The 144,179-nt window shown below is 38.4% G+C and overlaps 3 protein-coding genes and 1 long non-coding RNA gene across 8 annotated transcripts; 2 read left to right on the top strand and 2 right to left on the bottom strand.

The window, feature by feature from the left end:
- Positions 1-27,534: 27,534 nt before the first annotated feature.
- LOC143850775 (mechanosensitive ion channel protein 2, chloroplastic-like) lies at positions 27,535-69,449 on the bottom strand. 3 transcript variants are annotated; one of them, XM_077360027.1, is made up of 14 exons: positions 69,177-69,448; positions 64,057-64,308; positions 54,987-55,147; positions 38,544-38,667; positions 38,257-38,354; positions 37,723-37,836; positions 36,976-37,036; positions 36,219-36,368; positions 35,818-35,928; positions 35,461-35,628; positions 35,234-35,347; positions 34,212-34,268; positions 27,849-28,603; positions 27,535-27,677 (listed from the first exon to the last, which is right to left on the bottom strand). In XM_077360027.1, exons 2-13 carry the CDS (start codon positions 64,153-64,155, stop codon positions 27,860-27,862), a joined length of 2,001 nt encoding a protein of 666 aa, XP_077216142.1. In that variant the 5' UTR covers positions 64,156-64,308; positions 69,177-69,448; the 3' UTR covers positions 27,535-27,677; positions 27,849-27,859. The 3 variants fall into 3 exon arrangements, with proteins under 3 accessions (XP_077216142.1, XP_077216143.1, XP_077216141.1); XM_077360028.1 differs by having other exon boundaries at positions 27,535-28,603; positions 64,057-64,166; positions 69,177-69,449; XM_077360026.1 differs by having other exon boundaries at positions 27,535-28,603.
- Positions 69,450-87,355: 17,906 nt separating this feature from the next.
- On the top strand, positions 87,356-112,950 carry LOC143850902 (P-loop containing nucleoside triphosphate hydrolases superfamily protein). The gene is made up of 28 exons (XM_077360187.1): positions 87,356-87,507; positions 88,229-88,464; positions 88,870-89,016; positions 89,127-89,279; positions 89,656-89,909; positions 92,263-92,444; positions 92,527-92,651; positions 95,237-95,273; positions 95,412-95,503; positions 95,583-95,696; positions 95,834-95,947; positions 96,211-96,297; positions 96,398-96,584; positions 97,072-97,172; positions 97,741-97,839; positions 97,929-98,042; positions 98,113-98,229; positions 98,318-98,398; positions 105,149-105,220; positions 105,303-105,396; positions 105,484-105,515; positions 105,646-105,731; positions 106,531-106,602; positions 106,729-106,956; positions 107,475-107,607; positions 109,939-110,049; positions 110,218-110,811; positions 112,279-112,950. The coding sequence occupies exons 2-28, from the start codon at positions 88,306-88,308 to the stop codon at positions 112,606-112,608; spliced, it is 3,915 nt and encodes a 1,304-aa protein (XP_077216302.1). The 5' UTR covers positions 87,356-87,507; positions 88,229-88,305; the 3' UTR covers positions 112,609-112,950.
- A 1,166-nt stretch (positions 112,951-114,116) lies between these two features.
- On the bottom strand, positions 114,117-128,939 carry LOC143851828 (vacuole protein). Its single transcript, XM_077361319.1, has 6 exons — positions 128,479-128,939; positions 128,109-128,204; positions 118,802-118,842; positions 118,574-118,691; positions 118,357-118,437; positions 114,117-114,487 (listed from the first exon to the last, which is right to left on the bottom strand). The coding sequence occupies exons 1-6, from the start codon at positions 128,665-128,667 to the stop codon at positions 114,431-114,433; spliced, it is 582 nt and encodes a 193-aa protein (XP_077217434.1). The 5' UTR covers positions 128,668-128,939; the 3' UTR covers positions 114,117-114,430.
- Positions 128,940-130,372: 1,433 nt separating this feature from the next.
- On the top strand, positions 130,373-137,238 carry LOC143851779 (uncharacterized). Of its 3 annotated transcripts, none has more exons than XR_013236505.1 (6): positions 130,373-130,507; positions 131,527-131,633; positions 131,876-131,910; positions 133,176-133,259; positions 133,560-133,678; positions 136,649-137,238. It is a non-coding gene; the product is annotated as an uncharacterized LOC143851779 (long non-coding RNA). The 3 variants fall into 3 exon arrangements; XR_013236506.1 differs by having other exon boundaries at positions 134,414-137,238; XR_013236504.1 differs by having other exon boundaries at positions 133,560-137,238.
- Positions 137,239-144,179: the final 6,941 nt, after the last annotated feature.

Raw genomic sequence — 144,179 nt, 5'->3', positions numbered from 1 at the left:
TAACGTAAGCACATGATTTGTTAACAAGCCTAAAAGGGTGATGACCACACTCAAGGTATTTAGAGAAAATTCGGCAGCATGACGGCCATACTAGGAGATGTGGTACGATAAGCACATGGTTCGTCAACAAACCTAAAAGAATAATGTTCACTCCAAGGTTTTTAACGAAAATCCGGCAACATAACGACTGTACTATGAGGGTCTCAGTAACTAAACATGAAGAGTACGCTGTCATGGTCAATATAAAGCAGGGCTCTCAACAAGAACACACTCTGGCAGCAATAATGGCAAGATAGACTCACAATCGACATGTGAAATAGGATTTGATGAGGATCGAACAAAGGATCAGGCTCATAGAAGATAAATTAGGCTATGAAGATGATGAAGTGAAACCAATGATCTGATCATAATCTGAAAGACGGATAGATAGGGATAGCAGATTAGGTTAGGAAGGAAAATCTAACGTAAAAAAATAGACCCTAATCTAAAAATAAATACATACATACGTATACATATATATACATCCTAACCAGGTGCACCAGCCTAACGGAGTCAAGGAGGTCTCGACTGATGACAGACTGATGAGTGTACTAGGACCGTGTTGTAGCCACATAAGGTGAACTGCCCTAGTCTACAAATGGGACAAGGTTCCTAACTCTAGGCTTCACATGTGTAAGCAACACATGTTCACCCTTATATGAATGCAATATATACATATATAAACACGGGTACTTCCTAGTGGGGTTTCACTAAGTACATACATAATATATAAAACAAAGTAGGGTTCCGGACTCAATCTATCGGGCACTATGCATATGAACCATACCTAATATGTATAACAAAAGTACGCCCAATGTTATACATAGTATGCTTCATTGCTCATCGGCTGCTGTAGACAAAAGTACGCCCAATGTCTACGACTTCAGCACCAGCGCATAGCTTGGAAATAGATTCAACAGCACCATCAGGGTAATGACATCCCAGTCGGGCACGCATTGTATCTATCCCATGGAACCAATGATAATGAAAATCAATTAAAGAAATAAAGAATATGATAATACATGCTATGCAGTGTGTGATTCCCTCGCTTTATTTACGCACCTATCTGGTGCTCCTGGATTCTAAGCGAAAAAGGTCTCATTTAACTTAATTTTGGCCCAAATTTCTTTAAAATTAATCAAAATGGCATATTTACAAAGTTAGGCAATGTTTCAAGAACACCCCAGCAGAGTCGCCAGCCTGTGGACTCCGATCCCGAGGACGGTGAGCGAGGGACGCGAGATCCCCCAGTCAATCCTCTGAGACCTCCACAATGTGAATGAGAGCTTTACCAAGGAACTCTCGAAATGATGCCACTCACAGCATGGGTGGCGAATGTACATGTATGAGATACCTCTTGATCCGGAGACAAAAGCCTCGAAACCAAGACCCACTTGAAAATAACTCAGAGTCGCCATCCAAGGAAATGGGCCCTAGATCCCATGAAATACTTTGTTGCAACGGATAACCAGAGATACAAAATGTCTGTGCCTGGTGACGAATGAGGAAGATCCGAAGAGTACCCCCAATTCGCCCAAGTGCAAGCACATGGTCTCTTATGCCAGTTCTAATTAACTTCGAAGAGTTTTGGGCGAAAATCATGTGAAATGGGAACAATCATCCCCGAGAAAACGTCTATCTAAACATGCATGAGCCAGGGATGAGCAAAGAAAGCAAACAAATCCTAACTCATCACATCTAAGAAAGCAGTAAACAACCACATGCAGAGCTATAACTAAACAGACAATGATAGACATAATGAGGTAAGGAAAGCAGTAAAGATCTATATCTAGACAGATAATCAAGATAAGATAAATGAATAAACGATATAGCTAAGCAACCAAAGCAGTAGAGTAATCACACTAACATGCGGACCTATGGGAGAGATAAGGTTAAGAAAATAGCAATCAATCACATGCTTGAGAAGCAAACAAACTAGAAGCGACGCATGAGAAATCTGAGGCAAGCACACGACAAGCTAAAAGATGCAAGAAAAGAAAAAAGAATCAGAAATTCATCGGTATGCGAGAACCAAAAACTGCCAGGAAAAAGAAAATGGAACACACGATAGGCTCAGAGGGCGATTCAAAAGGAATCAAGCCCAGCAATCCTAATCTGCTGAAGATCGGACAAGTCTCGCGATCGTCATGACCTATCGTTAGGCTCAGCGAGGACAATCCTTGTAAAGGGGCCACGCTACATCATCGCCCGTCCCAAAACCCGATAACACGTTAGAAAACCGATGGAAACCGGAAAACCACGATGAAAACCGGAAATGGAATGAAAAGAGGGCTCCGAGTGACCTGGCAATCACCATCCTTGCCCATTTTTGTTTTGAAAGGTTTGAAAATGTTTGAAAATATTTATTAAAAATGTTTGACTGGACTTTGGTGGACCCAAGCTACCTACGTACCCTGTGGGAAGGGATCAAGCCAAAGTAGTTCAAAACAGCTTTTTCGAAAAATGTTTTTGATGTTTTTGACGATTTTTGTTGTTTTTGGATTTTTACTATTCGATTTTTATGTGTTTTTATTTTATCCCTTTTGATTGAAAAAGGGGGTTTGGCTCAAGAGGTTGCCGTCCGTCATAGCCTAACCTCGAGAGAAGTGTTCCCATGATCGATGGAATCCCGAAACTCGAAAAGGATCCCGAGGAACGTAAGAAGAGTGAACCCGAAGAAGACAAGGTTGAAACCTTGAACCCTATAAGAAGCAAAGGTCCGAAAGAAAGATAAGAAGAGTAGACGGGTTTGTAACCTGGACTGACCTGTTCCATATGAAACGAAGTCGACTCGACTCAGATGGATCAAGCATTGGGGTCAAATTTTTTCCCAAGAAACGAAGCCAATCCGACGAAGTAATGGGTCAGGCATATCAATTGACTTGTTCTATAAAGAAGGAAGTCAATTCGGATAGGATAACAGAATGGTCCGAGCCCCTATATGCCCAGTAAAAAAAACAACCATGTTATCAATACTAATCACAGAGGGGAAGAGAAAGCAATCCACGAAAATTACTGTCGTAAATGAGACGACTAAAGCCGACATAAGCCCCCATGCTCATACCCTATATGATCTAAAACTAAGGAAAACAAGGCAATACTGAAATTGCAAAATGATCATATGGCTTCAAGTCGAGCACCAACATGCACAATAAGTTGCTTTGCATCCCAGAAATGGGAACAGAGGTTGCAATATAGGCATAGAGGCATCAATCCTCCATAACATGTTAAGAGTTGGTCTTACACTCGGACTCAAAAAAAAGTTGGTCTTTCACCATAGCCAAGCCTTCAACACCACACTAACTCCCCTTTGCCTAATTTCACCACCTTCATTAACTATGATTGATACAATCCTCAAAGCAAAAGGAAACAGATAGCATTTGAAGAAGCAAATTGGGTAGATATGATGGAAAACATGGTGTTGTTTATGTCAGAAGACCCATATTGCCATCACCATGTTCAAAGGATTATATTTTGCACATCTCATTTCTCTTAACAGACTATAAACATTTTGAAAAGAATTCAGAGAACAATCCGAACAGCAAAGACAAGGTCAATCCATGCGGTTAAAAAAAACATGGTAATGCTAACTCTGATACCTACAGACTCCTTGTTTTGATAATCGCGCTACACCCACTTTATTTCTCATTACCGGTAGGATGAAAATGGAGGAAACAAGTAACCACCACCATTTCTAAACACCACTTTAAAAAAATAGTCCAAGCAAGACAGAAATAAACTAATTTCAAGAGGTTTTCAGAGTTGAAAAATGAAGATTTCACAAGTTAATGGTAAAGCATTACCTGCTTGGAGCAAATAGCAGATGTTAAGGTCCCTTTGGAGCTTTTAGGTATTGGTACCAGAAATGATGGCTGAAGGTTTGTAATGATCCGAATCAATGGTGCTCTACTGGATGAAGGCGATTGCGATTGCCGCACTTTTATGCCTGTGCCATTTTCCGATCGCTCAATTGAATCGTGAACAAACGAGACCGTGGCATTGGGGGTAGAGTTCGCACCAACAGGGTGATAGTGGAATTAGATGAGAGTGGTATGGCATGGGTTTGAAAATTTGAAGGAGGTTAAATGGGGTCAGATTTAATGGAGGTTGGAGATGGCCAACCGGATTTGTAGGGTTTTGACGGAGGAGACAATGGTGGAGGTGAATGGTGTAGAGGTGGTGGTGGTTTACAGAGATGGTGCGAAAATGAAGTGGGTTTGGGTGATGGTAGAAAAGGGAGATGGTGGTCGGAAGTGAAGGGGCTTGCCGGATTCCGACGAGGATCGTCGGGGAAGATGAATGAAATGGGTTTGAGAGTGGTGGCTGAGATTGAGGTGAAGGAGAAGAAAGGAGAAGGAGGGCTTGTAGATGATGGCAATGGGGGTCAGATTCTTACCGGATTCCGGTGGTATTCGTCGGAGAAGATGGTGGCTCCGGTGGGATGGTGGTTGAAGAAAATGGTGATGGTGGGATGGTGGCTGAGAAGGGGATTGTGAAGGGAAACGAAGTGGGTTTCTATGGATTCCGGATTGGGGTCGGATTCATGGCCGTTTGGTCGGAGATGGATGGCGGTTGAGGGAAGATGAATGAAATGGGTTTGAGAGTGGTGGCTGTAGAAATGGAAGTGGCTGAGGATGGTGGTGTAGAGAGAATGAGATGGGTTTGGGGTTGGAATAAAGGTAAAAGGAGAAGAGAGTTTGGTGGGTGGGTGGAGGTGGCACAGCCGGAGCAAATGGCCGGCAAGAGTGGGGGCCGGAGATGGTGAAGATGGAGGTGGAGGTGGCGGCTGAAATTGCAGAGGTGAGGGTTGCGGTGGAAGAAGAAGGGGGTGATTACTGCTACAGGAAGGGGACGGAACTCCGGTGGAGTTGACGGGGAAGATGACCGGAAGTCCTCCTCCCTTTTTCTTTTTCTTTTTTCTGCCTCTCTCTCTCTTTCTCACTCCCTGTAAAAAAAATGAGAAAAGAAAATCCTCTTCTCCTCACGAGCTCTCTCTTGGTTTTATATTCACTTTTCTTTTTAATCTAATCCCTACCCTCCATTTGGTATCTTGTTCTTCTTGATTACCCCTAGCCCTTGATCCTTGTCTTTGCCCTAATGCCATCTTAGAAACCCTAAGGATCTAGAGTGTTCTAATCTAATCCAGCCCTACACCTCACCCTTTTGATCCAACAGCCTATGTTCATTACTTGTAGAGAAAGTAATACTTATTTTACAAAAATACCCCAAGGACAAGGCATTTTACCTTCTTGCCATTACACCCTACTTTTATAAAGAAAAAAGACATATTTACCTCCCTTTTCTTTCATGGACAACCTTCTTTAGCATATTTTGTTGTGCTAGAGGGGGGTGGTCTATTCAAGAACAGGAGAAGAATGAATTATTTTTCTCTAATTTATTTCTTCCAGGAAAATGTTATTGGCACATCCATATTTTGATAATTTTCTAATTTTTGCACAGATGAAAGAGGAGGTCGGGGCGGTTGAACGGAGAATATCAATGGGATTTGGAGATCACTCGGGCTTTCAGAATATTTTGAGAAATAATTATCAAGTGGGTAATTTCGAATTTTTCAGGCTCTTTCGTAATTGGAGCTCGATTTTTAGAACTTTCATTCGATCTCGGGAATTGGTTTCGGAATTGATTCGCAAACTTGAAACTTGATTCTGAAGGACTTTGAATTTGGTCTCGGGACTCAAATTTCGGGATTTATTCAATTTTTGGGAAATTTGGGTCAGGTCAAAATGGGGTGTCTACAGGTTGCATTTAGGTCTAGAGAGTCCTTTGTTTATTTAAGCTACGCAAAATGGCTCTGTCACTTTTGCTTTGGTCTTCAATGACTACGTCACCTCTGCCAAAGAGGGGCATCTGTAGACACCCCCATTTTGCTCCGCTTTAATCAATGAAGTGGTTAGTGTCTTTCTATCGGTTTTCTACTGTTTTTTTATTTTCGTGTCCATCTCTTACAATCTTTTCGATCGTTTCCATCCTAATATGCATTTTTCTGCTAAGTGTTGAGGAGGGTTATTCACAGGAATCTAAATAAGAGAGAACTTTGGGATAATTTGCTTCGGGCAGAGTCAATCGAATGGGCCCGCGCAGTATTTTGGGGAAGAAATGAGTTTTGGCTTACTTGGATCCAATACTTGAGGTTTCTCGTGGGGGGGAACTCACTTTGATGTATCCTAATGAATCTATGGTTCGGATCATACGGGGTTAATTTCTGTTCGCATCCCGTTGTGGCCTCGCAAATGAATGATTCGAATTGCTTGTAGAAATGATTTAGGGGTGCGGTACCAAATCACATCCCATTTATAGTCCAACAAATGGACAGATTGGATCGTCCTATGGAATTGACTTGGGGGTGTAGCATATTCACATCGCGGCCCATTATTCAGATGGATCAAATCAGCCCATGGAAATGTTCTAACGGGTGCAACCAATTTATGTCAAAGCCCATCAATTGGACCGTTTGGATTATCTCATTTAAGAAGGGGAGCACCCAATTTATATCGTGGTCCACCAAATGAACCGTTTGGATCATCCCACGAATATGATTTATGGGGTACAACATATTTATGCCGTAGCCCATCAATTGAACGGTTTGGATATTTCTAAAGAGATGATTAGGGGGGCCGCAACTAATTTTATATCATGACCCATGAATTGGACAGCTATGATCATCTTATGAAGGGGATATTTTGGAACGCAACCAACTTGAATTGTGGCCCCACTAAATAGGCAATTCGGATCTCCATTATGGAACTAATTTTTTTGGCACATAATTATTGCCCATCAAATGAACAATTTAGATCATCCTATGAAAATGGTTTTGGGGCGTCACCTACTCACATAGTGGATCATAAAATTGATGGTCGAGATCATTTTAGTGTATTTGCATGGTAGCCAATCAATTGGACGATGAGGATCACTTCATAGCTCTCATTTCCACCCCCATTTAGCCGAATAACCCAAACCCATGCACTATGTGCATTCACGTGATGTGCTCCCCTGAAAAGGCAAGAAAGCATGCCATATTATATTCCTATCCAAAAAAGGCTATAAAGCATGCAATATTGTATTCCTATCCAAAAAAGGCAAGAGTTTCTTTTCACAACCGCCATCAGTCTTTGGGATTATGGCAATTTCGTGAGATCCATCCTTTGTAGATAATTTTGGTAACTAAACCCGATTTTGTAGCTCATTAAAAGGAATTCAACCAAACTCTTTCTCTGCACTCCAATTTTATACAAGGCTTTAAAAGGGAGGTTGTCATTAATTAGTTGTGGTGTGAACATCTAAGTTGCTACATTAATTGAAGAAGGAATGCCATCCGAGTGCTTATTTCTATCTTGATGATTGTTTGCTCAATATATTAATCAGTGTTGCTAATCACATCGGTACCAAGGTAGGATTTTTCTTACTAATTACACTAGATACATGATGCCCTTATATTTTAAAGAGGAGCTCAATTGGGAAGGACGATAATGAGATTGAAACTTGCTGTTATGAGGTAAACAATGGCTGAAATAGAAAGCTAAAATATGATGTATGCAATTTACCCATGTGAATAGAACTATAGAAGAACCTTGCTGATCCTGGAGTATATATTTTTCTGATATTTAAATTCCATCTTTGGATATTTATGGTATTCCAAATTGAAATGTGGGAGAGATTCTTTTTTTAGTTCCTGAAGGAAAAAGGCAAGCCTCAATCTATTCTAATTTTTTTTGCTTGAAGTTGGACGAAAGTGAGGGGGAGGTTGATATATTTTTCAGCCCAACTCTCCCTAATAAAAAAAAAGAAAAATAGAAAAATAACCAAACGGAGCAACCCTTTTTTTGGTTTTAGTTTGGAGGAGCAAAAATTAATATCTCAACAGCCCTCTCATCTCTCCCCTCTCTCAACAGCCATCTCTCTCTCTCTCTTGGACCCTTGGGTGGTTTGGGCCATCTCTCTTAGGGTTCTCCATTGGAGAACAATTGGAGTTCTTCATCTTCGCAACTTCATCAAAGGGGTTTTTCTAGAGCATATAAAAGGGTGCGACAAAGCGTATACCTCGGATTTACGCACCCTAGAGACAAGGAGCGCGATCAACGGTAGGTTCCTCCATTTTTTATAATATCAAAGGTTGAAAAGCAAGCTTAGAGCCGTTTCTTCTTTATTTTCTTCATGATTTTCGTAAAAGCTACCATGCATGATCTAATATGATTTTGGTGGGTCAATTTATTTGATTATCGATTTTGGTAAAAAAAGGAATCGTTATATGAGAAAATTGGGTGTTTAATCGATCGGGATATCTAGTGGTTTTTGAATCGTTTTACAAAGTGAGTGTTTTTCGCGAAACTATGTTTTCTGGGTTTTAATGAGGTTAAAAGAACACCAAAGATTTAAAAATTCCGGTATATTTCATTTGTTTTGATGGCTCAAAAAATTCGTTCAAAAAATACCCGAAAATAGGATTTTGATGGTTCTAAAAATCGTTCATATAACAAAACAATTTGAAACTGATTGAAATTTGGTCCCCAGTAGATTTTTGATGTTTAAATTTCATACAAAAATTTTCAAAAGATCTGGATTTTATTTATTATTTTTACTAGAATTGTTTTGATAAAATCACTAATTTTCATGTATATGAAGGCCATCTCATTAGACGAACTCCTTAAAATCTGAAATTTGGTAGCAAGATGAACTGACCAGTCAAAATCATATTGTGAATTTCTCAGAAATTTTGGGCATATTTTAATGTTTTTTATTGATTTTTAATTGCTCTGACCGGAACATGAATATATCTGTTAAAATTAGACAATTATCGAAATAATGTCTGAATGTTTTCTCATAATTTACTATTTGTCGAAGAATGGTCTAGTAAAAGTTTGGTTGGATTTGGAATTAATTTGCTATATTTGTTAGTGTAATGTCATTAATTTGACCCGAAAGTGGAAAATCAACTAAAAATCGAATTTCAATCTTTAAAATCATGAAAATTAAAGCAGAATATATTTTTCAAGAATACATCATATCCTAAAATTTATGGAACAGATAACGTAATTAGCTATAGGCTTCTTTGTAAAATCATTAATCTGATCCAATTGTGATAAATTCATTTAAAATCCAAATTAATTCAAAGCACCTTGAAAATTTTCAGAGAACTCTAACTTTTCATAATGTATTCAATCAATAAGCCATCTGAAACAGAAATCTTAGGAGTAACAGATTTCCTTTGTAAAATAACATGCTAGGATAGTTTAGCTATCGAGATCGTAACCATAATCATATACTAATGGCGATCGATCCAGGATAATTCGAGTGCGTAAATTATAGTATGTTATTGGCTCCGAGGTCCACTGTCCACGGAAATCCTGAGAAATATGCCAGGCAATAAGATACCATAACTTACGTGCTAAAATTATACAAGGCTCGAGAGCATGATTCCCTTCCATGGTTGTGATTCGAGGCTGAAACTTGCGAACCATAGAGCCTTTGGTATTCCTTAGATGTTTAGGAATCGAAAATCCTCAAAAATTGAAAATCATTAAGTTCAACAAACCGAATTAACTCGATCCGCGTCTTAGGAGCCGTTGGATTACGGTCTCCTATCGTAGGAACCTTTAGGGCCCCTTAGGAACACTTACGTCTCGTTGTGTCCTAGGTTTTAGGGAGTCCTAGAGTTAGGAGTCCAGCCTCATCACGGGCGTTTGCTATGGATAGCAACCGTGCCATAGATCTAGTTACACTAGTCACCCAATTTTCCCCTAAGACAAACCTAGTTACCTAGGATGTAGGTTAACCTGCATTAGTCTAAGGGGACGTCTTGCACTTAGCTAGGATCATATAGCATCCTAGATGAAGTCCTAGGATAATAAAAGTTACTCAACTTGAACTAAATAATCTCTCTTAAACTGTTGAAACAGTCCATCCAGTCTAGATCGGCGTGCTAGATGAGTTAGGCATAAGTAGCTTAGTTTAGGTGCACTGAACTACGATCGACTCTGATTCCAGTGAGGCTGGGATACGTAGGCAACTTGGATACTTAAGTGGCATACCAAGCCCGAGTCGGCTCCACACATAAGTGGTGGGGTTTTGTATATTAATCCTTAAATTAAAAGTAATTAAATCACTTAGGACTTTACATGAAATTAGAATTTTAGAAAAACTTTCACTTAGATTGGATTTAAACAAATTAAGAAAATCAAGATACACATTTAGGAATTACACTGAAATTAGACTTAGGATGCATGTCATGTAGTTCGCACATTAATATAGAGTTAAATGAGCCATTTAAAAGAAATTCAAAAGAGTTAACTTTTAGAATTGAAGACCGATTATTTGGCAGGAATGGTGCATGTGGTGGTAACTCCCCATACCTTCCATTCTCGTAACCAGGTAACGAGTCTAGATTTCTGGTTAATTGTGGGTCCTAGATCCCTCATCTAGGTGGCGACTCTGTCACTCTCTTTTGCGTGGAATTCGGATTGCCATAATGATCCCAAGTTCACGAAAAAGATGAATTAAATCACACTTTGCTAGGCTCGGCGGCTTACCCCTGCCCTTATGGGTACTGGGTTGCACGTTTTTTTTGCAACCTATGGCTTGGTTGCTGCCTGCTTGGTTGGGTAATTAAAATCAATAATAAAAAGCACACGCCATTGCATGGGTACAAGAGACCAAGAGAGAGTGTAGCGCCTCGCGCGCCCCACCCCTCTCGCGGGATCGGGTCCCACAACTGCAAGACTAAGAGAAAATCTTGAGAGATCTAAATTTAGCAGGTTTCCCAAATCTTATGAAATTACTCATAATCCATCAGCCGAACCCTCGAGATGGTTTTGGATATACGAGAAATGATTGAAATATCCATATGATGATGAAAATGTGGAAGCCCCATGAGTTTCTAAAAATAGCAGCTTTTTCAAAATTTGTAAAATCACTCAAGATTTCTCAAATATAACTCGAGGGTCAAATGAGACACATCAGGAATGACCAAAATACCCTGTAGTGTAAAAATGGGCAAAAATGAGGGAAACCCCAAAAATTCTAAAAATAACAGTTTTTTTTTCAGTTGGTTAGAAACTTGAATTTTTCATCTTCCAGATACCATTGGAACACCCTAGAAACCTTTAGGAACGCGAACCAACTTCAGAATTCCTTCAACGAGGCAAAATCTACCCTAAAATGCACAGATGCTTAATCCTAAGTGGAATACGGACTCGAAACTTGACAAACTACCAAATCTTTATCTTTTGTTTTTTAAAGTATAGCAAAATGGGGGTGTCTACAAGAACCTTATATTTTTGCTCTGTTTGCTTTAAGGCATGGTCCTTACCGATATCTGGGTAAGGGTTATGGTTACAATCGGAGAAGGTGTTAGGCACCCCTCTTACCCGAATGAATCCAGTCTCTTAACTTAGATTGGCATTTTTCGAAGACTTTAATCAGAAAACTTATCTTTTTCTACCTTTATTTGGGAAAGGCTTAATTCCAATATATAGATGAAGTGAATTTACAAAAATGAAAAGAAGCGATCATTATCCTGATTTTGATCGTATGCTGTAAAGTGAGACTCATTCGAGACCTCTCAGCTGACCACAATCAGGTTAATAATAAATTAACGGAAAAGACAGTGAGGAAAGTAAAAGAAAGGCAGAGGGATTTATATCATAAGTTCTGGGGGCCAGTAAAGGCACAGATCTTATGATGTCACCACCTCGTACCTTACTTTGTAAAGAAAATTGCATAAAGTAAAAGAAAGATAGAGGGATTTATATCATAAGTTCTGGAGGCCAGTAAAACCGGAGATCTTATGATGTCACCGCCTCGTACCTTACTTTGTAAACAAAATTACAGAAAGTAAAAGAAATGTAGAGGGATTTATATCATAAGTTCTGGGGGCAAATAAATCCAGAGATCTTATGATGTCACCACCTCGTACCTTACTTTGTAAAGGAAATTGCAGAAAATGCAAAGAAAGATTAAAAGAGGCGATTGCTATCCTGATTCTGATTGTATGCTGTAAACGAGTCTATTACAGATCTTTGAGCTGACCAGAATCAAGAGAACACCGCTTCCTATCTTTAGCTTTGCAGACGGAAAGCTAGAAATGAAACTAAACAAAAAAAGACAGTGCAGAAAGCTGGAATAAAGGTGTCCTTTGGGTGAAAAACGAAAGTTTTTTACTCAAAGTTAATTTACCGATTGAAATGCAGCGTGAAAACGGGTTTACCGGTTTATGCCGTAAAAGGCGGGTGCTGTGTAAAACAGGCTTTTCAGTTGCCGAAAAGGCAGGTGCTCTATAAAAACAGGCTTTCCAGTTGTAAAAACTGCTTTCAGAAATCAATTCTTCTGAAAACACCCTAAAGAGAGATTGAGAGAAACTGAACTCGTGCTCTGGGACTTGTCATAAGGTTTTTCCTCGCGACACCTATCATTAGTACCTCCTTGACAAAATTGGGTGTCTACAGTACCTAGCTGTGAGACCAGCCGCCGTAAGCTCGGTGCTTGTTAGACAAGAAGGAAAAATAGAGCAATCCATCTACTACGTCAGTAGGTTCGGAAGATATTACAGAAGCCCGACACCACCAGAAGACTGATCAATTGGGCTGTCGAATTGGGAGAATTTGACATCCAAGTGAAGCCCCGCCCATCGATCAAGTCCCAGGTTCTCGCAGATTTTGTAACAGAACGTATGGTACCGGTAGAGGGACATGAAGAACAAAGTACCCCAACCGATGAATCAACTCCGCAACAACCAGTCACGGGTCATCTCTGGATGTTATATGTCGATGGTTCCGCCACCGCCGGGGGCAGTGGCACCGGTTTAGTTTTGACGGGACCAGACAATATCCTAGTGGAATACGCCCTGAAACTGGACTTCAAAGCGTCCAATAACGAGGCGGAGTATGAGGCTCTACTTGTCGGGATCGCCCTCGCCACAGAACTGTACACAGACCGACTCAGAGCCCACAGCGATTCGTAGCTTGTTGTTGGGTAGGTCAGCAGTTTCTTCGAGGTCAAAGATGATCGGATGTTGAAGTATTTAGAGAAAGTACGAAACGAAATCTCCAACTTCGAAGAATTCCAGATAATTCAAATCCCCATGACCATGAATGCCCTAGCCGATGCCTTGTCTAAGATGGCATCATCAGGAATTGTTGAACCAGGGAATGTCTACACCGAGATCCTCTCCCGACCCAGCATCGAAAAAGAAGAAATCTTACAAATCGAAGAAGAACCCAGCTGGATGGATCTGATACTTGGGTATCTAAAGGATGGCACTCTCCCCCAGGATAAAAAAGAAGCTCATCGCCTAGTCGCCAAAGCCACCCACTACATCTTTGATGGACAAACGCATTATAAGTGATCCTTCTCCTGGCCGTTGCTGAGATGTCTCTGACCCGCTGCCGCTGACTCAACCTAAGAGAGGTTCACGAAGGAATATGCGGGGATCACTCGGGAGGAAAAGTCTTAGCCCACAACATCCTCCGTCGAGGCTTCTTTTGGCCAGCTCTCCAGCAGGACGCCTCAGATTTTGTAAGAAAATGCAAAAAATGTCAGAAATTTTCAATGGTACCACGCCTTCCAGCAGTCCCTTACAAACCCATATCCAATCCCGTGCCATTCGCCATGTGGGGAATGGATTTAATGGGACCGTTCTTGAACTCGACAAGAGGACACTAGATGATGTATGTGGCCATAGACTACTTCACCAAGTGGGTCGAAACCAATGCAGTAAAAAAGATCACCTCCAAAGAGACAGAGAACTTCTTTTATCATGACATCATCTGCAGGTTTGGAATACCTAGGGTCCTGGTAAGCGACAATGGGACTCAGTTTTCCAGTAGGCAATTCAAAGACTTCTGCAGGAGGCTCGGTATCGAGCAAAGATTTATGTCGGTCGGTCACTCCCAGCCAACGGACAAGTGGAAGTGACCAACCGAATACTCCTGCAGAGACTGAAGAAGCGAGTGGAAAACGCCCGAGGATTGTGGGCCGAGGAATTACCGAATCTGCTCTAGGCCTACCGAACCACCCCCAGGACTGCAACAGGAGAGTCGCCATTCAGTCTTGCCTTCGGAGTAGGCACAGTTATACCGGTTGAGATCGGTGCCCATTCCCCGAGACTTGAGGCTTACAACGAACAAGCCAATTCCCAACTCATGAGGAGCAGCCTTGACCTTGTGGAAGAAACTCGGGAGAAGGCTAGGGTCTGGATGGCAGCATACCAGCAGAGGGTCGCCCAGTACTATGACTCCAAAATGAAAGAACGAGCAGTAAAAGTGGGAGATCTGGTCTTGCGAAGGACCGAAGTCTTCGATCCCCGAAACACGGGAAAATTAGCTCCTACCTAGGAGGGACCCTACCGCGTCTCCCGTGTACTCCAACCAGGCTCGTACCAATTGGAAAGCCTGGAGGGCAACTCGATCCCCCACACATGGCACATGTCTAACCTGAAGAAGTTCTACCAGTAGGCAAGGTGTAGTCTCTTTTATTTTGTTTATAATGAATCCATGTGTTTGTTTTCTCTTTGTATGTTGCAGAAATGTAATTTTCACTTCCAGTAATGAAATCTTCCCTTTCTCTCCAAGTTTACTCTCCCTCGCTCGTCGTACAGTCACACCCTAAATTAATAAATCTCGAGGCCGGACGAACCGGCAGTTAACTTATAAAGAAGTTAACGCCCATCGGATGGGCCTCCGGGCCATCCGAATAAAAGGGTTCCCCGAGATGATACGTGCGTGAGCGGGTCTAATCCCCCGAAAATCACCACAAAACATAATGGGTAAAAGTCCTGATCTAAGTCAAGACGGGCAAGTCTGTTACCCCCGAGTTGATCACTCGAGAGAACAACGACCAACATGTCGAAGCACAAAAGGTATGACCAAAAACCAACGCCCTAAGAGGCTCGGTAGAGTGTCTACCTTCTCTGATTTCTCCAACGTTAGGTACACTCGAAATCGACACCCTAAGAGGCTCAGTAGAGTGTCTACCTTCCCCGATTTCTCCAATGTTAGGTACACTCGAAACCGATGCCTTAAGAGGCTCGGTAGAGTGTCTACCTTCTCTGATTACTCCAACGTTAGGTACACTCGGAACCGGCGCACTAAGAGGCTCGGTAGAGTGTCTACCTTCTTCGATTTCTCCAACGTTAGGTACACTCGAAACCGATGCCCTAAGAGGCTCGGTAGAGTGTCTACCTTCTCCGATTTCTCCAACGTTAGGTACACTCGGAACCGACACCCTTAGAGGCTCGGTAGAGTATCTACCTTCTCTGATTTCTCCAACGTTAGGTACACTCAAAACCGCTGCCCTAAGAGGCTCGGTAGAGTGTCTACCTTCTCCGATTTCTCCAATGTTAGGTACACTTGAAAGTAGAGTGTCTACCTTCTCTGATTACTCCATCGTTAGGCACACTCGGAAACGACGCCCCAAGAGGCTCGGTAGAGTGTCTACCTTCTCCAATTACTCCAACGTTAGGCACACTCGGAAACGATGCCCTAAGAGGCTCGGTAGAGTATCCATCTTCTCTGAAACTCTCCAACATTGAGTGTACTCGGTGAAATGACAAATACAATAAAAAGCTAAAAGAAAAATGCACAAACAGCACTATACGAAAAGTACAATCCAAAAAAGCTTTCCATTGCTAATCAGGGGCATTACATTGAAACTTTCAGAAAAGATTACAATAAGGAAACAAGAGGGCCCGGCCCTCAAACACCCTTGCCCAAATTCTACAAATTCTCTTCCACAGCGAGCTCGGTGACAGGAGGAACAGAGGATCCCTCTCTAGGAGATGCACAAGCGGGTTCTATGTCATTCTGGCCGGTCGCGTCGAAATCTTCTCCCTCGGAAAGGCCGGTCCCTGGTGGTCCCTTCAGCTTTTCAATTGGGATTTCGGAGTCAAGGTCTTTAAGCTGGGCCCGACAATCAACGAATCACTTCGCTTCGTAATCCAAAGCATACAGGGCCATATCCTTCTCATATTCTGGGGTCAGCTTGGAATCCGCACTCGCCTTAGCGCGAATCTCCTCCTCACACTGGATAGTTTTCTCCAGCTCCTTTGCTACTCGGGACCGTGCCACCTTTTCCACTTCAAGGTCATCCCGAGCCTTTTGAAGCTCAGAACGAGCAGTCTTGAGGCGTCATCATACGCCTTCTTGTTCTCCACCACCTTGTCCTCCAAAACCTTCCTATCCTTGGCCGCTTGATGGTAAAGGGAATAGAAACCGTCTACCCATGATGCAGAAACAGCACAAACATCGGACAGCTGCAAAATGAAAAAAGCAGATGAAGTCCTCCCTCTTCGACACGATAATAAGCAAAAAGAGCACCAGATGCTTACCTTCTTTGCCAGGATAACCATCTCTTGGTTATCCCGGCTGAGACAAGTGACCGTAGTCTTTTTCTCCAACTCCTCCAGATCCTTGGGCAAGAGACTTGACATAGCCATCTCCAAAGCTACCCTCAGATTATGAATCACCGAATCCTCGATACCGACCTTCCAATTGAGCTAAAAATAAGCCCCTTGTTGGAGAGCTTGTTCCTTGGGAAAATTCATTCTCCAATAAAGAGTTCGGGCCCTGTCACAACCCTCAACAGGAAGAGGGGTCGTAGCCGAGGTTTCTGGTCCCTTGTCCTTCGGGACTGGATCGGTGGTGACCCTGGTCCTCTTACTAGGACTCTTCTCCACCATCTCCGTCGACCGCATACCTTTCGCGGCGGTTTCTTGGGATTGAGCCAGGACTATAACTTCTTCAACTTCGGCGGACGGGACTGTGGATTTTGCCGCTTGGCGGCTCTCTCCCATTTCTTTTGAGCCTCTTGCTCCACCCTCTCCTTCCGCGCTTGCTCCATACCCAAAGCAAAGATCCCACCACCTGATCCTTGAGGAACCATTTCTGCATCAACGAAATAATCCAACATGTCAGACAAAGGTATAATAGCAAAACAATGCAAGAAATAGATGTGAAAAAGGATCACCATCTTGGTCGACATCGACCCCCACCAACTCAACTCTCTCGTCCTCATCACCCTCACTCTCATCATCATCCTCGCATTCCTCACCCGAGTCCGACACCATATTGCTAAGTCCAAATTCTACCAACTTTCGTTCGGACTTAAACTGTCGAACATCAAACTTCACCTTACCGGCCTCCATCCCCCTACCCACGACATCGTTAAAGACTAACAAACTGAGCTCCCCCAGAGGAGGGAATGCCGCTACCAAGCATCAGCGTCCGCCGTCGATTTACGTTCACCCAACAAGCTGATTGTCGAATAGTGAAGCACTTGCGGATAATATCGGGGGACATCGGGGCCTTTCCCATCTTGCTCTTGGCCACATAACCCAGCCAGCCTCTCCACTCATTTGGAAAAACCTGGGTCGGAGCTAACCCGAAAAAGTCCAAGAATAATATCACAATCTCCGGAAGAGGAAACTGAATACGGCCTCTAAGACTTCGCGGTAAAAGTTTGTCTCCCCTATACCGAGCTACAACAAACCCGCTCATCGGGAGTAGGGAGACGGATATGATATTCCTCGGGAATGTGGTATTTTTCCCTGATTCGCACAAGGTCAGAGGGTTTAAGAACTCCATTGTACTCCATGGCCTCATACAGACGAAACGCCACTCCATGAGGAACATCAGGTTCATGAAGAAGAGCCAACTCCTACATGAGGCACCGAGCTTGGACTTCCATCGGTTGCAACCTTGAAACGCTCTCGTCCGTCGTCAAAGCCACTACCATCGGAGGATTGCTCGGTACCGACTCTTCTACCTCAAGTGGTTCATGAGGAGGCGTGGCTCCCAACCCACCACCCTCCCCGGGAAGAATTTTGGGGGTCGGTGCTGTCTTCCTTCGAAATGTCACCGATTTCTTTCTAGCGGACCCTGCCTTCTTCGAAACAGACACGGTCTCCTTACCCTTCTTCGCCCCCACTCTCTCCGGGACAGGGGGAGCCTCTCTATCTTTTTTGCCCTCACTTTACGCTTCTTCTCAAGAGGCGATACCGGGATACTCTCAACCTTTTCATCTAATGGAATATTTGGGGAAGAAGATGACTCTGCCATCCCAACAGACCCCTCAGATGGGTTTTGAGAATCGGTGCCCCCGACATGATTGAAAATAAAAAGAAGCAACGAAAGGAAATACAAAGTTGGGGAAGAAGACGCACCGGAGAAAGTAAAAGATCGCCGGAAAACCCGCCGGAGAAGATGAACCAGTGGCGGAGAAAAGCAAGAAAACTCGCCAGAAATAGGAAAACCCCCTTTACGGTAAATAAACTCCACCCACTAACAAATGAACTTCCCCGAATTGAGAGGAACTCGAAGGAAACCGGCGGTAAAAGGAAAACAAAAGGGTCATGTCCCACTGACATAAATCGTCGTGTGGCACCCCGTAACTCGCACACGTTTATTGGAGCCATAAATCCGTCATTTCACCATCATGACGCAAGGCGCCAAACCGCCGTTACGCTAGAATCGAAGAGTCGCGACTCTCCCACTTGCCCCTTTAAAAGACCCCCGGGCAACACGTCAATTCGCACCAAACAATCTACAAGGCAAAATATCCCCCGATGGGCAGACAAAAACACTCAAGGAAGTACCATGCACACCCAGCTTATGCCGTACCGATGTTCATCAAGCAACACATCACCAAGGTCATAGAAATCTCGATTATGGCTCGGAACTGACCGATAGACAAGAGGCATTTAAATAGAACGTTCAAATTAGACACTCACATCACTCGGTATAGACCAATGCTAAAATTGCTACGAAGATAGTATAAATTGCGAAGATTTATCTTTCATTCACATATGAAGAAACCTTTACAAAAGGAGGGCTTCTAGGCCAGTTCCAAAGGCAAAGGAAAAATCTACACAACTGGAGCCCTCCCTAGCTACAGCAAATTAAAGAAATCAAAGAAACCTAATGCGACTAAAGCTCTACCAAGCTACACTGAGTGTTGGACCTCACCATCGCCATCCCGCTCCCTCATGCCACGGTACCCACTTGGCACAATCTTCTTTGCTCCATAAGGAAGCTTGATTCTGGTAGTGCCGTTATCGGGGTTGTAGCCGACAACGATGGCATAGTCACCCGGTTGGGTCCTCCTCCGGATCCTCCTTGGGTCTTTTTCAGGATCCTCCTCCAACGGATCTTCCTCTAGAGGGGACTCGGGACCAGGAGATGTGGAACCAACCCTCGTGATGCCTTTGGATGTCTCTTGCAACCGAGTCTCCAGAGCTTCATTCTCGCCTTCCAGTTCCTCCACCCTGACCCGAAGTCGGAGAACCTCCGCACCCAACCAGCGAAGTTGGTCCGCCATGCCACACCACACCCTCTCTCCATTGCGTGCTTCAGAGACCGTTTATAGTTCGCGGCAAAACTGGGGATGTCGACAGAAGGCGTGCCGTGTTGGATATATGTTCTCATATAAGCCCATAGATAATGGACCTAAGTGTAGTGGGCCTTATGGGCTTAAGCCCATTAACTTCACCGACTCAAACTCTTCAATATTTACAAACGTAAATAGGGGCTGGGAGCAGCGATCTTGGCATTCCACTTCGATGCCTTGTACGAAATGCTTCAAGCATTCTACTCTCTTTTTCTCTCCACAGATTTAACATTCTTGAAGCAGTGATCGTTAAACCCTAGCTGATTTTTGGGCATGGTTTTGTACCACAATAGGAGAAAGCTTTGGGCGTGGGTTTCTTCTCGCTTGTGCCTGTCTCTGCAACTCACGTTCTATGGAGAACAAAACAGAGACGAGTTGACTCTCTCTCAAACAAGATATGGGTTGTAGTTGGAGAAGAATCCATCGGATTGCTTTGTGCTTGGAACCCATCTTTTGCAACTTTCTTCAAAGTTGTTGAAATTCTTTGTGGGTTTTGAGTGCTTCTAAAACCAGTTGCAGGTTCAGCCATATCCAAAGAAAAGGAGCCGTCTGCCCCTCTTGCCCGTGTGGGTTTCTTTTGGGCCGAATTGCATTAGTTTTTGTAAAATTTGGCACTCGTCCTCTTCCTCTGGCAAAGACAACAACCAGGTTCGATTGTCTTCCACAATAAATCAAAGCAATCTTCGTTTTGAATTATTGGTGATTTTGGGGATTCTTTTGTTTCGATGGAGGCCGAAACTTCGGAGACTAATTTGGGCCGAATCTCCTATTGCCTTGACTGCTGCTTTGTTCTCTGTTCACCCCGAGTAAATCCTAATTATCATTGGGTTTGGGTATTCGCCTTGGCTGGTTTGTCCTCGCCTCGGGTAATACCTTGGTGGTTATCTCTTGCTATTGAGTTACATCTTGGATATCTCGGATTCGGGTTTTTTGGATTTGATCCGCGATTCTGTTCTTGCCTTGGGTTTTCACAATTCGCAAATCAGGTGCACTCTTTTCAATTAATTTTTGTGATTATAACATGGAAAAGACTGATATTCCCTTTGAGATTATCAAACTTCAATCATTTGGAGGATCTGAATTCAATTCCTGGAAGCGAAAGACTCAGTTCGGTTTAAAATATGTGAATGTTTTCTATACTGTTTTGAGTACCTTTGCTGATACGGAAGAAGATGTTGATGAATCTCAATGGAAAAGGGATGAGGATTTCTGCAAAGACTTCTTATTAAATTGTTTATCAGATCGTCTTGCAGAAACCTAAAGCAAATTTGGCACTGCTAAAGAAATCTGGGATCATTTAGATACTCAATTCAAGAAAGAGGAGGAATTGTCCAAGACTCACCTTGTGGACAAATTCATGGATTTCAAGTTCCAAGAGAACCCGGAAATCACTCCTCAAGTATCTGATTTAGAAATTTTGTGATCTAAATTGGCCAATGAGAACATTCCTTTACTTGATGCTTTTCTGGTGGGTGCAATTATATACAAGTTACCATATGCATGGCACTCTTTTAAAACAGAAATGTACAGAAAGAAAGTGCAAGTGGGACTGGATGATCTCAAACGATTCATTCGAATTGAAGATGAGAATAAAGCTAGGAATAACTTAGAGATGGTTAGACAGCAGCAGTCAGCTGCTAACACTTTGATATATCCCAAGAAATTTCCTAAGTCATCCAAGTCAACCAAAAGTGATACCCCTAAGTTGGAGGCCAAAAAGCCTATCTTTAAGAAGAAGAAGAAGGGCAAGTGCCACAACTGTGGGAAGTGGGGTCACTTTGCTGTAGATTGTAGACAACCTAAAAAGGTTAAATCTGACACACCACAGAAGCAAGCTACTATGATGGTAGATAAGGCTGAGCCTAAAAGTTTTGTTGCCATGTTGGACAAAGGAAAGGCCAGTACTTCTTCTGAGTGGTGGTTAGATACAGGTGCCACTTGTCATGTTTGCAACTCAAAGAAACTTCTCACTGATATTACCCAAGTAAAGGAGACTGTTACAGTGGCTAGTGGAGCAGATGTAGAGGTCACTCACACTGGTACTGCGAACCTGGCCCTTTCTTCAGGTAAAATATTAACTTTAAAAGTTGTTAAAGTAGTTCCTACTATTCAAAAGAATTTGATTTCCATTGGTTTGCTTGACAATGTTGGCATGTGTACATCCTTCTTGGGTGGTAGAGTAACTTTAACAGTTAACTCTTATTATTATGTGCTTTCTTGATAGATGGTATGTATAGATTGAGTTTAGCAAATGAGACACTTAGTCAGGCTCGTTCACCTTTAATTGATCCTAAGTTGTTACATAACAGATTGGGACATGTAAACTATAAGAAAATGGTCCAACTTGCTAAAACTTATGGTATACCTCTAGATATGTCAAATGATTTTGACAAGTGTGAGGTTTGTGCTCAAACTAAGATCACTAGAAAACCTTTTCGTCAAGTTTCTAGGAGCACACAACTTCTTGAGTTGATACATTCTGACCTCTGTGACTTTAAAAGTTTTACTACTAGAAGTGGTCGGAAGTATTTGATCACATTTATAGACGATATGTCAAGATATTGTCATATTTATTTGTTAAAATCAAAGAATGAAGCTTTTGTTAAGTTTAAAGTTTTCAAGAATCGAGTTGAATTGCAACTGAACCTGAAAATTAAGAGAGTTAGGAGTGATAGAGGAGGAGAATACACTTCGACAGAGTTCAAGGGATTCTGTGCCTCTCAGGGCATAATACTTAAAACTACTGCTCCTTACTCGCCTCAATCTAATGGTGTAGCTGAGCGTAAGAACATGACGTTAACAGAAATGTTAAACTCCATGTTATTGACAGCCGGCATGCCTAATTGCTATTGGGGAGAAGCAGCTTTGACTGCAAATCACATCCTGAATAGATTGCCACACTCAAAATGTTCCTCCACTCCTTATGAGTTATGGCATGGTCATCCTTGTAGATATGATACTCTTAAGACTTGGGGCTGTATTGCTTATGTAAGGATACGAGATCCTAGGAGACCTAAAGTGGGACCTAAAACAAACACTTGTGTTTATCTAGGAAGTGCAGAAGATAGTGCTACTGATCGGTTTTTGGATCTATCAACCAGTATGGTTATAGAATCTCGAGATGCAGTTTTCTTTGAGAATAAATTTCTCAGAGATCAGGGTTTGACCATACCAGGCGATATAGTGGTTACAGAATTGCCGGTTGAGTCTGAACCAGTTACTTCTGACACTAGTCCCAAATTGATATCTGAGTCAGTTCCTGTAAGAGTTTCTACAAGAAATAGAGTACCCAAAAACTTTGGTGAGGACTTTGTGACCTACCATTTAGAGAATGATCCATCATCTTATAAGGAAGCGATGAGATCTAGGGATTCTTTGTTGTGGGCAGAAGCCATTGATGATGAAATGAGCTCTCTGTTACAAAATCTAACTTGGCAGCTAGTCGATTTGCCAAAAGGGGCTAAGATTGTGGGCTGTAGATGGATATTGAAGAAGAAACTTAATCCTGACGGATCTATAGCTCGATATAAAGCACGTTTAGTAGCTAAGGGCTATACTCAAGTGAGTGGGATAGACTACTTTGATGTCTACTCACCGGTCTGTCATTTGGCTACGATAAGAATTCTTCTTGCTTTGGCATCTATTGAGCATTTTGTTGTGCATCAAATTGATGTAAAGACAGCTTTTCTCAATGGAGAACTGTCAAAGGAAATCTACATGAATCAACCTGAAGGGTTTGTCATGAAAAGTTTTAAGAATAAAGTTTGTAAATTAAACAAATCTTTATATGGTCTTAAACAAGCACCTAAATTGTGGCATCAGAAATTTGACAAAGTAGTAAAGAGCCTTGGGTTTCTGTCAAGTTACTCAGATAAATGCCTTTATTATCGTTCTGTGTCGAATAAGGTCGCAATTATTTGCTTATATGTAGATGACATGTTGATTCTTGGTTCCGATCTCTCTGTAGTGAGTGACGTGAAACTAACCTTGGGTAAAGAATTCGACATGAAAGACCTGGGTGTTGTTGACACCATTCTTGGTATGAAAGTAAGTTTTGAGAGGCAAAGAATTTCCCTTAGCCAAGCCCATTACATTGAAAAACTACTTTCTATATGGGGATGCAGTGAGTGCAAACCGATTGAGACACCATTTGATTATACCAAGAAACTGATCTCTAATGAAGGAGACAGTGTGAATCAGTTAGATTATTCTAGACTGATTGGTAGTCTCATGTATGCTATGAGTTGCACTAGGCCAGACATAGCCTTTACAGTTGGCATGCTGAGTCGTTTTACTAGTAATCCTGGCCATGAGCATTGGGATGCCCTTATGAAGCTAATGAGATACCTTAAGGGTGCTCAAAATTATGCTCTTTGTTATGGTGGCCATCCTCCTGTTTTGGAAGGATATTCTGATGCATCATGGGGCTCAAAATTAAGAAACAGTAAGTCTACCAGTGGTTATGTATTTACCCTGGGTGGAGCTGCTGTTGCGTGGAAGTCAAAGAAACAGACTTGCATTGCCTTGTCGTCTATGGAATCAGAGCTATATGCTCTAGCTTCAGCTGCAGATGAAGCAGAGTGGATAAAGAATCTGATTATGGACATTCCACTTACTAGATTAAGGATTCATTCCTTAAGTGTCTTCTGTGATAATCAAGCTACAATTACGATTGTGAAGAACTCACTCTTTAATGGTAAGAGGAGACATCTTAGGCTGAAACATGCCATGCTGAATTATCTCATTGAACACGGGATTATCACTTTGATTGATGTGAGATCGAAGGATAATATGGCCGATGCTCTCACAAAAGGATTGAATAAAGCTCGAACATTCAAAATTGTAAAGGAAATGGGATTAAAATCTGTAAAGATAGAGGAAAATTAAGTTAAAGCCTTTATAGAAAAGACTTAACTTATATTATCCAGGTTATGGACTTAATCTACATTCTCCATGTTAATTTGAATTTTCGGATATTCCTTGTATGGCTCTAGATAAGCACTTGATATGTTTTCTTTATGTTTAAAGTTGTTGTATATTATTCCACACTTGATGATATACCCTCTTTTGAGATAGGTTGTACATTCCACATTTGATGATACAATTTAACTCAAACTTGGTTAGCCTGTTTGGGAAGGGTTGAACATTCCACACTTGATGATTCAACTTGACTCAAATATGGATAAGATGACTTAACATTTTATGAAAACATGAAATGGTTGTTTGCAAAAGAAACCAGTTTTTTGATCTTGTTCTTTATTGAAACTTGACAATTATGGTGTAATGGTTCTTTGCAAAACAAGCTATTTTGGTCTTATTCTTTATTGAAACTTGATAATGATGCTTATGGTGAGAGTGAGACTAATACCTTTTTCAACCATTTTTGGAATGTACTAAGTTCTTCTTCAGGTAGAACTAGATACTTTCGTGAATTATGGATTTGTACTGAGTTCTTTTTCAAGAAGAACTAGATACTTTCATCTTTACACTCTTGTTTGGAGTCATTTTCATGAAATCCATTTTGGTAATTCACAGGAATTGGCGAAAAAGGAAGAGCGCATCTTGATTTTGACTTTGATGAAGATGACTTACTTGATGAGTAAATCTTCTAAAGTTGTAAAGACTGAGTGCCTTCTTTCTGTATGTGTATAGAGTTCACTTATATGTGAAACTTTATTTTGGATCTTGATGAGAATCATACCCCATGAATGAATTCTTCTTAGAGCAGTGGGGTTCATATATATATGAAACTACTTTTTGGGTTGAGTTTATTGTATATGAAACTCTTGATTGTTCATAAAAGTATTCGTGTTTTTTCAGTTGGATTACCGATTTTTTATGACAATGTGATGTGGATAGTTCAATATTTTGTTTAAACATCACACTATCTATGTATGGATCATGCTATACGTAGAACATAAGGCGGAGACAAACGTAAATAGGGGCTGGGAGCAGCGATCTTGGCATTCCACTTCGATGCCTTGTACGAAATGCTTCAAGCATTCTACTCTCTTTTTCTCTCCGCAGATTTAACATGCCGTTTCCGAGAACCGGAGAGTCCGATCGATCCTTGGATTCAACCCTCCGCTTCTTCTTGCTTCGGGATCCATTATCCCACTCCCCATCTCCGGCCACCAGAGACGCCGCCGGCGGTATCGTTGCCACTGGAATCACCATTTCCGGTGAACCAGACCCCACCGTCGGCGCCCTTTTCCCCTTTCAAGATCCACGCGTTCTCCCAGCCACCGGTTCTCCAGCAAAGGTTTGATGCTCCCCATCTCCTTCTGACGGCGAATTTACCTCCACCACTGAAACAACTACCGCCGATTGGCCTCCGGCAACTGGTTCTCAAGACATGGCTAGCGAGATGAAAAATCGAAGAAGAAAGAAAAATGAGAGGAAAATGACGAAAAATCTTCCCCCTCTAGCTCCTTTAATAGATTTTCCAAGGCGGGAAAACCAGGCAGAATTTAATAATCCCGCTGGTTTTCGAAACCGCTTTAGAGGAAGTTCGAGGGGGGAATCAATTATCCCGCCTGTTTCGAAACTACATAATGGGAAAACCAGGCAGAAGTTTAATGATTCCGCCGATTCTCGAGATTCACGGGGAAAAAATGAGTAGAAACCAATGGGGAAGCGTGCCTCATTGCGAGCCACCCCATCGGGAATCTACGGCCATCAAGTGACACGACGCCTCAAATTTACTCCTAGATTCCCGCCAAAGACGCTTCAACTCCATCATCACCAAACAGCCGGTACCGGGCTACCTCTTATAAATTCAACTACTTCCTTGACTCACACAACGGGACAAGAAAGTAGGGGGCAGTATGTTAGGGGTAAAATTGGTATATCTGGTACCAACCCTCACAGCCACTTCCCAATACGCAGCCGGATCAACATAAACTCATATAAGGAACTATCGGTACTGGCTCACAACAAGCCACCCACAAAATTTCCCCCCAAGACCGGCACCGACTCTCAAAAGGAACCAGACACGATTGAGGAAATCTCGCCATCTAGCAATCAATCCGGACAACCGTTATGCCTAATGCACTCCATACAAATTCGGAAGTTCCCGCCAAAACCACAACGCCCCATCTCTGCCCAGAATTCCAGGGAATCACGCCTCCACGATTATAACCGCCCCATCACGCCCCACGTGGATAAAATCATGGGCACGACTGGCACCATAGACATCATGGGTCTCCTCCCCTATAAAAGGGCGTCTACACACTCAAGCAGGGGCATCGAAAAATTCATTCCCTTCTCCACTGGTCTGGTAACTTGTCTTAGCCCTTTACTGTTCGTCGTCCTTTGTCTATGTTGCCCATCTCTGACTTGAGTGTCGAAGTGGCCATCCGGAGCCACAACTCCAGGCCCACTGACGCTTTTTCTGTGAGCGCAGGATCACAGGTTCGACCAGGCTATTACGTGCAGTCAGATTTTGAGCACCATCACCATGTTTGGCAAACATGAAAATTTCTTTTATGGAATATTTGGTAAGCCTAATTGTGTGAGAGGGGTGGAGATGGCAGGAGAGGCAGAGAATTGACTGGACGGAAGGAAAGATGAACATCAAAATCTCCAAAAATTAGTGAAAAAAAATACCTATTTAGAATTAGTTTTTATTTTCCTGGGTTTTAGGAGCTTTTCATGCTCCCCTCACTCCCTCCCACTCTCTCATGTCTCACCATTTCCCACCCATCTCTTGCAACTGGCCAAACAAATATTCCATGGAATTCTTTTTTATGGTGGCCAAACATGGCCAATGTGGAGGGGATTTGGAAGATGGAAGAGCTTTGAGAGGAGGAAGTTGTGTTTTTTAATGGGGTTTTTTTAGCATGCAAGTGGACTTTTGTCTGAGGGACTTGAGAGAATTGCATTGCTTCAAAAGGGTGAGTTTGTGTGTGGGAGGGATCTCTAAATAGTTTATTTTTGTGGGTTCTTAACTTATTGAAAGAGTTAGGGCTTAAAAAAACCCAAATTAGAACTTGGTTGTATTACATTTTGTTTTTCTATTAGAACTTATTTTATTATAAACATAAATGAAAAGAAATGCATGCCTCCCTTGTTTTAATAAAGGAAACTCTTCCTTATTCACACTTCTCTAATTAACTATATTCCCATAAAAAAATATTAAATTTTTGGCTTTTGGATCCGTACAATTCACATCAAATTACAGAGTTGGTATCAAATTACAGATCTTAATGATAATACCGTCTATTTGTTCAGTGCCCAAATCCCAGCTGAAAAAGAAACACAAAAAATATGAGCTTAATGAAAATTATAACAATTGTGAAATTTTAATTACAACATATATACAATCCATCAAACCAGCTTGCAAAAACACAGCTTTTCATGCATCACAATTTTCACCATCAAACAACCAAATCACATTCCTTATAGCAAGAAAATACCTCTCCTCATCTCACTGATCACTAGTCACTGCACCAGGAACTGCTGGAATATGACCATCTTTCTTCTCCTTTCCGGTAGCCAGAGACCCGCCGGAGTTCCGGCGGGCAGCAAATTCCTTAGTCTCCGCCGGAGTTGGAGAGGGAGTCATCCCATCCTCAATTGGGAGCGTTCGCTTTGAGCCCTCAAGAGCAACACCCAGAACTATGTTTTCTTCCAAAGTGGGTGTGGCAATTGAGGCACTATCTGTGTTTTCACTGCCAGATTTAGACATGGTGGCCGGAGGCTTCTCGAAAGCCGCTCCAAGTAATGTAATGTCTTTGGAATTCAGTCCCATTGAGTCCAACCCTTCAAGTTGCGGCTTCACTGCTGGATTATTGTCAATCTTAGCGCTCTTTGGGCGAGCCTCTCCTGAAGTAGCCTTCTTGCTTTGCTTGTTTTCAGAGCCATTTTTGACAGACCCATCTGACAATGGATTCGTTACCGCCTTGGAGTTCGACATTACTGGTGATTTTGCATCATTTTCTTCACTTGTACGAGTGGAATGAGGTTTTGTTTTATCTTCTTTGTTGATTCTAGATGAGGGCTCAATCAGGAGGAATGGACGGTTAGTAGCTGATCCAGAGTGAGAGAAAATGGTCTCTGAGACATTTTCCACGTCAGGATCAGCGTAAACCTTCAGAATCGTGCGGATGGGAGTGGCAAGCCGGGCTCGGTGATGGCTAATAACTCTGAGGAGATCCAAGAAAATGGCTTCCTGTTAAACACCAAATGGTTTCAATGAGCTTTAGAGCATTGTTTCTGAAAATTGACTTTAATGAACTATAAAATCAATTTATTCAAGGCCAGATCCTAATAGAAGCTTGAACTTCAAATTATTGAGATTTTATCGTGATATTTTGATAAAACAACAAAATCCCAAAATAATCCCAAGAAATTAAAAAAAAATAGCGACATTTTCATTTACCGCAATAATATCATGATATTTTTATGATATTTTATATTTATATTTTTTCTTAATTTATATATTTTTAAATTATTTTATTTTATCATTTTTCCTGATATAAACCCAAAAAAAGAAATAAAAAATTAATATATCCAGATATTTTCCCTTGCCAAGAAATTCCCGAGAACGATATTTGTGACATAGCTCCAGCCTCATTGGCATCAAAAGTGAAAGTATTGGGCCTTCTCACCGAACTAGTATTTAAAAAAGAACATTGACAAGAACTTGTAGAAGATAAAGCGGAATTGACTCATAAAGTGTCAATGTTGTGGCAAGTTTTTTATTTATTTATTGACTTGGGCAAGTCAAAGGAGTTATCTATTAACCTGGGACCAAAATCAAGTCAACTCAGGCAACCAAAACAGTGGAGTGGAGAGTATATGTTCAAACAAAGCCAACACAAAATGTAATGGTGGAGGGCAATTCTTTTAATGTAATTGCATGCACTAAGAGATCATACCCGAGGCCTAGTGTCACGGGCCTAATGTTTTAGCAGCGGAATAGCCCGTGCGGCGCCCCAACCTGTCGTATGCTAGGACAAGCCTTCAACGGTACAAGGTTCTAAAGGCCCTGCACACCCAACACCTCTTGATGCTTAACATGTGCACACAATCTCTAAGTTGTTCAACAGGCTACTTGGCTCAGATCTTGACATGCAATTCTAGATACCCACTCTCGTGATCAGCCTGCATCACGAGTATATTGAACATCGGGCCTTAGAACCCAATGCAAAGTCCATCGAGTACGAGGCATGACGTGCCACTCACCAATCCGCCAAGCACTGGGGCTTGATCATCCAGGGAGCAAGATGCCCCATGAACTGATCCGCAAGGTGTACACCTCGCGAGGGAAACCGAGGTCGCCCCGGCACGAACTCATGGAAGACCTAGAGATTGGCCTGCCCAAGAGACATACCGCAGTGCAGAAGGCAAACAGTATAGCTAGCCCCCTACACCGGTCCGTACGCGCAATGCATGTGGGAACCCAACCCACATGCACTGTCATTGGCCCCCATCCTCGACCAAAGAAACTGGAGCATCCCTGTGGCTAGCTCGCAGTCCGCACCCAAAGCTCCCTTAGGGCACGCCCACGAGTTGTAGTATGATTTCCTGCTATGTGCTTCACATGCACAAGCAAGTCCCCTTGCAACCCATAAGCAAACCACCAAGTTTCCGGCCTACACCTGCTAGGCCTATCAGGGGAGGAGTCAGCAGGTCACGGGGCCAACTCCCCCTATAGAGTTTGGCCAACCAACCAGCTTAACCAGGAGTGCCCACCAAATGTTCTCTTAACGAGTACTTGCGAGACGCAACGAGACGAGGCGAGTTTGGATTTTAATATCGGTTGTGTCCCCGAACTGTTTCCTCGTGACATTCCCCACCTGATAACGTCGACGTCCTCGTCGACAGTGAGCACTCTGCGAAGCTCAGTTCCACAATAGCAATGCCTTCACAATCTTGAATACAGCTGCCACTAGTACTTCGACAATCAGTCCATTCTGACTTCTACTGCATACCACACTGCCTCAAGTTCTGCCAATCACTGCTTTATAGCTCTGCTGGAGTTATCTTCAACATCGATGGTTTTCTCGGACTCCATCAAAGTAGGCGAATGTTTTCTGACGGTGCAACAAACGCTGCGGAAGGTTTTGTGTCGATACCTACAAACGCTGAGAGAGTGCCATTACTGCCGGCACAGCACTTGCCACTGGTTGCCCAAGCGCGAATGAGCTCCAGGAAGTAGCTTACATTCCTGGGTGAAGAACCATCATAGGTCCCGCCTCCTGGTGAGGCAAAGGATCCCCTGGTGAGGTCAACTGTTGCGGCAGCCATGCAAAGTGTGAACATTCACAGGGAAACAACCTACATCCCCAGGTGAAAGGAACCGCGATAGGTCCCGCCTCCTTATGAGGCCGCGAATCCCCTATTGGGATCGATCAGCACAACGCACCCGCTACTCTTCTAGGTGCAAAGATCTTATGGGGAACCAAGTACATTCCCACCTGCGACACTTAGTCTTGCTTACTTTAGTCCATCGTCGTATTACTTGCTTGAACAATAACCCTTATGCCGCCAATGGTCTCCTTGGGTACCCGCAACTATTACTCACACTACTAACAACCCAAATCTTCCATCATTGAGATTGAGCTGCTATTTTCAGTCTCATCAAACATAGAATTCCAAAGTAGCAAGAAACACACAAACATACCATGTTGTCCCCATGGTTTAAATTTTTGGTTTCGTACCGGTTTCGAACCCCTGAAATTTTGAAATTTCGATCGAGATTCGGTACAACAAAGAAAAGACTATTTTATTCAATACTAAATTTCGGTGAAATATTAAATTAATTTTAAAAAAAAACAGGTTTTTTGGGTGAAATTTCGGCCGAAATAAAATATTGTTTCTGGTTTTCGTCATTTCGGTGTCGGTCTCCACCAAAATCTGAAATTTCGAATTTCAGTCGAAATTTAAAACAATGGTCGTCCCATACCAACACAGTCTACCCATATGCCATCTAAGCTCACCACACTGTCCCATATCAGCACAGCAAACCCATTGTCGATCTAAGCGGCCTTGGCGTCTGTTCCAAGGTTTTTTGGAGGTGGGCATCTCTAATGCTCCATAATGATTGTGAACTACCATCAAAGTTCAGTCATTGACTAACTCTTCACCCTGAGCATGTCTTTTGGTTCGTCGAGGTCGCAAACACCTTCACCCTGCTGGCCCCCAGTATCGCCCCCCTTCTCATGGGTTGTACTTTGACCTTGGTTCGTCGGTGCTTACTCTTCACCCTGAGAGCATACTGCTAGTTCGTCAAACTGGTTATGCCATCACACTGAGTAAGCAATTTCACTTCTGCAAAGCTCTTCGGCACTGACACGTTCAACACCTCATCTAGTATAAGGAAGGCTTCTCGCCTGTGAGCCAACCCTTTGTCATAGCAAGCCCTTAGGCCATATGCAAACACATTACTGTTTAGCCAACACTGCAACGGAGCATTTACAACTCCCCAACTGCCACTTCCGATCTCACACATCGGTGGGTCATCAAAACATGCCAACCCATTCACTGATGGTTGTTGCTCTTCCACTGTATCAAAGCTTCGAGCAAATCTATTGAACAATGCTTAAACAAACATTGATGGTACAAGTCTTTCCATGCCATCCCCTCTGTTGCGCGACTAAAGTAGAATAGGGGAGAGTTCAAACTTCTAAGCTGCCATACTTTGCCACTTTATTTGTTGAGCATACAAGACAACCTGTGCCACCAACACAGCTCAAAGATGTCTCACACACACCACTGAGAAAGCGATGCATCCTCTTTAGAAAGAATAATCCCCACATAATTTCAACTCTTCTTTGGCTGACTAATGGACTTTCAAAGTGTTAGTTTCAAAGACATCCGCGACTTAGCACACCAAGCTGTCACCACTTGGTTAACATTCAAGCTCTTACAACCTCTACCACAACTGAAAGTGTTTCCCGTTCTTTGGTGCACTCCACATGCACTAGAGATGCACTAGCCATGACCACAAACACTGCAATTGCTGCAACTATGACAGCACAGACACCAACTGTATCACACCTCCTTGACAAACTCTTGCATTCACAACCTCCTCTGATCTGCCACTTGATACCAACCATCAAAGCACACTCTAAATTCATAGCTTGGACATTTTGCTCTGATACCAACTGTCACGGGCCTAATCTTTTAGCAGCGGAATAGCCCGTACGGCGCCCCAACATGTGCGTATGCTGGGGCAAGCCTTCATCGGTGCAAGGTTCTGAAGGCCCTGCACGCCCAACACCTCTTGATGCTTAACATGTGCACACAATCTCTAAGCTGTTCAACAGACTATTTGGCTCAGATCTTGACATGCACTTCTAGATACCCACTCTCGTGATCAGCCTGCATCACGAGTACATCGAACATCAGGCCTTAGAGCCCAATGCAAAGTCCATCAAGTACGAGGCATAACGATGCCACGCACCAATCCACCAAGCATTGGGGCTTGGTAATCCAAGGAGCAAGATGCCCCATGGAAGACCTAGAGATTGGTCTGCCCACAAGACGTACCGCGGTGCAGAAGGCAAACAGTCTAGCTAGCCCCCTGCACCGGTCCATACGCGCAATGCATGTGGGAACCCAACCCAACATGCACTGTCATTGGCCCCCATCATCGACCAAAGAAACTGGAGCATCCCTGTGGATAACTCGCAATCCGCACCCAAAGCTCCCTTAGGGCACGCCCACGAGTTGTAGTATAATTTCCTGCTGTGTGCGTCACATGCAGAAGCAAGTCCTCTTGCAACCCATAAGCAAACAACCAAGGTTCCGGCCTACACCTGCTAGGCCTATCGGGGGAGTCAGCAGGTCACGGGGCCAACTCCCCCTATAGAGTTTGGCCAACCAACCAGCTTAACCAAGAGTGCCCACCAAACGTTCTCTTAGCGACTACTTTGCGAGACGAGGCGAGTTTGGATTTTAATACCGGTTGTGTCCCCGAACTATTTCCCTGTGACACTAGGATGCAAGCAAATGTAGTATTATATCCCACAGAGTGAATGGCAAGAGGGGGAGTTGATAGATTAACACTTTGTATTGGGGATATATTTTGCCTATTGCATCTGTTCGAATATTTTTGTTGTGGCTTGAGACTTCTTCGTATCAAATAAAGAGTGTCCATCTTGACACTGGGCGTTTGTATTTTGTTTTTGTCAATGAAATCCTTTGACTGATATCTCTCAGAAATAAACACATGTGATATATTATGATGATATATTGGAACATATGATATATTATACTATGGTAACTTAATATGACATACAAAGTAAGTTCCTGTCGATGTATGTTTCTGCATGTCGACACATGCCTCATCTAATAAATTTCAATACATTTCTCATTATGATATCTTTTAACCAAAAATGGTGATTGCTATTAATTATTAAGATGCAAATAAAAGGGTAAAATACATTAGAGGTGTTCCTGATGTGTTTGAAACACATCCACCTAGTCTAATGTCTCTGTGACATTTGGAAAATCAGGGATTTCATTTCCTAAACACAATTACCACTGCATTTCCCTCCCCCAAGCAGGTCACCACATCATGAACATGGCAAGACTAGTTTTTTATATTTAGTCTGTCAAGACGTTTCCTTTTCTTTTTTCCTTTTTTTTTTTGAATGGTTCTGTAAAGACCCTCTAATGAATATTATGTCTAACAATTTATGGTCATGAATTTGCATGTATTTTTAGTAATACAAGTATGCTCACTGTTTTCAAATAGATGGAAACATGAAATTATATATTCTTTCTTTAATTGAAGGTAGAACTTAGATGACAAATGAAACCTCTTCTACCTTGACACACAGGTACTCTTCAAAATGTGAGGTTTTCACGAAACAGGATATCAGAATCTGTTACACAACACAAGCCAAAACAACATATATCAACAGTTGATCATGTCATAATCTCGGAAAATAACTAAAACAGATATTGGCACATTTACACAAAAACCAAAAACGGTCTCATGAGCGAGGACTAAAATATCAGTATCAAAGCACAATCAGTCAGCCAAAAAACAGAACATATCATTGGACAATAAAACATGAGATATTTTATGTTGGAATTTAAAAAAAAATACAAAGAAAGAGAAAGGTTGAGAAGAAAGAATCGAAGATAGAAATAAATGATAAATAATATATATCTGAGTATACAAAATACTACATATCTGAGTAAACATAAGACTGCATTACGCAGATGTAGGGAGGATACTTTATTTCCACATTGTCTATATGTGAATTCAATACAATCTGTTTGATACGTGGGAAATATTTTAATCCATGTGCACGATGAAAATTCCTGTATTTTAAATATGGTCATCAAGATGTTCACAAGTTTAAAAATTGACGACCAGATAGTTACCTGAACGGTAGTTCAGATAACTGTTACAGGGATGAAGCTGAAACACCTACCAAAATTGACACATATATGGAATTTTGAGCAAACCCTGATGAGTTTTTGTTACATAAATTTTCAAGAAAATGGGGCTAAGACGAGAGTTTTTATTAGAGCACTGCCTAAGCCCCAGAATCCTCATCTCAGTTATGGAGCACTTCATGATCAGCTGATTTCACCAGCTGATTTTCACCCATCATTTGCAAACAAATAAAATTCATTCTCAGAGAGGAATCTTGAGAGACAAGAACAACCATTGGATCAAGATGCTCTTTCATATGACTGTTCTCTATTTTGGCCTCTTTTCATATGCAAAACAACTTCAATTGATTATAGTATGTCACAGTATCTATAATCTAAGTAGGCTCAGTTCAAATCAAAGCGAGACTAAAAAACAAATAAAAAATAAACAAAAGAGAGTTACCAAAAGACCCTGATTTTCTGGATTAATATTGTCTAAAAATACTCTTCTGTGCAACCTCTTGTGCTCTACTTGAGGATTTTTTGCCAAGACTTTGCGCATGTCTGCCACAATATTCTGCGCAAAAGAAACAGGAATCAACCAACAGACAAACATAAAGAAGTCCCTTTTTAGATTAAGTTACCAACACGATTTTTGTAACAAGTAGATTCACCCAGATTGCTCCTCACATTAATATTATTTACATCCAAGTGACTAATGGCAAGGTGGGTTTTGATACGCCAATGAGTTTTTTGAGTGAGATTCCTCACAACGCTCACAGTGAACTTGTGGTTCGGGATGTGAACTGCCTCACGGTCTTCACCTCTTATGACTGTTGGTGACCACCATCCCACATGCTGAAACAACATTGAAGACTAATTAAAATGTGAATAAGTGTCTAAAAATTTGCATTTAGACAAAAGATAACCCATTAAGGTATAATCCACGGAGTGTTATGTTTTGTAAAATTCAAAGCAACGATGAAACTTGTATGTTTTATTTGTTAGCTTACTAAACAATATTCAAAAGCACTCCTAAATACAAACCTCAACAGTACCAGAAACTTCATAGCCTTCAATCTTTGTTTGAATCCATTCATTTACAATAAATGGTCGTGTGGCATGGATCATCACACTTGAGAGGAAATTTGTGAATATCTGGACATATTGAACAACTTTTTAAATTATGAAACAATATCCTTCCATCATTGCCATAAATTGAGCTATACTTATAACAGCTAAAATCGTCATACGTTACTTGCCCAGAAAGTATCAATGAAAAGTCATCATATCCCAATCATAAGGATCACAAAAAAGATATTTAGACGGCAAAAAAATGTTAAGGATCCCAATCATAAGGATCACAAAATACCATTCCAAAAATGTTAAGGGTTACAAAAAGTTGTAGTTTTCTTGAAAGACATGAGCAAAAGGGCAATTGGATGCACCTCACGGCCAGCAAGAGTCAGCAACACGGTCCCAAGACCTCCAGCCGTTAGCCATTTCTGGGTAGAGAAACCCAGCAACTCCATGAATAATGAAACTGCAGCAACCCATACTCCAGTATACACAGCTTTCCCCGCAAATTGGAAACCCATCTGTATGAAACCCATAATGATTAATTTAAATTTTACATACTAGAATGAAAAACTCTATCTGGAAATATCATGATGATCAGATACACTGATATAGAGTGGCAGCCAAACTAAGTTAACAACCAAGGACAAGGGGAAAAGGAAAAAACGAAAGGCTTTCTTTAAAGGTCTGAATGGGCTGACTCCAAATGATAATACAAATTTCTGCCTAAATTCTTGTGTTGGATGTTAAAAAAATAAAATAAAAATATAATAGTTTACACACATTCCTTCGACAGTGAACATTCTTGAATATCTTAAATTAAGAAAATGGAAAAATAGAAAAAGTGAAATGATTCCTACATATTTAAAACCAAAACTCCTTGGCACTTGCATAAATTAACATACAAGAAAAATTCATCAAATTACAACGGCTACTCTTTTTCCCTCTTGAAAATTATTAAAATACTGCATTTATACACTAGTTAATAAATCTCTGATTCATGTTGTGCCCACAACTTGTGCGATCTTTTTTTCTTTTTGATAAATATTTTACTTGATGAATTTAAAGTTACAAAATAAAGACAGGCATGGCAGACAAATGCATAATACAGAAGCATAAGAAACATACATTTCTTGTATCATTAGAGTCATTTGTCTCCATAAAGAGTTTTTGTACTTGTTGAATCAAGCTGCATAAAAAAATATTACCTTGTTATCACAGATGCAGTCGCTCAATATACAATGCCACCACAGTCACGTATCAATCAGAGTAAACGGCCAAATAAAGCAAGTTTATGAAAAAAATAAGCTTCTTTTTTGTTTTGTATTTTTTGAATGGTAATAAGCTTCTTCTTCTTTTGAAAAACAGGTAATTGCAGAAAATAAGTTATCATTGATGAGTTATATGACAGCACTGCATGTCCAATTGAACAATATTTTTTTTTGAAATGGTTTTTTAATGATATTGTGGAAAAAATACTACATAAAATTAAGGGAAATGATATCAGCACAACCATGCTTTAATAATTGTACAAATGCAGCTTGTCGTTTCCTTTTTAATTGATTTGTAAGAGCCTTTTGGGAACTGTAATAAACTAATAATCCTTGACATATCTTTAAATAATAAAAGTCCAGATGGGTCAATGCAATTATCAAAACATGGTTGTGCTGATATCATTTCCCAAAATTAAATCTATAAATAAAATTTCATCTCCATAAAAAAATGTAAATGTCTCCAAATAACATGTACAAGTTAAACACAGTAAAAACAAGATTCTTAATATACTTCAACCCATTTTATGGCAAAATTCATAACATAAACACTGAAATTTTTCCAAAGCCATGAATAAAAACGAAATACGGTAACCACACTCACCTTGATAGACAGTATGCAAAGGCCAGCACAGTTGATAATGATCCTACAAAAGTCAAAAGGCGTTGCTTAACAGCTTGGCTTGCATCTGATGGGAGAATAACATGATCCAGCACCCTGTAACCTACAGTTGTCAGTAAAGTGGTAACACAATATAATGGTTTCGTACAAAAGCTATCACAAATATCGTTCTGGGGAATTTCTCAGCAAGTGAAAATCTCAGGATAAATTTTTTTTTTTTATTTTTTCGGGTTTATATCGGAGAAAAACGATAAAAATAAAATTATTTAAAAATATATAATGTAAAATTTAAGAAAAAATATGAGTTTAAAATATCGTAAAAATATCAGGATAATATCGTGATATTATCACGATACTTAATAATAAAAATGAAAATATCGCTATATTTTTAAAATCTCGGGATTTTGTCGCTTTATCAAAATGTCACGATAAAAACGCGATCTTTTGAAAATATTGGAGATATTGTGACATAGGACAAAAGAAAGAACAGATGAGGTGATGCAAAAATCCGTATACCTGCAGATGAGTGTTGCTCCGGTCCATAGAAACAAGGGTTGAAGATAGGAGGTCAGAACATAATATGTACTACTCTTTTTCCAACTACTATCATTCCGCTACAGGAAATTGTCAAAAACATTTTGTTAGACCATTTTTGTAATTCGAAGTATAAAATGTTTATGAAGTACAAAGTTCCTGATGGAACATGATACAGAGTGTGTATGGTGAAACAACCAATTACTCCAAAAGCTTACGCTGTTGGAGATGGCGTTATTAAATATTTTATACTTATATAAACATCATACATGGAAGAACACGTTTCTGCTGTGACGCATGAGTGGCGCTAGACCCCATACAGAAAAAATAATGATCCCCACCGCTGGGACCAACTGAAGTACAAGAGGACTTCCATGCAAAACAGTATATGACCTACATAATATGTAGAAATTAGTTGACTTTACATACTAAAGAAAATACAAATAAGAATAAGAATAATGCTCAAATTAGAGACCAAGGACATGAATGATGATCATTGATCTATTCCCACCAATATCACTCAGTTTCTTTAAGTTTTAGGTGCTTAAAATGAGGCCCACGTATTTATTGCCAAAATCTTAATTGAGAAGAGCATTTAAGTCATTTATAATTAATCACTTAAGTTGTTAAGTAACCACAAGAGACCACATTGCAACATAAGGGAGTCATTGTATCTGTGGGACTTGAAGTGGGTTAGACCACAAGGGACCACATTGCAACATAAGGGAGTCCTTGTATTTGTGGAACTTGAAGTGGGTTAGTTTCCCTGATGAGTTAGGAGTACTAGTGGGTCTGAAGAATCCTAGTTTACTTGTATTAGGGAGAATCCATGTGATAGTTTTATTTCAATGAGTTAGTAGTTTAAGAATAATAAGAGTCATAATTACACTAGGAATTATTTTGCAACAAGAATTAGAAGTCTTTATTTTTCAATTTTGAATGGCATGCATATTCTATAAATATGAAACGCCTATTGTGTAAATATTCAACCCAGAGTACCAGCTCTTGTGGGGTTTCATTTGGGTTTTGCAATGTTACAAAGGTTTTTTCTAAGAAAATTGTGTGCTGGGACATGTTAGTCATTAACATATTTAACCCAAGGACATATATGACCTTTTTGGCTCATGGGACAACATGGGAAATAAATACAAGTCATTAACATTGTTAGGTTTTGGTTAAATGGAGGACATGATGAGTATTTTCATATTATTGAGTGCATTTAGGAGGGTATAACGGTCATTACAACTATAGTGGATTGGAGTAGGGGTAGCCTGTCCTACACTTCACTCTAAGCACCCCCCTCCCCCCCCCCTCCCCCTCCCCCCGCCCCCCCGCCCCAAAAAAAAAAAAAGCAGACACATGTCACTCCAAGCATATACATGTCATGCTAAACACACACTAGTCCCCCATGCACACACTTGTCACTCAATGAACGCACACGTCACTTCAAGCACACACACTTGTCCTCCCATGTAAACATCCACTTCCAGTTCTCTATTTGAAAAGGAAAGAAAATTGTTGAGGAAATTTTGGAAAATTCTCCAACTACTAGCCCTCTTAGCCATCCTTGAGACCCCCTCTTTGAGCCTTAACCCTTTAGCTTTAAGACTCGAGTCATGCTTTGTTTGGAGAAGGAAGGGAAGGCTAACCGATTTTGAACCAAAGCTTAGAAAATTTTGTCATTTTGAATCCCTATGAGGTAGGAAATCAATACCTAAACTCAATTTTTTTTTTTTTTTTTTTTTGGTTTCTTAAGGATTTATAGCATTCATTTTTCATCTTTGGATGATTCCATGGATTAATTTTTAGTTTTTTCTATATCCTGCATGTCAATGCTTAGAATTTTTTGTCATTTTGAATCTCTATGAGGTAGAACATCAATACCTAAACTCAATTTTTTTGGGGTTCCTTGAAGGATTTATAGCATTCATTTTTCATCTTTGGATGATTCCATGGGTTAATGTTTAGTGTTTTCTATATCCTGCACCCATTCTATAAATCTAGGTAAAATTGTGTTTACAATAACTTTTGTCCTGAAATTTTTAGTAAGAAATAATTTCATTCCGTAAAAATTTTAGTCAGAGAATTTATATAACTGCCTTTGGAGAGTATAGAAGCATTTACTGTTGAGAAACACTATCTAAACATCGTAGTTTGACCCGTGTATAATTTTATTTTTATTTTTTTGAAATGGCAAAAGATTCCATTAAAAAAACAAATGACTAAGAAAGTCTTTACAAGATTGAAGGCATGAAAGAAAATACAATAAAGGAAAAAGAAACAATCAAATCAAGGATGGAGAAAGTCAAATTGTTCTACTTCCGCCCTTGCCATACCGTCCTTGGCCAATCTATCAGCCACTTCATTAGCTGACCTCCTGACATGAACGAAAGATATTGTAGCACACCCTATCCTTTATTTTGACCCATATATGATATTTTTGTCATAACTTGGGTTCTAGTTATTGTATGGATAATACCTTTGCACAGTGGGATTCTAAGGTTGGGACCACGTGAAAAAGTTTTATCTGAAAGTCTTCTTTCTGAGATAATTGGAACGTTGAAATCAATTGAGTAAAACTCTAGATTCCTCAAATGTGGTAGCCTGGGCCTCTGAATCAGTAAAGGGTCCTTGGAGATTGCAAGATTCTGTTGCGGAGATACTGGATCTGATGCGGGCAATTAATCCAAACCTCAAACACCGCAGGCGATCGGCAAATGAGATGGCTGACACTCTAGCTAAGGCGGGAGCTAATAGGGAGGACTTTGAAGTTTAGAGTATTCGAAGGGAAAGCTAAATCTTCTTATTTTTTATTCATCAAGGCCATTGCTCTTACTATCTCTTGGGCTCGGGCTCTGCCGCTTTTCCGATTTGTTTCGGCCTTCGATTTGTGGGAGGGTTGGGGTGTTGTCTGTAATAGTCAGGAGAATATTAATGTAACTACTCAGGTATGGTGCCCTCCCCCTGAGGGGCTAGTCAAATTAAATTTCGATGGCTCAAGTTTGGGTAACCCTGGCCCTGCTGGGATCGGCGGCGTATTGAGAGATTGTGCCGGTGAGGTCATAAAGGTTTTTTCTGGCCCAATCGAAACAGCAGATTCGAATGAAGCGGAGGTAAGAGCAGTTCACCAAGGCTATTCTGAGTTTGGAAAGGGATAGTTTAGGCAGTTGTATTGTAGAGGGTGACTCGCTTAATGTTATAAGATGGCTTAAGGGCCCTCTGGGTACTCCGTGGAGATTCCTTCATTTCTTTGATGAGATAAAAGATCTCTTAGAAGGACTTCCGGTATCGTACCAGCATGTGAGAAGATCTGCTAATGCTATGGCAGATAAGTTGGCAAAAGATGGAGTTTCGAAGCAAGTTTTAGAGCTTTTTGATTTTCTTCCACCCTAAGTGAATATTCTGGGGTTGTATCAGCTCTTCGCGGCTTTTTTTTTGTGTCTTTATATTGTAAGGGGGACCTCCTCAGTCTTCTTTTAATATATTCTGTTACCATTCAAAAAAAAAAAAGGGAGGACTTCGAAGTAATATCATATTTGTAATTAGCCTCGATCCTCACAGAAAGGCAGTGTACTTCCTTGTAAAATACCGTCCATGCCCGGTAGCCAACTAATATTTGTATAAGCAGGATGGGACTACTGGTCCCGAATGCTATTTCAATATTAATGCAAAATTGTCAACTTTCAAAAAAAAAACTCTAGATATAGATTTTTTAGCAAAGGGTGTTATCCGAGAAATTCTGCATTTGTATGACTTGTGAATATTTGAGGTTTTATAAAAATGAAAAGAAGAAAATATGATGTGCATCCTGGACCCTTTGAGCATGATGTCTAGGTCTTATTTTCCCATTTGTTTGTACATTTAGTGGATTTAATACCCCAACCTGCCTGAAATACACGGGTTCTTACTAACCCATCTTGTCTGTGATATCTGAATTCCTATTATTGAGTTGTGGCGGCATTATTGTATCGGTCACTCTAATATAACTTTTCAACTTACAATCTTAATAATAAGAAGTGTTAAGATTGATATCGTCTGTTTCTAGATCCTAATCTTGGGGAATAGACCTCGCTCTTGGAGGTTTCGACCTTTAGTGCTCGCATCCACCTTAGTCTGGGTGTGCACAGATCTTTCTCGATCCAACGGGTCTCTTCTTGTTGTTAGGGGTTTGACCTTGATCCTGGGGGTTGTGGCTGAAGCTTCTCTTCTTTGATCCTGAGGGTCTTACTTCGCTCATAGGGTTTTGACCTCGATCGTGGGAGATCTTGGTTGAGAAGACATATCTGCCTGACATGAAGTTGGTGTTCATGGTATCAAGCACCACCTAATTAAAAAACTTAAAACTTTAAAACATCTCCGATTTTCCACCACAATTTAAAGGACTTTATACTATTCACCAGTGAATTTACATCAAGCACTGTAGTTTACGCTAAAATATGTATCATACTTTAAGCTAAAATATATATTAACTCTAGATGTGTAATAGTGTGCTTGTATTAAATAAAGCCCATGTGACTTAATGAAACTTCTAAACATTATAATATTCTTTATGCCCGCTCATCTCTAGATCCTGTTTGAACCATGATACTTGAATCCTAGATGAAACCATGTCTGTTGTTGTAACGACCCGGATTTGGGGCAAATTTTTTAGACATGATTTCTTTTTTAAAATCCCAAAATCCGAATCGCTGCCCAAAAAGGGAAACAAGCAGACTAAAAAAACCCAATACAACTCACAAGGTAAAGTCACTTTGACAATCAAGGCCACATGGCCAACCACTCTTTCCTCGATCCCTTTAAACTCCCTTATTTTGTATTCATGTTATTATGTCATCATGTCATTATCTGTACCTACAAGAACTGTAGTAACTGAGTCAGAACGAGCTGAACAAGATCCCTTAGTGGGCTCACACAATAAAAGTGAACAGTAATGAAATTGTATTATAACAATGATTCTTATGTCAATTAATAGAATAGGCAACAACTTGAATAGAGATATAGAAATCGAAATAAGAGTATGGGTACGATAGTCAAAAGACATGAGAACAAACAAAGAGGATATCAATGGATCATGGTAGAGATAAATAACGCAAGAATCAAAACCTCGTATTGGAGGAAAAACATAGATAGGTATTGTAAACAAAATCACATCGTATACCAAAGTATACGGTCTAAAATCGGAATCATCATATGTATATATCCCAAGTCATCATCACCTGGCCGAAGCGGGTGGAAGCATAGGTCTTTATATATATGACACGATATATACATAGCTCAATAACGTTACCATACAACGACGAGGAATATATGCATACGATCATATTTTCTTTTTTTCCATTCAAATCTTTTCAAAACTCACTTTTGTTTGAAATTTCGAAGTACAGAAATATGACGTACTAACATAGGGAACAGAACTATAATATCAAAACCATTAAAGGAACCATTATTATGAGAGTCCATTATCACTTGCCTTAGTGTTTGACTGTGGAAGGCGATGAAAAGCTCTAAGTATCAATCGAGAAGCAACCATGTATAGTTTACATATCAAGCGTGTTACCATTGGTTCAAGTGTTCAATTCTTTTGTGCTAAACTTGTTCGTATTTATACCAAATTTATTACTAAAACTCGAGAGGCTTCAACTCAAACCTAACAGTTGATTTCTTCGTAAACCAATTGTTATAACATATTGTATTATTATTTATAAATCTGATTTCTTTTGAAAACAAAAATAAAATTATTATTTAACCCCTTTTAGATGCTGATTTTAATGAAAATCAGGCCTTTAAAGCTTATATAATACACACATATATTATTTCTTTCATGCAAAACCATATAGGTATATTCTATAACAATTTTATCGAAGATGTGTATACAAAACAACCCATTTAAACACCCATACTTGTTAATTTTCTTAGAAATCAGCACTATAAGACTCAGATACATTATTTATATATCACATGCATTACATAAAACACTTACATGAGTTATATAACTTATATACGATAAAAAATTTACAAAAGAGTCCTTAAACACACTGTTTTTGTGCTGATTCTGTTGAAAAACTGCCATAAAAATCATATATAACACACATAAGTATCATATCTTTCATGAAAAACATCTTACATAATTTATATGAGAAGCACTCAATGAAATCTAGGAACAACAATCACTTTTAAGTGCTGATTTTTAAGGAAAACAGTGACAAATCCTCTAGAAAATCACACGTATAGGTTTAGACATCCAATTATAATTGAACTATACTCTAGATTACTCCAATTGGGATTTTTCGTAAGTAAATACAATACATATATTTTTAAAGCATAAAATTTTAAAAAGAAAAATTTTAAATAAGTTTCTTGATTCAAAAGAAAGTAAAGAAATCAATAAAACATTATTAGAAACCCTAATTAGGTTGAATTAAGATAAACAAAAGCAAAAACTTTGAATTTAAATAAGAAATTACGAAAAACATAGTTTTTGTGCACTTACTCAAAGACGAAAACCCAAAACGACAAAAAACACCAATTCTTCTTCTCCTTTTCTTCTCTTTTCCTTTTCTTTTCTTCTTTTTTTTTTCTTCTCTTTCTCTCTCTTGGTGTGCACAAGTAGGGTTGCAAAGGCCTATGTTTTGGATTTTTAATAGCTAATGAGTTTTGTGCTTAAAGTGGGTTTCCCAATTAGATTTAATGTTAAAAGTTAGTTTCCTAATCTAAGTCTTCCACAATTAGCAAGAGTCTATCTTTATTAAAACTCCCTAAGGGTGTACTTATCAAATTTAACAACTAAACTATAGTTATAAAAATGAAAACCCAAAAGTTGCCTAATAAGACAAAACTCGTAATTATGCCTAACCCTAATGGTAAAAAGGTCATAACTTGCTCAAATCATGTCTGAATCACTAAAACTTGGGTCTGTTGGATAGGTATTCGAAATACCCATCTACTGGGAACAAAATCATGTTGAACGGACAAGATTTGATGCCCCAAAAATTGGTTATACTAAAGAAACGAAAATACACTGTTGTGATCTTTGGTCTAGGGATCTATGGTCTAAATTTAATTAAGATTATTAACTTTCTAGGCCCGTGTGGGGCTTGGTTATTACATTCTACCCCCCTTAAAGGAATTTCGTCCCCGAAATTTGACTCCCTAAATTCCCTCAAGTTAACAGTTTTCATGTCTTAAAGTTACAAGACTGAGGTGATATGCAAACAATACAACTAAAGAAGAGTGTACCTCTCCAAACAACTTTGAAATTGTTAAAGTTAGAAACAATTTATGAATTTGAAGGGAAAATTTAACAATTAACCGACGATTAACTGACAATGTATTCAATTGTGTGTGTCTCAACCAAACAATGTATCACGAGATCTAGTTTTGAACAATCAACATTTTATGGTATGACTTTGGTTTTTTTTTTTTTGTGTGATGTGAGATGTGACCGAGTAATGTATGTTGGTGTTACATTTTCCATTATATGTATTATGAGAATCCTGAGGTAGGTGCATAGATTTTATTAAGTCCAACCAACTACCATTTCCTAAGACCTACGCAATACTCGCAACTTACCAAATTTCTAAGAACCTAATACAACTCACTTTATTATGTGGGATCTTACAATCCACCCTCCTTGGGCCCAACGTCCTTGTTAGAACATAAAACGGTAGGAGGGACACTTTGAATCTATATGAAACAACTAAATTGCCATTAAAGCTCACAACTAGTTTTCTTGACTTCTGCCGACATAACTCTCACATGTCGAACCAGGCGCCCCCGGTGCACGCGAGTTCGTTAGGTGGTTCTTACAACACAATTGACTCATGTGCTTGCAGTACACACGAATTTATTGTGTCATTTCCTATATGCTCCTTGCCTAGTTTTACCTATCTCATAACTCTGCTAGATACTAACCCTAAGGACCTATAGCCTAAGCTTGGATACCAACTGTAACGACCCGGATTTGGGGCAAATTTTTTAGAAATGATTTTTTTCTAAAATCCCAAAATCCGAATCGCTGCCACAAAAGGGAAACAAGCGGACTAAAAAAACCCAATACAACTCACAAGGTAAAGTCACTTTGACCGACACAGCCACATGGCCAACCACTCTTTCCTCGATCCCTTTAAACTCCCTTATTTTGTGTTCATGTTATCATGTCATCATGTCATTATCTGTACCTACAAGAACTGTAGTAACTGAGTCAGAACGAGCTGAACAAGATCCCTTGCTGGGCTCACACAATAAAAGTGCACAATAATGAAATTGTATTATAACAATGATCCTTATGTCAATTAACAGAATAGGCAACAACTTGAATAGAGATATAGAAATCGAAATAAGAGTATGGGTACGATAGTCAAAAGACATGAGAACAAACAAAGAGGATATCAATGGCTCATAGTAGAGATAAATAACGCAAAAATCAAAACCTCGTATTGGAGGAAAAACATAGATAGGTACTGTAAAAAAATCACATCGTATACCAAAGTATACGATCTAGAATCTGAATCATCATATGTATATATCCCAAGTCATCATCACCTGGCCGAAGCAGGTAGAAGCATAGGTCTTTATATATATATATAGAGGAAAGTGTTTCTACTCGGCCGAGTAGAAAAGCTTATCTACTCCTCCCTTTAAAAAGTACAGTGGGCCCACACATTGTGGATGATCCAAAGCATTCATTTGATAGGTCTTATCATAGATAGGGTGTGCCCAAAAAATCAGCACCAAAGGGTCATCCTAGCCCTTCGTTTTGTTGGGCCTTGTAGAAACAAAATGGACGCACTGTGTAAGATGCGTAAGATGCGTCCATTCTGTTTCTACAAGGCCCAACAAAACGAAGGGCTAGGATGACCCTTTGGTGCTGATTTTTTGGGCACACCCTATCTATGATAAGACCTATCAAATGAATGCTTTGGATCATCCACAATGTGTGGGCCCACTGTACTTTTTAAAGGGAGGAGTAGATAAGCTTTTCTACTCGGCCGAGTAGAAACACTTTCCTCATATATATATATATATATATATATATATATATATATATATATATAGTGCCACGCATATATACATAGTTCAATAACGTTACCATACAACGACAAGGAATATATGCATACGATCATATCTTCTTTTTCTTCCAATCAAATCCTTTCAAAACTCAGTTTTCTTTGAAATTTCGAAGTATAGAAATATGACGTACTAACATAGGTAACAGAACTATAATATCAAAACCATTAAAGGAACTATTATTATGAGAGTCCGTTATCACTTGCCTTAGTGTTTGACTGTGGAAGGAGATGGAAGGCTCTAAGTATCAATCGAGAAGCAAACCTGTATAGTTTACATATAAAGCGTGTGACCATTGGTTCAAGTGTTCAATTCTTTTGTACTAAACTTGTTCGTATTTACATCAATTTTATTACTAAAACTCGAGAGGCTTCAACTCAAACCTAATAGTTGATTTTTTGGTAAACCAATTGTTATAACATATTGTATCATTATTTATAAATCTGATTTCTTTTGAAAACCAAAATAAAATTATTATTTAACCCATTTTAGGCCTTTAAAGCTTATATAATACACACATATACTATCTCTTTCATGCAAAACCATATAGGTATATTCTATAACAATTTTATCGAAGATGTGTATACAAAACAACCCATTTAAACACCCATACTAGTTGATTTTCTCAGAAATCGGCACTATAAGACTCAGATACATTATTTATATACCACATACATTACATAAAACACTTACATGAGTTATATAACTTATATACGATAAAAATTTTACAAAAAAGTCCTTAAACACACTTTTTGTGCTGATTTTGTTGAAAAACTACCATAAAAAATCATATATAACACACCTATGTATCATAACTTTCATGAAAAACATCTTACATAATTTATATGACAAGTACTCCATGAAATCTCGGAAAAACAATCACTTTTAATTGCTGATTTTTAAGGAAAACAGTGACAAATTCTCTAGAAAATCACACGTATAGGTTTAGACATCCAAAAATAATTTCTACTATACTCTAGATTACTCCAATTGGGATATTTCGTAAGTAAATAGAATACATATATTTTTAAGGCATAAAATTTTAAAAAGAAAAATATTAAATAAGTTTCTTGATTTAAAAGAAAGTAAAGAAATCAATAAAATATTGTTAGAAACCCTAATTAGGTTAAATTACGATAAGCAAAAGCAAAAACTTTGAATTGAAACAAGAAATTACGAAAAACATAATTTTCGAGCGCTTACTCGAAGACGAAAACCCAAAACGACGAAAAACACCAATTCTTCTTCTCTTTTCCTTTTCTTTTCTTCTTTTTTTTTCTTCTCTTTCTATCTCTTGGCGTGCACAAGTAGGGCTGCAAAGGCTCATATTTTGGATTTTTAATAGCTAATGAGTCTCGTGCTTAAAGTGGGTTTCCCAATTAGATTTAATGTTAAAAGTTAGTTTCCTAATCTAAGTCTTCCACAATTAGCAAGAGTCTATCTTTATTAAAACTCCCTAAGGGTGTACTTATCAAATTTAACAACTAAACTATAGTTTTAAATAAAAATAAAAACCCAAAAGTTGCCTAATAAGACAAAACTCGTAACTATGCCTAACCCTAATAGAAAAAAGGTCATAACTTACTCAAATCATGTCTGAATCGCTAAAACTTGGGTCCGTTGGATAGGTATTCAAAATACCCATCTACCGGGACCAAAATTATGTCGAACGGACAAGATTTGATGCCCCAAAAATTGGTTATACTAAAAAAACGAAAAAACAAAAATACAGTGTTGTGATTTTTGGTCTGGGGATCTATGGTCTGGATTTAATTAAGATTATTAACTTTCTAGGCCTGTGTGGGGCCAGGTTATTACAATTGTTAATTCACGGACCCTTGTGAAGTAATAAACTCGTCGCAATCAAGAATCTTGCATTTTAACTTACTCCAAACATTGAGTTTTAGTGTATGATTACCTCGTGGGCTATCTTGGCTCACTTATTATCATTCTTGCAAATCGCAAGACATAGATAGTTGGTGCGACCGTTCGTAGCTGTCGGGACCACAGAACCGGGATGGATTTTTGGTTCATGGCTTTTTCTGTGGTTATGGAATGTTGAAACTTTTGTCCAATGGCAGATCATCATGTTTTTTGGGGGACTTAGGTACTTAGTGAGTTTGGATCACCAAACTATGTTGTAGGAACTTAAACTTGGAGTTATGGAATGATCTCTCTCTTCTTCTTTTTTCCTCATGCCTGGAAGAATGTTTTACTTTGTTTTTTTACACACTGATGAAAGATGGAAACTATTGGTTCCACACCATGTGTTAACTTGCAGCGATCACTCATACACCGAAGCACGTGTATGAAGGCTTCGGGGTCCGGGCTGGGGTGTCACATATTGGCCCTAAAAACAATAGAATATGAATAAAATTTGATGCTTTCTTATGTTGAATGGATGTGACATGATGCCTTTTCTGATGTGTATTGTTTCATATCAAGTCAGATTTCTATTCCTAAACTCCATTTTCTTTCCCTTTCTTTTTTCTCTCTTTATTTGATCTCCCCTCTCCCTCTCTCTATGTGTCTTTTGTCCCCTCACCACCACCTCTCTCCCTATCATTCTCCTCTCTTCTCTCTCTCTCTCCCCCCCCCCCCCCCAACCCCATGGTTGGGTTCATAAGACACCCCTTCTATTCCACTCGCTCACCCCTCACGGTTGGGTACAGAAGCAGCCCCCTTTCTACCCCGATCTTTTTCCTTTTCTTTTCTTTTTTTGAAAGATGACAATTTTATTGATACTATGAACGATACAATGGGGAACATGAAGGAATCACAACAACACCCCCTCTCAGGCGAGACTACATGAGCCCGGAGACTAAAAGACAACACACATCAACAAGAGAAAACAACACTAAGAGAAGACAACAAGACAAAGAACATAAGGAAAACAAAACAACATAACAACGCTCCCCCAAGAAGACAATATTAAGACAACAACGAGGACAACACTCTCTCAAGAAAAGACACCCCCCCTCAAGTTGAATGTCAAACAAAAAGAAGACAAACAAGGCATTGCACCTCTTTCGGACATTTGATCAAATACTTGGTATGAGCCGTGGAGACAAAGACAAAGGAATGAGGACAAACAAGGCACCACACATCTCTTAGACATTTTATCAAACACTTGGTGTGCACCTTTGACATTAACACAAAAGACATAGAAGACATATAAGACAACAATAGACAATGTAAAGAAAGAGATGATATCAACACATAAGACATAGAAAACAATGTAAAGAAAGAGATAACAGCACTAGACAGCACTCCCCCTCAAGTTGAAGCCGAAGGCCTTCAACTTGAATCGCAAAGAGGACATCCAAGGAACCAAATCTCCTTCGGACATTTCACCTAACACTTGGTGGGTACCTTGAAGAACAACACAAAAGACATAAAAGACAAACAAATCTAGAGGAGAAATGACAAAGATTAGGATGGCGAGAATTGGGGAAGAGACTCAAAACATGAAAAAAAGAAAGGATTTAAAACATAAAAATAGGTGAAAGGCACTAGAAAGAACCCAACAAGGGTATGGACTTAGAGAAGAATGAGATTTTGGGATGGAGAACCAAAAAAGGGAGAAAGAGATATTTTCAAGAGATTTGGAGGAGAGATTTTAAGATATTTTTTTCTGTGTGATCTGCGGCAACTCCAAAAACAAGAAAATAAAAAAAGAGAGATGAGTGAGAGAGAGAGAGTTGCGAGAAAGAGAGAGAGAATACCGAGAGAGAAAGATAAAGAAGAAACAACACCTTGCACGTAAAGGCACAGAGAGATACGAGAAATGAGCTAGAGAATGGCACGAAGATGATAGACTCAGTCTTCTTCTTTCCTTATACCCCTTCCCAAAGGATATTTGCAATGATACCATGTTAGAAATGAGATTAGAGTAAGAAGAGAGAGGACGAATAAGAGGAATGAAGGATGGAGAGACTCCACTAGGGAGCTCCTCAAGTAAATATGTATATATAGGCCCATCTAGGGAAATATGAGTACAATGAATACAATACCCCTAAGTCTGTAAGTAATGACTAAACTACCCAAATACATGTTATCCAACAACCTCTTTAATTGTTATATCCTCATACAACTATGGGGATTTTCCCCGTTTTACCATTGATTAGTCACTAAGTCAGTCAAGAGCATTAACATAAAAATTAAGTAGCATAAATGGAGTCAGTGAGAATGGAAATGAATCATAAGATTTTATTCTCTTCTCTTTGCTGTCATTTTCATGTTAGGAATGGAGGTAGGGATAGAGAGGAAGAAGGGAATAGAGAAGGAGTGAATGGAGAGTCTCCACTAGGGACCTCCCCTCAAGATAGAGTGTATATACTATAGAACTCCTGGTTATTACAAAGAAACTACAACAAACAACTAAAAAATAATCATACAACAAAAAGGTATAATAATCTCTTACACACAACCAGCTTGGTACAACACTCCTCCTCAAGCTGGTGTTGTGAATACATAATGAAAAGTATAACAAAAAGATAGCAACGGCCTCGAGTACATCAGCGAAATCGACGACCATCAAAACGGGCAGCTCCCCCTGAATCAGCATGACGACGAGAGCGATCAGAACGGGCCTCTCCCTGAATGAGAGCCTGACAAATAAACATGCAAACCACGAAGGATCGAACGGTGACACCTCGGCAGAGAAATAGTAGCGATCCATCGAGCAAAATAAGCATCAAAGGCGCGCACGAGCAACGGCAAAGTAGCATTGGCTGGCAGAGACAACAACAGAGTTGCATAACGCCAAGAGAAGAAGAACCATCGGAAAGGTGATCAGAACTACCCAACGACGGGGGACACCGTCCTCTGTAGAGATAAGGTCGACGGACTGTCGCCTGAAGATAATCAACCAACGATGGGACACCACCTCATCAGTCCAGAAGGGCTTCTCCTCCTACCCATCAACTTTGTCTGGAGACAAGGTCGACAGGGACGCCCTTGCCTGAAGAGTACCAACCAACGATGGGGACACCATCATCTTGAGACACTGTCACCTGAAGAGAACACCAACCAACGACGACGGAAAGCACGTCGCCCAAAGCAGATAAGGTCGATATCCACGCTAAAGATCAGGCATATAGCCGGACAATAATGCATAAAGCTACGCCAAGAACACGAAGAGGAAACAACGAACAATGCAAAGAAATGACAATGTGGTGTAGAGACAAAACAACTAGAATAATGAATAATATCAACTAGAGAAGACAAGGCATACGAGGAAGAACAACCACCAAGAAAGACGAAGAACATAAAGAGAACACAACAATACTCCCCCTCGGGCGAGACTAAATGAGCCTGGAGACAACAACAAGACAATAAAATATAACAAGAAGACAATACCAAGACAACAAAAGAAAAGACAAACACCAACAACTGCACGAAACACTCCCCCTCAAATTGAAGGCCGAATACCTTCAACTTGCAAGAAAATAAGAAGTTAAGGCACAAAATCCCTTTAAGACATTTCATCAAACACTTGGGGTGCACCTTGGAGATGTAAACAAAGGTCATAGAGGCCCAAAAAATAGAGAAAAGAGAAAATAATGGGTTAGAGTGGAGAGTTAGGGATTCAAAAGAGAAAGAAAGTGTTAAAGTATAAAAGATAAATAATGCCTTTCTCCAACGGCTTAAGATATTGGAGAAGTTGGTAAGTTAACATGGTATCAGAGCCAAAGGTCTCGAGTTCAAACTCCCGATAGCAAAAATCCACATGCGATGGTCGGCCCAAAGTGGGACCACATGTGCCACGTGTTTGCCAAGTGGGCCACACGTGCGGGGGAGTGTTAAAGTATAAAAGATAAATAATGCCTTTCTCCAACAGCTTAAGCTATTGGAGAAGTTGGTAAGTTAACAAAAAGGAAGAAATACAAGGATTTGGGGAATCAAGGAAAGTACACATTTTTTTTTTAATTTGGGATCTATGGCAAAGGAGTTGCCGTAAAGACTAAAGAGAAAGATTACAAAGAGAGAGAGAGAGACTTTGGAGGATACGGCAACGAAAGATATAGAGAGAGAGAGAGAGATGGGTTACGGAACACCCAAACAAGGATTTTTTTAATTTTTGGTGGAGATTTACTACAAAACAGAAACAAAACACAGATGGTCGACTGGTTGAGTTTATGGCAGAGTAGTTTTGCAGGGTTTGGGGGACCCAACACGGGCTTGGGCATTGCCGAGAGAGAGAGAGAGAGAGAGAGAGAGAGATCGAGAGATTTGGGAGAGATTTCCGAAAAAAGAAAAAGAGAAAATATCAATAATTATGGAGATATTTTAGGGATTTTGGGGAGAGATTTTAGAGTTTAGAGATTTTGGGGTTTATGGCAAAAAGGGTTTGCGCAAAAACAAAGACTTGCACGAGAGAGCGGGTAGCAAGAGAGAGAGAGAGAGAGAGAGAGAGAAAGGGAGATGGAGAAGAAGAGGAGTAGAGAGGATGGAGAGTCTCCACTAGGGAGCGCCCCATGTAAATGATGTATATATAGACCCAAATAGGGAAACCATGGTACAATAACTACAATACCCACTAATATAGAGGTAAGGCCTAAACTACACTTACATGTTATTTAACAATTTCGACAAGAACATTTCTTGTATTCAAAGGAAGTAAATCTTTGGCACGCAATATAGCAAATTTTAAAAGTTGAGGGTAGCTTAATGACATGGCAATAGTTTCCTAATATGTAACATATGTTAGACTTAGTCCTGTAACATATTCACGGTGTAGTTTTCTTAATTAATAATAAATTATATATATATATGAGGAAATTATTCCTGCGCAGGAGCTTCCCCGCACTCAAGTGGCTTAAAAAGCCTCCCATTGGTTCGTATAGCGGGTCCAGCTATGCGGGTCCACAAAAAAGTGACCAATGGGAGGCTTTTTAAACCACTTAACCGCAAGGAGATCCCTGCGCAGGAACACTTCTCTCTCTCTCTCTCTCTCTCTCTCTCTCTCTCTCTCTCTCTCTCTCTCTCTCTATATATATATATATATATATATATATATATATATATATATATTACTTGATATGAAAGAATATTAGAGCATATTACCAATTCTAAAATATTTTAATTTTTTAGCTCAAAACTGACTTGATATTACCAAAAGCTAGTAATGGGTCATTACATATAAATCATGTTATTATTTAAAAAAGGGCGATGATATTTTCACCCCCCCCCCTCTTTTAACGTGATTTGACGTCAAAAAGCATTAAAGTTGCTCACTGTTCACGTTTTAAGGGGGGCAAATGCGTACTGCAGGGGGGGTGAAAATATCATCCCCCTTAAAAAATGGTATGTATTGGTACAATAAATGAGACAAAATGACAAAATTTAAAAAAAAAAAAGAATTACTATTTAAGTCGCATCCAATAATATAAGAGTTTAAACTTCAAACTGAAAATAACTTCACATGCCAGGAAGATGATATGTTCGTGGGTTAAATTTGTTTTCAAATCACTACCAGCGTCAACCAGCTGTCCATGCACTAAAATTCACGGAAATTTTAATATATTAAGATTGTAAAGGTGCATCTGCATCTAATTTGAATGTGCAATATGAGCTGAAAATAATGCGCCAGTGTGGCATGAGCACACGTATACAGATGTGATGACATCAAAAGAAAAGAATACCTCTTCAAAGCCAAGGCAGCAGCAGCTTTCAGAATGGGCGTCTCATTTGCTCGACCTGGCAGAAAAAACGATCGGCACGTGAAAACATTATATCTGGAAGGACCAGATAGTATTGGCCGGTGTATACCATCTGAAAGCTGGAGGCTCAAAGGATCCTGTCGCTGCAAATGTAATAAATAAAGTCTCGTAAATCTCCATTTATGAAAAAAATAAACACTCATACATAAGAAGCATCCAATCCTCCTATGATTTGTGGACACGGACACGACTGTCATGGGTCGACAAGGACACCGAGTGTCGGACACAGCAAACTCGCAAAATTTAGAAACGGGGACATGGCTAAAACAGAAAGTATACATAATCATAATCTGTTTATATGAATTCGTATGTCAATTTTCGACACCATACAAGTTGTCTGACATGCCAACATCTAAAAATCTAGAAATGGTGACACTTACATAAAAAATTATTGATTGCTATCATAATTTGTAACAATATAAATATGGTATTCATTTAACAAACTAATAAATGTTAGACTTGATCAACTATAATCTAAAACAAACTTGAGATAATCAAATAACACATTCATCAACTTAATATAGTTCTCTTCCATCTTCAATATACAGCGAGAAAGGGGGACCGAGATGATACAATGAATATAGTACTGGACAAGAGTTTATTTAGGATTTTAGGTTTAAGGGAGGGGATATAACAAAAAAACTAGTTGAAGAAGAGTTCATAATAAAAGAGGTAAACAGAATATTCTATAATAAAATAGAATGTTAACTTGACACAGTACAAAAACGTGTCCACACACCCACAGTAAGTCTAACACTTCTAGCAAGCTATTGACTATCGTACACAACTTTCGTTGTTCACACATCACATGTGGATAGGTGGATTTCTCATAGTTGGTGATGCTGCAGTACATTTAAAAGTGTCCAAAGGAGTGTCAACAGATGTGGACACGCGTGTCGTGTCGGAGACGGCACAACATATTTGTCGTGCCGTGTCCGACATGACACACGTGTCAGCAATAAATTCAAAGTGTCGACTAAATCATATATTTAATCGGGGGAATCCGCTGGAAAGGCAGAAAGGAAGAATGGACATAAAACATATAGTAAGGTGCTCAGGGACACAACTGTGTCTTCCCGTGTCCGAAACGACACACGTGTCCACACGTGTCAGCAATAAATTCAAAGTGTCAGCTAAATCATAGATTTAATCAGGGGAATCTACTGGAAAGGAAGAATGGACATAAAACACGTAGTAAGGTTCTCAGAGACGAGTCATTAAAAATCACAAGTAGGCCTTATAATGTATGCTCCAAAGATAAACATTGTGGACAGACTACCTACACCCAAACTGCAATGTGTACAGGTACTAAAAGCCTTGTGTCACGGGCCAAATATTTGAGCAACGGAGTAACCCGTGCGGCGCCCCAACATGCACGAATGCTAGGGCCAGCCTTCAATCGTGCAAGCCTTTAAAGGCCCTACACGCCAACACCCCTTGATGCTTCAAATGTGCACACAAACTCTAAGCTGTTCAACAGGCTACTTGGCTCAGATCTTGACATGCGCTTCTAGATACCCACACTCATGATCAGCCTGCATCACGAGTACATCGAACATAAGGCCTTGGGGCCTAATGCAAAGTCCATCGAGTACGAGGCATGACGATGCCACGCACCAATCCGCCAAGCACTAGGGCTTGGTCATCCAAGGAGCAAGATGCCCCATGGACTGATCCGCAAGGTGTACACCTCGCGAGGGCAACCGAAGTCGCCCCGGCACGAACCCATGGAAGACCTAGAGAATGGCCTACCCACGAGGCGTACCGCGGTGCAGAGGGGCAAACAGTATAGGTAGCCCCCTGCACCGGTCCGCCGCGCAATGCATGTGGGAACCCAACCCAACATGCACTGTCTTTGGCCCCCATCCTCAACCAAAGAAACTGGAGCATCCCTATGGATAGCTCGCAGTCTGCACCCATAGTTCCCTTAGGGCACGCCTACGAGTTGAAGTATGATTTCCTACTGTGTGCAACAAATGCACAAGTAAGTCCTCTTGCAACCCATGAGCAAGCCACCAAGGCTCCTGCCCACACCTGCTGGGCCTAACGGGGGAGGAGTCAACAAGTCACGGGGTCAACTCCTCCTATAGAGTTTGGCCAACCAACCAGCTTAGCGGCGAGTGGCGACCAAAGGTGCTATAAACAACGCATTTCCAAGACGCAACGAGACGAGACGAGATGGATTTTAATACCGGTTGTGTCCTGAACTGTTTCCCCGTGACACTTGGTACTTCCACCAATCCACGACATATTGATGTAGGACCGGGAAGGAAAATAGGAGAAAAGAGAAGAAGAAGAGGAAGAGGAGAACTAGAAGTAGGAGAAGAGAAGAAATAGAAGAAATCTAGGGAAGAAGAAGAGAGGAAATTAGAGGGGAGAATCTCAATCAATCTTTATTCATCAAAACTTAAAAACTCTAATACATGAGGCCTTTACATAGGCAACTGAAATAAAATTCCATGAAAAATAAAAGCCCTAAAACTAAAAACATGAAAATAAAATCCTAGAAACTAAATAACATGGAAAATAAATTTCTAACATCCTATTGGGCAAATATGCCTCTTATTAGACCTACAATCTGCATCATTCTCCCCTGCTTGAAAAGAACTCGAGTTCTAGTCCGCCCGGATCAAATATGTAGACGATCCACTAAAGCAGTATGAGTCATAATCCGTCAGAGGCACTCCTGATGTGTAATGCTCGTAATAACTGTAAGAAAGGTCTGAAATGCCGACGGAGCGAGAGGGCAGAAATCGCCCATGTAGAATCATACGAGCACAAACCACTCTGAAGAAATAAACTGGCTGGAAAGATAGCAATGTACTCCTCCTACATTGGCATGAACGCTACGGGCAATATCAATCCATGACCATCCTCCAAAAGATCAACACTCGTTGGTATCTCATCAGGCTCAGTAGAATCAACAAGAAAGTCATCTACTAGGACCGTATCTGGCTCAGTGCTGTCGTCCGGTATGCTAAGATACTGTCTGAATATCCACGGGCGACTCAACACTGTCACTATGCTCCTGTCCTGATGTGAAAGAGATATCCTCCACGCAATGCTAAAGCTCTCCATGCTCTAGTACTGCCACATCAATCATTGGACTCTCTAGCTCTATATCTTCCATCTCTGACTCTGTATTTGCCATCATTGACTATGTATCTAGCATAATCAGGGGCTCAACAACTATAATGGTCACATCTACAATGTCAACTGGATCATCATGTGGTTCCTCAGTAGTGTTAGCAAATTCTAGCAAATTCCTTCTCACCTGATTGATTTGTCAATTTAATCTCGTCCAAGTCACACACTATCCTTTCCAATATTGCCTGAACTTCGGCTTCTTGTGCAAGTCGAGCAGCTTCTTCTCGTCGAGCGGTTTCTTCTCTTCGAGCGGCTTCTTCTCGTTGAGCAGCTTCTTTACGCGACGGTCTGTTACTATGGGTATCCATAACGACTGGGCTTGCCGTCTCGCAGTTTCTCTGGCTTGACAGATGGTCGCTCAGTGATCATAGCCGTAGTACTCAAGATATGCATCTAGAGCATAGATTCACCGTAGACATACATCCTCATAATAGCTATAGGGAGTGTAGCCTTGAAGATATCAATCGTCGTACCCATCAAAATATGGAACAAATGGTGGAGCCATTGCGATCGATGTCGAAAAATAAAATCAATCATCTAATATGTCTGTCGTGTAGAATGGAACACAATGTTTTTTGTGGATCTCAGTTCGGACTCCCGGATAGCCTAGATCAGTGATCGGACCAAAAGGGACAGACAGCCAAAGTTGATCGAAGTAGTGCTTGCACTCGCTGTTGGCTGCTGAAAGTGGGTTGGATATGCACTTCAAGTTGTCACAAACAACTTTTGTGATGATGGCAAGATTAAATTTCGAGAGGAAATAGCTCGAATGAAGCGAGAGAAAATGTGATGGAGAGAAGAGAGAGAACGTGTAGGGAGATAAAGGGAGAAAAAAAATCAATTTTTCTTTTTTTTTTCTTTTTTTTACTTTTCTTTTCTCCTTTTCCCCCTGTTCTAGTTACTCCTTTTCCCATGTTCTAGTTACGCACAACTGCTACTATTAATGAAGGGGGTGCCCTTGGGGGGAAATGGGGGTGATTTTCACAGTTAACTTATAAAAAGAAAATCAAGGGGGCGACAAAGGGAAGAAAAGGCGAGGGTTTATTAAAGGTACTTTAAAAGGAAAAGCAAGATGGGGGTGCCTAGGAGAGAAAGGGGGTGTGTCAAGGTGAAGAGAGTGGGGGTAACCTTTTGCTTTTTTCAAAAGGTCTGTACAAGTAACTTTAATCATAAGCTACTTTTTTCTTTTTTCCAAAAGTTACCAAATAGCTTTAGTTCTCTTTTTTCCTTTAAATGACACATATAGCATACCTCTTATAAGGTAAGTTATCTTATTAAATGAGATATGTAACTTACCTATTAGTCTTCTGCGGAATAAAAAAAAACTCCACGTTTCCTTCTATGTTACGGAACCAGGTGAGTTGGGAATGAGAAAAGGCGGGGGTGGTGCGTGCGACACCGGCAGGCCGCGGCGGAATGCCGGAGGTGGAGTGGGCGACGGAAGGGCTTCCAGTGGAAGAGGATTTCTCCGGCAAATGATGTCGGGCAAATTAAGGGACATATTTTATGGGGTTTTTTCTTTGTGTGTGTTGGTGGAGGAAGGTAGCAGTGCGTTTGATTCTTCTAGGAAGAAGATGGGTTGGGCGGACCTATTATGGGTGAATGAAATGGGTTGAATTAGAAGTTGGGGTGAAGAAAATCAAGGTGGGGCTGTTGGTGGTCCTTGACTAAATTAAAAGGTACAGATTGTTGGGTTCACCGCTGAGTTGTAAACTGGTGTGGGTGTGGCAAGATGGGCCGAGGAGGAAACGGAAGAGTGGGTTGTTGATGAGCTTGAAGGGAGAGGACTTCTAAGTTGAGGGAGAGTTGACCAGTGAGGTGTTGTTGCTCAAAGACAGGCTGGTTTTTGCATGAAAACCCTGCAACAATCGGGTGTGGAAGATGTTTTTTTTTGGAGGAGATATGGCGCTGTTCGGATGGGGTAAAAGTTGAGGGTAACTGGAGAAATTACTTTACTAGAGAATTTGTTGCGCGAACCTCCGCGGCTGCACTTGGAGCTTTATTCTAATAGCGAAAAAATATTGGATCTTTTGGCTCTGTTACCAATTTTGATGTAGAACCGGGAAGGGAAATAGGAGAAAAGAGAAGAAAAAGAGGAAGAGGAGACCTAGATGTAGAAGAAGAGAAGAATTAGAAGAAATCTCGGGAAGAAGAGAGGAAATTAGAGGGGAGAATCTCAATTAATCTATATTCAACAAAACTTAAAAAAACTCTAATACAAGAGGCCTTTATATAGGCAATTGAAATAAAATTACATGAAAAATAAAAGCACATCCGAATGAGCAAAGATGCCTCTTATTGGGACTACAATCTGCATCACATAGTGTCATCCCTATCTTTTTTTTTGAAAGATGACAATTTATTATAATATGGTTGGGACAAGGCGTCCCCATAAGCTTACAAATACTATTTATAGTCATTGCCCTGAATCGGGCTTACAAAAAAGATGCAATTTCTATTTCTTCCCTTTGGACTCCAGCCTTTGCTAGGCTATCAGCCACTTCATTCGCCGATCTCCTACGATGTTCAATCCTAGGATCAAGAACCCTTATCAAATCAAGTATTTCCACAACCAATTCCCGCAACTTCCAAGGTCCTTTTGAGGAACCAGAGGCCCAATCTAAAACACATGCATATTCTCTTTGTCAATTGTGGAAGTTTACATACAATATACAACTTTTCCAGTTCTTTCTTGACTTTATTCTCTCATTATGTCACAAAAATTTGCAACTTCCTTTTCTATAGTTCTTTAATGGTTATAAGCATTTGTCAAGATTGCTTCTTTTTTTCCTTTCTGGCAACTTATATTTGATTTCTATTAATCATGTTTCTTACGAACCTATGCTTACATGATCCTTTCTCATTCGCTTTGTTCATATCCACGTTGTATAAAAGAATGAATGGTATCGACGTCGAAAGTAAATAATATTGTTGTACTCTTCATTCAACAATGATTAGGGTCCAGAAATTTATGCATTTTTATGGACAATTTATTGTTTGTTATGTTCTTTTATAAAATTATATTTAACATTTTAAGCTAGTACAAGATTACCACAAAATAAATAAACCCACTTGGCACTCGTCTACGAGGTATCGCGACCCCTCTTCTTGAAAGGAAGTCACCTCAATCTGGAGAACAAAGAACTTGGCTATCACTCCCATCGTAAAGGCGCCTGATAAGCAGAGCACGTTTTCTCTGTCGTCTGTTTAACTAATCGGCTTTCTAAAGACGAATAAGGAGAGACATCGACCTCACATCGCGGTAGTTCGTTCGCTTGGCTATTGATGTCAATTCGAACATTTCGCTCCCCCTGTCGCACTCGATAACCATAGTCATACCTCGGTAACATAGCTTAAACTGGTTTAACAGGCCTCACGAAACATTTATTAAAACAAAATAAATAAATTGCTCTCTACATGACCCTTTTACTCCCAAAGACATCACACAAGAAATGCAGAATGATTACACCAAGCCCCCCCCCCCCCCCCCCCCCTCCCTTCAGAATGCCAATTACGATTGTACCAAATACAAAGGAACAATGTTGGCCAAAACCCATATTCGCTACAAAAAAGAGGAACTTAAAACAAAGGAATTTGAACCATCCAAACTTTATGAACCAGTTATTAGGAACTTGAAATCAGCTGGCACAAAGACACAATTTAGAACTGCATCTCTATCTTAAAAATCACAGTACTCACAGGAATTTGTATCATACATTCTCTAATTAAGCAAAGGGATATAATGCACCCTTTTGCTCGTGGATAGTTGAAAGTTAACCTATACTACAAAATACAAATGCAAGGTAGGGTTCCAGGCATCGCAGATAAAAATCAAATTTTTAAAGCACAAGACACAACCCCAGGTGATGCACGCCAAAAAGTGACCTGGTGAATGCTCCCAAGGCACCGGGCCCTTGAGGAAGAAACCTCCGGGCACTAAGGCTCAACGAGGCATAGAGCGAAGCAAACATTTCAAATTAAATGGTACCAAGTGGCACCTCTTCTAGCCATTTCATCCATAGAGATGCTTTTTTAAGATAAACTGATCTGAGAAATTATTTTTGTTCAGTTTAACATCTCTAACCCTGGTCCTGAGGAGAATGAGAAATCCAGACTAGATCTAATATCTGTTGGAGGAGAACGGGGTTTTCAAGGAGATAATTATCAGTGTTGCATGCATACCTGCCCCAATATGAGATCTCAAGAAACCAAGGCGCTTATCATAAACTGCCGTGTTATAGGGACCTGGAAGCTTATCATAAACTGCCGTGTTATAGGGACCTGCCTGCCAGGTCCCTATAACGCGGCAGTTTAATGCAATGTTGCTACATTGTTGAGCCCGTCTTTAGAGCAAGGTTTTAAATTTCGGTTTCAGTGAACCGGAAACATTTTGGTTTTTGTATGAAGTTTTGGCTGAAATCTTGTAAAATGAAGGAAATATTTCGGTACCAAATCATGGCCAAAATCAAGTAAAGATTCTTCGCCACTGGTTTTTCTTGTTATTTTTTGTCATTTTTTTTTAGAAATAGCTTAAAGGAAACTCGTTGTTCTCTTTCCTGCGAGTGGAGTTGATTTTTGTCAGGGTTTCTGTCGAATGTTTCGCATATTCCGACAAAAACATTAATGAAATACTGAAATTTCAAGTGTTATTCAAACGGTTCCCATTAAAATGGTGGCCAGGTCTGTTGGCTGGATGGTCAGGATTGCTCTAATGGAGCCATTCAAAAAATTCTGGTGGCAGCCAAAATCGAAATATTTCGACCTTTTCGTTTCGTTTCGGCCGAAATTTAAAGCCATGCTTTACAGTAGGCAGTATAACATATAAGACTCTAAATTAAAGGTATCTCCTTGTATGGTACTTGCTAAACTAAAACACAGATAGGGCGGTGATAAATTCGCACCCCCTGTAGGATAATTTGCACCCCTTTAAAGGAGGGGATGTGGCATACTTTAACGCTTTTTAAAGTCAATTCAAGTTAAAGGGGTGCGAATTATCCTACAGGGGGTGCAAATTTATCATTGCCCTTTAGATATTGTTTACTAAAATATGGAGATGCCATTTTCCGATATCATCTTTCATAATTGATGTTGAGCACTGGATCTTGTGTTTTGCATGTTTTATCTAAATCCTCTGAAATATTTCTTAACATTTTGTTGAGTGTAATTTTCGCATATTTCAATTGAAACATTAACGAAATACCAAAATTTCAGGCGAAACCCGAAATTTCAGGTGAAATCTTGTAATTTTCCGAATCCAAGTGAATTTTGTTTCCGTATAAGAGTCTAAATTAAAGGTATCTCCTTGTCGTTTCAGCAAGGAGATACCTAAAATGTTTCCACACGTTTCCGTGATTTTACAGGATTTGTACCTAAAATTCCAATTGAAACTGAATCGTTTCCGTTTCTGTGGCGACCAAAACCGAAATTTAAAACCTTGGTATAAATACAGATGAAAAATATGAAGAAAAGAAATTTTGAAAAAATTCTAGCACATGCGGTAGAACAAAATAATGCTGAAAACCATGAAATATGTGTGTATGTTTATGTAGGTAGGTACGTAGGTAGTTAGTTACACAGAGAGGGGGGGACGCTCGAGCGTTAACAATCACATGCCATCATGCTTATACTGCAAAGCAAAAGGTGTCTACATTATCAAATAAAAGATCATGAATAAGATTCTAGGGGGAAAAAGGATGACCATACCGACACATGTGATGAGAGGGAAAAGCTCAATAAATGTGTTGGGCATTTTCTCGCCATATTTCTCTGAGAAAAATAGGCATGGCAAGTTCCGCAAACAATATATCCAATGTGAAAATCAACCATATAGTAGATATACATGTACCTTAAATTGGTTAGGGTGTCCAAAGAAATTGTGCTTCCTCTGAACTCCCAATTCATGGGATAATTGCAACGAACCAGCGACAGCCATCATTGAAAACATTGGGGGATGAGCTAGTAGCACAAAATCATTATGTTATTTTCACTCTACCTGTCGCTTCTAAACAACTCTTGTGAAAACTAGTACATGGGTAGAAGGGATTCAAGGCACCCAATGAAGGACTACCACACAATATGAGACAAAACATTCAGAACCCTGTCAAAGAAAAATCTAATGTTGAGTTAACATTTGAAACATGATCGAAATTTACCCAACAACAAACCAGAAATGACTGAAACTCTCTAAAATTTGAGTACATCAATGAAATACTTTTCTAAATATCCCATCATTACTTCATTATCCTACAGATATGGTGGTTATAGAAAGTAAAATATGCAGAAATAATCACACCAATGCCCACAAAGTTGGCACTCCTGCTACAGTATCAATAGTCTGTAAATCGATGGACAAATTTTTTAAATCAATGGACAAATTACAATTACATTATTTATTTCTCTAGAATTTCCAACAGAAAGAGGCAAATACTTTACATGTCATGGACTGTGTGCCATAAATTAGTGTACCCTAAGCCCAATATGTACCTTATGGTTGATAGGTAGTTTTGTCTTGGAGAACAAAGATAAACAAAACCCCCACTTGGTATCTTCTAAGATAAATTTTGCTTTAAAAATAACATTTTCAAAGAAGATAAAAATGTCTGCCTTAAAATTCAAGCGTAAAAAATCCACGCCACAGTCCAACAGTCATTTAAGACACTTCTCACACAACGGTATATTCATGCATTCTTTTTCTTTTACTTTAGTTTGCTATATCTTCTTCCTAACTACAATTGTGGACAAGACTGTGTAGGTCAATCCATGATTTTTTATTTTTTTTTGAAAATGTAGGTCAATCCATGATGCAAAAAAAGAAGAAGAAACTAAATACAAGGACTAATAAACTGATGCTCAAGGTTTTAAATGTCGATTCCGGCCACCTCGGCATAAATTTCAGCCAAAATGATGTAAAAAATGATAAAATTTTGGTTTTCATAAAATTTCCACCGAAGTTTCTAAATTTTCGGTGGTAATTTAAGTGAATTCGATGAAACTCATAAAATTTTCGGAGGAAATTTTTTCAAATTTACGTGGACATTTGTAAAATTTCGGTGGAAATTTTCTAAAGAGGGTAAAAAACGAAATTTTAACCTGATATTTCGGCCAAATTTTGCCGAAATCTTGTAAATTTCCGATTTTCAGTAAATTGTGTCGGCCTTGGCCGAAATCCGAAATTTTGGCCGAAATGTTTTGGTTTCGGCCAAAATTTATAACTATGCTGATGCTCTCTCTGTGTTTCAAGCACAAAGTTCCATGGGATTCAAGAATTCCAGATGACCCTAACACTATAAGGATAAGGTAATCTCACATATTTGGCTAATTATGTTGCATCAGTACGGATTCAAGTGTCGCAATTGGGTATCGAGTGTTGGTTCTGACAAACCTCAAAAAGAAAAAGAACGATTCGTGAATTCGTCCAAATATTTTAATCAATTTTTAAATTTTGTTTTCTTACATAATAATATGGTTATAACAAGAAATATATTGAAAATTTTAATCAATGAAGTAGATATTATATTTTATTTCTATTTACGAAACTTACTAGTAAAATGGGTAAAACTCAAAACATGAGGGGGCCGTTTGGATATGCGGATTTTAGAATCCAGGTTTTTAGCTTGAGAACAATGTAAAAGAAGGTTCATGATCAAGCTGTTGTATGCTGTCCTGACCATAGAAGCAGGAAACGTCCCTAGTAAGGGTGTCAATTTTGGCTCGGGCTCGGAAGCTCGCTCGAGCTCAGCTTGAAAAAAGCTCGGCTCGAATCCTTAACGAGCCGAGCCGAGCCGGCTGGCCAGGCTCGTTAAGCTTAACGAGCCGAGCCCGAGTTAGGCCAGGCTCGGCTCGGCTCGTTAAGGCTCGTTAAGAATTTAATATATTTAAATATATATATTATATATTAATATATACACTAAAAGGGTTGTCTAGGGAGTGAAAGGGGGAGGCAAAATATGTCACTTCTTTATTGGAACCCCATTTGTTACTTGGACCACCCCCCGTAGTGTAAAAAGAGTAGTAAAAAAACACTAGATAGGGCTGTCCAGGGAAGATGAGGGGTGTGAAATTAATATAATTCGAGCTCGATAAGGCTCGCGAGCCGCTCGCGAGCCGAGCCGAGCCTGGTTCGAGCCCGAGCCGAGCTCAAGCCGAGCCTGGCCAAGCTCAGCTCGGCTCGGCTCGTTTACACCCCTAGTCCGTGGGGAATGGGAAATGCGTTTTCGAAACGGATACGATACGGATATTAAAAAGTTGTGAAACGCCTGTGAAACATCGGGGAAACGCCTGTGAAACGCACGTGAAACGTATGTGAAACGCACCTGAAACGTATGTGAAACTCGTGTGAAACGTATGTGAAAACGTGTTTCTGGAAAAAGAGAAACGTGTTTCCCCTGTTTTTAAGTTAAAGCATCTGTAATTTCTATGTTTTAGGAAATGAATTTTCTGGAAAAAGTTTTACGCGTTTCCCTTGCGTTTCCCAAACGTTTCCCTTGCGTTTCCCAAAAGTTTCCCTATCGTTTCCCAAGACGTTTCCCTTGCGTTTCCCAAGACATTTCCCAATGCGTTTCACATGCGTTTCTCTATCGTTTCCCGTTTCACGTTTCCCCTTTGATTTTTTCCACGCGTTTAACATACCGTTTGCCATTTCCGTTTCCTGAACTGGTAACTATGGTCCTGACAGCGTTTCTTGGATTTTATGTGAGAAATTCAGGTTTTAAAACCTCTCCTGCATCCTGAGATTTCTAAAACCTGGAAATATGGAAGGATCTACTACTCTCTTGCTGACGGAAAGAAGGGCGAGAAGTCGAAAACGACGGTTGGTCCCCTTCTTCTCTTGTCTCTTAGCTACAATTTTGAAGATATCCCGGATTCTAAAATCTGCCTATCCAAACGGCCCCGAGGTAATTGTAAGTTTGTGGTAGTGGTATGCAGAAAAAACAAATAAAAGAGATCTAGAAGTGTCTCGAAGAATCCTAAAGTATTGGAATTCGAGATGTATCCGACACGGATTCTTTGCCCATTTAGAAGAATCCATGTAACATGGGGCTAAATGAATGATTATTGGACAAAGAACGTCATGCATGGTCATGAATTACACAATCATTATCAACTAATTTCATGCTTAGATGTAAAAAAGCAGGTGTCGTTACAACTAGAAATTGAAATTAAAGACATTGAAATTCACTGTTACGTGCCTAGATAGATGGGTCCCACTTAGAGTCGAATAAATCAGAATTTAGCAATATCTAAATTGGCTTTTGATAATAATATAGCTACTGGCAATATTTTTAGTACTTATTTATATTTAATAGTATATGGAGATTTGATAGGACTCTTAGCAGATTGGCTACTCTTAGAATAGTAAGCTATTATTTAATTAGGAAGTAGATTTGGGTAGGATTCTTATTAAGAAGGGAAGTTGCATAGGATCTATAAGTTATAAATAAGTTGTAATCTTTTATTTCATCAATGAAGAAATCATCTTAGAATTGCGTCTTTTTGCACAAAGGAGGATTGATCCTTTCCTCAAAGTGGATCAAGAGGCTAATCTTCCCTCTAAGAAGATCAATCACGTTACGAACCGTTCGGGTTTGTAAAATTTGGTATCAGAGCGGCACGTTCCGTCATCATGTCGAAGAAAATCGAAGAAATAATGGATCGATGGGATGAAGATATAAGAGAGATCAAAAGGCATCTTGCTTCTATGAATGCCAATTTCAACAAGTTGGCATTATCGTTTGGCGTGAAAATAGAAGAACCACCATGTCTACAGAAGCTAATGAAAGAGTTTAACGAGACCACCCTCGAGAAGGCTTGCAGAATGAAAAAGAAAAAGAGGAGAAAAGAAGAAAAGAGAAAGAAAGCAGATAGAAGAAAAACCGAAGAAGCCACAAAAGAAAATCATCGTTGATTTTCAGTATAGTCGAGTTCGACGAGTCCGTCGCCGAAAAGTCCGTCCTTCCTCTCAATTTGTCCAACGCAATCAAGAAGATCCTTGCTCACCATCCATGCATCAACATCCAAATCATTCAGAAAAAGCACACCGAAGGAGTTTTGATGAACAATATGATAAGATCGGTTTTAAAATGGAGCTACCTAAACCATTGACATCGACATACAAAATGGTGAGCAACCGCAAGACAAAGAGAAGTAGAAAGAGAAAGAGAAAGAAGAAGAAAAGAGACAAGATTTTTGGAAATTCCTGCTCAAAATCTCATTTTTCACCAACTGGCCAGTGTACAATCTCCGACCTTGAGGACAAGGTTGATTTCAAGAGGTGTGGAATGTTACGTGCCTAGATAGATGGGTCCCACTTAGAGTGGAATAAATCAGAATTTAGCAATATCCAAATTGGCTTTTGATATTAATATAGCTACTGGCAATATTTTTAGTACTTATCTATATTTAATAGTATATGGAGATTTGATAGGAAGCTATAATTTAATTAGGAAGTAGATTTGGGTAGGATTCTTATTAAGTAAGGAAGTTGCACACGATCTATGAGTTATAAATAAGTTGTAATCTTTTATTTCATCAATGAACAAATCATCTTAGAATTGTGTCTTTTTGCACGAAGGAGGACTGATCCTTCCCTCAAAGTGGATCAAGAGGCTGATCTTCCCTCTAAGAAGATCAATCACGTTACAAACCGTTCAGGTTCGTAACATTCACAGGAAGGTATTGGCATTCCCTAATTAAAACCCTGAAAAATTAACTTAAATAGAACAGTAACCAAACACTAGAAAATTCATAAATATGTGTTGGATCAAAGTCAACTTCAGAATGAAATTCAAGAAGTTATGTAAAAATTTAATTACAATTTCGAACAAAAATCCTAGAATTTCAAAAGCATCCTTCTGATAAAACCCTAGACTGATAGAAAAGTGCAGCATATATATAACTCAGACCTTTAAAAAAAAGACCAATCAACTGAAAAGTAATCAAAGTGAAGAAACAAATTATTATAATTACCAATAACAGAGCTTTAATGGCGAACAATTTCGGATATGACAAGAAAATTAAGCTTTTGATGAGAGAGAGAGAGAGAGAGAGAGAGAGAGGAGGCGTATCGAGGAAGAACATGCACGTTGCACTCTTCTGCTGGAGATCAAATCAGAGACGTTGAAACGAGGTTTTTGTGTGGGCCCACGAATTATTGTCGAGTAGTGACATGAGGTAAAGAGGAGGAAATGAAGTTAGACCCTGTTTGGATTGCAAGAAAAACATTTCTAATGGAAAATTTTATCTTGGGAAAACTTTTCATTCTACGATGTAGGAGAGAAATGACCTATGGGTGAGTTATTGATCCGAGTTCCAGTTATAATCCATAAACAATTCGTGTATCTATTACTCAGAAATGTTAAATTAAAGGGAAAACTACTAGAAACCCCCTAGATCAAAACTTATCTACAAGAATCCCCTAATTTTTTTTCTAATTACCAATACCACCTTAAAATAACTTTCAGATTTTTCTTTACTGATTATACCCTTAATTACTTGCCATTAATGATAAAAAATATTACTCTTGATAAAATGAAATATTAAAGGATAGCAAAAGAAAAATCCCTAGACACTCTCTCTCTTTCTCTATAGGAGACCTTTATTATTGGGTTTTGATCCTCATATAGACCGGATTTAGATGTGCCCAGTTCTGCTCCCATAAAAGGTTTTAACCCCATTGACATAAAAGCTGCCTAAATAGGGGATATTTGATCCTCTCACACTGGAACACTGTGAGTTCAGAGGACTATTCTCTTCTGGTTGTTGCAATGTGTGGGTGTGGGTGTGGGTGTGTGTGTGTGAGAGAGAGAGAGAGAGAGAAAGATTTTAGGGATTTTTTGATATCTTAACATTTACTATAGTTAATGGTAAAGGGTAAAATCGGTCAAAAAAAAAACTTGAAAGTTATTTAAGGTGGAAAACTGGTTGTATTGGTAATTAAAAAAATCATGGCGGGATTCTAATATATACCTTTTGATGCAGGGTTTTTTAGTAGTTTTCCCAAAATTAAAATACGTAATAAAGTAGCTGGAAGACATGGAAATAACACTGGTAAGGCCCATTGGTATTGGTTTTTGAGAACTGATTGTATGACTGAAACTGATTATTAGACTAGGAATCAGTGTTTGTTTTGGATTTTAAGAACTGATTCGGAGTCCCAAACTATTGGACTCAAAAGTATGTTTAATTTCGAGTCCAATAATCAGATTTGGGACACAATCTGTTTTAAAAAAATCAAAAGGTCCTTATTGTTTATGGATTATGAGGGCGGATTGTGAGCCCCGAAAACATAATTTTGAGACCGTAATCAGTTTTGGACTCTCAATCGGCTCTCATTATCCAAAACAAACAGGCCTTAATCTCAATGAAACGTCAGCCAGATATACACTTGAAACCTTTTGGTTCAAAGGAGAAGAGAAATGATTGTGTTAGAGAGACAGTGTGTGTGGTCTTTTGTGTTAGAGAGACAGTATGCACGTTCTTTAGATGGTGGGTTACAAAAGAAAGGTAGAATCCCATCTAAAGCTATCCGTTGAAATAAATTCGAAGTTTAAAATCATATCCGCCATTATGTTACACGTCACAAGCTAGAGCAGTTGAAAATAAAATTAAGAAGCAACGGGAAAAGAGAGTCACCCAGGGGTGTAAGATAAAAATTTCCATGGAAAATTTTCCCACTAGGGGTCTGTTTTATGGAAAATAAAATTTTCTATTAAAAATAATAATCAATAGAAAAAATAACTATAGGGCCTAGTTGGTTTCCAATTTTCATTGATGACATGGAAAATTTTCAGACTTTGAAAAACTCCATTCAAGTGCTAGAAAATTCATTTTCCATGGACATAATTTCTTATAAAAGCATTCCAATAAAAAAATTTCTTGCTCATAAGTTGTGGTGAACTTCAAAGTCCTGAGAACTAATGAACTGCTCTCTTGAAAGACATGACAACTGAGAAGACACCCGTTTCAAGGAGATCCACAACCGCCCACTTTTATTGTGACATGTGTCCAATAACACATTTATAATAATTTTTATGACAAAATTATCCATATCTAGTCTTTTGATAACATGACATATACCTCTACTTTAGTACACATGTCAACATTATAGTGATTGTTTCACTCCATAGTTAGGAAAAAAAGGAAGACACTTCTGCAACGGGACTGGAAATAAAGATTATACCAGTAAATGACCAAAATACACTTATTTAAGGTTAACAACATATTATCCACTTTTGATTTTGGGAAATGATAAATGCGCCCCTTTTCATCACTTAGTACACCTAGCAGCAGTGTATCAATGACCGCAGAGGGACTGATGTACTTCACGTAAGAAGGATTCAACGGATTTGATTGCCACGTACACTGCAATTGTGCGTCCCATGTGATGAAAAGGGGCGCATTTATCATTTCCCTTAATTTTAGTTATGTTTTTCCATGACGGACAGACTAGCTTTTGTTGTTCCGTTTTTTCTCTAATAAAGTATTGACCAGGAATAGAGATGCTGGCCAGCATTGGTTCCATCACTGCGCCGAAAATCACTAGTTTTAATTCATAATTTTACACCTGAAATAAGGGGTTTTGGTCATTTGCGTAGAACCTAAAATTTTATTGGCATTTGGTGCACCCTCTCTTTGTCTCTTTGTACACTTAGCGAGAAATATCCCATATTAGCTAAGAAATCCTAGACATCCCTCAGGCACATTTTAAAGAAATTATGAGAGTAGTCTTATTTTAGAGTACTCCACTTGTTTACCATTACGAGTTCGGGTTATGTTAGCAGCTCCTAGGGAAATAAAATTGTTTGCATATAATCTTGTATATAAATGGTTTTGAAGTTGTTTATGTTTATTTGAACAAAACTGTTGTAATAATTTTCAATTTAGTTAATTGCAAGACCCTGATGTTTCATTTGTAAATAAGATCATATAAAAATCATTGCATAAAATTACAAAATTTGATGACATCTGAAGATGCCCTAAGCCCATGATATTATCTCTTCATATCATGGTTGGGATCAAGCAATTTAGTTATTTTATAGAGCATTTTAATTGTTTTAACCAGTCATGTTAGGGAGACGCATTGTGTTTCCCTTGATATGTAACTTGACTCAATAGGTTTGTCATATACTCATATGTCCTCTTCTGATTTGATAATCCTATTGTCGGACAAGGCAGTTGTCATAGATCTCACTTTTGACTGTCTGATGCATTCTGTATTTTCATAATCTGGTCTAATTAAAATAGACTTGGATACTATTTTTAAGAGAAAAGTATGAAACGTGGGCATTTATTGCAACATAGTACGAAACGCAGGCACCTTTCATCTTATCGACGAAACACGCAAGATTCTTCAAAAATGTGTGGAAAAAAGACCCCAATACCCTTCCTGACATAATCAGAGCCCAGATAGCCTCCTCGTTTTTTGTGCAAGGTAGTACACCCCAATCATTCTATTTGCAGCCCCATTTTCATTATTTAAGTATTTTTAAATGAGAAAATGGGGATGTATTTAATGCATTTCTCGTTCCCCGTTAATACATGGGACGCTAACGGAATTGCATAAGTAATCTTCGCTTCCACTCCACTCTTATCTCTATACATAGGGGTGGCCAGAACCGAACCAGAACCGAAGAACCGAACCGGAACCGAACTGTAAAAAAATATTTTTGGTCCGGTTCGGTTCCACTGATGAAGAACCGAAAAATTTCGGTTCGGTTCCGGGTCTAATGTTCTCGGTTCGGTTCCGGAACCGAAGAACCGAACTTTGAATATATATATATATATAATATTTTTATATTCTATTATATATATACTTAATAATATAAATTACTTATAATATTAATAAGTAATAGTTAATACTATTCTTATAATAAGAAAGTAACTTATATTATAACTTTAATTAAAAGTTTTTATAAATTATAATTAATAATTAATAATTAGCCATTAGAACCGAAGAACCGAACCGGACCGAACCGATTATTTTCGGTCCGGTTCGGTTCGGTCCTACTGTGTACTACGGTTCGGTTCGGTTCTTACGGTTCATGGAACCGAGAACCGAGAACCGAAAAAAAATGAACCGAGAACCGAGAACCGAACCGGTTGGCCACCCCTATCTATACACATTAAATAAAGGGGATATCGCTGGCATTTTCAAAGTTTCCCTTATGTAAAGTGTGCGTGAATTTTAAAGATTGTCTGAAACATCACTGATATTCAGTTTGTGTATTAACTCCTTTGGGTCAAGCCATCGGGTACGCCGCCGGAATCTCGAGTACGTTGCCGGAATTTCTGGGTTCAAACACATGTTCAAACATATCGAGTACTCGAGATTCCAGCGACATACTTGATATGTTTAAACATATGTTTGAACCTAGAAATTCCGGCGCGGTACTTGATATGTTTGAACATGTGTTTGAACCCAGAATTATGGCGGCGTATTTAATATTCTGGCGGCGTACCCGATGGCTTGACCCGAAGGAGTTAATACACAAACCGAATACCGGAAACGTTCCAGACAATCTTTGAAATTCACACGCTTTTTACATAAGGGAAACATCGTTTACACGTGATAACAACAACGTCTATTTGAAAACGCTAGCGCTATCCCCTTTATTTGACGTGTATAGAGATAAGCGTGGAGAGAAAGCGATGATTACTTGTGCAATTCCGTTAGGGCCTGTTCAGTTGCGCGTTTTTTGCGGAAAAGAAACGGAAACGTACCTCAAATCCGCGGAAAATGACCCAAAGTGGTCATTTTGTTGGCAGGGAAAGGAAAGCGCGACTTAAGATGTGGAATCCTTGAAATCCGACGTGTCAAAGTATTTTCCGTGAGATCAAATCCGACCAAAATAGACTGATTTGTCACGGATTTTCGATTACGGGCACGGAGAACCCAAAATATTCTCGCCTCTTTCGACTTTTGGTGGAGAGAAAACAAAACCCTCGTCGTCTTCTCTTTCGAGACACTTGCAGAGCAGAGCTTGAAGCGTCGTTTTCCTCTCCACAAATCCACCCCAAATCAATAGGTAAGGTTTGAAACCCTATCCTCTTCCTCTATTTCGTTTGCCCCCCTTTTTTATCTAGTTTTTTTCTTGTTCTATCTCATTTTCTTCTTCGAAACCCTATCTTTTTTGCTTTAATCTGTGTTCTTCTTCTAAACCACGTATTTGCCTTCGATCTGTATTGTATTTTCATCTTATTTTCGCGTTTTTTGTTGTCATCCCTCTTTGAACCGCCATTTTTTGCCACAAACCCTATTTTCTATATCAGTTTCTACTTCGAAACCCTATTTTTCCGTTCGATCTGTCTTTTTGTTCTAAACCCTCATATTTGAAGCTTGTATTTTTCATTTGTTTTGCCATTTTAACCCTCATTTTTTTGTTGTGAACCCTTTGAACCAGCATTTTTGGGTTGATCTCTGTGTTTTGCAAATTTTGGATAAGATCCATGTTTATCAGATTTGAAGCAAACCAGATTTTGGTTGTAAACCCTTTGAACCAGTTATAAACCCTCTTTGAACTGCCATTTTTGGGTTAATGTCTGTGTTTTTCAGATGTTGGGGTGTTTCATTTGTTGTGAGTTATATTCAATTCATTTTTTTCTCATGAGTTACAGGGGCTTATTTGATCTCCCTTCTTTTGCAGGGGACACCAATTTCTAATTTTCATTTCTCTGAAGAGACCCTGACTTGCAAGGTAATAAATCTGATGTTCCTTTTTCTTTATCTTGTTGTTTTAATCATTTATGATGTTCATTTTTCTTTATCTTGTTGTTCTAATCATTTATGATGTTCCTTTTTCTTTATCTTGTTATTGATCCATTATTAGTTTGCTTCATGATTTTAATCTTGTTTGTATGTGATATTAGCATTGTAGGATGACATTCTGGTTGAATGTTGAGATGGGGGTATTAATGGTGGTTTTGTTTGGAGAATATGGTAGTGTTAATGGTGGTGCTAGTGGTGGTTTTTTTGAAGAATTTGGTGGTGGTTATGGTGTTATGGATGGATGGGGGTTGGTGGTTTTTCTTATTGTGTTATTTGTGATTATGTTGATTTTTTTTATTTTTTTTTTAAGATGCCTTATTTGTGATTGTGTTGTATTTTTCATTCAGTTATTGAGTTCTTATTTAGAGTAAGATGCCTCGTTGTCCTACAAGAAGGAGGAAGAAAGAGTTGAGGCGAAGAGCTGAGTTGAAGCGTAGGAATGAGCTAGTTGGACAAGCAGTTGCACTACTAATGGCTGGTGCTGCTGCTATGTTAGTACTTTGGAAAGAGTACTACGACAAGTATCTTCTTAGAGCTCCATATGAAAGCAATTACTTCACGCGTCGTACGTTCATTTCTTTTGTCATCGATTCAGATGAACATTGTCATAACTTGCTACGAATGAACGTCAGCTGCTTTCGTCAATTTGTTGAAATATTTAAACGGGCGGGAACCCTAGAAGATACAATCCATTGTAAGGTGGAGGAGCAAGTTGCCATCTTCTTGCATATTGTGGCACATAATCAGAGGATTAGGACTATTAAGGCATGTGCTAGACGTTCAGGGGCAACTGTTTCGACGTATTTCAACAAAGTACTAAAGGCAATTTTGGGTATGCAAGAATTCTTCATCAAACCACCGACAAGTGAGATACCATCGCAGATTGAGGGGAATCCAAGGTGAATGCCATATTTCAAGGATTGCATCGGTGCAATAGCGGGACATACATACGTGCTAAAGTTCGTATTGAAGAAAAACCTGCCTACTTTTGTCATAAGCATTTTATAGCTCAAAATATTTTGGCGGCCTGTGACTTTGACCTAAAATTCACGTATATCCTAGCCAGATGGGAGGATTCGGCTTCCGACTTGAGAGTATCAGCGGATGCATTAACAAGGGCTGACAGGATTTCACTTATTCCAGGTACATTGTATATGACATAATTACATTGTAGTAAACAAGTTCCCACTTATTACTAGTTGCTGATATAGAATTTTTTTTTATTTGTAGGAAAGTTTTACCTCACCGATGGCGGGTACCCTCTCTTATGACATTTCATTACCCCGCATCGTAAGACCGCATACCACTTAAGTGAGTGGAGCGGGCGACGTCCACGGACTAGTAATGAGTTGTTCAATCATAGACACTCTTCCTGTCGAAATGTCATTGAGCGCACATTTGGCGTCTTGAAGAAATGTTTCAACATTCTTAATGAAGAACCAATGTACAATATCGAGAAGCAGATTGACATATTCTTGGCATGCTGTTGCATCCATAATCATATTCGGCGTTTCATGCCTAATGATTCAATACTAGAAGATGTGGACAACTTTCTAGCTAGACAACTCTTGGTACAAAGTGTGGAAGATGAGGACATACCACGAGATCCTCCTCAATCAAGGGATGATGACAAAAGAGCAGGAGAGGAAATTAGAAACACGCTTACCACACAGATGTGGAATGATTTCAGTAGATGTCATTGATGTTAGGGGATTATAGTTTCACTCCATATATGGTTGGAGTAATTTTGTTATGTTTTGATGGTTGTATGACTCTTTTACTGTTTCGAGTAACTTTGTTATGTTTTGATGGTCGTATGTGTGTTTATTCAAGTAACTCTGTTGTTATTAGTGTGATGGTTTAAAATTTTGAAGGAAGATAGTCGCTAGTTGTTTTGGATGATGTATGTTGTATCTTTTTATGCTTGGATGATGTATGTTGTAACTTTGTTATGTTTTGATGGTTGTATGTGTGTTTATTCAAGTTGTTATACATCTCAGGTTGTTGTATAGATATATGACTCCTAACAAACATATATGTGCATATTGAATCAGAATGACAACTGCGCCACAAACCTCCCAGAAGAGGGGGAAGAATATCATTTGGAATGACTAAATGGACAAGGTGCTCGTAGATATCTTTCTAGTTTAAATAGCAGAGGGGTACAAAATCCAAAATGGTTTTAAGGATCATGCTTATGTAGCTGCGGCCACTGCAATGAATGCCTTTTCAACCTCCAACTCAATAATGAGCACATAAAAAACCGCATCAAGACTATGAAAGAAACCTACAAGAATGTTTGCATCATCCTCAGTAGAAGCGGTTTTGGTTGGGACAATGATACCAAAATGGTCACCTGCGAGAAAGAGGTCTACGATGACTACGTCGCTGTAAGAAACACTTCCTCTCAAGATACAATCTTCTTATAGTAATTTCATATCCAATATCTTCTTATTGTTTATGCTCCTTGTCACAGGCTAATCCAAAACATAAGAAGCACTTCACTACCCATCATGTTTTGCATGACGATATGTGCAAAATCTTTGGAGATGAGTTTGCGAAAGGGGCCGGGTCTAGGACACATGAGAATCCAAGCATAGCAAGTTCGCAGCCAGTCAGTCTTGATGACATTAGGGATGACTTTGCAGATGACCATACCCCCATGTCTCACCACCCACCATCTCCAGAAGCAGATCCCACTAATGGTGGTAGTGAGACATCTCCCTTAAGACGGGCTGGTACCAGACAACAGAGGACTCGCCAGGGTGAGGCACATTTGGACAGTATGTCACATCTCTCAACAAGCATGGACAAGGTTGTTGATGCCATCACAGGTGCGCGTGCCCCTGCTTACCTTGCACAGCTTCACGAAGCTGTTAGAGGGGTTGGGGGTTTTTCGCAGGATATCTTGTTGAGGACCACGGAGTACCTCACAGTAAATCCATCTCAGGCGCATCTTTTCATCATGTACGAGGAGGAGGAGAGGAGGTCGTACATCCGAAGGAAGATGGCTCGTTTCATCAGGAAACAGATGGATGATTGAGGGTGGTTATGGTGGTAGTTACTGTTATATGAACAATGTTTTATGGCACTTTTTGCGTGGTGGTTATGGTGCTAGTTACTGTTATATGAACTTTACAGTCTTTGTTTTATTTTGGATGATGGTTATTTATTTTGGATGTTGGTAGTTATGGCGGTAGTTATTTTTATTTGTAATGATCTTTGACATTTGGATGGCGGTTAATGGCAGCCGGTGCATTTTTTCTATTTTGACATTTGGATGATGCTTTGACATCTTTGCATCATGTGATATGTTGTATTTTTGTTAGGTGAGTATGGGGAAGCAGAAGTACTATGCTGTCTTTAATGGCAGGAGGCCTGTGATTTACTACACTTGGCCAGAGTGTCATGAGCAAGTTGACATATTTAGCGGAGCATCTACCGCTCATTTGGGATGTTGGCAGAGGCTCAGTCACAGCTAGACGCATATTTGGAGAGAGCCAAATATCGGAGCAGTGAAAGAGTTGAGGAAGTGCAAAGGGTAGAGGAGTTGATAAATGAAAGGGCAGAGGCGGTGCCACAGAGGGTGTTACCATGGGTTTCCCTCTTTCTTGTTGGTTCCATTATATTGCTTTTAAAATCTGCTTCTTAAGTTTTTTTTAGTATTTATTTGTATTAGTGGACTATTTGGTAGGCTTAGGGGGCATAACTTACTTTATATGGAGTACATAACATATTTTGTGCTGTTTCTTTTCCGTTTCCCTGGCAACTGAATGCACATTCCTGTTGTTTCTTTACTGTTTCTTTTCCGTTTCCTGGCAACTGAATGCGCACTCCTACTGCTTTCTCAGCAGTTTCTTTTCCTTTCCGTTTCCTTCTGCCACGTCATTTCCTTTTCCTTTTTGTTTCCTGCGCGCAACTAAACAGGCCCGGGGAAAGAGAAATGCATTAAATGCATCCCCATTTTCTCATTAAGAAATACTAAAATAATGAAAAGGGGGCTGCAAATAGAATGATTGAGGTGTACTACCTTGCACCAAATATGAGGACGCTATCTGTGCTATGATTATGTCAGGAAGGGTATTGGGGTCTTTTTTCCACTCGTCTTTGAAGAATCTTGCGTGTTTGGTCGATAAGATGGCAAGGTGTCTACGTTCCCTACCATGTTGCAATAAATGCCCGCGTTCCGTACTTTTCTTTATTTTTAATTATTTCGAGATCCAACTATGATATAGAAGAATACCGATTCATATATTGGATCCAACAACCTGTCTGAAAATCTGACAAGGCCCACCAAATTACAAAAATGTATTAACATCTTGTGAAATTACCAAGTACTCCAAAAGCTTAAACTGTTAGAGAAGGTGTTATTTAATCTTTTTTACTTTAACACTCCCCCCTACATGTGGCCCCTCTTTCGAGTTTGGCCATTGCACATGGATTTTTGTTATTAAGGAGGTTTGAACTTAGTACCTCTGGCATTGATACCATGTGAAACGACTAGTTACTCCAAAAGCTTAAGCTATTCGAGAAGGCGTTATTTAATCTTTTATACTTTAACACTCCCCTGTCACGTGTGGCCCCTCCTTTTAGGGTTAATCTAATTGCTCTGATATCATGTGAAACTGTTAGAGTATATGCCCTGAAAAGCCATTAGAATGGTATTTTCTAATCAATAAAGCTTTATTCATGACATGAATGGGTAATTATATTAATGAATGTGTGTGATGTGCTTGTTTATTGACACATGTTCGTCCTTAGGTAGCATAGTAGAAATGCCATGCTCAAAAGATTCACAGATCCAAGGGAGCAAGGAGATATAGCATATTGGTTCTATACGAGCCTTAATAGTTCCTAGTTGGAAAAGAGACTGGACATATCTTTCTGTATACAACTAGCACCAGTCTTGCATACATGCACGTGTTGTGAGGTAACTTATCTCAGTCATCTGGGTAGTGGACCCTAAGCAAGAAGAGTGGGTGCGACGATTGGATCGCGTAACTGAACCGGATCAAATAAAGAACAACTTGTGGACAAGAAAGTATAAAGTTGTTCTTCCAGACACGACCCTTCACAAGTCCTTAGACCTGAGGGATCTTATTGGTCTGTCAGCGTTCTAGGGTGTTAGTCTATCTTATAGTGATTCTATTTTAGAGTCACATTCGAATAGAGCTATATCCTAGAGCAAACCCTTGAGACTAATAGTGATACTCAACAAAGGATTATTTGTCCTAAGATTTAGGGATTGACATCTATAATTTTGTCAGAGTGGTAGGCCTATTAAATAGCCTGGCCAGGCAGATTTGATAAAATGTTTATCGAAAATTTTTATGAAACATTGAATTGTTTTCAAAGGATTTTACAAATGCATTTGGAGGCCGAACACCGCTTGATCAAAATGGTATACCAAGAGTGGGCCAAGGGATTAATGGTGTTCACCTCTCGTATGACTCAACTCAATAGATGTAGTTACGAAGAAAGGACTCTTACATACATGATGTGATTAGGGGTAAGATGATATGACCCGTTAGATTAATGTGGATATTTTATATATATATATATATATATATATATATATGTGGGAAAGGTGAGCGTACTCTGTCGAGTAGATAAGCTTATCTACTCGGTCAGGTTAAAAACAGTGGGGGCCCACATTTTTGGGGTGATCCAAACCATTCATTTGAAAGGCCCTTACCTAGATAGGGTGTCCACAAAAAATCAGCCTCATAGGATCATCCTAACCCATGCAACAATGGAGGGGAAAATGGGCAAAAATGGACAAACACAGCTTGTTCACAAATCTGCCTATTTTTTCCTCCACTGTTGGATGGGTTAGGATGATCCTATGGGGCTGATTTTTTGTGGACACCCTATCTAGGTAAGGGCCTTTCAAATGAATGGTTTGGATCACCCCAAAAATGTGGGCCCCCACTGTTTTTAACCCGACCGAGTAGATAAGCTTATCTACTCGACCGAGTACGCTCACCTTTCCCTATATATATATATATATGTGTGTGTGTGTGTGTGTGTGTGTGTGTGTTGATATATGTATATATACATGTCTTTGTTAAGTAAGTAATAAGAGACAATAAGAGAATTTTTCGAAAACAAATTAGAGCCGAAATAACTCCCATTGGATGTGAGTTATTAATCAATTAAATTATTAATTAATTAATTAGTTATTATACATTATTATGTATTATTAATTTGATTAATAATAAGCATAATAATGTGTAATCCAAATGAGGATAGTTATTCTCAAACCAGTTTTGCAAAAGTTGTAGAATTGGAACAGAATTGGGAATTGGAATAGGACTACACATTTGGATAAGGTTTATGGGGCCCACAACACTCCTAAATCAATTGGAGAGCTGGGGAAAAGAGTCTTAATTGCTCAAAGACTTTGAGTTTCACTCAAACTTCTTGTTGGATATGAATTGCTAAATTGTAGGATCTACAAAGCAAGCAATTTGTTTCCAACACCAACTCTTATGAGATAAGGCCACAAGGGCTGGAGGGAGGCATCCATACACGTTCTCCCATGTATCTTAAGTGTCTCCACCCAGCCTTAGAGGTTTGGGAGAGTCTCATTCACTCGAGGAGTCTCAATTCAAGTTGGTTTCTCAATTGGATTTGATTTGAGAGAGAGAAACAATGATTTATCAAACCAAAACTGTACTTTATATAAAGGGGAGAGGGGAGAACGAAATTTGGTGTGTGGAATACTCAAAAATTCGTTCTTCCTTATTTCCCCCTTTGGAAAAATAGTTTTTTATCGCTTTCTCTATTTATCTTCCAATTGAAATAGTTTCAAAGAGAAAGGCTTCTAATCAATTTCGGTATTCTCTACAACAAAGGTACTGATTAGATCAGACCTTAAATAGGTGAATAAGACTTATTCACATCGACAATAGTCCAAGCAAAGAAAAAGAATCCATCGGTTCAACTTGCGGGGGCCGCAACGTTTAGAACGATCGCAACCGTTTGAGGAGTAGATCAAGCAGCGTGATTCCTTGATTTCTTCTTCAAAGAGGTATTTATTTATGTTTGATTAACATAATTAACTAATCTAGACTCTAGGATCTTGGACAAATGCAAGATCGAAAAGAAAATTTTAAAGTTCTATGGGATTTTTGTTCCGCTGCGCGTAGCGATCTTGCCGGAAGGGGATAACCTTCCTTCAGAAACCACCAATTACTCCAAAAGCTTAACATGCTGGACAAGGCGTTATTTAATCTTTTTTACTTTAGCACAGGTTATGTAAATTATGAGGTTATTTCAGTAAGCTTTTAAAACATTATTTAATATAATTTAAAGGTAGTTTAGTAATTTTATATAACAAATATATAGATGTTAACTCATTTTAGTGGATAGAAACGTATATTTCATAATTCAGTGTCTTAATACTGATGGGAAATTTACCATTAAATCTGCTTGGAATTTGTTAAGAAATAATAAACCTACCTGATACTCAGTCTAAAAATATTTGGATCAATATTCCTCCAGTGATCAACATTTTTGTATGGAAACTTTTAAATATATGCGTGACTTTTGATAATTGTATTAGGGATGAGAATATCCATACTACTTCTAAATGTTTTTCTTTTGGTAGGTAAGCTGGGATAGTACGTTCGACCTCTAGGTTGAAGAACAAAGCCTTGACCAGTGAGCTAGAGGTCCATTAAGAGGAAAATAAGTGGGATTTAGAAAGAATCATTCTCTCTTCATTACCGTTCTAAATGTAATTGTTGCGATGAAAAGAATTACGAAATTCTTAAACATTTGTTTATAGAAAGTGATTTGGCAAGTGATCAATGGAAGTTCTTCTCTAGAAATTTTAATGTCAACCTGATTCCCAACTAATTTATTAAAATATATTTATCTGCATACAATAAAGTTAAAAAAGATAACTATACTTTCAATATTATTTTTAAAATTGTCCCCTTTATTATAATTTGAGAAATCTGGATAGAAAGATGTAAAACAAAAATAAAAAATCAAAAGACATAGACTGATCTGATCGGATGAAAAGTAATATCATATTTTAGTTTAAGGATCTAGGCGATAATGCTAAAACTACTCCCAATTGTAGCTTTATGGAAAATTATCTCTATATCTGATTAATATTAAAATTAAAGAACTCATCATAGAAAAAATCTTTTGTTGTTTGCTGGAAAAATCTATTGGTAACACTTTGAAGCTGAATGTTGATGGTGTGGCTCAAGACAATAGTGGCAATGACGGGCGATGGGTGCCATCAGGATAACAATACCAAGCGTAGATTTTCTTTTTTCCTATTTCTATGATGTGAATTACTAACATGTTGGTGAAAGCTACAGCTATGAGGACTTTGTTCTGCTTTAAGAATTAATAACATCCGGATTGAATCGGATAGCTTTGTTGTTGTCAACATTTTTAAATGTAAATATAGTTCTCCTTGGCGTATTCGTTATATTTTAAAAGAAATAAGGGCCCGTTTGGATACCTCCCATTTTGTATTCGGATTTGGAATTGAGTTTTGAGTACAAATTGAATAGATCCGGCAGCTCATGTAGAGGGAGACAGAGAGGGAAGGGGGTACTTCCTAGTGGAGGGGAGAGGTTGAGGAGCAAAGAGGGTGAAGGAAACTGCCATATCTGTGGATTTCCAATTTCTTATTTCCACAGCAAATTTAGAAATCTGATTTTTTTCACTGTCAACTACTGAATTAGAAATCCAAGAATTTGATCCGATCCAAATTACAATGCACAAAGGGCTGCAAATGTGAGAAATCCAAATCAAAATCTTCTCGGCATCCAAACGGGCCCTAAGTGAAATATTACCTATTATGGAATTTTCTATTAATCACCTGTTTAGGGTAGGCAATCTTGTTGCGGACGGCTTGGCCAATTTTGCTTGTGATACTTACAATAATGCATTTTTTTTATAACTGGGTTAGTCTTCATAAGGATTCTAGAGGAGCTGCTTGTATAAAAAAATGATCTTTGTTTTTTTCCCCTCTTTGTCAAGGGGGTAAGAGGGGTTTTCATACAGGCTAGAGGCAATGTTTAATGTCCTCCTCTTCTAACTTTTATTCTCGTAAATAGAATTTAAGGTGCCGTCCCGGTTTCATGGATAAATTACGGGTTAAAAAACATGTACTGCATAGATTTTTTCTATAATGATAATAAAATTATTTTTATAATGTTGATAAAAGATTTTAGATCTATTTTCCAGTTTTTATAGGAATCTTTTCAACATGCCTGAAATTGATCAGAAAATTGAGATCTATAAGCTACGGAGCACCGGACTTAGTAGTAGTAGTAGTGTGATCGGGATCATAAATTTGTTGGGGCGCCACACAAATAGGATTGTAGGATCACATATTTGTTGGGACACCACATAAATAGGATCAAATGATCATAAATTTGGCGGACCACCATATAAATTTGATCATAGGATCATACATTTGGTGGGCCACCACATAAGTAGGAATGTATGATCATAAATCTGGCACACCATGACATAAATTGGCTCATAGTGGTCGATGGGACATAGGATCATAAAATTCTGCGGGCCATCACCTAAATATGATAGCGGGATCATAAATTTTGTGGGCCACCACATAAATTGGATCAAAGGATTATAAATTCGGTGGGCCACTACACAAATATAATCATAGGATCATAAGTTAGGTGGGCCACCACATAAATAGGATCCTAGGATAAAAAAATCAGCGGGTCTACACATAAATTGATCATAGGATTAGGGCTGCAACTCGGGTCGGGCGGGTTGGGTTTTGGAGAACCCAACCCTACCCGAGAAATATCTCGGGTTGGGTCGGGTCGGGTTTTTTTTCGGAAAACCCACGATTTCCAAACCCGGCCCTACCCATGATAAATCTCGAGTCAGGTCGGGTTTTTTCACGTTGACGCAATTTTTTAAGGAAAATTCTTGTTTGGCAAGGCAACTCAACTCATAGAAGCAGAAATTACACTCACATTACACTTGAATCAAACAATGATGTAATTACACTCACATTGCACTTGAATCAAACAATGGTGTAATCAAACAATGTTGTAATTACAATCAAACAATGCTGAATCAAACACTTGAATCAACTCAACTCATAGAAGTAGAAATTACACTCACATACAATAACAGTGGGTGCGTGGGCTTTCACTTTTAACTTTTAACTAACAGTAGAAAAAAATGTACATACTATAACTTATGTAACTCGGATCGGGTGGGTCGGGCCCTTTCAAACCCGGCTCGACCCGAGATTCATGCGGGCTTTTGAATTCTCAACCCGACTCGACCCGAAACCCATGAAACCTGAACCCAACCCAGGCTATTTTCGGATCGGGTCGATGCGGGTCGGGTAAAACCCGGCTCGAGTTGCAGCCCTACATAGGATCATAAATTGGGTGGGCTACCACACAAATCTGATAGTAGTAGAGAGATGATAAATTTGCATCCTCTGTAGAATTATATTCGCACCCATTAACATGATTGCGTTAAAGTCTATTTACATTACCCTCCTTTTTGACGTCAAATAACGTTAAAATGGTGCGAATAATCCTACAGGAGGTGCGGATTTATCATCTCTCTAGTAGTATTGTAAATGTGGGTTGCCTCTACATACATAGGATCATAGGATTGAAGTAACATAATATTAGTGGGCCACAACATAAATTGGACTGCAAGATCATAAGTTCGGTGGGCTACAACAAAATAGGACCACCGATCATAAATTTGCTGGGCCACCACATAAATAGGATCGTAGGCTCCTAAATTTAGGTGGACCTCCACATACATAGAATTCATAGGACCCTTGCTATTAGATTAATATAACCTTTGAAACTGATAGTTCTAAGCAAAAAAAATTGCAAAGGATGAGGAACTGTCCATAGCAAATCAAACAAAAAAATTGCACCCATCAAACTATTGGATTTCATTAATGTGGTGGCCCACCAAATAAACGGCGCAGATTCACCTTACATAAAGCTCCTCACACAGTCATTCAAAATTTTTGGTACAGGAGCGATTTGCACCGTCGATCTGGTAGGCCTTGCTGCTTTAAACTTAGATTAATTCAATCCATATCATTAGATCAATGTTGGGATGTCTATTCAGTGCATTACAACCACTTAGTGAGCGTAACCATGCAACTATTTTTCAAAATGGAGTTTTGTAAGGTGTAAGCCCTTATAGTCCCTTATTTTTCAAAAGTAGTGTGCACACCACACTATAAGATGATCCAAACCGTCCATATGATGGCCCACAATGTAAATAGGCTATGCCCAAAAAATCATTTCCATAGAGTGAACTTTTTTTTGGCGCACCTCAAAATTTTATTGATAGTAAAAAAGTAAAGGGATAATTACATTTACACCCTCTCTAGTTTCTGACACATCCACTTCCACCCCTATAGTTTAAAACGTGACAAATACACCCCTGTAGTTTCAATTTGTTTAAGGTTTGCCCCCTCAGCTGAAGATTCGTCCATAGATTGAAGGGTTAGGATGATCCGATGGAACTGAGTGTTTGGATTCGGGTATGGGCCCACATTATTTGGATGATCCAAAGCGTTCATTTGATGGGTCTTGACATAGATAGGGTGTGCCCAAAAAATCAGCTCCATCGGATCATCCTAACCCTTCAATCTATGGACGAACCTTCAGCTGAAGGGGCAAACCTTGAACAAATTGAAACTACAGGGGTGTATTTGTCACGTTTTAAACTATAGGGGTGGAAATGGATATGTCAGAAAGTAGAGGGGGTGTGAATGTAATCATCCCAAAAGTAAAAGTGGGAAATTACTTACAACAAATACCAGGAATGCCCAACAAAAACCAGGAGTGCCCCTTGCCCTTCTAGGAAGGTCTTTCCCTCTATGTGATTCCTCTTTTGTTTGGAAGGCAAAATTAGCTAAATAGTCAGCAACCTGGTTAGCTTCTCTGGTTAGCTTCTCTATATTGATGAGATACTTTTAGCCTCAACTCTAAAACCAAAGATTGAAGTTCCTCCCAATGATATTTAATGGATCAATTTCCATAGGATGATCCTAGCCTTTCGATCTATAGAGCTTTCCATAATATGCAGTTCATTTATAGATCGGAGCGTAGGGATCATCCAATTGACTTGACTTTTCGGGCACAACCTATTTTCGTTGTGGCCCATCATATGGACGGTTTGGATCATCCTATAGCTTTTTGAAAAAATGAGGGACTACAAGGGCTTACCGGCCTACCGGGTGTAAAATCTCAAGTTACGATCTTATATCATCGCACGTGTTAATGTTTCTGACTCACTATCTTAACACGTGACCCCTTCGTTTTTGAATTCGGACGCGGGCTCTTTATTTCAATCTAATTAAATTCCCATTATAACGCTTTCGTTACCTCTGTCTTCATAACCTGTGTCTCTCATCTTCTCAATTCAAAGCAAAAACAACACCCCTCAGTTTCCAATTTTCAGCCCCATTTTTAACATTTCCTCAAACCCTAGATCTCCAAATCACATTCCCATTCCCTTTCTCCCTCATCTCTGAAGGTAAAAAAACCCTAATGCCATTTTCCTATTTTCTTTGCTTTTCTAAATCAAGATCTCATCTCTGTCTTCTTTTCTAGATCCAACGTTTTTTTACCCTTTTTCTGCCCTTTGATTTGATCTTCATCTTTCTTCCTATATCTAACAGTTATTTTCTCTTTTTCCTGTTCTTAGATTTTTTGTATATTTTTTTTTTCTGATGTTTTGTTTGACTCGATTACTGCTTGAGCTTCGGATTTGAAAAAATGCCTTTTTTTTTTTTCTGATTATTTCCTAGTTCTCGCCATCTATTTTTCTCCATTTCATTCATTTAAGATTTTATTTTTGTTAATTTTCATTTTTTTAGCAATTTATATTAATCTGTTAGCTGCATTTTATTTTCTTTCTTTTTTCGTAATCTGTTGATGTTGTCATCTGTTATTCAGTCTCACAAATTTCTCTAGGGTTTTGGGACCTTTTTGTTTCTTATTTTTGTTAATTTTCTCTTTTTTATCAGTCTATATGAATCTTCTAGCTACATTTGTTTTTATTTCTTTTTTCGTAATCTGATAATGTTTTCATCTGTGATTCAGTCTCCCAAATCTCTCTAGGGTTTTGGGACCTTTTTCTTCTTCTTATTTTTTTGTTAATCTTCTCTTTTTATCAGTTTATATTAATCTGCTAGCTGCATTTACTTTTCTTTCTTTTTTTTTGTAATCTGATAATGTTGTCATCTGTGATTCAGTCTCCCAAATCTCTCTAGGGTTTTGGGACCTTTTTTTTTTTTTTTTCGATCTATTCGATTGAGTTTATAAACAAGCAATGGAGATTTCGGAGGCAAAGACGGGATCAGGGGGAGTTCAACAAGAGAAAGATTTGACGCAATGCGTCAGGGTGGCCGTCAATGTGAGGCCCTTGATTACCACAGAACTCCTCATAGGATGTACTGATTGTATCACTGTTACACCTGGAGAGCCTCAGGTATATTGCTTAATTTATTTATGCTTAGCTTTCCTTCAACTTATTTTCTGTAATCTTTTGATAAATTCTTATATTATTTTTGGAAAATGATATCTTTTCCTTCAATAATTGTTCAAGAACTATGAACTTTTTGCACAATCGATTATACTAAACAATTTCTTTTAGAAGTTTTTCTCATAACTGATATTATAGAAAAGTAATAACTAATACTTTCTTATAGTTTATGCAATCTCTTTCCCCCACAAATATTGTTTATTAGAGGGCTACTGTATAAGGAAATATGGGGTTGAATTGGAATTCTTTTAACTAACCTGTAAGTTTGTGTCTGACAGTAGGTTCTAATCAGTATGTCAAGCATTTTTCTTGCACACCTAATTGTTTCTTGGGTTGTTGATACTTACACAGGTGCAAATTGGAAGTCATATGTTCACTTTTGACCATGTTTTTGGTATTACCGGCTCACCTTCATCATCAATATTTGATGATTGTGTGGCCCCATTGGTCGATGCATTATTCCATGGATATAATGCTACTGTGCTAGCTTATGGCCAGGTACCATTTCTCTAATTTGATTCCATTTATTTAGCTCTAAAGAGCTCCTTCATTTAAACACGAATTTTTTTTCTTCATTTATGACCTTAATTTAATTCTTCTTGGTGCAGACTGGCTCAGGAAAGACATATACAATGGGGACAAATTATGGAGGAGAATCAAATAATAGTGGGATTATCCCAAAAGTGATGGAAAAAATATTTACAAAAGTAGAGGCAATGAAAGATGACACCGAGTTCCTAATCAGAGTGTCATTCATTGAGGTTAGCTGCTCTTCACTTTCTTATTTAGGTTGGAGTATGTTCTAGTTCCTGTTTCCACATATTGTCCTAATTATTTGGTTGACATGCAAAATAAACCACTTTGTCACGCTTAATTGTATGACTGTGATTCTTTCTTTCTTTCTTTTTGCCTTCTTATGTTTGTTATTTGCTGTGTGAATTGTGGCATCGCCACCTTTCCAGTCATCACTTAATATTTATATGTCCATGGTCAATGACATTTGAGTTCTTTCATGCATATTTGTTTTTTATTTTGGCATTCTTTTACTCCTGTAAGTCAGTTTTTAGTTGGCTTTATTTGCTCAAGTCACCATTTATTTTCGCAAGGGTGTTTTTCACAACGCTTTTTGGTTAACAGATTTTCAAGGAAGAAGTGTTTGATTTGCTTGACTCAAATCAATCAACTTCTTTGAGAAGTGAAGGAGGTTTTCTTTCCAAGCCATCTATGCCTTCTAAAGTTCCTATTCAAATTAGAGAGACAGTGAATGGGGGGATTACCCTTGCCGGTGTTACCGAAGCAGAGGTTAGGTCAAAAGAAGAGATGGCATCGTTTTTGGCTCGAGGATCTCTATCACGTGCTACGGGAAGTACAAATATGAATAGTCAGTCAAGGTTGGTATATTTTTTGAACACTAATATTTTTTTGTGGTAATGTCATCTGCCTCTATGTTCCTTTTGCAATTTCTTTTTTGAGGTTGGAAATAGTTTGCGTTGATTCATAATAGAATGACCGATGACCTCAATTTACAGTTTTCATACCCATTTTTTGTAAAATGTCTTAGCACATTAGGCAATCTTTCCCAGGTTTCAATGACTATTTTATGTAGGCTAGCTCAGCGGAAACAAGCTTTGAAGAGAATGTTCGGGTCATTAATTTGGAATGCTTTGGGGATTGTGTAGGGTTCGGGTCTCGGAAGGGCTAGCAATTGACCAATGGAGGCAAGTAGGGATGTAAAAGGTATTCAGATTAGTGTCAGCTAGCTTGGATTCTCCACATCCACGACTTTAAACAGGAGCCTGGGTCTAGTAAAACTCTTGTCCTTAGTAAACAAAAGAAGGCAAAATTTCTCTCAATCCAATAGGGAATAAAACCGTTGAACAACCTCATCTCCAAGTAAATTTGGAACTCTGGATGCCATAGGAAAACATCTGGTATAGCATATATAATGAAGGGATTCAATCTCATTTGCTATATGAGATTTTTTAATCAAAGTTGTAATTACTGTCACTGCGTGGTGGAATTCTGAAATGCTTGAAAAGGAAGCTATCAGTCTCTTTGCCAAAATGATTGGATAATCATTAACATATGACTTCTGTATCTTACTACTCCACCTAAGCCCCAAAGTCAACAGAAATATCCTTCAGATCTGCTTCTATGGAGTTTATTTCCAATGTAGGATGTTCATTAGCATTGGATTGAGCATCTATTGGGCATCAATGATCAACAACCCTAATGCAAAATTTGCATTCCAAGCTCCAATCAATTCTTCTAATAAAACAGTAAAAGTTATTATTTAGGACTTTTGGGTATTACGTCAAATCTCAATTCATGTATAATAGCTGGTCCTTGAATATTACAACAGAGATATAAAAGGATTTCACTATTTCATCGATCACTAATAAATGGAAGCAAGAGATGCTAGTGTAGGAAAACACCCAATCATCAGTAAATGTATTGAATTCCTTGCAACAGATTCAAGGACTTCATCATCACGATTCCCATACATCACCAAATCGAGAGTCCTTGTGTTTCCTGCTCATTTGTACAATCTATTTCCTAAGAACAATTTGTAGGTTTGTCCAGATATACGAGCTCAGCTCTGAGTTGATTCATGCCTCATCTCAACTACTTTGGGTTGAAATTTTAAATCTCAGAGGGGGAAGGAACAGATTAGAATTAAAATAACAAGATCAACATAACAAGAGATGAATGAATGTAGTAAGAACTTCCATTGATAACAACTTGAGGGCATTTGTATCTGAATTTCCAGAACTCCTTCCAATCAAGGGGCGATTGGAAAGTCCTCTAAATTTTCCAATTACAACCTTGCACGCAGCAAGGGAAAAATGTAGAAGGATATCTCAGATGTGGAAACTCACCTTGAAGGTCTGATCTTAAGATATCCATGAAAGAAGACAACTCTATAGTGGAGTTCTCCAAACTGAGGACCAACTCCCAATTTACCCATTCATTGTGAAAGTTCCCTAAAATACCATTTCTTATTGATATTTATACTAACCTAAAGGCAGCTGAAATGATTGAATTGCCCTTCACCTGTTGCTGAAAAGCAAGGATTTTAGGGCAAAAATGTCCAACATCCCCTCTTATTAAATGATAGAAACCATCTTCTAATCAAAATGGTAAAAATAGCCATACCTTAGCTCGCCGAGCAACTTGACACTGAGCTCAAAGTCTAGCAGTTCTGCGTCACTATTGAAGTGTGACTCCTTTAACATTCCAGTGACTTGCAAAATTCGTTTTAGCGATACACATAAATCAATAACTGTAAATTTGTAAAAGAAGCTCAATAATCCTGGAAAATTTAGATTTAGTTGTGTATTAGGTGAAGAAACAAGGGCATTCATTTAATGAAGTTCTAACATGCATGTTCGTGTTTGAATATACTTTTTAGCTTGTGAAATAAGATAGTTATACTATTACCGTGGAAGTTATTTTCAATTCAAACAATGATTTTTTGGTGCTAGTTATTTACTTTCAAGGATAAACATATTTTTACTGTTACCTATCTAATTTAGTTGTTAACAATATAATACACTTCTTCACTCAGCCTACATGGTTGCTAATGTTTGGTTGTTGTTCGCCAGGTAGTCAGACGTTCTTAGATGTTTTCTATATTATTACTGTTATTCTTTCTTTGTTTTGATTATGTGTGTAGATTTGGTTGTTGTATTATATTCTTATATACTTGTACTCATTTATCGATTATCGAATTTGTATTTGCAGCCGCTCACATGCTATCTTTACAATATCAATGGAACAAAAGAAAAATACTAGTTGCAACGGTGTTGCAGTGGTCATGGATGAACTTGGTGATGATATTTTATGTGCGAAGCTTCATTTAGTAGACCTTGCAGGTTCTGAACGTGCAAAACGGACAGGAGCAGATGGGCTGCGGCTGAAAGAAGGTGATACTGTGTGACCATCTTAGCAAACATAATTGTCACATTTTAATTTCTGATAATAAAGTGTTAACATTTTCCTATATAGGCATTCATATTAATAGAGGATTGCTTGCTCTTGGCAATGTGATAAGTGCCTTGGGTGATGAGAAAAAGCGGAAGGAAGGAGGGCATGTTCCGTATCGTGATAGCAAGTTAACTCGCTTACTACAGGCAAGTAATTTTGTTTTTTGCTTTGTTTTGCCTCTCAATTAAAACTACATTAATTGTTTCATCTTGTCTTAATTATGGTGTTGCTTGCTATGGGTCTTGAAACAATACCAGTAAAAAATGCATGTGCAATGCACTTGCAGTCCATTTACATGAGAAAAAGAATCGCATTTTCATCTCCACAAAGGAGATTTGAGATTTCTTATTAACATTTAAATGAATACGTGTAATAAGATAAAACCTCTTTAGAACTGTGTGCTTAAGAACAAAGCTAAAAATTGCAATATTACAATATTTATACTATCAGACAATATTTATACAGGTACTGGAAGCAAATCTTTGAGGCCATTATCAATGAACAAAAATCCAAGTCCAAGTTCAAATCAAAGAGGAATATATATACTCTCGGTGCTTTGCCACAATAGCTGCTTCTGAGAAACTTCCAAAGGCCATCACAGTCCCCACAAACGTGCTTACAAGAATTCTGTAATTTCAGAGGCAAAACCAAAAATTAAATCAACTTCTCACAACTTCTCACGGCACCATCAAACTCCTCACAACACCTCAACTCAACTCAACAAAGCCTTTGTCCCAAACTAGTTGGGGTCGGCTAAATGAATCCTTTAGAAAAATTTCATGAAGAAGGAATCTACCCGGCTCTAATCCTGGCTCTAGTTGGGTTCTTTTACGTGGATCATTTTCTTCCATTCTATCCTATCCAAGGTCATGTTCTTTGTTTTGTTCCTAGCTATCAAGTCTTTCCTCACTGTTTCTACCCAAGTTGTTTTCGGTCTGCCCCTGCCTCTTTTTACTCCATCAATTTGGCACGAGTTGCCTCTTCTCACCGGAGAATCCAAAGGTCTACGTTGGATATGTCCAAACCATCTAAAGCGGTGCTCTCTCATTTTCTCCTCAATTGGTGCCACCCCCACCTCTTTACGTATGTCTTCACTTTTAATTCTATCTAACCTTGTGTGGCCGCACATCCATCTAAGCATAAGCATCTCCGCCACAACACCGAGTCTAAAAAAACCCAAACCCACATAGGCAAGTTGGAAGATTAGTAAACAACTAAAGAGCTAGACATGTGAAAGAATAGATTCAGTAGCCCCTTCAATAAATTGTTTCAGGACTCAGTATGAACAAATTTCTCTTCCATGCTAGCAGTAGGTAGAGTTTGTCTTCTATGTCGTGGGAGAGCTTGTGGGGAAATTCAGTTATGGTCAAAGTCACTTCACCTGGTTTTGTTGCTATGGTTAGAAGGTATTGAACCATGGGCATAAGCTTCTCATTCGAGCCTAATTTAAGGATCTTCAAATCATAGAAGAAAATCAATTATACCATGAGTATGCTAACATGCCTATTTCTTCAATTGCAATTGTATTTGTAAATCAACTTTTCCGGGTCTATAAGCTTATTGGCAAGAAAAAACCCTAAGGAATTAGAAACCCACTTTGTGTCGTAATTAATAAGGCCTAGTTTAAGGATCTTAGGGCACTTTGAAACAACATAAAGAGAGCTTCCTCTCTTTAATTTCCTTTGTTGTTCAAGTAAGTGCAGCTATCACTTGACCTTCCTCTTTCCACACCTTCCAAGTGCTTGCACTTTCACTTTTTCAACATTTGTTGAATATTTTCATCATCAAAACCTCTCACTTAACCTCTCTAAAGATACCATTTTAAAAAAAAGGCTCTCTAAAGAACCCAATGATGCTACCCTTTTGAGTGTTGCCCACCTCCATGTTGTGTAAGAAAATAATTTCTGCCAATAATAAAAATGTGTTCCATCAATTACAATACGTTAAAACAAATTAATCTTGTTAAAGTATAAAAGATTAAAAAATGCCATCTCCATCAGCTTAAGCTTTTGGAGTGGTATCAGAGCCAAAGGTCCCGAGTTAAACCTTCTTGAGCCAAAATCCACATGGAGTGGCCAAATCCAAAAGAGGGGCCACATGTGCCAGGTGTAGGCGAACCCTAGAAAGAGGGTCCACATGTGAGGGGGAGTGTTAAGTATAAAAGATTAAAAAACGCCATCTTCATCAGCTTAAGCTTTTGGAGTAACTGGTTGTTTTACAAATCTAAATGTGTCGTATTTGTCCAAAGGGTTGCTTTTCTTGACTGAAGGAACCTCAACCACTCTATGAATAATGTTGTTGCCAATTCCAGAGCCACCATAGTTGACCACATACTGCTTTTTTAGTTGCTAATAATTACAAAGAAATGCACTGCACTTTTCTCTTAATTTTCCGCATGTTCTTAGGAAACCAACTGTGTTATTTTTTGATGTTTCTGTATTCACAATCAATTGCTTCTTGTAGGTTACTTCTTTTCAGTCTGAAAATGCTTTCTTTTCATTTGCTTTTGCGTTTGACATATTATATAGAAGTGTTTTTCACTTACCAGAAGCTGAATGTTTCCACTTCCCATTACTGAGAATCATGTCATGGATGTTAGGGTGTCAACGGTCTTGATAAGTTGTCTTGCTAGGTATAGAAATTAGGGAATGTACTTATCATCATATCATCTTGTGTTCAGTAGTTAATATCGGGTCCCACTTGAAGTCTTCTTGTTTTTTTTTCTTTGCAGGATTCTCTTGGCGGAAATAGCAAAACTGTGATGATTGGTAAAATGCTTTTGCGATATTCTACTTTTTAGACTAAATCACTACATATGTTGATGCTTTATTGACATTTCTTTTATTGTTAGGAATCTGTCACATAAATTTTTGTTTGTTTTGATAAAATTGTACATTTTTTTGTAGCTTGTGTTAGCCCTGCTGACACTAATGCAGAGGAAACACTCAATACTCTCAAGTATGCCAATCGTGCTCGCAACATCCAGAACAAGGCAATTGTAAGTTGAATTGGGAATTAATTGCTTTTTTTCTTTTTATTTCAACAAGAATTTCTTAATTGCTCTCTTGTATCTGTAGATAAATCGTGATCCAATGCCGGCCCAGATGCAAAGAATGCGAAGCCAAATTGAGCAATTGCAGGCTGAGCTCCTCTATGTTCGTGGTGAAGGTGCTCCTTTTGAGGAACTCCAGGTGCCGAATTGGAATTTAACTTATGTAATACATACATATGGAATACATGCATGGGATTTTATGGGAATTTAAACACAAGTCCGACTGTTTGTTTTTATGGGAATTTAACTTATGTAATACATACATGGGATTTCCAGCTTCTCAGGCACAAAATCTCAGTTCTTGAAGCAAGCAATGCAGAATTACGGCAGGAGCTTCACGAGTGCCAAAACACTTGTGAACGTTTAGCACAACATGCTGTAGATGCTCAGGTCTATTCATTTGGCTCAAAGGGTCAACTAACTTGTTTCATCGTGTTTATTTTTCTGGACAAAAGCAAAGGTTTACTTATATAGCTGTTTTTAATATGTCAGTTACAAAATTATGCATTTATTTACAAAATGTACACATTTTTCTCGTATGACAATTTTTTTCCAATTAAGTTGATGCAAGTTAGGGTAGGTTGTTTCATCATTTTTCTTGACATACTCAAACACACTTTTGACCTTACTGATATTTGAACTAAATGTATCAGGTTGAAAAAGATAAGCTTCTTATGAAAATTGAGTCAAATCGGAATGGAAAGTCTTGGGATGAGATTGACAATTCTGAAGGAAATCAGGTTTGCTAGAACTGGTTCTTTATTAGTATCTATTTCAGCATCTTGAAGCTTCCATTGGTAATAATTTTACCATCCTGTGTTTTCATGCATTCTTTTACAGGATTTTGATTTAGTAAAGAATTACATGTTGAAGATTCAAGAGCTAGAAGGAGAGTTACAACGGATGAAAAACTTGAGTGTTTCTCGTCATAATGGTTTGAGTGATTCCCTTGATATAGAGGATGATGGGGTCCAATCCAAAGCTGCATACATGCCAACTCTCCATGATTTCCCATCTGTTTGTGATGGTAAAGCCATTGAGATTTCCGATGAGTTGACGAAGACTTCTTATATCTACATCACTTCGCTACTGATGCTATTCTTTTGCTTCATCTCTTTGAGAGTATTAATTTTTTTTAGAAATCCTATATCCTCTCATGTTTGGAGGCATTTTTTCGCCCTCTTCAATATAATTTTGCTATGTATGTATAATGAGTATTTTGAGCATCACCAGAATGTATGGTTACCTCTCCTGCCTCATCATTCGACCTACCCACCCAGAAATTAAGTGATCCCAGCTGCCCCCTTATATTCTCTATTGATCTTTTATAGTCATGATTCATTTTCTGATTGACTAAAAATCCACACTACCTCCTCTCGATGCTCTCATTGTGATGTATAATGATCTTGATGTACTAAACTTATCTGTTTGTGTGCAATCTACTTACTGGATAACTTTTCCATATTTGAAGTTTTGAAGGAAGTGTCATTATTTTGCTTGAATTTTATGTGCAGTTGAGGTTGAAGATGTTGAAAAGGAACTGGAACATTCTTCTCTGCAAGATAAATTGGACAGAGAGCTCCAGGAATTGGACAAACGACTTGAGCAAAAGGAGGTACATTATCATTCTTTTCTGATATTTTGCAATCCATTAACTCAAAAACCATATTGTCACATATATGTTGAAAGATGGTCTCAACTTACTAGTTAAATTGCTAGATTGTCAATGATATTAGTCATTTACGTGGGTTTATATTGAAGCGAAATGCACTTTTTTCTATCCAATATGTTTTGTGATTACTTGGCTTTATCAAGTTGTTGTCTTACTAAATTTTCAAAATGTTGTACATATTGCGGCACAGTTCTGGACCAATGTCTTGATTTATTTGCTTCTTTTCACAATTGACTGATATTATTTTGTTCTTGCTTTATTCTACTTAATGGTCGAATAGATCACAGTATGCAAGTGATGCTGAAATTCATGTTAAATGTGTTGTGACCTTGTTACAAGAACATGATTTGGCAAAGCTTTACAGGAGTACATGCATTTATTTTGATTGTTGGGAATTTTTTTATGTCACCTATTCTTTTTATTTTTTCCTTCTCATCTACCGGTTTCCATGTTTTTTAATCCAAATAATTGTTGTAGCCTACCTTTTCATGTTTGCTCTTTTTCTGTAAAGGCGGAAATGAAAAGGTTTTCAAGCGTTGATACATCAGTGCTCAAGCAACATTATGAGAAGAAATTATTGGACTTGGAGCAAGAAAAGAAAGCTTTGCAGGTAACTTTATTGTCAATATTTGCTTAGACATTTGTCATGTTTCAAACTTTCGACTGTGCATGTTTTCTCATCTATCTTGTGTTTTGCAGAAAGAGATTGAGCTTCTGCAATCTAATCTCTCCAATATTTCGTCCGCCTCCGATGATGGTGCTCAGAAGTTGAAGGATGATTATCTTCAAAAATTGAATGCTCTTGAAGCTCAGGTAAATCAACCATTGTCTTTATTTTGATAACTTCCCCTAGAGATCCTTGAACCATTTCTTGTCTTTGCAGGTTTCTGAGTTAAAGAGAAAGCAACAAGAGCAATCTCAACTCCTCAGACAAAAACATAAAAGTGAAGAAGCGGCAAGAAGGCTACAGGATGAAATTCAAAGAATAAAGACACAAAAGGTGCGTCTCTATGCCGATGAAATCTCTACTTGTGAGTGAACTATTATTTAGATTCTCATTCTCTTTGTCAATGTCATACACTATGTAGGTCCAATTGCAACATAGTATCAAGAAAGAGTCTGAACAATTTAGGTTATGGAAGGCTTCGAGGGAGAAGGAAGTTCTTCAGGTATATATACACATTTGTGTGTGTTTTATGGTTCTTCTTGTATATGGATTCTAAAGAGCATTGATTGATGATTGGTTTGATTGAGGGGTGGACTTTCTTTTCTGTGTTCCATGAGCAGTCTGCTTTCCAACTGTTAGTTTGAAGTATCTGGATCCTTTTGTGATTTCTCTTTTTATTTTGACTGGTACATGATGAAAAAATATATGAATAATGATGGTTGGGTTTTAGCATAATGGTGGGGTTTCTAATCTAATACTATTTTGTTGAAAAAATCTCCAATACAAACTGTGATGTGTAAATTTTTGAGGTCTCTAATAAGAATCCCTATTTGAGAATGCCATGGCCTATTGTTTCTTTTTCAAATTATAACTAAAGATTTACTAAGAAGAAAGTGAATACAAAAACTAAACAAACGCACTGAAGTGGTAAATGCTGTGTGACCATGAGCTCCTCCCTCTAAGTTTCTGCCACGATATGCTAGAAGTAAACGTCCAAAGGATCACAAATAGCTAATGTCTCATCCATTAAGTTATCCAATCTCCAAGGAAATTTTCTAGCTTGAGATAGCTAACTATTAATGTTCCTAGCATCACTGCCACCAGTCACACACACTACACAAAGAAGCTACTACCTTCAAACCTCGAAGAAAGGTGAGAACCTTTGCTTTAGTGGAATCCTTGACCCCAAATGGCCTAAAGAAAGCATATCTAATAATACCCACATGATCTTTAACTACGCAACTGTTATGGACCCGGGTTACCAAATGATGAGCTTGTGAAACGAAGCTTAAGATGATTGGCAGGAGGTGCTGACAAGAAGCAGATCTCTTGGACATTGGTGCTCCCTTTTGATCTCTTCACAACACCTTTTTATGTCACCCGAGAAATCTCTGAACTCCTCCTTCCCTTTAGTCCAAGAGATAATGAAGCTGATGATCTTCTCTATAACAACCCCCACATGACATATTCTACCATGGAACATCCTATTGTTATGCTCTTTCCAATTGCCCACCATGTGGCTAAAAGGCAGAGGTGCCAAATTTTTTTTCTTCCCAATGGGAGGAAAGAAGCATACCACGCCTCAATGAAAGCCCAAGCAAAACTAGGAATCAGTCAGTTTACCTTAGACCTGTTAGGGATGTGCACAATGTTCGGGCAGAGATTTGTTATGTACCTGTCCATTTCGATCAGTTTCATCCATTTTGGAGGGAAGAGGACGAAATGGGGCAAAACAAAATACCCTGTTTTATCCGAAATTTTGTGTGTGTGTGTGTGTGTGTGTGTTTGAAATTTTCTGAAATTCTAAATTAAGTTTTTTTTCCGGCTTTGCCTATTTTAGACTTCTTTTGACTTGAACTTGTATATGATACTTATTTTGGTCTATAAGTCTGTATTGATGACTTCGTAATATTTTGGAGTGATAGCAGTGATAAGGAAAGATTTTTGTTAGGACTGAGGGAATTGCATTACTTCCTTGGCGTTCAAAGAACCAAGGAACGATCACTCCAATTCATATGATAGTATAACTATAGTTCTTCTGAATTAGTCCAAAATGAGGTATTTTAAGTGGTTAGTACTACTTCAATTTTTAATTAAAGATGAGTGGTAATGAAGGAGAGAGAGAGAGAGAGAGTTATGAATCCCTTAGCCTATACCAACATGGTAAGAGCGAGAGTTATGAATCCCTTAGCCTATACCAACATGGTAAGAGCTCTATGTGTTCGCAACAAATTTCACATGCATGAAAAGGGAAATCACACACATAAAACGTATTGGGATCAAATTTCTCTCTTGCGAGAAGAGGTTTTATTAATTTTGGTATTGGTCGTACACATCCGGCTTTATTAGCTGTAAATTACATTTCTTGAAGAAAGAAAATACCTCTGATTATCCATCAAGAGGTTCCCTATCTAAATACAATTTTTAATTAATTATCCTCTAGAAAGATTTGATTTTTATGAACAGATCTTTTCGGATGAAATTTCTTTCTCTTGAAAACTTTCTTCATCTTCTCAAACCTTCTTCATTTTCCTTTGGGGGAGGTGTCATCTTTATCGTCTTTCTCCTCCAAGAGAAATGTCTTCTCCCTTTAAGGAGTCTCTGAGGAGAGATCCTAAAGGGACGTTTAAAGAGTCTCTGGAAAGAGATTCTAAAAGGATTTTCTTACTTCTCCCAAAGGAGAAAGGTGGTTTTCTTTCTTTTTGGAAGACCGCTGTCTTTATCTTTTGGGGGGAAACCGCCGTCTTTATCATCTTTCTCCCAGAAGAGAAAGGCCTTCTCCCTTTAGGGAGTCTCTAGGAAGAGATCCTAAAGAGACCTTTAGAAAGTCCCTGGAAGAAACTCTAAAGGGATTTTCTAAAAAAAGACTCTAAAGGGATTTTCTTCATCCTTCTCATGAAAGAAAAATGTCTTCTTTCTTTTGGGAAAACCGCCTTCTTTATCTTTTGGGAGGAAACCACCATCTTTATACCTTTCTCTTGGAAGAGAAATGTCTTCACCCTTTAGGGAGTCTCTGGGAAGAGATCCTAAAGGGACCTTTAGAAAGTCCCTCAAAGAGACTCTAAAGGGATTTTCTTTATCATTCTCATGAAAGAGAAATGACTCCTTCCTTGAAAAAAATCTGCAAAAGAAAGAAAGAAGAAAAAAAATAAAAATTGTTAGCCAAATCTTTTATCACCTTTCTCCTTCTCTTTCTTCTTTTTCTCCTTGCGCGTAGCTTTTTCTCCCCAGAAGATCCGATCTATTTCCAATTAATCTTTCCTCTATTTATAGAGGTCTTTTGAAATAGTTGGCAAGTGCCACCTCATCCCTTACTTTTACTTCTCGATCTCAAGTTTCCCTCCTTGGAGCCGTTGTGGGTGCCACCTCATCCCTTATCTAGGATCCCACGATCACAACTTTCCCTTTTAAGGGGAGTTACTTCACTTCCCCTTTTGAAATGCGGGTGACTTGTTTCCTCTTTTGCGAGAATTAATTTGTTCCTTTAAATTTAGGGATTTCTTTTCCCTTAGTCGTGTGCTCTTTTTTTTTTCTCTCTTTTTCATTAAAATACATTAACTTCATATTTATCCTTTTTTATTTTTTTGAATAACATGACGTGTAAACCACCTTTTTTCTCTCTCTTCTTTTCTTAAGGGATTTTACCTTTATTTCTTTTTTGTAAAATTCCGAGTTCAACACTATGATACCTCAAAATTACCAGGTCTGATATTACTTATTAAGTAAACCTGGCTTGCCATCATCTCCATGGGCATTGAGAGGAATACTTGCAGGCATCAAAGAGAGTAATGAGATGCATATGGGCCACCATTGCCAAAGTCTATTTCACGAGATAAACCTGGGGAGGAACATTAAGGCTTATGCGTACATTTAATACAGATTTTTCGGGTTTATCCTAATGCTAAGAGATCAGTCACAAAGTTTTATGTTTTGGTAAATGATGGCTTAGTGTCATGAAGTAGAAAAAAACAACGAATAGTGGTTAGATCTAGCATGGAGGCTGAATAAGTGTATAAAACTATGGCGTCAACCACAACAAACCTTGTTTGGATTAGACCTCTACTACAAGATCTCTGCCACAAATCCAATACTCATATTATATTTTAGGGAGCTATTAAAATGCCGAATAGTCTGGCATTTCATGTAAGAACTATATTGAGATTGATTGCCACTATATTCAACAAAAAGTGGAGTGATGAGGTATTGCTAGTTTGTGTTTTCAAAGGGATGATTAGAGACCATCACACAAGTTTCTTGCTAGTGCTATTGATTACCACTTTCTTTGAAAAGAAGTGGAGCGGTGAGGCATGACCTGTTCATATGCTCTGTCATGATCAAGTTGATGGTGTGTTTGCAGAGGGAATCACTACAAACTGTTAGTCAAGTTTAATTGACAAGCTTAAAAAGTTCCAAGGAGCATATTGGGGAGGGGGAATGTTAGTGTTAGAAATGGTGTATAGCCTTAACTAAAGACTTTTAGGGATCCTTTGGATATTTCAAATTTACTTATAGCCTCGCCAATTCCACGGAATACTCTATCGGCGGAAGAAAAAAAATGTTGTATCCATATGCTCTCTTATGTCTTTTGTCTTTTGTGTATTCGTGTATATAGAAAAATGCACTCACATTTTAGATGAATGAAGAAGAAAAAAGATATGCATTCATGCTGCTTTCAATGTTATATTTTGTTGCTTTTAGGCTAGAACTCTTTGCGAGTTTCAAACCTTGAACTTCTAATTTACAGGGCTCTAATGATGATGAATATTCTATTCATTGAACAATAAATTTTAGAAGTTTCAATGTATGTGGAGATTCATGCATGACTCTTAGGATTAAGGATTCATGCATGACTCTTGGAAGACTTTGACCCTATAAGAGTCGCCTAGAATTTTATGAATCCATGAATAGTCACTTTGAATGGGTGTGTCTTTTCCAGGAGTCCTTTGGATTCTCCAATGAGACCTCTGTGTTGTTATTTGAACTGTATAAATAGATCCTTCATTCTAGCATCCCAGGAAACGAAAAAGAGACTCCTCTAGAGCCTCAAAAATTAATAGAAAGTGTGAGATCCCACATCGGAAGAGGAGGGAAAGATTCTGGGCTATATGTATGTATGTATGTATGTGTGTGGACTCCCTCTCCCTGTGTAAGCGTGTTTTAATCATCTCTGGGGGGGGGGGGCAAGGACGGGGCGTGACAAATGGTGTCAGAGCGGACCTCCCCTATTACTATGTGCCAGCAAGGACGTTGGCCCCAAGGGGGGTGGATTGTGAGATACCACATTGCAAGAGGAGCGAAAAATTCTAGGCTATATATGTGTGGACTCCCTCCCCCTGTGTAGACGCGTTTTCAGCATCTCCAAGGGGCGGGCTTTGAGGAGTGGGTCAGGCACGCACAGGCAGAAACAGGTGAAATCAAAGGACATTACTTGAATGTTACTGCAGGTACATGCAGAGAAATGATAAAAAGGGCAGTATTTGCCAGAGAATTGGTAGTGCTGTTGGAAAACAAAACCAGGGAGCGTGGGAAAACCCAACACCGGACAATATTTACATAGTGGGGACACGGGGCGTGTTTGATTCCATAGAGAGCTTGCCTGATCAGATTGTTGGGCAGTGCATTACAACAATCTGTTCTCTTGTTGTTCCCAGAGGTGATTCGGTCATCTGATCTTTGCACCAGAATTGGGCCGAATAACACTTTAAGCTGGGCGTTCGAGGACGTACGACAGTATCGCAATCCACATTGTTTGTCATCCTCTATTCAAGTCAGTAATTTTTTTTTAATATTTTTGCATTATTTTTCTAGTTAGATCTATTGTTTTCAACTGCTTGCTCCAACATATTTTAAAAAAAAGAAGAAAAAAAAATTCTCGGGTTCATTTATCTAAATAGAAACCAGAATTTTCTTTGTATTTTGTGATTACTTCTAAGATTATGTTGCTACACCCACTTCTTTGTATTAAGTTCTATCCCTTAAACTAGAATCAATTATACATTGATTGAGGTGCTATAAATATGAGGAGAACAGTGTCATGGACTCTTTCTTTTTATTTTTCTTTGGTTCTCTCAAGCTTTTATTTATTTATTTATTTTTCGAACATTGAACCACAATCCCATGGTTTTAAATTTCGGATTTCGGTGGGGACCGAAACCGGTATTTGGCGAAATTAGAAATTTTGCCATTTATCAAATTTCGATTTCGGTGGGGACTGAAACCGGTATTTGGCGAAATTAGAAATTTTGCCATTTACCAAATTTCAGCCGAAATTTCGGTAATTTCAAGAAAATGCCTTTTTTATTTACAAAAAAAAAGGGTTACAAAATTTTGGCCGAAATTTCGGATTTTCGGAAGTCCGAAACCGGTACCGAAATCAAAATTTTAAACCTTGTCCGAGACTGGGCTGGATAATTGACTAGACAAGTTGAATTGATATTTTTCTTTTTGACAGGAAATGTGTGATTACCGTGACTGCAAGTTGCAGTTATTTCCACCTCTTCCCTATTTGTGCCACAAGTGAGAAACAATATATAACTTAATCTATATATACATATATATTTATATGTATGAATATGGTACATCTTGCACTTCTTATCTCACATTGTTATGGTATGTTATGTAATGACCTTTCATCAATGCATACCTTAAACAAACTCTTGAAAATGACCGGTAACATCTTGCTGTAACTTCTCTAGTTGGGCTATGAGTATGTGATTTATTTTTAGGCAGAGAGGAGAGCCAGGGGCAATGTGGGGTAGAGGGAGGTGTTGTTTGGTAGTGGCATTGAAATTTTGTGGAAGCATGATTAAGCAAAAATGTCCATGCAACGTATAGTGGTCCTGATCTCCTTTTGAAGTTGTTGATTGGTTGTATGAAATAATGACACATGATTTATTAAGTAATATGCCCACTTCGATCCCCAAATGTGATAAAGAGAAGGGAACCACTTGTTAATTTCAGAGTAAAAACATCTGATACAAACATTTATTTAAATTTCGAAGCTTTCAAAAGTTGTATGTAATTAATATGGTTAACATTTGATTATTCTATGTTACTACCATGGATGAGTTATGCTCGAACAATTATGTATTTGTATTATTTCAGGTAAATTTTAGTAAAAACCCATTGCCTAAAACTTTTTAATATATTAAACTGTAGTCCAAATATGGGCATAATGAATCATGCATTATAATTTGTTCTTAAATTTTCTCTGTGTTTAAGTTTTTGGGAGTTTGGTTTTCCCTTTTCATAGCTCAAGAAGGAGGGCCGGAGGAATGAGTATGAGATGCATAAACTACTGGCTTTGAATCAGAGGCAAAAAATGGTTGGTCCCTGTTATTCTTCTAAGTTATGGTGTTGCTATTATCACTTGATTTGGATTTAAACCTTTTGTTTCTTCATTTAAGGTTTTGCAACGGAAGACTGAAGAGGCTTCTATGGCTACCAAAAGGCTGAAGGAGCTATTAGAAGCAAGGAAGGCCTCATCTCGTGAGACATCTGGTATGTTGGACCAAATCAAACATCATTTGGTTCAGTTCATTTTCCTGTGCCATATTTACAGTATTTAAAACTATTTCTTGTCGGTAGGGATTGGAAATGGAAAGGGTCCAGGCATTCAGGTAATCCACACTGAGCGAGAGGATAATTTCATTATATATTGTATATTATTTTTACATAATAGTGGTTTGGTGTTCTGTTAATAATTAATGTGTACCTTCTTATTGATATGCTTTGTTTTCCAATGAAAAGGTGTTAATGCAAGCAATCGAACATGAGCTTGAAGTAATGGTTCGGGTGCATGAAGTACGCTCCGAATATGAACGGCAAAAGGAAGCGTAAGGCCTTGCTAAGCTAGGAATTTGTTTATAGTACTCTTTATCATTTCTTAATGATTGCCATATTCCTGTCAATCAATTGTTCAATTTGGTGTAAGTTCAAGAATTTTTTTTGGGGAACAATTTTCATATATTAAGGTAAGGCGGAAGCTTGACATCAATAACATAAAATGTATGGGATTCCATAATGTCCCTAATGAAGTAAATCTCTTGCATTTCAACCTAAGAATATGTCCACAGGTCCACTCTGCACACTATAAGCAGAAGAGTCCTATAAGACTGGGCTTGTAATTTGCCTGTGTTGTCTCTTCGTGGATTTGTGAGAGATCATGTTGGATTGTTAGACGAATAGGTTTTTACTCTCAGAAAAAAGGGAAGAGAAAAAGAATCCCTTGAGATTGGAAATATGTGAAGTCAAAGATGTTCCTGAGTTACTAAACACTTGGTAAAATTTCGTGCGTAAGAATGTCATTTGAAATTAAGGATTGGGGTACTTGTTCAATTTGAATGTTAAATCAGTGCATCAGACCTTTTGTGAGCCTTCCAGTTTTTTGTGTCAATCAGCTGTTTCCATCTCCACTAGGAATGTATCAACGCACTCGTTAGCGAGTAACCTTTAATTGTGTATTTCCTTAATTCATTTTTTATGTACTTTATGCTTTATGGATTTCCTTTTACCCAAAAATCTTGTGGTTGCCTTTGTTTGATTTCATGGATTTCCTTTTACACAAGCCACTTTACTGTGATAATTGATATGAAACCTTGAATACAAACCAACTGTTTTCTATCCTGTTACCAGGAGGTTTGCCATGGCTACGGAGGTTGCAAAGCTAAAGGAAGAATCTGAAAAGCTTAAGCAGAAAAGCATGAGGTGAGATGTTTTATGGTTGTTTGCTTTCACTCATGCTTATACCCATGTCGTTGGTTTCTATATTATATTGTATTTTTGGATGCTTAGCAATCTTGGTTTAAAGTTTAAACAATTGTGTACCTGCAGTGATTGCCCTCAGACAATGTCTCCCGGTGCAAGGAATTCGAGGATTTTTGCGCTTGAAAATATGCTGGCTACTTCATCTAGCACTCTTGTATCCATGGCATCACAATTGTCAGAGGCAGAGGAGCGTGAACGCATTTTTAGTGGCAGGGGCCGTTGGAATCAAGTTCGAACACTTGCGGAAGCAAAAAACCTTATGAATCATTTGTTCAACTTAGCTTCCTCATCAAGGTACTAGCATTCTTAAACACAATCTTCTCTAAATAATAGATTTAGCCTTTGTTTTCTGTTTACCTGGTTTGCTATCATATTACTGTGGACTTACAATCCAAACAGTTAAGTTTCCTGACTCTGGAAATTTGAATAAATAACTGCACGTAAAATTTATTGTTAAATACCTGCAAGTAAGATTTATCGTTTATTTTGACTTAAAATTTGAGTTTTCTAATTTTATTAGACTTTTTAGTTGCTAGTTTTATTAACATAGGGTGTATATCTATTCTTTTGATCAGTAACGATGTGTCTACACAGACTACACTTATGACTCCCAGATATGGATGTTGTTATGAACATGCCTTTGTGTATTTATTTTTGCACATTTTTCTTTGAATATTCCATTTTTTCCTGGTTGTGTGCGTGATGCATTATGTTTGCTTTAGAACATTATCAAATAACTATGGGTTTGAAATCAAACTTGGACACCATCCCATATCCTCCAATGACCTTTTTCCTCTCGCTGACTTTTTCAGGTGCCAGTTGCGGGATAATGAACTAGGCTGCAGAGAGAAGGATTCAGTCATAAAGGAACTGAAGGATAAGGTAGTCAGACTCAGTACTTTGGTTAGACAGAAGGCAGAAAGGCATCAACGGGAAATGTTGCTGGTTAGTTCAATTTGATCGCATTCTTTAGATTATTTATGTTTCTTTTCTGACTAATGTTACTCATAAGTTTCAACTTGTTCTTCTCTGAAAATACTATAAATACTAGCATTTTTCCCATGCTTTCTGTATGGGTGTAAGGGATTGAGCCTCTAGCTTATTGGTCAAGGATTTGTTCTCTGACCTTGAGGTCAGGGGTTCAATCCCAGCTTACCTACCAAAAAAAAAGATGACGAGGTGTAAAATAGTGGGTCCCACCCTATGGATGGGCTTGGATGGAGATCGTGGGACCCACCCCATCAAGACATGAGTTAAAATGGTGGGCTCTACCTGGTGCATAGGTTTGGGTGGAGTTGGTGGGCCCACCTTTCCAGAACTTGGCCGGTCCTATGTATCGATTTCGCTAAAGATGGTTGCCCCCTCATTGGTGTAAAATGATGGGCCCTACCAGTGTACATGGAAGGGCCTCACTTTATCAAAACGTGTGTCGTAAAATGATGGCCCAGCCCATGCTATGCACGAGATGTAGAAAAATTCACTATTTCAGTAAAAATTTTCCATGGAAAAAGCTATCCAAATTTTTTTTTAGATATGTTTACTTTGTATTTCTAGATATGTACGTGTGTATATTTATAAAGGATTTGCTAGGGTCCATCAAAAAGGCATTTCGCAGAACGTCTGTTGCATGAGAAAGCATCCACCTCATGAATACTGACAAAATCTGTTGAAAAGTGAGCCCATGTGGCTTCTCTCTCATGCAACAGACGTTCCGCGAAACGCCTTGTGCGATAATCCCTAATAAATCCTTATTTATAGATATGTTGTTTTTTAACAAGAAAATATATGTATAAATCCCTATTTATAGATATGTGTGTATGCATGTATGTGTGTGTATATTATTTCTCGATAAAGTGTCTTTTTCCATCCTTATACACTTCCATTTAATACACACACATTATTCTTGCATGAAATGCTATAAATGTTGGTCGCTCACAGTTTTCCAGTCAAGTACATTAATTATAAAAAAAAGCTGTAACAGTAACTGATAAAATGCATGTTTCTTCCACACCCAAAGTCTTGCTTGCTTCATTCTGTTTGTTGTTGACTCTGGTAAACACGTTTCCCACCTGATTTATGCAATCTTTATCTTGCTTGTCTCGACATACTAGTTCATTGCATTTAAAATATTTAACCAAGTAAAATAATACATTGTAGTCATTTCCTTACATAAGCCGACCCCAACTAGTTCTGGGTCAAAGGCTTAGTTGCGTTGAGTTATTTCCTTACATAATGTTGACTGAATATCATTGTGTATAATATGCAATATATCGTTCACAAGAAATAAATACAGCATATGCTTCCCTCTCTGCTAGAATTTGTCCTAATTTAATAAGGAACATATATGTGGTTATGCAAAATGTATGTAGTTTATTTGCTTGTTTGTTCGGCATGAGTTAACATATAGTACATTGTGCCATGCAGAAATCAAGGTAAAAGTTTTGATTTTGTTTCGATGTAGGTCACCACAGAAACAGAAATGCTTTTGGTTTCGGTTGGAAATTTCGGTGGAAATCCTGTGAAATCATGAAAATATATGGAATCATATGCAATGACAGGATTTTCTGGTGAAACTTTGGGAAATTCTAAAATAAACTCAAATACATATAGTATACCATTAATGTACTTATGATTTTGTTTTCGGTATGTATTTTGGTTTTGATATCGTTTTGGTGGGGATGGAAATGAAAAGTTGAAAACATTTCAGGGCCGTTTGGATACTCGGATTTTAGAATCTAGGTTTTAGTTTGAAAACAATGTAAAAGAGGGTTCATGATCAGGCTGCTGTATGCTGTCCTGACAGCGTTTCTTGGATTTTAAGTAAGAAATCCCGGTTTAAGAAATCTCTCCCGCATCCTAAGATTTCTATAACCTGGAAACATGGGATGATCTGCTATGTTCTTGCTGGCGGAAAGAAGGGCGAGAAATCAGAAAACGACGGCTGGTCTGCTTCTTCTCTTGTCTCTCATCTACAATTTTGAAGAAATCCTAGATTCTAAAAATCCACGTATCCAAGCGTCCCCTTCGGTTGTTCGTGTCGTTTTAGGTGGGTATTTAAAGTATTAGAAGTCGGGCTTCAGATGGTTTTGCGGGAGTCTTTAGATTATTAGATGTTAACTTGGAGTTCTGTATCACACTTTTATTTCTTCGTTTTTTCAATATATTAATTAAATGTTAGTGGTCATTCTAAGGAATGGTTAGAGTTTCATCATTACTTTCATCGCTCTTTTTTATCTATGCTATAGTAACTATTTCATTCATTCTTTTTTTAAGCAGAATGTGGAACAAAGATTAACTGCTAAGAATTCTGTACCGGAAAATGATGAAATTCCTGGGGGCCAAATATCAAGCATTGGGGATGACAGCCGTGCTTATGATCTGCGCAAGGTCTCTCTCTCTCTCTCTCTCTCCAAAGAGTATCTCGAGGATGTCCTTGTGCCTCCGAAACAAAATGCAGTTTTCTTTCTTTTGTATCACTCATGGTTGAGATTTTTTATTGCAATCTTGGTTTATAAATCTTTGAATTTAATTGGTTGATATGTGCCTTGGCATTAGGGACCACGAGGTTCTCAGATCTTCAGCTGTGGTGGACTCAACATGGACTTGTTGGAAGACATGGACACATCAGATTCTGATCAATCTGAGAAAGGGGACGATTCTGATGTTGAGTGGGTAGAATCCATAAAACAACAGACAAAGAAGAGGGTGTCTAAAACTGGAGCTCGCAAAATGGCAACATCATCCACACCAGAAGAAACTGGGAATACTGAAAGTTACAATTCTGAGATCTCAGCCGAGGTATTATGCTGTTCTTGTTCTAAGAGGTCCACATGCAAAACTAATCAATGTGAGTGTCGTGCTACTGGGGCCCAATGTGGGCCATCTTGTCGTTGCGCACCGTCTAAGTGTGTAAATAGAGAAAATGGTATAGTCATGAAGGAACCAGTTGATTCATCCCAGCCGTTGATTACTGATGATGGTGGGAGCTGTACTTTGCTTGATGCTGCGGGCCCTGACAACACTCAGAAGAGTAGGCTACTTGCTTCTCATGGTGCTATGCTGCTTCAGAGTGCACTGTCTGAGAAGCTTAGTGAGGTGAATGAAGGCGATGTGCCAAAGAGAATACCCCTAACAAATATCGGAAATACGGTATGTCATTTTTAAGACCTTGCATGTAAAATCATTAGAGGTTTTTTTAGATTTCTTTTCTCTGATGAGCAAAAAATCTTTCCTCATTCTTTCCTCTAATATCATCTCGTGTGATATTTTGTGACATTTACGTAAGAAATTACTGTTTTCTGTGAATAAATTGTCCACTAGCTACTAATTATATTTGGGAAGGAAATGCTTGTACCCAGCATAGACAAAAACATGCACGCAAAGAAACACACACACACATATATATATGAGGAAAGTGAAGCTACACCGCCGGTGTAGCTAACTTAGCTACACCGCCGGCTTAAAATACAATGGGCCCACATTGTTTTGGTGATCCAAATCATTCATTTGATTGGCCCTCACATAGATAGGGTGTCCACCAAAAATCAGCTCCAAAGGATCATCCCAACCCTACGATTTGTGGAGGCAAAAATTAACGTGTAAAAACCTTCACAAATTTGTCCATTTTTGCCTCCATAGTTTGAAGGGTTGGGATGATCCTATGGGGCTGATATTTGGTGGACACTCTATCTATGTGAGGGCCAATCAAATGAATAGTTTGGATCACCAAAACAATGTGGGCCCATTGTATTTTAAGCCGGCGGTGTAGCTAAGTTAGCTACACCGGCGGTGTAGCTTCACTTTCCTCTCTCTCTCTCTCTCTCTATATATATATATATATATATATATATATATATATAGGGAAAACGGTTCGTGAGCTAGAGCTCATATAAGCTTATATGAGCTAGAGTGCCACAAACACATGGGTCCCACATTTTTGTGGTGATCCGAACCATTCATTTGTAAGGCCCCATCATAGATAGGGTGTGTACCAAAAATCAGGTCCATTGGATCATCCTAACCCCTCCAAAAGTGGAGGTTTAAATGGATGGTTAGAAAATGGGCTTCTATAGATCCAATGGTTAGGGTTATTGTATGGAGATGGTTTTTTAGGAACATCCTATCTATGTGAGGCCCTATAAAATTAATGGGTTGGATGAGTCAAACAACTATGGGAGAAGTGGTTTGTGAACTCTAGCTCACATTGAGCTCAAGCTCACGAACCACGCCCTAATATATATATATATATATATATATATATATATATATGTGTGTGTGTGTGTGTGTGTGTGTGTGTGTGTTCATACCAAGAGAATTCTGTGTTCCTCTTCGAATTCAATCATCAACAATTTTGACAAAGTTTAGAAGGATTGAGAAACGAATACAGTTTGTTATAACACTACTTGCGTACCTCCATAGCCTGATATTTTCCCATCTGATCATGAGGCAACTGAGCATTATCACTACATTAATCAACCCTATGTCCCTTCTGGATCCACTCAGGGGCATGAGCCTATATGATATATGTTTTATTACATTCATCCTGTCATTTTTTCTGATATCATTTTACTTGGCATTTTCTTCTGCTTCTGTCTTAAAACATTGCCAACCATGCAGATCAACTCAAACATGCCAAAGCAGCAGAATCCAAGGAAAAAATGGCGAAAATCTGTGCAAATTCAGCTTATTCCCACAGAACCACCTGCTCCTAATCCGGAAAACAACAAAGCCCTGAGGCCAACAAATGACGTGGCCGAACCTAATATTCCTTTAGAATTACCACGTGCGATGATGGTCGCCGCCCAAAATATTAACCCCTTGAGAGAGAGGAATTCCAAACCAGAAGGTGAATCCAAATGTGACAAAGAGGTCAGCAATGTTCCTCCTCCAAAGAGCCCTGTTCGGTGGGCGAGAGACTCAGATGAGAAAGAGAGCAATAACATCTGATTAACTGTTAATCTTCTTTCCTGATTAGTGGCATTGTTCACGGCTTCTGAACCATATCAACTAACAGCACTGTTATTTCTTTCCCCTTTTCTTTTCGAGGTGATGGATTGCTAGAAAAATGGGTTCTGAAAAATGTAAGCTAGAATGTGCGAGGATCGATCAGGTAAACGAGTTGAAATCTCTTTAAGTTGGATTATCTCATATGTGAAGAGAACCATTAGATCCTTAATGTATTTGATTGTAAGCTGAGTATGGAAGTGCCTAGCTTTGTTCTAATCCTTGGCATCTTTTGTTTGTACTGAAGTTTGAAATTCCTTATTCTTGCCCAGAATTGTGCATTCATATCATGACTTGCAAGTTCATCTTTGCAATAGGTTTTCTACCTATATTTTCTCTCAGCTCTGTTTCTTGCATAAAACAAATTTTAAGCCAGTTGTTGAGTGAAAAAATGGGGATTAAATTTGTTAAATGTCCGTTTTACGTCAAAAGAAACACCCAATGTTGCTCTATTTTTTCTATCTCATCTCATCAGGTAAAGTGAAAGGTCAATATTAAAGCATTTAATAGAGCTTAGATAACCTCAATGATTTGTTTGAACCACCATCTAAAAACCTGGGACTTTAAACTAGGCCAGGGTAAAGCCTTGAATTTCATAAGGGCCCGTTTAAATACCTCAAATTTTGTACTTGTATTTGGAAATTGGAACTGAGTTTTGAATACAAAATGAATAGGTCGGGCAGCTCATGTTGAGGGAGTTAATGATTGAATCTAGAAGTTTATAAACTGTGGCTTGAAGAGTGTTGGAGGGTGAAATGCAAGTCGAAAATACATTTTAAGTTTTAACATGGTAGGTGATGCAGAAGTTAAAACCTAATTAACATCCAAAAAGCACTGTTTATGGGGATTGATTGAGTAGAGTGCCCATTTTAATACAATGTGGGTCCCACATTTGGTTGATCCTCAAATGATCTGAACCGTCCCAATTGGTAAGCCTTGCTTTGGATCCTACGGCCGAAAAATCATGCAATCTTAACCTCTAATAATGTGATTTATTTAACTTGGTGAAAAACCACATACAGGCACTTATTTACCTGTGTTTACATGGGGTTGGAATGATCCAAACTGTTCATTTGTTTGACCCCATTGTAAATACTCCCAGAAAATCAACTTAGTAGGATGATCCTAACCCTCAGATTTGTAGACTGATGACACCTTAAAAAACCTCTACGGATTGGAAGATTAGGATTATCTTATGGAGGTGATTTTTGGGGCCCAGCCAATTTACGTTGAGGCCCAACAAATGAATGGTTTGGATTTTCGAACAATTTGAGCCATATGAGATCTAAAGCAGGACCCATCAGATGAATGGTCCGGACCAGTCAAATGTGAGAACCCAATATGCTATAGTGGGCCCACCTCAATCTATCACAGTAAGGTCTCTTGGTGAATCACCTGAAAAATTCATTAACTCTAGAACCATACAAGGACTTTCTGAATTCTTTCAAGCATGACCCAAAAGTGAAACGTATTCTTCCAAAGATCTCTTCCCAAAGATTTGTAAATATTCTCCACTGGCAATTACATGTACAAATACAACAAATGAAAACTGGCATAGAATCTACTCTTACAAAGCATCATCTCAACAAATCAAACAAATATCTACTCTTACAAAGCATCATCTCAACAAATCAAACAAATATCTACTCTTACAAAGCATCATCACACCAAATCTAGCAATTGCATGAACTTCGCAACGTGGGGTTGCAGAAACTCCATTTGATCGTGATTTAATCTGGTTTAGTTGCAGCCGATGATAGGTCAGTCAAGTCCTTTCTGCTACTAACAATGCTTCGAGTTCCTCTCTCCGCCGCTCCAATTCCTGCATTTGTTCATTAGAGAGATGGCAAAAAATGAGCTAACAATGAAACTGCAGAAAACACACAACAGAATGAAGAATAGCTAGGCATTAACTATAGAATGAATAATAGCTTGGCATATATTACAAGAGCTATCAGGTACATAGATAGCGGGAAGATAGAAAAAGTACAAACAAAAAAGGACAGAGAAATGAAGGAATAGGGCAAGGGTACATGGGAACTGCAGTCTAGTCTAAAGATTTGGAAATCAGCATCTCAGAATAAGAGCAAGCTGCTTAGAAGATGCTGAACACATATGAAACTATTAACCACAAATTCAAATATTTGAGCACTCAACACTTCCTCATCAACATAAACTGGTTTTCTCGGTAAAGATGGAGCTTAACTTTATTACGAAAGAATTAAAAAAAATAGACAGACCATGGCGGGGAAGAAACTGTCCCGCATACATCAAAGGTTGTTAGGTATGTAACCAATATGCCAAAAGCCCCCTAGCTGATGGAATGCGTTAGGGTCCTATAACAGGCTAGGTTGGTCCCACCTAGTCTATACCTAGGCAGACCCCCACTAAGGACTGTAACATTCCACTACGCTTCCGCATCTGCCATCCTTGGCGGCTCGCTCTGTGGTGGATTTCACTCCGGCCTTTTCCCAAGCAGCCCTTTCCACATGTCACCCCCTCTGTGACTTGAACACATGAAGTGGTGGCTGCTCTGCTACCAAATGTTGTGCCTAACCAATACGCCAAAAGCTCCAGAGTGATGTAACACATTAGGTTAGGCCATTTAAACTTGTCCCATACCAGGATGGGTCCCACTTAGTCCCACACCTAGCCAGGCTCCCACTACAAAGGTTTGGAAAGAATCCCTTCTTTAGACATACAATGATTGCGAGCAGCATCTGTTCAGAATTTCCCTGATTTCATTAATGACACCAGTGAGTCTCCATGGACCCGAGGGAGGATTCACTCTTACTAATGGAATCCTTGAACCAATCTGCTCAATATTGATCAAGCTGGAGTGTTCCGGGTCATGGAAGAAAGTCTTGGCACCTATAAAGAATGAACATAGAAGGATATTTTGGTAATGATCATGAGCAGAGAAGTATTCCAACAAGCAGATGGTTAATTGGATGAGTGATGATGACAATAGAACCACCTTATAGGAGTACAAGATCATCCACAACAGTGGAGTAACAACGAAAAAAATATTGATATTAATAAAAACATATGCCCAACCTAAAATGTACAAGGAGAAAGATGGCACAAGTCAACAATAGCCAAAGTCAATATCATATAATGTTTCAGGACGATGGCCAAAGACAGATTTCAACTATAGTAATGGTTTTAAATTTCGGACGATTTCAGCCAAATTTTTAAACCGAAACTGAAAATTAAAAATTTCGGCCGAAATTATAAGATATACATTGAAATTGCGACCGATTTTTTTTTAAAAAAAATCTCGGCCAAAATTATAAGATTTTCACTGAAATTTTCACCGAAACCGAAATTGCCACCGAAATTTCATTTTCGGCTGAGGCCGAAACTGAAACCGAACTTTCGAAGCTATTATATCCATAAATGACGCATACTTGACTAGGCTAACCTTATTGAAAATGAAGTGCATAAAGACCTCTCAAACATTAGGCTACTTCAAGTGCGATATTGTTTTCCCCATTGAGTAGAATCTATGCAAGCTTAATTTATATGGACCAACAACAAAGAAGCGATGGAGCAATTAAATAATCCTCAGAAACATAAATCAATGTATACCAATAAACTAATCAGGTGTTGAAACTTTGAACTTCTAAGTTCTAACAAAAACCACTGACTGCCAATGAATTTGTGTGGATTAATAGACTGTCCACTTAAACTGATGGTTCTAGTACTTCAATGATGGTGCATTTTGGCTGAGGTTTTCAACACATAACATTCAATTCTAAATTTCCGAAAATCCGGGTCATTACACTGCTAAACCCGGACTGCTAGCAAGATAGAATAAAATACCATAATTTTTCATGAAGGATTTGGGAAAATACAAAATTTAGTTCTACCATGGCAAACTGCATGACTGCCGACAATTTGAAATCTGCATCAGTTTCAGGGAAAATCCTGGATGCACAATTTTCAGACTGGAAGTGTCTAGTCTAGTTCCAGATTGATTAAAGATCATTCTTTGTTAGTTTATTTAATAAAGATAACAATTTTGTTGAGGGAAAGCAGAACCAGAAACACAGATACATCAGAATCAGAAAAAAACAGCTATGTTGCGACATTGATTGCCCCTCTATAGAGAATCTTTGCTAACACACCATCTTTGGCCAATGTATCAGGTATGTCATTGGACTCCCTAAGCACATACGAAAAAGGAAAAATCCTTCACTTTGACAGGTTCACAATTTTATTGATAATCAGTCCCAAGTACCAATCCCTCCTCTCCTATTTTGGGAATCACCTTCCACCACAAGATGGGCATCAAACATTGACTCCTCTAGAATTGCGCTCGTTGGAATCAGTATTACCAAAGTGGTCCGGAAACTCCGAGCACTTACATCACCTAAATATTGAAACAAAAAATCCTCAAGAATATGCACTAACTGCATAAAGGTTAGTAGACTCCTGATTCGTTTAGATTTCTATGAAACACCCACCCTCATATACCATCTTCCACACCCCTTCCCGACTCTTGACTCATTTAGATTTCAATGAAACACCCACTGCCATATTACCCTTCCACACCCCCTTCTCCCTCCCTCCGCCCCTCTATCAAAATACTAGAAAAGTCTCACCCGACTATCCATTACCAAGGTTGAAAAAGGTCTGTAAAAGCATGACATAAAGGGCTCTCCCCTAATCATAAATACACCCTAAACCTACTCCCTTTCCAATACTTGATCTACATCTTAACCCGGATAAGAACTCAATTCTAAGTCTTACTCCCCAAACCTTTATTTGTGCCTAACTCCCTACTTTCCTATCTTCCCCACTCTTCCTCATATTTTCCTACAATCTTGTTTCTCCATAGGTCCCCTTAATCCTAATCCCAACTCTGCCTCAAATCATCTCAACATCATCTTTAAATTCATCCCCAGCATCTTCATTTTTTTCCAAAAGATGAGCATGCCTTCAGCAAAATGGAGATGAGGTATGCAAACCCCTGCTCACATCTACCCACCGACACTCCTTTGAACAGCCTCTTCCTCCGCCAAAGCCAATACACCCTCTCCACTTCTCATCAAATCCCATTCTTTCCATCCTGTAGATTAGGAATTTCTGTTCCACATGGTTGGAAGCCTTTTCCATATCAATCTTGTAAATGAGTCCACTCTCTACTTTCTTTTTCCATGAATCAAAGCACTCGCTTGACTGGTCCTTGTTAATTTACACGTGAAATTCTGCACTTTTCACAACTTAGACTCATGATTTCTAGAAGCTTTGAAACACAAATTGACGAATTTTATACTTTCAGTACCTCCTCTTGCTCACTCTCCCATTGTCAACCTATTCTGCTAACTTGAGCCAAGTTACATTTCTTAGAGATGGATGTTTCCGATATAAATAAAATGGGCCAGAATAATTTCACGTATAGAGGAGGTACTGAAAGTAGAAAATCTTATCCTGCCTCAAGTTTTACAATGGGAGAGTGAGCAAGTGCTATATGGTACTTAAAAGTTGAAGTGCACAGTAACTTAACATAATCTCCCTACATCAAAAAGTTTTAAAGTTCTACAACCATACTTGGATACTCCCTAATGACAATAATCTCAGAATTAAAGCTATCATAAAGCACAGAATTTTATGAAGAAGGTAATATAATATCAAAGCTTCAATGCACAGTTTAAAAGGTTTAAGATTCCTAAATTGATAGCTTACCGCCAAATCCTTAGCTGCTTGATCTCTTGTAATTTCTTTACGTAGACGTGCACGCTTCAGGAAACCAATGCAGAGTACACCCTACAAATCAACATCCAACTAAGTATGCAACAAATTTGCACCCAAAAGCCATGAAATGTGATTGGGTGAGGATTTATATATTTATTTTTTGCAGAAATTATTTGAATGGTATTTTTTGCAGAAATCATGATCATACCGAAATGATATATGTCAGACCACAAGCAAGAAGTAGGTAGCTTGATATTTCCTGAAGAAGAACTAGATCTTTTCGTTTCCCACTAACATCAGGGTAAGCTCGTGTCATCACAGCAACACTGGAAGACACAATAATTCTTCTGCTATCAGTTAAAAATTACGGTATGATACATTATTGAATTTTGCACGTTGATATATTGAAGGCTTGATGTTAGAAGAAAATCCATACAAGATTTGCAGCATGCCCCTACCAACCCAATACTCCAATACCTGTGGCACAATGATAATTAAAGGCCTAATGTTAGAGGAATGCAAAGCTAATTAGACAAAAGTGAACCAAGCAGAATAAAATGAAACAGTAAACCTTGAATCATCTTAAGATTTAAACAAGGTTTTAAATGTCAGTTTCAGTCGAAATTATGAAAAAAATTAACAAAGTCTGGCCTTTTAGAAATTTGCCAAGGAAAATTGGAAATTTTGCTTAAAAAATTTGTAAAAAAAAAATTCAAATATGAATTTCGGCAGAAATTTCCGAAATTTCGGTATTTCGGCCAAAATTTAAAACCACGGATTTAAATACCCATATTAATCTATTTGGTTCTACTCTTGAAAATGTTTAAAACATTCTGGCTATTAGATGTATTGATGATCCATTATCTAAATAGGACATTCAATAATTTGCACAATTACAATTCTACAGAAAACAGCCAGGACGACCCAAAAGAGATTCTTAGTAACTAATGTTTACAAGTACAGAAAAGAGGTACAGCGACTTAAAAATGAGTTTCCTAATATCTAAATCATACAAGTACGTACATAAATGTTTACAAATACCCAAAACAGTGTTTATTAGTAACTAATGGGTACAAGTATATATGTTGGTAAGAAGACCTAGAAAGAGTTTGCAAGTAACTAATGGATACTGCCATACTGGGCATAAGCACAAATTTATGGAACACATGAAGAAACTCAGAAAAATACCCAAATACCCAAACCATAGCTTTTAACTCGCTGATAGCTTGGTATATTTCAGTGCTGGTGCCTGGATGGTACTGTTGAAAATAGCCGAATTGCTTAAGTAGGGGTATTTTGGTCATTTGTACACAATATGTATAAAAGTCAAACATAAACAGCATTTATTAGTGAGAACATAGAACTGTTTTAGACTCCATATCATTCCTCTTCTTTATATTCAACTTCTTTTGAAAGGTGAAAATTTATTCAAGGGTAAGAACCCAATGACCAGTGACATGTGGTCAAACAATAGCAAACATCTATATTGTACTCGTTACGACTTGCGTGTGTTCGACTTTAAAGGATTCTTTACATGGTATCAGAGAAGTGAGATCTCAAAGATCAAGATATAAGGTTCGATCAAGGTACTCTTCTCGGTTCTTTCGGATTCTTTACATGGTATCGGAGCAGTGGGATCTCAAAGATCAAGATATAAGGGCCCTCTTCACGATGAAGGTAATATTTTTGTTTCTTTCAATCATTTTTTGTTCGTTTCTTTTCCTAGCATTCATACTTTTCTTCCTTCCCTACATTCTTCCAAAACCCTAGTTTCCCATCTTTCCTTATTCAAACCCCGGTTATTTTCTTCATCTTTTGATTCCAAGCTTTCAAACCTTAGGGGTTTTCTCCTATGATTTGGGCGACACTTCAAATTTATAGCCGACACACATGTCGTGTCGTGTCCAACACGACACCCGTGTCCACACATGTCAACACTCCTTTAGACACTTTTAAGTGTACTGCTAGAAGTGTCAGTAACTTTATATGTATGTACGTGTATGAGTGTGCCACTATTTCTAGATTTTTAGGGGTTTCCATGTCAGATACCTCATATTCGTGTCGAAACTCGGGACACGAATTTGTGTCCACATATCATGATTATATGTACTTTCTATTTTAGCCGTGTCCCCGTTTCTAAATTTTGGGAGTTTGCCGTGTCCGACACTCCGTGTCCGTGTCCACAAATCATAGGTTTTCTCTCTCTTCACGCCTAAGAAAATTAGGGTTTTCTCTTTCTTCACACCAACGAAATAAGGGTTTTCTTTCTTTTCCTTTCCTAAAATCCCACGTTCTCCCTCTTTGGTTGCTAACTTGAGTATCATTTATGTAAGGTTCAAGTTAGCAACTAAAAAGCCCTCCATTTTAAAACATAAAAAGGGTTCACCTCTTCTGACTTGGTGCATTTTAGCACCCATTTTAAACTTAAAATAGGTGCACTTTAGCACCCTTCTCTTCTAAACAAACCAATCCCACAAAAATTTCCCCAAAACCCTATGAAATTACCAAAATCCATTCTCTCTCCCGAAACCAACCATGCACCCATCTCTTTTGGATTTTGCACATCCTTCTCTTCCTTTTGATACCATTTTCCCATCTTCCCTTCAACCTTTTCTGTTTGGATATTTTCATCCCCACTACCCTATATTTCATGTTACAAAGCAAAATGGGTCCATATCAATTCGTTATTTTGATTTTACACACATAGTCTCAAGAACTTTAATCCCAGTGATGGAATTAGTACCAAGAACTCCCCCAAATCCTGAATAAAAGAATTTTCTTCCACCGAGCTAAAACAATATGTCGACAACTCTAGTAAACCAAACTCATCATTTAATAGCTATTTGACTTCAATTCCCCCCCCCCCCCCTGGAGCGGAAAAAAGTTGAAGATCTATTTGCGATTAGAAATAAACTTTCATATCTTCATCCTTTACTCATTCATTCAAAAGGAAAGATTGATACATCCTGCTTGATTCCCACGGGATTCCAAGTGTCAAATTCTACTCGGGTCTGAGAGTAAGCTAGTGATGCTTTCGGCTACTGGACTATAACCATCTAAGGAGCTTCACTCCACTGCTTCTCCTAGCAACACGACACTTGTATTGCTCTCCCACAACCTCGTTTACTTTTCTTCCTTCCCTACATTCCTTCCAAAACCAAAGTTTCCCATCTTTCCCTCTTCAAACCCCCTTTATTTTCATCATTTTTTGATTCCAAGCTTCCAAACCCTAGGGTTTTCTCCTCACGTCAACAAAAATTAGGGTTTTCTCTCTTTTCCTTCCCTAAAATACCACGTCCTCCCTCTTTGGTTGCTAACCTAAGCATCGTTTAAGTGAGGTGAAGTGGAAGTTAACAACTCACTTGAACCTCTATTTTAAAACATAAAATGGCTCACCTCTTCTCAAGTTGGTAAATTTTAGCATCCAATTTAACTCCCCAAAACCCTATGAAAGTACAAAAATCCATTCTCTCTTTTCCAATCAAATCCCTCCAAACCAGCCATGCACCCATCTCTTTTGGGTTTTGCACACCCTTCTCTTCCTTTTTTTAAAATGATGAACCCTTCTCTTCCTTTTGATACCATTTTCTCATCTCCCCTTCAATCTTTTCTCCCACGATATTTTCGTCCCCTCTACATTAGATTTCTTTTTTCTTCTTCATATCTCTTCCTCATGGCTTCCCTTACCTCTCATGCTTCACAACTTCCTCTTCTTCCTATCCTATGTTACACGGATTCTTCTGAATATTCAAAGTACACCCATGTTGAACATGTGACAGATTCCGACACTAAATGGATTCAGTGTGACATTCTAGATCTCTTGTATCTACTTCTTTTTTAATGCTTCTAAAACAAATTTACAATTATCACAAGCTTTGATTTCTATCTATCCTAATAAACACTTTTTACTTAGAAATTAAACACCAAGTTTACTTAACCCATTAAAATTAGGGATGCAACTTGGACCGGGCTCAACCTGAACCCGACGGGTTCAACCTGATTTTTTTCCAGGTTGGTTGGGACTTCTCGGGTTGGGTTGGGTTCGGCTAAAAAAAACGCAACCCGAGGAACTTTTAGGTTGGATTAGGGTTGATGCGTGGAAAACGCCACCCGAGTCAAAACCCAACTCCATTGCTTTTTTCAATGAGAGCCGATGAAATTTTCATCATGAAAAGCACTCCACCGAAATATTTAAATCTTCTCATTAAAGACCTTCTTACTTTTTGGGAGTAGCAAGAGTTGTTTAGTCATTTCAGTCTATTTGTATTAATTTTTTCTTGCCTTGTGGAAGAAGCAATCAGGATTTTTCTCTCTTTTCAACATCACTTTCTACTTTTTATTAGAAATTGTATTCTACCATTGATCTCCTTCTCTATACACCATACAACCCTAACCCTTTTTAGGTCTCTTCATCTGTTTCATATCTTCTTGTTTCTTGAGTAACAGCTGAAACAAAGCTCATCATCCAGTTTTTCTTGATTTCCTCTCCAACAGCAGTTCCTAATATTCACCGGTAGACTCAGCTTCACGATGGGAATATTGAAGACGGGCGAAAATGGCAGGTCCTTGAAGACCGAGCATATGAACCCTCTCAAGTAGAAGAAGGATCCGTTCTTTCTTCTTCTTTTTCCGATTTCTTTTGCTCATTTCTTTTTATTCCCTTCAACTCGGGCCGGGTTCGGGTTGGGATCGGGTTGAGAAAAAAGACAGCCGGGTTGGGTCAGGTTGGCTATGATCGGGTTGAGACCCGGGTCGGGTCAGGTTAGGGTTTGGCGAAATGGCCCCTTGGGTTGGGGTCGGGTTGGCCTCAACCGGACCCAACCCGACCCGAGTAGCAACCCTAATTAAAATTCCCAATATATTATATGTTACAACCATATTATTATGCAAAAGCACTAAATCTTTAGGATTAACTAAAATATAGCCGAACCCAATAATCTTTTTTCGTGAGGTTTGCTGAATTCGACACTTGGTATCTGTGTTGGATTTCGACACTTATACTGACCGTAGCTCCTATCTAATGTTTATCTCAACTAGTTACTATCAAACTTTCATATGGAAATTACTATCAAACGTTCTTCAAGCCCATGGCCAAACCTAACATTTGCAGGGACTTTAATTCCCTCCTAATTAACTTATAAAATTTAAAAAGAAAATGCGAAGGGTGGAAAGAAGAAATTACAACAGACAATTCCTCTATCATGAGCCTTTTCATGATTGTGGGGAAATAATACTGCCTACAATGCTTGGTATGCCCAAGACCAGCTTCTAATTGCATGGGTTAATTCCACACTTTCTCCTGAGGTTCTCTCTAAGTTACTTGATGCCACCATTTCTAGAAAACTTTGACAAGCGTCATATTCTTTCTATTAAGAGCAATATGAGGCCAGATTATGCAGCATTGGGATGCGCTGGAGAGTAACAAAAAGGGCAAGATGTCCAATCAGAAATATCTTGGGAAGATGAAAGACCCTCTTTGATCAATTCACAGCTATTCAACCTCCAATTGAGGATATGGTTAAAGTTCGGCACACTCTTCATGGTCTTAGGATGACTAGTCGACCTTCACCATGTCCTCTATGACCAAGATTACTTTTCTGACACTTGAGGAACTCTAAGTTCTCCTTTTCATCTTGAGGGTATGATGTATGCCACTAAGCACTCGGGAGTCTCCTCCAAGTCAATCACACATTACTTTCTCTGACAACTTTGAGGTGCTTTACTTGTTCAACAATAATCCCTATGAATGAGGTCAAGGTCGAGGTCAACAACAGCCTTATCAAACGTATAAGCAACAGCTACATACATTTAAGGGTCCAAGACCTGGTCCCGACAACGTTCAAGGTGATCTTCTTCTACTCATCCACAATTTCATTGGACTCCAGTCACCCTCGCTTATTAAGGTGATCTTCTTCTTACTCCTTATCTACAATTTCATTGGACTCCACTCACCCTGGCTCCTTATCCTGCTTCCCCATTGCCTTCAAGATACCATGACTGTCAAATTTGTGGCCTTAGTAGCCATACTGCGGAGGATTGCTATTACACTTGCGATTGCCAATCGTCGGAGGATCCCCGACTGGTGTTGCACTGTTTCTCACCATATGGGATGCTTATCTCTTATATCCCCTCTAATCTTCCGTGGATTATAGATACGAGTGTCACACACCACATCACCAATGACTTAGGTAACATGTCCTCCATTCGTCCTAATTGTAATTCTTCACATATCATCATCGTGGATGAATCTTCACTTCTCCCCAACGGCCATGTTGAAACTGCATCCATTTCATCTTCCTTGGGGTCATCTAATGTTCCGAATGTGTAAGTTGTCCCAAGAACTCAACATAAGCTTCTTTTTATTTCACAATTTATGTCTCAATTTGGTTGTTATTTAAACGTTACTCCTACATTTGTTCTTGTCAAGGATTTGCAAACAGGGAACCTCCTCAATAGAGGTATTGTTCATGGAAATAAGAACTGACTGAAAAATATTTCTGAGTTGGGGCCTTCACATCCGTGTTCCAGTGTTGAAGCCCTTTCTGTATCAATTTTATCACCTTCACTTGGCGGTGTGACATCATCATCTGGTCCACAACAATTCTAGTATTTTAAATTTTCAAGTGCATATGGTGTTTGTTTCTTCATCTAATAAGAGTTTTGAGTTGCAATTGTGTCCCAATTGTCAACTTGGTAAGCATTTTCTGAGTTGGGGCCTTCACATCCGTGTTCCAGTGTTGAAGCCCTTTCTGTATCAATTTCATCACCTTCACTTGTCCGTGTGGCATCATCATCTGGTCCACACCAATTCTGGTATTTTACATTTTCAAGTGCATATGGCGTTTGTTTCTTCATCTAATAAGACTTTTGAGTTGCAATTGTGTCCCAATTGTCAACTTGGTAAGCATTTTGAACTTCCATTTATTTTCAATAGCAATATAAAAACATCTTTATTCTTTGAGACCATTCATTCTAATGTTTGGGGTTTCCATAATTGTGTTATTTTGTTGATGATTATTTTCTCTACTCAGATTTATTGCCTTCGAAACAAATTTGATGCCTTTTGGGGTTTCACGTCACATAAACTTATGAGCATTATGGTGCATGTATCTTACATCTAAAATGTGATGGTCGAGGTGAGTACACCTCCCGAGAATTTATAGCATTCTGCTTACCCATGGCATTCACCGACAATTTTCATGTCCACACACACCGTCGCAGAATGTTATGTTCAAACGAAAGCATAGGCACATTACAATTGGTCATTCTCCTTCACTCTAGGGCCTTGAAGCATCTCTGTACCAAGGCATCCTACACTGCAATGCATGTTATAAACATTCCACCGTTCACAACTCTAATCAGGCTTCACCTACTCAGGTACTTCCTCATATCATAGTTTTAAAACTCCCCCGCACCCTCGTCGACTCTCTCAAGTCAACTCCCTTTTACTGTGGACATATTCCACATTCCACGTTTTGCCTTACAGAGTCAATAAAAACTCCTCTGACTCCTCCGAATTACGGCCGCGTCAACCGAGTACTCGACCGGGTCGTGCCGAGTCGACTAGGATTTTCTTCGGCCACGTTCCACGCCACATCCACGTTTTTAAACACTGCCTCATATACCATCTTCCACTTGGAAGAAATTCTTTCGCAAGGCTGTCATCTATATTTTGTGGGCGATAGTGATAAACACAAGGATCTCACCACCATCTCGCAAACTCCTATTCTCACAGTATGTAACGTTCAATGAATCTCACTTCTACGACCCACCAAATATTCTCCATGAGACATCGCTATTCCAGCACCACATGCTTCCATGGCTGCTCCTACCACTACCAGACAATCTATACCATGAAGCATTGTGTTCATAAAAAAACATTGGCAAGTTTAACAAGCTGTAACATCTTAGACTATAGCATTGAAAGAACAACCAGGGACAGGGGGCTGTAAAAAATAGCAAGTGGATAAATGAAATTCAAGAAGAAATGGGGGCATTGTATCGAAATGAGACGGGGGTGCATTGTTGCATTGTTCACAGACTAACAAACAAGAATGTGGTAGTCTGAGAGCAGATATTTATTGCAAAACGAAAAGGTTGATGGGGCCATAGATAGTTCCAAAGTGAGGCTGATTGCTAAGGGATACAACCAAAGACGAGGACTTGACTATGATGAGATGTTCAGTCCAGCAGTCAAGAGCACACCAGTGAAACTTGTTATGACTTTGGCCAACACCTTTGGCTGGACACTTAGCCAGATGGATGTGAAGAATGATTTTCTACATGAGTCCGTAAAAGAAAAGGAGCTAGAAGGCTTTGAGGTTGCAGTGAAAGATCAATTTATCTATAGACTCAACAAGGCAATCTATGGACTGAAATAGGCTCCCATGGCGTGGTTTGATAAACATTATTGGGCACTTGAATCATAGCAGATACTAGAGAAGTCAGGTAACTCTCTCTACATCGAACATTCTCAGTCTGGGCATAATTTTGGTATTAGTCTATGTAGACGACATTATCATAATAGGGAGTGACAGATCTGAAATCCAGAGTCTCAAACATGACCTGAAAGATACATTTGAAATGAAAGATCTACGAATGAAATTTGATGATTTTATGTTAATTGGATGTGATGTCTTTTTTGAAGTGTGATGCTTAGGAAACCCCTGATGTGATGCTAGATCACTTTCTATCCACAAACTCTTATCATTATTTCTTTCTTCTTATCACTCTCTCCATCTATCTTTCCTTATTCATTTTCTTTTAGTTACATAAAACCTGAAACAATCCCGAGATTCTATATTCTTGCCTGCCCAAACTTGTCTCCTTTTATTACAGGTCCCTTACCTATTTACAATGATCAGAACCTAATCCTAGAGAAAAGTTGTCATCAGTTGATAGTCTTCCTTCAATTGGTATAAGACAAACAACATATATTGGTCTTCCCTACTAGTCCTACATCAGTTTGGGTATCAGGGCAGTATAATCATTTATTAGGGGAAACTAACTTCCAATCAAAGAGATGACTTAATTGATGAACAAAGCTTAGGGATTTGGAAGAGTCGAGGAAAAAAAAAGGTAATAGTCTGCACCCTTCTATCTCATCTCCCTCCCTCTTAAAACACTCTTGAAATATCCTATCTCAATGCCCCTCTCGCTTCGTCATGGTGGAAATTATCTGTTTTTTCCTTATAGCGCATCATTGCATGCCTCGTTACGAGTTTTATCCTTATTATATTTCTTGAACAAGTGAAGATTAATTAATCAAAGCAAGCCAACGAGGACTAGCGCAGACCAGTGTGCTACATCACAAATATCTCTGATATTTTCAAAATATAGTGATTTTATCGCGATATTTTGATAAAACGAAAAAACCCGATATAATCCCAAGAACTTAAAAAATATAGCGATATTTTCATTTATCGTGATAATATCACGATATTTTTATTTTTACTTAATTTCTTGAAATTAAGTACAATGAAAATCAAAGAAGAGGTCGTGATATGGGTATCTTATTGGTGTAGATTTTTCACTTGAAATTGAATTACCAGAATATGATTATGATTACAATGTACTATACCCAATTTCGAGGTATCTAGGTAAATATGTTTTTTGAAGAAAAAAAGGTAATCATAATAGTAAACGTATCTAGGTAAATTCAGTACTAAGCTAGTGGCAAATACATGAGATCTTTAGCAACAACATAATTGAAAAAAAAACCTACAAAAATCATAAAAACTCACCTTCCAAAATTTGAATATGAAACTCCATTCAGTCTCCGTAAACGCGACGAAGAGCGCAAGTACCACCGCATAACAACGAAGAATCCCGCCAAAAATCTAAAAAAAAAAAGAAACCCATAAACAAACAAATGAAATTCTTCCAAAAAAAAGCAAAATTAGTTGAAGAAACCTTACAGAAAAATTCCACCAAAAATCCAAAAAGAAAAAAGAAAAAAAACCCATAAACAAAAAAATGAAATTCTTCCCAAAAAAGCAAAATCAGTTGAAGAAACCTTACAGAAGAATCCTAGCAACAATCCTAAAAAAAATACCCATAAACAAAAAAATGAAATTCTTCCAAAGAAAGCAAAATTAGTTGAAGAAACCTTACATCTGATCCATCCTTGAAAGATCTTATGGCGGATAGAACGTTGACAAATACGCAAAGAAGGGCTATTAGGGCAGTTAAGACGTTGAAGCTTCTACAGACTACTAGAAAAGGGTCTGGTCTAGATCTCAATCTCAGTGTTGGAGATGAGGATCTCTGAGATCCTCCTCCTTCCTCTGTATTTCTCGCCATTAAAGAGGGTTTGAGGTTCTGGCTTGGGAAATTTTTGCAACCCTAAAACAAGAATCAAGAAAAAGAGTGGATTTGGGTTTTATTTACTGATCTTTTTTGTTTTGGGTTCTTTTCTTTTGTGCTTTGATTCTTGGGAGGTGAGGGAGGGAAGAAAGAAAAGGTTTGTTTGGGGTTGTTATTTTCACCCCCTCTTCAGTAAGCATTCGCCCCACTTATACGGTGAACAGTGCGCAACTTTAATGTTTTTTTACTTCAAAATTATGGTAAAGGGGGGTGAATGCGTACTGCAGGGGGTGGAGATATAATAGCACTTTGTTTTAGTGAAAAGAGCGCGATTCGATTCTTACCTGTCATTCAAAGAAATGGGTTTGGGTCATATGGACATGAGTTTTGCCATCTGTTACCGACATAAGATGACACGTGGGTTGTTGGATTGCAAGAAAAACATTTCTGATGGAAAATGTTTTCTTGATAAAAAAATTCCTTTACGGGACTAGTCATTCTTCTAAGAGTATTTTCGTGGGCACAAACAATAAACCTTGGAGAATGAGCAGTGGTGAGAAACAGGAAGGCGGCACCGATCTTATTCCTAATCCATTGCTAAGAGTTTAAGGAGAGAGCAATAATGCTTTACATAAGGCGGTGCCCTAAGTGTGGGTTGTGCTCGAACGAAGAGGGGGCGGTGGGCGGTGCGAGATAGTTTCTTAGTGTGGGCGTGGATGTTCCTATTTTTGGGCATCTTGTTTGGGTTACTCGATTTATGTTTTGAACTGAGGGTTTGGTCAGTAGAGGGCACAACTTAGCCTCCCTGGAAGAAGAGTAGTCTAGCTCTCTAACCGACTGATCCCGTTATCATATACGTGGGAGGCACCTTTGGCTTCCATGCAATTTTGAAAATTTTTTTCTTGATAAACTGGCACCTCCAAGTGTGAGAGAGGGTTGGGCAGGTGAAGTGGCTAAAAATCAGGAAACAAAATACAGAAAACTAGTATCTCCAAGCAGTGAGAAGGGGGGTGACAATAAGGAAACAAAAGACTCTACTCAAAATCCGATCGACTCTTTACTAATTTTTTGCCGCTTCTCATCCCCCGGAGACACTAGTTTCTTGTTTCTTGTTTCCTGATTTTAAGCCACCTCAACCTCATCTCCACTCGGAGACCCCCGAGTTTTCATGAAAAACAATTCATGGTAGCCAAACGTACCCTACACAATTTAGTGGGAAATGATATAATTATGGTTAATTTACATGGAAATCATTGTAAATTTAAGGACCATCTACATAAGAATTGAATAAGTTTGATTCAACTTATCTTTTTTCATTTATAAAAAAAAAAGAAGGAAAAGGCTTTTGAGCTATAGCTCAGAAACCACTACTCTTATAGTTGGTTGAGTCATCCAACCCATTTAGTTTATAGGTTATGCTTTGGGTTATGGTTATGGTTATGGTTAGGGTTATGATTTGTGGAGGTTTATAATGGATGGCTAGAAATTATGGTCCTATAAATTGGATGGTTATGATTATTGTATGGAGCGAGGTAATATAAAATGGATGGGTCGGATGAGTCAAACTACTATGGGAGATGGTGTATTCTAAGCTCAGAAACCACGCCTTCATAAAAAAAAAAGGTATATAATTTTACAAATATTTTTCCTTTCCTAACTTTTCTAGTAATTTTTTGCAATCCAAATAGGGCGTTAGTGCGTACTAGGTGGGTAGGCCAGATCCTTACTATTCTAAAAGCCTAAACCTTCAAATTTCGTCAACCAACTTTTGCCAAAATTCCCTACCCTTGTTTAATGTTCATTTTTTTAGTGTTTAAGGATTTACGAGTCCGTCAAGGTCCGATTTTTTCTAGGACTCTTACGGTTTTGATTTGCTTATATTTTCCATTTCCATTTTTTATGACTTCAATGCATTGACGGATTTACACTCATATACTTGCACAATCAACTTGGGTTTTTTTTCCTGATTTCTATACTGTGCTTTTGTGGATTCATGAGTGGATGCATCTCAATCTTACTTCTTCTTTGTTGATTTTGATGCAATTTCAAGTTTATCAATATTGGAAGAGTATAACCTCTCATCAAGGTATTATCTATTGAATGTCTACATTTGATTTTATTTGATGCTAATGCCATTTTTCTTGGCTCTTCAAAGGATTTTATGGTTCTGCTATTTTTTAGAAGTATCCAAAGAGGTCCAATGTTTTTTATTTTGTCAGTGGCCTTTTATTTGGGCATTTGGGTGTGGATGAAGATAAATAAATTATCCCATTTTTTAATGAATAATTCACATTGTTCTTTGTATTTTGGAAGAAACTGAAAGAAATCATATTCTTCAAGCTCCTAACATGGTTTATTCTACCGAATTTGAGTCATTTAAGCAAAAAATTGAGATTTTCCCTACTGGTTGCATTCATTTTGAATAGTTCCTAGGATTTCGTAAGAATTACGTTGTAACTTTCACTGATTTTGACTCAAGTTGTAGTATATTTGTTTATAATTTTATTTCATAGAGATTAGAATATGTTTCTTCCACCACATTGTACCATGGCATGCCCCTTTTTTTAATGATATGTCGGCATGCCTTCCAACCTTTTATTGTACTTAAATTTGTTGATTCTGTTTGTTGATGTTTTTTTTTTTTAGCAACTATTTTATTTTCACAGTGAAGAAGAAGCAAAGAAATCAATATACTCTATCAACTAGGCACTGCTTTTCTTTTGGATGCATGCTCCCAGAGGAATAGTCATTAAGATTAGGCTTAAGACCACTATTAATTGTACTGTCACTTTTTTTTTTTTTTTTGCTTTGTTCAATATTGAGAATGTAATTGAGATTGATTTTGATTCCGTGCAGCTTTGCCAAAAGTTCAGTGGGACCTTCCCGATTCTTAATTGGATGTTAAAAATAAAGATTTAAGGGTGTGAGTTCAGGAACTGGTTTTTTCGTGTTTTTTTATCATGGTAATCCTTTATGGTAGTTTCCTTTTCAGTATTTGGATTGTTGATCTATGTGTTATGTTTTGATGAGATGATATGGTTTGTGCGTATTTTTTTATTCGTTGAAAATATTGTTTGCAGAGACGAGAATGAAAGAACTAGTTATATTTTAAGGGTTTTCATTTTCATTTATTTTTTATGTAGAGTTTTTGAATGTTTTTCGTGTTTGATGCAGAGTTTTTGAATGTTTTTCGTGTTTGATGCAGATGTTGAAGAATTTCCCAAGGCAGTGCGATCTAGGGTAGGCTTTCTCCTTATCAAATTTATTCTACTTTCTTTATGTCATTTTGTTCTCCTGATTTAATTCATTTTATCTGCCTGTCTGATTTCCTATAGGGTGAATGTTTATGATTCATTTTAGTTGGATTGATCTTGGCTCCATTGGATCATGTCTGCATTAGTCGCATCCTTTTTTAGATGGTGTAACCTTTACATACTGATGGCATTTAAACTATCTAGAGCTTATGATTTAAAATATCAGATGCACATGACTTTGTCTCATCATTTTCAATCTATTTTCCCAAAACCTTTTCCTTGATTGGGATGTTGGTTTAGTAATATTTCAAATCTTCCCCTGCTCACTTGATAGTGAGAACCACACACTCGACCAAAAGCTTCAGTGAAGGTTCCTTAACTCGGTTACCCTGTTCTAAAATGTAATCCTCGGTCCTTCACCAGTGTAGTCTGTGTATTCAATAGTGGATGCATTGCTTAGGTTTCACATAGTTATTGAAAATCTGAAATAGATTTGATTTCTTTGGAAATTTTGACTTTTGCAGCAGCAGTTGAGGTTATAATCAATTTTGGGCTGAAAATCAACTATCAAAATCGACATAAGGGTTTTGCAAATAGCATTATATGAAAGAAGTTAGGGTTTTTTAATGAGTGTTCATCAAGAATAGCGACGATTTGTCCAATTCTCTTGAATTGTATGGAAATCATCAAAGTACTGTTTTTAATCGAGTTAAATTTTCTTACATTTTAGTCTAAGTCTAAGATCTCATCTATGAATTGTGCTTGCATCATGTGCAAGTTGAAATCACTAAGAATAGGGTCGGTTCAAGTTGAAATCATTGGAGAGGGATCTGGAATGATTCAAGATCTTATTCATATGGCCATGTTTGTGTTGATTTTGTTCCTTTGTGAAGTTTTTGAGCTGTTTATTGCTTATGAATCCCAGCATTTTAGATATTCAACTCAAGACAAACTGATAAAGACAATTCAAGTTTTGATGCATGTTGTTTCTAAAAATTTGTATTAGCTTCTCAGTCATGGCTTCTATGGGTTCCCATTTCCTTTTTAGTTATCCGTGTTAATCATGAAATGGGGCTGTTCGGGGCATTTTTCCCTAAATTTATCTGGGTATTTTTTCTTAACCATTATGCATTTCTCTTCACATGCATTTCTTCCTATGCAGGTTTCCTCTTTTTCTATGCAATTTGGACCTTTCTGTTTTCATCATTATCTTAATGGAAAAAATTTGATGCTTGTTTATGTGATTTTCAGAGCGAAGCCTGCACAAAGATGTTCCCATTGGCCTTTCGGATATGCGCAATTGCAGTCTTGATTCCAAGATTGAGATGAATTTGGGTATTCATAACTTTATTTATTTGTAAACACTTTCTCCCTTCTCTTTCATTTTAAAGATTTTTAAGCTATTTTATTTCATTTACCTATTCAATTCTCGGCTCAAAATCATTTCTCAAAGCCTAAAACAAAGAGAGCCTAAGTCAATCAGTTCTTCCTAAAAAAAAGGGAAAGCAAAAGGGTTTTCTTCCTCGGTTACTTGTGACTTTGTTCACTTCCATTTTTGTCTTAGAACAAATAAGCTAAAAAAATATGGTGCTGCGCTTTTTTTCTTCTTCTATACACATTCATTTGCCATCTTAGAAAAAGAGAAGAGGTCATTACCAAAACATTGGTAGACGGAAGGGTGAAGGTATACCTTCTCATTTCTGGGCATGGAAGAAATATGGGCAAAAGCCCATCGAAGGATCTCCTTATCCAAGGTAATTCATGTTAATGAGTAAAACCTGGGCTCATATTCTTTTAAGTATTTTAGTTACCTCATAATGAAGAACCTTCTTCAATTGGTAACTTTTCCATTTTTATCATTTTGATTGTATATTAAACTGGACACCCTCTACTAGAGATGAATATGTTGTGTCTGAATTATTCTCCCCAATTTTTCATTACATTTAGATGTATTTCTACACTCTTGGTTATGCTTTATTCGGCTTGGGGAAGGAGAAAAATGGGAATTTCGAAGTTTTGCACTATTTTTTTTCTATTTATCTGTATAGGAAGCTGTTGTATGGGGACCTGCTTCATTAGACAGTTCAGTCGTATGTTAGAGTTTTTGCATGTTCTTTTATTGGTTAGAGGCTTCGAAGATCCATTGGTAGTTCAATTGATTTTCATTTTTTTCCACGTAGTTTTATAGGTCGATTGCTTTTCTTCTAAGTTACACCTTTCTTCATTAGACAGCTCAATCTTGTTTTCTCTAACTAACAGCCCAAGTACATCCTTTCAGCCTCCCATCAACAACTTCTCATTCTTGAAACGAATTTTTAGCTAAGATGCTGAACTTTTTAGATTGTTATCTTCTATTTATCTTCTAAATTTTGGTAATTTTAGTAGAGAATCTATGTCTATATACAAAAACTCCAGCATCATGTCATGTCTTCTTGGATGCTTTTTATCTTCTTCTTTAGCCTTTTTTTTTTTGTTTTTATACTCTACAGTCTTTAGGTCTGGAAAGAAAGACAGGTCACATGGTATGCCAGGAAAAAAAAGGCATCCAAGAAGTCGTGTTGTAAAGGCTACATTTGAAGGATGAGGAGAGTACCCATAACAACTTGACGTATGATGGTTAGGGTCATGTTCAGTAATGAGGAGATGAAAATCCAAAACAGGATGCCAAAGAGAGAAAACTTGCCACAAAGGGGATAGTTTCCATCAACTTCTATGGGATTCATAGAAATTCTCTATTTTTCTTATTTCTTTTATAATGTGTTCTTTTCCTCTTAGGAGAATTTTGGGTTTTGCTTTTTGCTTTTCGTAGTCATCTGAAAATTGGAACGTTCTAAGATCTGTTTGAAGGATTCAAATATATACAAGATTTTTAGGAGAATGTACATTGATCCTAAAATGTACATTGGAAACAAATGATTTAATGTACATTATTTAGTTTTATATCTTAAGACATATATGGATTCTTCTCATGTTTTTAAGGGCTTAATTATATTGTACTTTTCTGTTAAAAGTACAACTCAATGAGCTATAAGTACAACTCAATGATTCTGAGAAACCAAGACAGTAGTGATTACATTCAAACAAGAGCAACACTTCTAAAGATGTTTTAACAAGCTGAAATAAGAGATGATTCAGTTTAATCACAAAAGCCACTTAGAAATAGAGATTTTAGATATGTTAATGCATACAAAACCGAAAACCAGCCTTCCGGCTACAATTGAGAGGAGAATTGAGAGGCATGGCGTATTCAATGTAAGAGGGGCATGGAGTGTGGGAGAGGAAGACAATTGAGAGGCACGACCGACCAGAGGGTGAGAAGTGGCTGAATAATGCATACTTGAAAATTTTGATGAGGTAAATATGATCCTATTTAAACTGTGATTTGCCATTATTGTTTTAGTCACCAGACCCTAATAAAAATCAAATCTTGAAGTATCTAAGAAGAGATTAGTAACCACCAATAATTTTAATTCCCAATTGAGTTTCCCCTTCTCTTAACTCAAAATTTTCATCTTTTCTCAAATAAGATGTTGTCTTCTTCTATGTCTGGATCATAGTGACAAAAAATCTGCGAGTCATGCCTGTGCGGGCTCAATGCCTATGCCTGCTCCATGCCTGCGCTTGTACGTCTCTCAAATCCATCTGTTATATATAGACACACACACACATATGTTTGTATGTTTGTATGCATGTATATATGCATGTATGTCTGTGTGTGTAGTCTGTGTAGTGTACTTGGATGACTTCAACAGACGAAAAGAGAGAATGCACATGGCTGTCCCTTTCTAAGTATTTATTTTGCCTCTCTTGTTTGCCTTAGTTGTAGTTTGGGTGTTTGATGAATTGTTTATAAGAGATGCCTCCAATTTTGTATTTCGCACTGTCCGTGAGTTTTTGTTATACAGTCATATTGCCCGAATCCAGTTAGTGGCAGCATTATACAAGGAGTGATTTGATTGGTGAGTTCATTGTTACTTTGAATTTCAATAAGTTCTCTTCTTTTTTAATTTCTAACATAGTCATCGTCTGACCTTCACCTTAGAGAAAAATGCACTTATCAAGAGACTACAAGGGAAAAGTGTGGTCTGGCTTTATTATTTCGGGGATTTGATGTGTTTTTTTTTTTTTTTTTAACTTATTTGAACTATGACTGGTTTTCGAAACTGGGGGTTTCTTCTCTTCCTATATTTCAAGAAAAAAACATATTTCTGATGGAAATGGTACCAATGTGATTAATTTAGATAGATATTATCATAGATCATGCTGGATTCTGAAATTGTGTTTCTCTGCCTTCAAGTGCCAACTTTCTAAAAATAAGCATTTTAGTTTTATCATTTTTTTTTTTCAGTGCAATGTGTTATGCCCTTCTCAATAACTCCAAGGGTATCATTGTTTGTTTGATCACTACACTTTTTGCGATGGTCGAAATCAAAGGCAGCGAAGGAATTTGAGCCATCATTGAAGAAGTACCTTGTCATCTCCACTGTTCTGATAACTCTTGGGATTGTAGTTATTAGTCTGCTAAATTTATAATTAATGATTTATTAGTCTCTGAGTTTTTCTGTGTTGCCATTGGTTTATGGGCTGGTTATTGGGTTTATAACTGAATATTACATGAGCAATGCATACAAGTAACCATCAAAATGTTTGCTATTTGTCTGGCATATCTCTTCGTGGTACTTTATGTTCCAAATTCCAACAATACTTCCCTTTTCCCTTTTTAGGCAGCCCCGTGCATGACGTTAATGATTCCTGTAGGACTGTAGCTGCTACTTGCTTTGGGATACAAATCTGTCGTTGTTTATATTGGTGTAATGATCAGACTTTAGAAGCTAATTTTATTGATTGCCAAGCTTCAACACAAGAATCTTGTTACAGGGATGAGAGGATGTTACAATTAAAAAAAAGAGAGGAGAGGATGTTGTGCAAATAAAGGGTTATGCAGAATCCTTTTATTTTATTTTATGAAATGAGACATTTTTAGGAGATTTGTAAGACATCATGTTTGGCTTAATCACATGATATCAGCTTGATCCGAGTGGCTAAAATTAGGGACTGCCATTATTGTATTGGCTTCTCAACTGCTATGGTCCATTGTCCGAGCCTTTGAGGTTTCTCCAGCATTATATCCTTGAGAAAGAAAGCCTACAAAGAGCGTTGGATTCCAGGTCGATCCAAGTCCGTTCAGGAATTTTCTCATGCAAGACAAGGAAAGATATCAAATAAGTGTTATTTTTTTCCTTCTTCAACAGAGCTTTACTTCGTCTAGTTTGGCTGATTGGAATTTGGATGATGCTTTAATGGCAGTGTGACTTTTCATTTACCTTTTCTAGGTTTTTTTTTTAAAGTTTGCATGGTTTTTATGAAAAATGATAAGTGTGCATGGATTTTTTTTTTTTAGTTTCCAAGGCTTCAACACATGAATCTTGTACCTACGTTTGTTAGAAAAAGATTTATCTTGCTTAATTATTTCTGATAATTGAATTTTTTTAGGATGAAAATGACTATTTTATTAATTGAATGATGAATACTACATTGTGTTGTAAAATACTTTAGTCACACGTGCTTTGCACGTGCACTTTTACTAGTAGAGCAAAAATGATAGTGATGGTGCCCACCAAATTACAGCTCCCTTTAAATGGGCGGGGGCACCATTTTACGCTTAGGGCCCGTTTGGATGCCGATAAGATTTTGATTTGGATTTCTCACATTTGAAACCATTTTTGTACTATGATTTGGATCCGGATCAAATCCTTGAATTTCCAAATTAGGGACTGACAGTGAAAAAAAATCAAAATTCCAAATATGCTGTGGAAATAAGTAATTGGAAATTCACAGATATGGTAGTTTCCCTTCACCCTCTTTCCTACTCAACCTCTTCCCTGCAGTCAGGGGCGATGCCACTTGAAAGGAAAGGGGGACAGTTGCCCCCCTTAATTTTTTGGGAAAAAAAAAAAATACCTTTATTTTTTAATATTTTTTTATACTTAACCCCTTTTTTAAAAAATATGCCCCCCTTTCCAATCATTCCTAAGATAGAAAATAAGTTTAAAATTTTAATTTTACCATCTTTATCTCCCTTCTTTGTAGGGCTGCAACTTGAGCCGGGTTTTACCTGACCCGCATCGACCCGACCCGAAAATAGGCTGGGTTGGGTTCAGGTTTCATGGGTTTCGGGTCAAGCAGGGTTGAGCATTCAAAAGCCCGCGTGAATCTCGGGTCGAGCCGGGTTTGAAGGGGCCCGACCCGACCCGAAGTTAAAAGTGAAAACCCACGCACCCACTGTTATTGTATGTGAGTGTAATTTCTGCTTCTATGAGTTGAGTTGATTCAAGTGTTTGATTCAGCATTGTTTGATTGTAATTACAACATTGTTTAATTACAGCATTGTTTGATTCAAGTGTGATGTGAGTGTAATTACATCATTGTTTGATTTAAGTGTAATGTGAGTGTAATTTCTGCTTCTATGAGTTGAGTTGCCTTGCCAAATAAGAATTTTCCTTAAAAAATTGCGTCAACGTGAAAAAACCCGACCCGACCCGAACCGACCCGAGATTTATCATGGGTAGGGCCGGGTTTGGGAATCGTGGGTTTTCCAAAAAAAAACCCGACCCGACCCGAGATATTTCTCGGGTAGGGTTGGGTTCTCCAAAACCCGACCCGCCTGACCCGAGTTGCAGCCCTACTTCTTTGTGCAAAATTTACTATAAGTTTTGCCCCCCTTTGCAAAATTTCAGATAGAAATTTTTTCTATCTTAATTTTAAGATAGATAAAAAATTATTATAATTTTTGCCCCCCTTGTGCAAAATTTCTGGCATCGCCCCTGCTGCCTGCAGTAGGAAGTAACCCCCTTTCCTCTCTGTCTCCTCAACACGAGCTGGCAGATCTATTCATTTTGTATTCAAAACTCAATTCCAAATCCAAATACAATATATGAGGTATTCAAACGGGCCCTTAATGTTGGGAAGTGAGGAATTTGCCCTTTTTTCTCCCCTGGGTGGGGCCACTATTCTACAGCTCATGTTTTGATGCGTGGGCTGCACCAATTTACTCTTATGGGTGGGGCCACTATTCTACACCTACTTTTGGGAATATCAGCCCCTCTTTTTCTTCCTTGGGCCACCTGCTTGTAGTGTAAAAGGGTAGTCATAAATACACTAGAGGGGATGGGCTCAGGGAAGAAAAGGGGGCGGACATATCACTTGCCCTAATGTTTTTGTACTGTTTTGAATTGCGGGCCCACCATTTTACACCATGCATAGCATTGGTGGGGCCCACCATTTTAGTTAAAACGACCAAATAGTGTTCTCTCTCCACAAGCTGGCTACTGCTTGAGTGCTTGTAGACATCTCTCTCATCGGGCGCTAGGCATTTTTCTCTCTCTAATTGGGGTTTTTTTTATGCTACTGATGTTATCAGGCACTACCATGTTTTGATAATGGGATGAACTCAAACAATTTGTACTTAAGCAATTCATTTGTAAAAGAGGGCAGCTAGCAAAATCGGAAATCCGTTTTTGCACAAAAGACAATGCCCTTTATTGCAACAGGCGCACAAAAAAAAAACGAGAGTGCATGAATCATATCCCTACCAAAGCAAAAACAGAAGAAGGTGAAAATGACTAAATCTATGCTCAATTACACGTTTGTCTTTTCTTTTCTCCTAGACAGTATCCCATTTTGTAAGTGTTTTCCTTTGGCTCAATGTTACGTAAAATTTGTTTTCTGTTCATTTTTTCATCATAAAACAAATTGGGAAATGATTTCAGCACTCCCAAACGAATGTTTGATAAACATGTGCTCCCATGTTTGTCGTGTAGTGTTTAAAGGGCTTGTAAGAGCCTTTTGAGAACTGTAATATTCCTCAAACAGCCTTTAAATACTACACGACAAACATACGAGCGCATGTTTGTCAAAACACTGGAGTGCTAAAATCATTTCCAAACAAATTTTACGTCTAAAGGAATGGAGCCTTTGTAAAAATAGGCCATAAGATAATTTTCTTCGACCAAATAATAAATGTGATCTATAAACAATGGCTAAAGCAAGCCGTTGTGTGCATCAAAAGAACCTTCAACGGCTTCACTTAAATAATAGGCCATGCTAGGCTATTACAAATCTCAAAAAGCTCTCAGCAGCCAAGTAAAAGAAAGCGAGTTCATCCCATTTTGGTCATGTGGATATCAACAGCCTTCTTTTATTGAGTTGCTGGGTCTGTATCGCACCCTCTCTCTCTATATCTCGTATCTGATGCTTTGTAGACATCCATTTGTTTATTTCCCTCTTTCTCATTGGGTGCTTTGTAAATGTTTATCATCTCTAATTGGCACTATTGAACTCAAAATTCATGTCTTCTGTTTTGGGTTTTTAGAATTGATTTCTAGTGTAAAATTTATTATTGGACTAAAAAAGGTATGTTCATTTTGGATTTTGAGTCCAATGCTGATTATTGGACTCAAAACTAAACGTAAATTTGAGTCCAATAATCAATTTTGGCTCAAAATCAATTCTCAAATCCAAGACAAGCATGGCCTAAGTGCAATTTTGTGTCCAAGAATCTATTTTGGATTTAAAATCAATTCTCCAAACCCAAAATGAACTGAGCCTAAGGTAAATATTGTTTTCTCGTCCACTTCATGTGTCCCACACCATTTATATACTAATTAATAAGGGAAGTGATAAATCCACCCCTTTTCATTACTTGGGACACCCAGCTGCAGCTTGAGATGTCTTCTATTATTAAGAGAGTATGTTTCACCTCCGTCTGCTCATTGGGTACATGAACAAAAGCCTTGCCACCGAATACTCACGCTCCAAAACTTGAATATGAAACTCCATTCAGTCTCCGTAACCGCCACGAAGAGCGCAAGTACCAAAAAGAAAAAGAAAAAAGAACCCCATAACAAAAAAAAAATGAAATTCTTCCAAACAAAGCAAAATTAGTTGAAGAAACCTTACAGAAGAATCCCAGCAACAATCCTAAAAAAAAACAAACAAACCCATAAACCAAAAAATGAAATCCCACCCAAAATCCAAAAAAAGAAGAAAAAGAAACCCATAAACAAAAAAAATGAAATTCTTCCAAAGAAAACAAAATTAGTTGAAGAAACCTTACATCTGATCCATCCTTGAAAGATCTTATGGCGGATAGAACGTTGACAAACACGAAAAGAAGGGCTATTAGGGCAGTTAAGATGTTGAAGCATCTACAGACTACTAGAAAAGGGTCTGGTCTAGGTCTCATTCTCAGTGTTGCAGATGAGGATCTTTGAGATACTCCTCCTTCCTCTGTATTCCTCGCCATTGGAGAGGGTTTGAGGTTCTGGTTTAGGAGATTTTTTGCAGATTTTGAAACCCTAAAACAAGAATCAAGAAAAAGAGGGGATATGGTTTTTTTTTTAACTGATTTTTTGATTTGGGTTCTTTTCTTTTGTGCTTTGATTCTTGGGAGGTGAGCGAGGGAAGACAGAAAAGGTTAGTTTGGGATTGTTTTGAGATGATATTTTCACCCCTACTGCAGTAAGCATTCGCCTCCCTGATACGGTGAACAGTGGGCAACTTTGATGCTTTTTGACGTCAAAATCATGTTAACAGTGGGGTGAATGAATACTGCAGGGGGTGAAAAAATCATCGTACTTTTTTTAGTGAGAAAAGCGCCATTCGATTCTTACCTGTCATTCAAAGAAATGGTTTTGGGTCATCGACATGAGTCTTGCCATCTGTTACAGACATAAGATGACACGTGGCCTGTTTGGATTGCAAGAAACATTTCTGATGGAAAATGTTTTCTTGGTAAAAACATTTCTGATGACACGTGGCTTGTTTGGATTCCTAGCTGAGAGTTGGTCGTAATCAGCAGTGGCGGGAGATGGCTAGCTAAGAGTCTTTAGGGTGCATTTGGATTGCTGGAATCAGGAAACGGAATAGATATCACATTCCATTCCTATTCCTATTCCTATTCCTATTCCAATTCCCATGGTAAACGGAATTTCCATTCCCAATCTAATGTTTGCATAAGCATTAGGGTTCATATATAGATGTTCTTCCTCAAAGAATCATGAGAGGAAGAAGAGATGATGATGCATGTGAAGGACTACACACCAATATTTGTTTGAAATATGCCTAAAACCCCTAAAAGTCTATAAAATTTTATGGTGATCCCGAAGGAGTATAGAGAGTTGAAGTGTGAACGTTGATTAGATGTAGTGTGAAATTTTAATTAATAATTATTATGTTAATGCAATATTTTATAGAGTTAATTTGGTTATTTAGGGAGTGTTTATATTTTTCAGAGAAGTTAGGAGTTTAGGTTAGTTCACTGATTATCGAGGGGTTTTTTGGGGACGAGGTGGTGTTATTTTGGTTACGTGTGGGGTGTTTACGTCAATCCGGGAAGTTCAGATAGTTCTCTTAGGTCTTTAATAAGAGTGTGTGCATGTGTGTGTGCATGTGCGTGTGCGTGTTCAATAGAGGGGTCTCCAGTTGTCATTATAGATGCTAGGGTGGATAGTTCATTTTTGGTAATTTTGACACAAAAGAGCTCCGATTTGTATGCCATCCTAGATCGTGTATGTAAGTTCGGAGGTTTCATTCTTTAGAATCTTCGTCAATGATTGTCAATCAAATCAAATTATAATTGAATCAATTTATCCCTTTGAATCTTTGTCTTGTCAAATAAGTCGGAGTTGTAATAGTGTCAATGTATCCCTTCGAATCTTTTTTGTGGACACAATTCTAGATTGTGCCTGAAAGTTTGGAGGTTTTATCCTTTAAAATCTTCATCAATGATTCACAATCGATTCAAATTATAAGGGAGTCAATTTATCCCTTCGAATCTTTGTTGTTTCAATTCTTGACAAATTTAAGCGAGTCTAGAAATTATGCTTCAAAATCTTCATCAAACTCCATAATGTTGCGACTTAATTACGCAGTTTAGACATAATGGACGCTCTCATATTCTTAACTTGCGATCATTCCTTTATAGTGTTAACAAACTAATCAAATTGATAATCAATATTTAATCTTTTACAGTGGAAAAAAAATGATTAACTATAAACCCCAATCAACAGCCTCTGTCTTAAATTTGGATCAAATTTAGTTGTAGGTTACCTCTTCTGAATCTCCAACTTTGGATTAAAAAATTGATAGAGTTGCCAACTAAGGGACACGGGACCGTATACTTCTAAAAAGCTAGGCATACGTCCCAAAGATCAGATATATTCCCTGAAATTTTAAAAAGATTTGAATGGTGTTTTAAAATGATATGTGACTTTTGCTTCAAATAAGGATTAATTAAATCATCATTAAGATTAAATTTCTATTTAACTAAATCAACATTAAGCTTAAAATGATATAGCATGAAAGTCCTTTTTTGTCATTTTAATACTCAATGATTTATTTATTGGGAAGTACTATTACTCTCACCCTTTTTTCTCAATATCTCGGAAGGGAAAAGATATCCTCGGTCCCTTGCTTTGATGAAATCCTTGTAGGCCCTAGATGGCAACCCAAAGTGGGGGGTGTATAGGGTTTTAAAAAACTTTTGCCAAATACAAAATGCGGAAGCTAAAAACGATGATGGCAATTAAAACCTTAAGCACAACAGAAGATAAAAATCAAAAGCACAAGAAAAGTAAAGAGATAAGAAAGAGTGCACCTGAGATTTTTAAGTGGTTTGGTCCAATCCAAGGACCTACTCCACTCCACCAAGAACTCTTGATGGCTTCACTAATCCGATTCCCTTAACGGAGGGGAATCAACCCAAATACACTGAGGATAAGTCTGCGTCCTTGGCACTCGCTCTGTGGAGATAGCTACGCGTCTCCACCAACACTCGCCCTTTACAAAGATTGAAGGAAAATAAAAATTACAACTTCCCTCTTCAAGGGTAGATAGCTCTCAAGCTCATACAAATTTCACTCTTGAAAAGATGTACAAATTCAAGCCTAGGTCTAATCCCTTTAGATATTCCAAATTGAGGCACAAGGGTGTTTTCCACTCTCTAATATGTTTAGAACATGTTTAGGAATGAGAGATATGTGTTCCAAGGCATAGGGAACTCATATATATAGAGAAAACCCAAATATGACCGTTACAGGGGCATTTTCATAATTTCGTGAAATTCCCAATGGCTCTATTTTTTTTGCATTCAGACCGTTCTCGGAGTTCCGAGACAATTCTCGGAGTTCCGAGACAATTCTCGGAGTTCCGAGACAATTCTTGGAGTTTTGGGAATTCAAACAGATTATTAATTTT

Source organism: Tasmannia lanceolata, unplaced genomic scaffold, assembly GCF_043159265.1.
Source record: "Tasmannia lanceolata isolate RefF3 unplaced genomic scaffold, GAP_Taslan_0.1 ptg000018l, whole genome shotgun sequence".
In the NCBI taxonomy this organism is placed as follows: domain Eukaryota; kingdom Viridiplantae; phylum Streptophyta; class Magnoliopsida; order Canellales; family Winteraceae; genus Tasmannia; species Tasmannia lanceolata.
This window is presented reverse-complemented; position numbering and strand designations above follow the sequence as displayed.

Coding starts and splice junctions, on each gene's coding strand:
- LOC143850775 (XM_077360028.1), bottom strand. CDS start 64,155: ATGTTTTCAATGATGGCTGTCGCTGGTTCGTTGCAATTATCCCATGAA. Junction 35,629..35,817: donor AAGTTTCTGGTACTGTTGAG/GTTTGTATTTAG, acceptor ATGTTGTTTCAG/CATGTGGGATGGTGGTCACC. Junction 34,269..35,233: donor CAGAAAATCAGGGTCTTTTG/GTAACTCTCTTT, acceptor GTTGTGTAACAG/ATTCTGATATCCTGTTTCGT.
- LOC143850902 (XM_077360187.1), top strand. CDS start 88,306: ATGGAGATTTCGGAGGCAAAGACGGGATCAGGGGGAGTTCAACAAGAG. Junction 92,652..95,236: donor AGTTAACTCGCTTACTACAG/GCAAGTAATTTT, acceptor TTTTCTTTGCAG/GATTCTCTTGGCGGAAATAG. Junction 105,221..105,302: donor TGAATCAGAGGCAAAAAATG/GTTGGTCCCTGT, acceptor TCTTCATTTAAG/GTTTTGCAACGGAAGACTGA.
- LOC143851828 (XM_077361319.1), bottom strand. CDS start 128,667: ATGGCGAGAAATACAGAGGAAGGAGGAGGATCTCAGAGATCCTCATCT. Junction 118,692..118,801: donor AGGGGCATGCTGCAAATCTT/GTATGGATTTTC, acceptor TGTGTCTTCCAG/TGTTGCTGTGATGACACGAG. Junction 118,438..118,573: donor GTCTGACATATATCATTTCG/GTATGATCATGA, acceptor GTTGATTTGTAG/GGTGTACTCTGCATTGGTTT.